This window comes from Agelaius tricolor, unplaced genomic scaffold (genome assembly GCF_023055355.1).
Source record: "Agelaius tricolor isolate 1412-34295 unplaced genomic scaffold, bAgeTri1.0.p SCAF_3, whole genome shotgun sequence".
Lineage (NCBI taxonomy): Eukaryota > Metazoa > Chordata > Aves > Passeriformes > Icteridae > Agelaius > Agelaius tricolor.
Window position 1 is genome coordinate 14,569,570 of NW_027269263.1, and position 127,517 is coordinate 14,697,086.

Consider the following 127,517-nt stretch of genomic DNA (forward strand, 5'->3'; position numbering starts at 1 on the left):
GGCAAGGGTATAAAAGTCTGACTCATCAGTGCTCCACCTTATTGGTCTGTGCTATAGTTAGAAAGGAGGTTTTAGAGAGGCTGGTTTTAAAAATAGGCAGGAGAGTGGGCTGAACCCTGACAGCACAGCTCTGCAGAGAGCTTGCAGCATGAGACTTTCAAATGCACTTCCTTATTCCCCATCCCTGTATGCTCCTCTCTCAGTTTAACAGGTTTGTCCCCCAGGAAGCATTTCCAAGGTGTTCTCAAATTAAGTGCACAAATGAAAAGGACACAAATGAAAACTCACAGCAAGTCCTCCTGTTGGGCCTGTGCTCAGCCAGCCTGGGAGGAGCTGCTTTTTATTACTACAATGTCTCAAAACAAGACCAGGATGCAAGAGGAGGCTGAAAAAAAAGAAAAATACTTGGTATACCTGACGAATATCTACGTTTACTCTAACAGATAGAGGCATATGAGAAATATATATTCTTATTTGTAAGAATGAGTCATTCTCGAATTGCCTCAGATTAGTAAGAAACACATAAGGATATGTGTCATCAAAGTCACCTTTTTTTTTTTTATACTTCTGAAATGTTTGGCAACAGCTGCCTTCAGAAAAAGCCTTCAAGAAAATCCATTTTCAAACCGGGGTCTCTGGCACTACACCTGGATGTGCACATGCATATGTGGGTGTACTAAGAACTAAGAAAAGCAAGCACAAGGAGGTTGTTTTGTTGGCTAATTCACGGAAAATTCAGTGCTTTCACTGACTTTTTATACTGGTTTGCAAATTGAAAAAAGTTAGGAAGTTGCAAGGGCTCTAAGCCAATATGAGCTTCTTCTAATGTTCCCAGGTGGGCCAGGATTTTAGAAAAAATAATTGGCAAGGCAATTAATTTGTGGAATGATCCCCAAGGGATAAAGCCCGGGCAGCAGGAGCTAATGGAGATGTACGCAGACAGCTGCCAACAAAGTAGTTTCATGTTCTGCCTGTCAGAGGTTCAGTGCTGAACTCCAGGGGTTTAAAGTACCTTTTGTTCCAAGCCAGGCATCCCAGACCTGCACAGTGCAAAATCATAATCACGTTTTCCCTCTGATGCCAATTTCTCCAATGGTCCCAATCCATAAGCACACGCACTTCCTCTGAGGGGCTGTTGAGGAATTTTGGGAAGAGAGTGAAGCATGCATAAAAGATGAAACACAAAACAAATATGGCATTTACACAGCAAGTTTGCATCGACATTTTCTTTTTGATTAGAGTATTGAGAGTTTGGAAGAATTCAGTGCAAAGGAATCACTGGTGATGCCCTCCATATAATGGAAAGCCTGGTGTATATTTTAATGCGGGTACCAGAAATACTCTGGGAAGCACCACTTTGCACACTAGACTTGCAAGGAGTGCTAATTTTTTACTAAATTACTTGGGGAAAAATTAGGAAATTTTCAGGCATCAGGGTTTCAATAACAGTTGCTGGGTTAAATGAATGTTAGGAATGCTCTCCTTGGGGTTTGTGTTCCTTTTATAATTAAGAGACAGAGCTACCTGAAATACAGGCAGCCAAGGCAGTCATGTAGTAAAGATGTGAAACAATTCCTAAAGCAAATGTAACAATGATCATGATAAAATACTCACCTCTACCTCTTAATATTGACTGCAGATGAGGGGTAGCTGGTATTAGCAGGACCATTTTCCCTCTTCAGCTTGGCCTCTTTGCCCAAGGGGGCCATGAGTAACAAAAGCAGGTGAGAAATAATGACCAAGCAATACTAAATCCCCCTCATTTATTCACCTGTACTCATATGTGAATCTTGGTGGGTTTAGGAAAAAAAGTAGTCATTCCCCAAATATTTGTGAAAGGAATGCAAACAGGGCCCAGGTCTGGATCATTTAGAGCAGGTATATGAAGTTTTGTAGTCAGGAGAGAATTAATGTGCCTGCAAATGTTTCAAGTGCCTTCATCTGAGGTGTTACAGGTGCTGGACTCAGCTGGCCACATTCAGACAGCTCTGCTAAACCTGTATGGCCACACCAGAGCATTCATAGGATCTAAACAGCTTTTAATCCATGTCTCTGCTGTGAATATTGCATGAGGAAATTGTGGTTAGAGGTGTAGCATTCATGTACCCAACTAAACTTGGGGTGGGACCTACAACTGAGTTTCAGGTCAAAGATAGTTCAAATAGTGATTGTCTGACAAACTTCCTTGGCATTGACCAAATTAGAAAACCCCAACACCCTCTAGTGTAGCCACTTTTCTCTTCTCAGAGAAAAGCAAGGCACAACTTCCCAAGGATTCACATTCTCTAAACCTCAGAGAAAGAAAAACCAGTTCTTATCTCATTTACTATTCCTGTGTTTTGGAACGAGTGGAATGCATTGAGGAAGATTATTTACCTGAAGGAATTTGCTTGATTGGATTCTGGTGTGTGTTTTGATTCATTGACCAATTGAATCCACGTGTGTGAGTTGGGACTGTCTGCTGACAGCCACAAGATTCTGTGCAGTTGAATTGAGTTGGGTACCTGTGCAGATTCAGTTTAGATGTAGTGTCATATAGTGTAATATTGTATAGAATAATAAAGTATAATAAATAATAATTAATAATTAATTAGCCTTCTGATATCAATGGAGTCAGATGTGTCATTTTCTCCCCCTCGTCAGGGTTGCCTTGATATACTGTACTCTAGTAATTCCCTTTTCAATCAACATGCAGTAACTTTTTATTCCTAATACACATGATCCCCTTTACTGTCTTCATTGCTGGAAACCTTTTGACCAATCTTGAGGCTGGCTCCCTCCCAAGCACCAAAGGGAATGTCAAGTCTTGATTAGCCCAAGACTTTCTAGGCTGGCATAGTGGTTTTTGGAAAGACTTGCAGCTCTTTGTAGTAATTCAGCAATATGTGAAGCTATGAAGGTTCTGGAGGCTTAAAAAGCCACATTGAATTTATTCTTGAATGAGATGTTCAGTTTTGCCTGTTTGGATTTACTATGCTCAAAATAAACCATACTATTAATAAACTCTACTATAAACTGGGCTGAAATGTAATGATTTGTTTTCAGTAGAGAAGGATTTAGGATTAGCACATCAATTTAAACATTCTATATTTTTTAACTTTGTACCTGTGTAGAGGGCACTAGTCTGGAAAGGGACGGTGAGAATGGATGTTTTCCTCAAAGAACGAATGAAAGCTTTCCAAAATTCAGACTGAAATTATGTATGTCAGTCCTTAATCTGTCACTACCCAATTGTGCTGTTTCATTGTATGTAGGACACAGGAATCTCCAATGTTTCTCAGGAACATTTTACCTCTAAAATACATTCACTTCTCCCCTTTTCCACCAGCTGCATCTTGACACCAAGGTGAAAAAAAGAGCGCTGTCGTTTTTTCTGAGGCATTCTGGTTTCAGGACCTGTCCATGTGTGGTTTTCTGTGTGTAGCGCTGACATCTACTGACCGAGATAAAACCTACAGCCTTAGCACGTGGGAACTGCTTCAGCTCTGCTCTGTTTTAATGGTAATAGCAACATTTGGAGCTTCCTCTCGTTCAGCGACTCTGAATCCAGACCCATGGTGTGACATTAGGGCAGTTTTCCCAAGAAAGCCAAGCAGAGACTCCACTGGCAGCATCATCCAGGCATTACTGCACAGTTCACTGTCCTCATCCCTGTACATCTGGACTTTATTATCCAGACCTTTGTAGATCACTTTAAATGAGCTGTGCTCTCAGCAGGTGTGTTATTTCATGTCAAGAACAGCATGGAAATCCATGTTTTATGAAATTCTGTCCCAAGGTTGCACTGAAAAAACTGACACAAGCAAAATTTACTGACTACTGAGCTGATACCAGCAGATTAAGGACCTGATTCAGTTTTAGCAAATATTTCTCTCATTGTTGTGTTTGCAAATAAATAGGTGGAAGGAAATAAATGGTGGAAGTGGGGAATGAAGATAGCAAAACTCTGTCAGGTTTTCTGGTTAAAAATTCAGAAGAAGAATTAAGAGAACATGTAGTGAAAATGGGGACCTGTAATGTGGCTGTGAGTTAATGAGTCTCACCTCTTCCAAAGCACAGATGTAGAAGTTTTTACATTCAAAGCCCCTCTGGAAGTTGTGAATGTTCCAACAAGTGTCTCATATCTTGTTTAATTATCTACTGAGCCTATAATAATTAAACAAGATATGAGACACCTCTAGGCACATTTTAAAAAAATAAAGTGCCTTTTCACTTTATTGCTTTATAAGAAATAAGAAAAATGAGCACCCACCCCACCTTTGCTATATTCTATTACTTTCTACAGCCTGAATCTATTTTGAAATGAACAAGGAACATACCAGTAACACCCATGATACTTTGTTTTGACCCCTTTTAATATTTAGAGAGAAGATCACCAGACCAAAAATATCTGGAAAGATGAGGAAAAGGTTTATGAAACAATTTATGAAACACAATGGTCATATTTTAAAAACTATTTCTATCCTCACTCAGTATAATTTAGTTTGCATTTTACAACTATTAGTGCCCAGTGCTTTGAGGTTGGGTTGGGATTTTCTCAGGAAAGAGAATATTTGGGCAATGCTCATGGGGTGGGATTCCTGGGGTGTCCTGCACAGGGCCAGGAGTTGGACTTGATGATCTGGATATGTCCCCAAGTGCTCCCTGAAAGCCTACTAAGGCTACCAGTAGATGGTGGTAACAACACAGTTTCTTGATTGGTTGGGTTTTTGTTGTTGTTGTTTGGTTGTTTGTTGTTTATTTGGTGGTTTTCTTTTCGTTTTTATTTGGGGGGGATTAGGGTTTTTTGTTGTTGTTGTATTTTGGGGTTTTTTTGGGTTTTTTTGTAATTTTTTTTGCTGTTGTTGTTTGATGAAAGGATTGACAATTTTGTGTGCTCCCCAACAGGCTCCAGATGTGAACCACAGTTTCATCGCTCAGCAGTGGGAAAGAACGTGGCTCCACCTGAAGCAGGCACAAAGGGCTGGCTTACAAACCCTGTAGATGTAGTTCTAATTTTCTAATTTCAGAGCAGCTAGCTGCAAATGAAAGGGGATGTTTTCCTTGCTTGCTACAGATTTTCTTTGTTTTTCTTCTGTATTTAAAGGCTGGAGGTTTAAATTTGTGGTTTGATTCCCCCTTTAGCAGTAGTGCCCACATATTGCAAGGGTGATGCTGCAGCAGCTTTGGTTGGTATAAGTTTTAAAACCTGGTATAAGTTTTTTATAAGGCCCAACCAAATTCCTTTTTGAAATGAAATGAAATTTTTAAAAATAGTGTAGAGGACAAGGTAAAGATCTGCCTGTTGCTTGAGTATTTCTTTGTCTGCAGCATTGGTTTGGTTCCAATGGAACAAAATTTAATCTAATGAATGTTTAAATGTATTTTGACCACTTCCCTGTTCTTGCATACCTTAAACAGTCATTTCAACCAGAAAACTCACCAAACCAAATAACTGAATCTGTGTCTATTGGACCAAACATTGTTCTGCATATGTTTTTTTTTTCACCTTTGCAGCCAAGTCCTTGCACAGGCAGCACATTACCAACCAAGCTTTTCCCCCGGCAAAAATCATACTGGAATGTAAAATTTGAATTCCGTCTGTCTAAATTAGCACATTTATTTGCTGGTAAAAGCATTTCAGCTGATGTAACTACTTAAGGTGTTCATTCCAGTTAACATTCCAGTTTGATATTGTTGTAGCTAAAAGTGTAAGAATATGAAGGAAGTGACACTGATATATGATTAATTGCAATATGAGATGAAGACTTTACTGGACTATTGCACTCACCTTGATTAAAGAACCATACTCTACAATATTCACTACTAGTTTGAACATTTATGAAGCCTTCTGAGATTCACTTGGTAAAGTGAGTGCATTTCTCCCAGAACATAAAAACTACTTTATATAAAATATAAAATTCTATCTCATGCTATCAAATAAAATATCTGACAAAGAAATAACCTTATATAACACATACAGTTGTGAAAAATAGAAGGCTTTTATTTCTAGTTTGAGGAGATTGTTCTGCGCATTTCATATTTTTGGAATTGCAGGATGTGCTACATTAGCATTCAGTTTCTTTATTATCATGAATCTTACACCACTCTGTGTGCAATGATTAGGCAATGTTGTGATTTATTGGAGCCAGGTGGCCTGCCACCACAACTAATTACCACCTAGGGAGAAGTTATACTCTAGGAAAACTCTCTTTTCAGGTGTTCCCTTCGTGCCCTTTTCCTCTCTTTTTTCACCAGCCTGGTTCCAGAGCTTCCAAAAAACGAGCATAAATCAGGACTGAGTTTGAGACTCAGAAAACCTGAACTACTGGACAAGAACTGAGTTGAAAGAGCAATGAGTCAGGCCCTTTTTGTGTGCTTCACAGCACAGCCTGAGCAGCCCCACTGCTCAGAAACATGAGTGAGAGCAGCTGTGCACACTGGTCACTGCGCTGCGCTGGGGCTCCAGGATATTCCCTTTAATCCTCCCCATTAGTAAAAAAATCCAGCCAGAAGAGGTCAAGAAGCTGTAAAAGACGCAAAGCCTCTTGTCTCCAGTGCATTCTTTGTGGTCTATTTTTACAGAAATCTCTCTTGGTTCAAGCTGTCCCAAGATTAATGGTTCAGGGAGGGTTAGTCAGCCTTCCCGGCCATGGAAAAGTAATCACGCCACTCAGGCAGCACAACAAATTGATAAGGTGCTGTGGGAAGTGCTCTTTTATATTCTGGCAGCCTGGGCCCCCAGGCTGTGTCAAGTGCGCTCAGAAGATGCCACAGCCACTCGGCCTGTGTAAATATCTGCCACAAAACCTCTCCCAATAACGTCAAAGCAAACTCACTCCAGGGAAAGGAGCCCTTCCTGTAAATAGCCGTGAAAAAGCCGCTTTGTTGGCTGATGGGGGTATTAAACACTGTTTTCCTGGAACATTTACACCACGGCTAATAACAAATAAGCCAGAGTACACTGAAGCTTTATCATTTGTCATTGCATTTGGCAGGTAAATTAGGGTTTTGCTCAACAACAGCAGCTCGACAAGCTGAGAGAGACTTGGCAGGTTGAACAGCCAGCGAGGAGCATCCTGATGCTGCAAGTCTGTGGCAGATAAGAGGCTGTGGGGGGACAGCCCCTGGGTATGACCCTTTAGCAGTGTCCCTGCACCCCCTTGGGGATGCAGTCAGGGGTCACAGCTGGGCTGGTGCCTGCCTGGTTGCACTGCCCCTGGTCTGCAGTGCTTATCCCAGAGCTGCTCAGGGTTATAAACTGGGTGATAAACCTCTCTCTCCTACTCTTTTAAAGAAAGTCCTCTTTCTCTTTTAGCTCACCAGGCTGTCAGAGGAGCTGATGCAAAAGCAATTTATTCAGCTCAAACCACCATGTGACACTTTGCCCTGACTCTAAGTAGGATGGCAAGTGGAAATCGTGGGTTTTATTACCTTGTCCCGTAGATTTTATTCAATCAGATCCAGGATTTAACTCTTTGAATACCTAATGATGCTGGTTGGCAAGTGGTGATGGTTTGAAAACCCTGAAATCTGTCTCGCTGCTTTACAAAGGAACCTGAACATGAACTCGTGGTTTCAAACTCTGTCAGGCCTGGTGCTGTGATCCCTTCCCTGGGGAGGCTGTTCTGGTGCCCAGCCATGCTCTGGGTGAACAACTTTTTCCTGATGTCCAGGGTAAACCTTCCCTGACACAGCTTCATACCATTCCCTCAGATCCTCAGGGAGAAGAATGGCACAGTTGAAACAAAAATTCTTTGCATCAAGTTGAGTGATCTTTTGTTGCATGAGTCTCTCTCCTACCCTGGGCTGCTGCACAGCAGACCGCTCACCAATTTCTGCTCAGGAAAGTTTTAATCTGGTGGTTTACCCCCTCCAAACCCTGTTTTCCTGGTGTTACATACAAGAACTGGACCCTGAGAGATGGCGAGGACAGCTCCAGAGAGCCCCCTCCCTCAGCCTTATCCATCATACAGAGCCCATTTATAGAGGGAGTCCTCTGGTGTGGTACATCCTTGAAAGAAAGTATTTGTGTGGATATCATGAATTAGTTATAGTTGGCACAGAAATTGCTTTTGGAATATTAGCTGTGATTATGTTTGATTTTAAAATTTCCTTCCTTCCTTCCTTCCTTCCTTCCTTCCTTCCTTCCTTCCTTCCTTCCTTCCTTCCTTCCTTCCTTCCTTCCTTCCTTCCTTCCTTCCTTCCTTCCTTCCTTCCTTCCTTCCTTCCTTCCTTCCTTCCTTCCTTCCTTCCTTCCTTCCTTCCTTCCTTCCTTCCTTCCTTCCTTCCTTCCTTCCTTCCTTCCTTCCTTCCTTCCTTCCTTCCTCTCTCTCCCCCTCTCCTTGTTGTTTGGAAATAATTCTGCCTTCATCCTGATGTTAAGCCACATTTTAAGTTTTAGCTGTGTACACTGCTCTTCGAACAATCTTTGGCCAAATGATCATGCTAGTGAAGTGTTTGATATCAAGGCAGAGCCTTTCTTTCCTTTGTCAAGCATTGGAAAGGGCTGCCCAGGGAGGTAGTGGAGTCCCCATCCCTGGAAATGTTCAGGAAATGACTGGATGTGGCACTCAGTGCACTGGGATGGTAACAAGGTGGTCAAAGGTTGGACTCCATGATCTTGGAGGTCCTTTCCAGCCTAAATGATTCTGTGATTCTGTGATTTTTTCACACACTGTTGCCTACTTCTTGAGCAACGTGTGAGAAATCTGATTCTTTTATTTCTTTTGGAACCAGATTGAGCCTGTATTAACAACTGACTTCACACCTCCAGTACCAGGAATATGAGTAGCCATAAAAAATAACAGAGATTTGTGCTGGTCAGTTTTAGAGCAGGTACTATGAAGCTGTCTAATTTTCAGACAGATTTTTTCCTTTTCTATCTATTTTTTTTAAAGTTCACTGGTTTCCATCAAGGACAAATGACCATCAGATCTGGTCAGCAAGACAAGTAATCAAAAAAAACCGACTTTAGATATGATGCAATTAATCTGTCCCTATTAAGGCAAAGTTCTGCATTATTTCTATAAGGAGGATGAAAATAAACAGAATGTTTATTTAATTGATGTTTTGATTACAGTGGCTTTAGAGTGCAGACAATAATTTTCCTTCACAGATCAAAAAAAACCTTGAAGCTTTAGCAGTGCAACAGAAAGGGAGATGTGGCAAGAAGCTGAGGTTATAGGGTTCAGCTCTAAATATTCTTAAATATAGGGAGGCTCTATTGTTGTGGAATTTCTGTACCTTGATTTAAAAGCCTCAGTCTGACCATGAACTAACATGAGTATGAGCTTTGGGACTCAGACCCAAAATTATAACTGGCTGCTTATCATCAATGGCTCCAGCTTTAATTTGCTGAAACAAGGACAACTGAGGCCTTTATCTCTGTTTTCTTGCCCTTCCTCTTCCCATTTCCTTCTGCTTCCTCTTCCCATTTCCTTTTGCTTTTTAACTTTCCTTTTTTTTTCCTTCTCCATCTCATTCTCCTCCTGTCTACTTTGCTTTCTGCTTTCTCCTTTTTCTTTTTCTTCTAGAGGCAATTTTTGTATTATTACTTTTTAAAAACAGATTAACACTTCATAGAATAATAGGATCACAGATTGATTTGGATTGGAAGGGATTTTACAAATCATCTTATTCCAACCCCCTGACATGGGCAGGAACACCTTCCACTGTCCCAGGTTGCTCAGGCCATCCAGCCTCGCCTTGAGCACTCCCAGGGATGACAAATCCACAACTTTTCTGGGCAGACACACTTGGTGTTGTCATTGTGTGCTTGGTGAAATTTTTGCATATGAATTTACCTCACCACACTACAAGAAACACAAGCTTCAGCACCTGTCGTGACTTACGATTTTTCTTTCTCCCAGTCCTATTTTCCTGCTGATGGGTTAGCCTACTCCTAGACAAGTTCTAAAACTCTCAGGGATGCAGCTGTTGAAATGCATGTTAGCTTAATCAAAAAACAAATAAACAGCCAAGATGTGTGGGAAAGGAACCAACCGCACTCACTGTGAACACAGCAGTGTGCAGGATGGACATCTTTTCCCTTTAGTTCCTCTTGTGATTCAAAGTTGGGTTTTTTTCCACCCATGAACCAGAGAGTAACATTTGATCTCAGTTTGACTTCTGAAATAGGTCACTGTGGGGTTGGGGAGCAGAGATACGCAGAGATGATACTGCCTGGAGATCAGTTTCTTGTGGCTAAGGCAGAGCAGATAGGAAAGCATAAATCAAAATAAATATCTTTGTCCCTACTGTGGTTGAAATGGGCTCCCGTGGTATCCAGGGACAGCGGAGGATTTGGAAAGAAAGGTTGCAGTGTGATAGTATTTTTCCCTTTGTGGTTTATTCAGAGTCTTGCATGGGAAGATGGGGAACAGCTCTGAGCACAGATAATTGGGATGAATCAGTATTTCTAATTCCACCCAGGATAGCCTCTGTGAGAACTGGAGAGGTTAGCCCCAAAATACAGCACTGGTTTGGAAACACTGCTGCCTGTTTCAAGGGGAGCCAGAGTAAATAATGTGCACAAACGTGACTCTGGCTCTCATTACAGAGAACAACATTAAAATTATTTATTCTCCTCTTCTTTTTGTTTTATAAGCAAACTAGATTACCTTGAAGCATGAATTAGATAGTAAGGACTGCAGTGTGGGAGAAATCTCTAACTTCTGACTCTGTTATTGGAATGGTGCATGACTTAAAACTTGCAGACTGTGAAATGACAAATTCAGTACCACTGTTTCTAGAGAAATTAGTCCAACAATTATTAAAACAAATGATTAAATGTCAAAACAAACAAACTGGACATATACAGCCCATAGGTCCTGATGGGTTGCTCCTACAAGGGTTGACTAATGTCATTGTGAGGCCACTCTCAATTATTTTTGAAAAGTTGTGACACTCAGCAGATTCCTGCTGATTGGAAGAAGCAAATATCACATTTATCTTCAGGAAGGGCAAGAAGGCCCTTCTGGTGAACGACAGGCTAGCCAGCCTCACCTTAATCTCTGAGAAAGTGATGGAGCAACTAATCCTAATAAACTAATTATTTCCAAACAAATGAAGGACAAGAGGTGACTAGGAATAGTCAGGAACAAATGTACAAATCATGCTGATCAAGCTCATAACCTCACAGACAAACTGGCAAAGTGGAGTTTAGATAGGTGGGCAGTGAGGTGACCTGAAAACTGGCTGACCTGCAGGATCAAACACTTGTCATCTATGACATGAAGTCCACTCACCAGTGGTATGCACCAGGAATTCATACTGGGGCCAACACTGTTTTAAAATTCTGTTAATGATGTATGAAAATGATGATACTTTGATTTCTTTCTCTTATGGCAAAGAAAAATGATCATGGATCCTGTTTTACTTCCAGTTGTAAAAGTCCCCACAAAGTTTCACTGGATCAAAGACTGAACTGAAGATATACAACTAAATCCATATTGCAGTAATTATTACACTCCAGATGAAAATTTTCACCTCAGCGTTGAAAAGCAGTGGGAAATTCTTGCATTTTCATAAACCAGAGAGGGTTATATGTGCTTCAACTCTTTTGTTCCTTCTTACTGCTGCAAAAAAACACCCCTAGAAAAGTTGAAACAAAACTAATGTAAGGAAAATTACTCTGTAAAACAACACTGTGAGATTTTTTTCCCTCTCAGTGTAAACTATACCAAGCTCAGAGGAAAAGAAAAAGGATTCTTCAGTAATTGTAAATATAGCCTTCAGTAATCAGACTGACATATTATATCTATCCTACCATGGGAAACAATACTAGATAATGTTGAATTACAGTGTGGTTTGTTTGGGGTTTTAGCAGTAATTTCAAATGTTTATTAGGTGCTCCAGTTCTGGGGTACTCATAGTCCCCTGCTCCTCCATGGCCTCACCAGCTGCAGGGTGACTGCCCCCAGCTCAGAAATTCCACTTGCTGGGAAGGTCCAAGCCAGTGTGTCCTGGGAGAAATGGACTACATCAGCCTGGACCCATATCTCTGGGATATCCAGAGGATATCCTGCCTTCTCCATGCCTGGGAGAAAGCTGGATAGCTCTGGAATAGAGTGAGCTGAAAGGTCAATCTGTGAAATCAGGTGTTTAAGGAAGAACAGAAAGTGAGGCACACTGAGAGTGGACATGCACCCATATTTTTGTGCTTGTGTGAATGCCTGCCTGGCTTTCTGTCCTGGTTTAGGGCAATTTCATGAGAAAAACAGGTCAGGGACAGCTGGAAACCTGCTGCAGCACCCTCAGGATTTGGAAGAACTTGGACTTCACTGATGGTGGTCAGTCAGTCCTTCACACACCCGTGGTACTCTGACAGCTGTAGCATTTTCATTGGGAAACTCTGAAGGGGGTTTCATCCCCAGGCAATGTTCTGTGGCCTCATTCCTCTTCTTAAACCATTAAAGGGACTTCTTTCAGAAAGAAGAAGAAACAGGGATTTTTTTCCTAGTTCCTGCTGTGTCAGTGAGTGTCAGTGTGTGTCCATGAACATGGGACATCCATTTAAATGGTTGGAAGAATCAGTACTCCCTGCTGGATGTCTCTCAGAAGGCTCTGAGGGAAGGCATCCCTCTGGTAGATGGAGGGACCCAAGGAGCTGGTGGTCAAAGGTTGGAAAGCTCCTGGCCATGAAGATGGCTGAGGAGATGCTGCTGTGATGCTCCATCCGTGTCTGCTGGAGGGAGCAGCAGCTGAGGTGCAGGCAGAGGCTGTGAGCCAGGCTGCAGGTGCTCAGTGAGCCCACAGCTGTGCAAACAACATCACCCGTGCTCCCACAGCTCCCACAGAGGGAGCAGGTACACAGACCCTTGGATTCAAGGCTTCAGGCCAGCCAGGATGGGGAACTGTTTGCATTTGGCTGGGGGCACAGTCAGAGAGCAGAGAGCAGAGATGATCCACAGACCTGGACAGCCCAGCTGTTAAACTGAGCTTAAGTTAGCTCAGCTGGTCAGAACCTGGTGCTCGTAACACCAAAAAGGGTTGATCCCAGATGTATGGGCCATGCACTGAAGAACTGGACTCAATGATCCTTGTGGGTCCCTTCCAACTTGGAGTATTCTCCAATTCTGTGATCTGAAGGCCCTGGTAAATAAAAACTGAATCTGGTCTTGTGACACTTCTTTGTCATTTTTCTGGCTTTCCATCTCAAAATAGGCTACAAATTCTGTGCTAAGAAGCTCCCTGGTTTAGGTTATACAGCTGAGGCTGGGTCCTTACAAGTTCATCTGATAGGGACAGAGATTTTTCCATATCTGCATCAGAAAGTGGCATGTAATTCTGAAGCACAGGCCTTCCCTGAGCCTTTCCTGGCACTCCCTGCCAGGAGGAGTGTGAATCCCATTGCCATGGGGTTTTTTGCCTGTGTGACAGATCAGCCATCTGCTCAGCTCTGGTGGTGCAAATCCAGAATTTCGGGTAACTTCAGCAGAGCTGCTCAGAAGAGACACATGCAGCTGAGGTCAGGATCTGTTCTGCTTAATTAAATAAATAAAGGTTAAGTATACTGGAAGATCCATTTTCCAGTGTCCTTAACCTTCTCTTTGCTGGTGACCTCCTTATTTATTTATTTACTTATTTTCCAACTGAGCTTTTCATGGCCATTTCATTGACATAAATTTTCCAGCTTTTTTAATACAGAACATCTGTGGTCCCTATGCAGTGTCCTCTATAGGTCATGGGAAAGCTTTATCTTACTAATAAGCTCCATTCCTCTATATATTCAGGCCCAATTGATGGGGCCAAGTGTGTTTATAAATAAATATTGTCTTGTAATGACCGTTTCCATATGTCCCAGAGGAATAGAGATTTTGTCCTTTTGAGCTGGCCAGCTGCCTCCTTTGTAACAGTGAGAACAGTTTTCCCCTGTCTGGTTAACATTTGATTTATGTGGAAATGAACTCCCCAAGGTGACAGGCCAGTGATACTGAAGAATGCAATGCTCCCGACTACCCTTTAACAGTCAGGGAACTCTGTTCATCCACCCACCCTTCATTTTTCTCTTCATCAAACCAAATTGGTTGTATTTATTGAATCTCTCTATTTGTCCCTGACCAACTCTGTCTGCCTCAGCCAAACAGGGACAAAAGCATGAGGAAGGCAAGCAAGTTCCACTGGAGCTCTGTCACATATCTGTCACTAAGAAAAATGACCACTGACGTAGGACTTGATTAAATTATGGAAGAATGTGTTTGCTGGGAAAAGCAGAGCGTGGATTGCCAAAATGTATGGTGAATGATTGGCTCTTCTTTACTGATGAGAGCAGCAAGAAATATGCTGCCATATGGCTTCTCCTCTGCACAAAGTGTGATCCAATAGCTGCTTATGACTGAAGGATGACACTGTGCCCAGGGCTTATTTCTTAACTCTGTCCCATCAGAGACAATATGTACTTCTTACACAAGCCTTGACCTGCTCTGCATCCTCTGCCAACTAAGCAGCAGTGCAAAAGAGGTTAGGATCCATCTTTTAAAGGCTTTCAGAAGAAATCCATTGGAGACTTTAGAAGAACAACACACAAGACTTATGTAGGATATCTGTTAATCGTCGCTTCTGAAATTGTTCCTTGAGCTACATACACATGTGTTTATGTGGAGATATACACACACAGTAAAGAATGTTTATTCTGATTTTCCACTCTCCCAAAACATTGTACTGTGTGGAAGGGAATGAATGCCTGGGGATTTCTAGGCTTTGGTTTCTGGTAAAGCCTGTTTGATAAACTGTCTGATCAAGCCTCCAGGCTTGATAAATAATGAGAATACATTCCTATGGCTGTAATTTCATCCTACCCTGTAGTCCATTAGACAGGTAATGAGGAAAGAAAGGTAATTTTCAAGAACTTCATTTTATTATGCAGAAAAATAATCCAAGTATTATCCCTCTCCCTTAGCATGCTGGGGTTTAGCACTTAGTAAAGAAGGTTATATCAAAGTAGGACATGTATTTTGGGTATTTAGGTGTTTCTTCATTTTTGTGAGAAATCCAGTTTTGACTGATGCATGAGGGACTAGACAGAGCCTCCCTTTCCTGTACTCTGGGACATGTTCCATGGGAGAATTCAGCAGAAAACCAATTCCTGTAAATTAAGTTATGACATCCTTATCATGTTTTCCAACTCCTCTCATATAGCACAGCAATGTATGTCAGAAGGGGATGTGTGCACTGTGGTCTGGTTTCGATGCCAGTGAGATTTTGTATTGCAGTCCTGGCTCTTCTATTTCAAATGGCAAAGGGAAAGCTGTACCACCAGGAGAACGATATAAAATACTGTTTGTGGATATTTAATTTCAGGTTTATGAAGTAGGAAAAAAACCAAATCCAAACAATCACACGCCAAACCAGCACAATTGATCTGTTACTGCTGGGATCTGTTCTTTTTTTGTTGTTGTTATGTAAACTGCATGATGGCCTGGCTTTCCAACAGTGGGAAAATCTCCTGAGAAGAAACGTGTCCCTCGCTTCCTCTGGGAATGCTCAGTACCCTGGAGATTCTTCTTGCTTGACATTTTGTTTCTCAAGTGACTACTGGACCTTTGCTCAGATGAGATAAGTCATTTTTTCTTTCCCTGGCTACAAGAAGTACATGTAATTATGTTGTTGTAAGGCTTAAGGCTAAACTGGTTTATGACAGTGGACATACAGGGGGTTGTCCTCCCAGAGCTTTTCTGAGCCAGACTGAGCTGGGCTGTGTTACTTTGGCCATGTTTTGGTGGCAGGTAGCACAGCAAGCTCAGGAAACCCCCGTTCAGTGGTGGGCCATTGCCCCTCCCTGCTCTCATACATTTTCCCACAGCAAATTTGGGGACCAACATACTTGAATGCAAACTAGAGTGTACTTCTTATGGTTTTGAGCCAGAAACAAACCCTGTTTATAAAATTTAAATAATTGTTCTATCTTCTGGAAATATAGCAGAGTTAGTGTGAATAAAGGTTATAAAATATGATGAGGTTGCATCTGGAAAACTTGAAATCCTCCACAAAACACCAGATTCAGATTATGCTCAGATTATGTCAAACAAATGTAGCTAACCTGAACATCTTCTTTGCACCTGATAGTGTTTTCAGATAGGATCTGCTCACATTCACAGCATTTGGAAGGCACTTTGCAGGCAGGACAGATCTAATAAATGCACACAAGTAATCCAAACAGTCTACTTAAATTTATTTTAATTGTACAGTGATCTGGCATTTCAAACAGCACCAGCCTATCCTGCAGTGTCTGGAGATCTGTCTCCAAAAGGAGCCAATTGTCTCAAAACCAGTACTGAACTGTGAGACATTATCTTAGGGAACACCAAATCTTGTTTTCTTACTCGATTACTGATGTATCTTTTTCTCTTTATTGAGGTTCCATTTCTACATAATCTTCTTCTCATTTTTTTTTTTTTTCCCAGAAAACCCATGGAACAAAAGTAGCCAGCTGCCATATGGAAAGGGCAACTAGAACCTTACTGCTGTTTCCTTTTCCATCAGAGGTTGCACTGAAATGTCTAAACAAAGATATTTGTGTTTGTATGGAAGTTTAGGATTAAAGATCTCTCTGGGGCTGAAGGCACACACCCACGCTGCCTGGGAAGAGCTGCTTTGGGATTAGGAAAACTCCCCTGCTAGACAGATTTATGCTCTGGAGATCCTGCCACTTTTCCCTTTGAATGCTCTTCCTGCCTGGACTCTTTAAGTAGATATTTAACTGTAGGATCCTTAAGAATTCTCCTAATTTGGAGGGGGCTTCTCACAAGTGTATAGGGATTGCTGAGCTGTTTAGGATTTCAGAGCTGCTCAGGTGTTTTACAGAATCAGAAGCATTTTACAGAATGCTTTGGGTTAGAAGGGACCTCAAAGATCATCCAGTTCTATCCCCCTGCCATGGGCAGGGACACCTTCCACTAGACCAGGTTGCTGAGATTCCCATCCAGCCTGGCCTTGAACACGTTTTATCTCAGTAGGTAACAGCATCCCGAGTGTTTTAATTTTGTTCTATTTATTCATATTAGCAGGCAGAACTCTACAATTCACAATTTCTTAGGTACCTATGTCTTAGCAAGTGATTCTCAAAACAACAACTGGAATCCAGCACTTGAAGATCTCCCTTTCAGAAGCCTTTGATCTGAAATAAACCAAAACCACATTTACTTCACCAGAAAGAACAGTACATCTACTAAGAAATGTTTTTAAAACTGTGACCAGCTGACATTCACTTCTGCTTTCCTAAAAAACTGTCTGTCCCTTGACTTCTTCAGAGCATTCCCACATTAGCCTGGTTCCCTAGAGGAGCTGTCTTCTCCTCCCTTGGATGACAAATTTCTTCAAGGCTGCTGTCTCTGATATCCCTGTTTTCCATCTTGCCTGGTCATTGTGTCATTATAATACTCCATGTGTGCTGGAGATGGCTTGTCCTACCATTCCTGGATTTTATTCTTCCTTTTGCCCAGCAGCCCTTTGTTGAGCTGATTCACTGGAGTGGCCCAGCCAAATTGTTTCAGCATTCACACTTCTCTGTTTACCACAGAGAATCCAGGTTTTCAGTGCTCAGAGTGTGAGCAAGACCCTCACATGCCATAATCAGTGGCTTAGTAGGAGGAAAAGCAAAAGCCAAGGAATGGAAGCAGGAATCTGGTTTGCTTCTGACAGCCCCTTGAACTGTGCTCTGGCAGCTCTGAGCAAGCTTTCCCTGGGGGCACATCAGGCACATGTGCTTTGGAGAGCAATGGGATCGGGGCTGATCCTCGCTGCTGCTGCTGGGAGTTCGCATGGTCACGGCTGTGACCCGGCTGGGAGCGACTCCCTGCCTGGCCGAAGGGGCTGCACGTAGCTCTGTGCTGGCTGCTCATTTCCATGACCAAATTCCATATCCTGCACGGCATGTGCAGCTCCCCTGCGGCCTCATCCATGGCTGGGGAGCTCCCCAGGGACACAAATGGGCACTGAGAGTAAGTGCTACCCTTTAAAAGCTCACATCTCTGAGGGAAACCATTTGGCAAGCTCTCTGAGTCTTTGATTTCACCCCTCGAAAGGTATTTTTGCCCTCTTCTGTGTGCATGGTGCTGATGGGTCCATATTTGTGGCAATTTTACCAAGCTGAAATGTCACAGCCTCTTGATGATTTCAGGTACCAAATTATTGTGGGCGGGTTTTTCAAAGGGAGGTCTGGAATCTGTTGCTACTAGGCAAACCTCTCCCCTTTTCACAGCAGGAACAAAACATCAACAAAATTTGGATGTGTATTTGCAGACACACATTTGTACATGCACAGATTTTTCCTCTGCAGTTTATTTCCCCAGTGTCATATCCCAAATGATATTCCCAAAGTACCCATATGAAATGCCTGGAAATCCTAATGGGGGAAAGAGCTCCCAGCCTTTCTCCACCACTGCATGCAAATGTAAGTCAAGTTGAAAATATCCCAGAGGAAAGTGACCATGAGAAACTCACTGAGACACTTGACAGAAATCTAAACCAACACATTGGAAAGAGTTACAAACAAAACCAGTCTCACAACCAGCGCTCCTCCTGTGACATCATGTCACATTAATCACTGCTAGGTTGACCTAATAAGGATGAAAATTCCCACTTCAGAGCCTGCTCTCCCAAAAAAAAAAATTGCACTTTTTGCTGTGTTGGACCTTCCTTAATGTCTGCCAGAAGAGATGGAGCTGGAAGTTTTGCTCAGATGTCAGTGTAGTTAGCTGAGGCCTGAGGTGGGAGAGAAGTCCATCTTACTGAAGGTCTTTTCTCCCTAAAGCACAATGGAGTCTCTGAGAATGAGGATTCATTCTATAAATATATAATGGAATCTTTTGGCTGGAAAACCAAAGTAAAAATAACTTGGAGAATCCCTACTGTCAAATCTGGCAGTGCTTCTTTAAATATATAAATGTATATGTGTATATATATGTATATATATATATATATATAAAGATATATATCAAGGTAAACAAGTTTTTCTCCTTTGATTTGATAATGTGCCCAAGGAGAACTTAAGTTGAAGGATTTTACTGAGGAATTAATAGTTCTGTGCTTGAAGTGGAATAGGAAAGAATGTGTTGATATACACAGATACATGGTTTTGGAAAGACTAAGGAGTTATCACCACTTGCTGGCAGTGGATTGCAAACACTGTGCAAGGTGTGACTGCCTACTTAAAATGATATTTCTGTTTTGTGGGCACCACTAAGAACCTCTCAGTGAGTGAGTGCTCAGATGATGGCATCTGAAATGACAAAGATATGATTGATTGCATGTTTCCATGCTAAATTATCGTGCTTGTACGTGTCTTGTCCATGATTTCAGATTAAACATTGCCACCTGTAAAGTCTCTGGCACTTCTGTTTTGAAGACTGTTTCACCTACCATTCAGTACACGGTCAAGAAATTTTTATTTCAGTTTTCTGAACTTCTTATTTCTCTGGTTTTGTGCCTTTCCTCTCATAATTGATATGGCAGAATTGGGACTCATTGCCTACTGCTTTTTATCTTTAAGCAGAGTATTGAATTGATATTTGAACAGATTATTGTCCCTTAAGGAAAACACCCATGACTGGTAACACCATACTTGCTGATAATATAAACTAAAGGATATTCACATCTTTAAAATTAGGTTAAATTTAATATTTTATGGAGCACATTCAGTCTTGTATTCCATTTTTCATGTGGATGTTGACAGTATAAAGGAGCTGACTATAAGGAAAGCTTCAGTCCAGAAATTTTATTACTCTCTTAATTTAACACAAAATATTTAAAGAATGCAGTAAGATTTTGTATATGGAAAAAATAGCACATGCCAAACAATTTAATCAGATCAGCCAAGAATAGTATCTGTTTATAATATGATTTAAAACACTAGCTAAGGCTGAGCAGACAACATTTATTAGTACTTGATATATTTTTGAAAAGCTGTGAGACAAAAAGCTGACCACCCAAGGGGAAAACAATTGTCACTTGCTCTCACTCAAACTCAGCAGAGTTTCTTTCAGTGTGTGTCACAACCCTTCAGTTTTGCTTCATGTCCTGCCCTTGACTGAATTTGCAAACCCTGACAGTCAGCAGAAGCAGCCCCTCTCTGACAGACCAACCAGATGACCCAGAATGAAAGACATAACATCAAAAAATACACCCTGAAGGACAACAAGGCTGGGCCATGGGAGGATGCAATCAATTTTCATGGCTATTGTGGTTACAAAAGAAAAAAAAAAGCACTTGAGGAAAGCAGTGATGTTCCCTGGATGAGGAAGATGCTGAGCCCCAAACCACAATACCCTTTTGCAGTCACTCCAGTGCCATTCCTCAGTTTTATGGTCTTTGTAATAGACCTCAGACCATAAAATCAAGAAATGTAATTTCACTTTGGCCCACACAGAAGCTGGCTTTCTCATCCTTGCTACTAAGCCAAAATTTAACAACAGCAGGAATCCAAGAAAACTCCTGTAACAATGAGATACCCTAATTTTTACAAATTGTCCCTAGAGACATTTGTCAATGCTGTTTGAAGAATCCATAATTAGCACTGAAATGCATTTGTCAAATTAAATCAACCATTTGGGGATGCCGAACTCTGCTAGGGTTTCTGTTCCCCCATGTTTGTTTGTTTCCTCTGTGGGAGATTAATTTAAGACTCAGAGGAAAGCTTTTGCTTGACCAAAATTCATTAAACTCTCTCTATCCATAAATTTGGAGTGCAGCAGGGACCATTAGATCATCCCATCTGACATACTGAGCAATACAGGCCATGACATCCTGCACCCCACACTGGGCCCAGAAAAGTGAGCAGAGATTAACAAGTATCCTCCAGAAAACTGCAGCATGTTTGTGCTGGGAGTGATGTCTTCAGATAGATCAACTCTTCCTTAGGGTACAAAAAATAGGTGTTAAACTTTTGTTAAAGGTGAAGATGGAATCCAACATGATTTTTTTTGCCTCTTTGAATTTTTAATAACCTAAATGTTCAAATAATTGGTAGCAATAACTAAAGTATGGACTATATTTTCCTTGAATGGATGTTTTTTGTTTTCCTTGCATTGAAGTGTCTCTTGATGATACTAGAATATTCCTTTCACTGCTAGCTAATAGCTCATCAGTGTTCTGAGAGTCCTCAGCCAGAAACCCCTGAATACTTACTATTTTTAAATATTTCTTTTAATTTAATTCAACAGCTCCCACGGATTTTGAGCATGACATTTGGGCATCCATGCCCTTGGTGGTGTGTGCTGACTGTGAGTGCCTCAATCCCAGTGGCTGTTTCTCTTGGACAGCACTGATCTTGTCTCTGCAGGCTAAATTTCTCTTCAGCATCCAATAAGGGAATATGGGAACATATTTTATCTTTACTGTCCAGTTATCACATGAGAAATCTCTTTTTTTTTTTTTTAATGTTCAAAGAATTCTTAAGGGAAAATAGAAAACACAATTCAGGGAGATAGGATTATTAATAGAAGCATCATTAATATGCTAAGGGTATTAGAAAATTCCTGTCTATCATCTTCAATTAGTCTGGATGTCATGCAAACACAAATATAGGGAAAAAATATTTTAATATAAGCATGTGGGGGAGAAAAAGTTAACTCTCACCTGGCTATTCAAGCAACTCCCCCACAGTGTTTGGAAAACACCAGGCCACCAGGCCCAGCAGAGGTTATATTTTCTGAAAATATTGAAAGCTTTGTTCCTTTCATCATATAATATCAAATGGTTTTTCTCCTGTCAAAGCTCCTTTCTGGTCTTGGCCTAACTACTTTTGTGGCTTGCAGCAAAAAAACATTTGCTAATAATAACCACTGGAGTGCTTGGAAACTGGTTTCACAAAATGTCCTCAGTCTCTAGTTTGTGATGAAAAAAAGGATGTGGAGAATTAACCATCTTTTTTATTTTTAATCAGAAAAAATAATGTGTCCATGCTGCTATCCAGATTGCAAAGTAAAAGCATGATTCCTGAACTTTATAAAGTGTAGATAAAGGCTCAGACTTCTATGACATTCATTCACAATGGCTTTGAGGCAAAACCTCTGAAATGACCCTTTGGCCTGGAGTGACACATGGCTTTAGGGCAAAGGGCCATAGCACACATGAGATGTTTACTAAACCTGAATGTTCCTCTGGCTCTCACTTTACAATGTCCTGAGTACCCCAGAAGGCCCAGAAGGAAGGGTAGCCCTTGTATGGAAAGAGCCAGGCAGTTGTATCGGCAGATCACTGTGGGACAACGTGCTCATGAAGACATGCTCAAGGGGCAGAACTGTTTTACGAGGCCAGAACTGTTTTACAAGGCCAGAGTGATGCCAGGGGTAGCAGAGAGGTTCAAGGTGTGCCTTGCAGCAGGGCCTTGCCAGTGCCAAGCTCCAGCTTCTGTCCCTGGCTCGCACCAGATTTTGCAAAAGAGAGTGCAAGAAGTCCTGAAGGTGACAGCCATAGACTCAGCTGCCAAGAAGGAAAGTCTCCTCGAAATCCTATCACTCAGATCTTGGCTTCAACCCTGAAGCATTAACCTTTATATCCCCTGTAAGCACTGTCAGTGTTTGTTTGCTCTGTCCCCACCAGGGTAACTCTGAATTTTCTGGGTGTCCCAAACAAGGACAAAGGCTCTCACTGCCATTTCTCTGTTTAAAACATAGAAGCTCCTGAGGTGAGAGCTAGGAAGAAAAAATAAAGAGTAATTCCAGACATTATGCCTGTCCTGGAAGGACTTTATAATTACTTTTCTTAGCTTAGAAAAGCTTTGCTGCACAAAGAGCCAAAGCATATTAAATCCACAGAATAAGTGAAGTCAAGTATGCAGTTCTAGTTACACCGTGCTGCAGAGGGATGGGAATGGTAGGGACACAAATAAATGTGAAGGGATGATGTTGATACCTTATTTAATCCAATTTACTAAATTATTATCAATGAGATGGGCAGTTAACTGCTAACATAAACTGTCAGCACTGTTTGGTAGAAATCTCACTATCATCCTTAACTTGTCAGGCTGTATTGCAAACAGAAGGCTTCAAATTTAAAATAAAACCCCTTTCTGATAAAGTTGCCCGGGAGAATAAATAATTAAACGTATTGAGCTGTGGTGCTGCCAGCTGATGCCCCCTCAGCAGGCAAAGCTGGGTATGAAAGGACATGCAATGATATTGCAAAGCTGGGTCTGAAATCTGTCCTTTCAGTCAGGGAAGCAGCTCCTAGACCAAAGACCCCTCTCCTGCTCTCCATCACTGGCTGCCTCTGTCCCTGACCTCTTCCAGGACTGCAAATCTTGCTCAAGAAAGGGGCTTTGCACAAAAGGATTTTCTGCGCGGAGCAGGAGCGCAACACATATGAACATAACATTCATGGCACAAAGCTCTGCCTTGTTTATCTGTTCAGCATTGGAAAAGGCTGGGATACAGGAAAGACCAAGAGTATAGAAGAATGAATGAAGAATACAAAGAAACAAGAAGGAAAGGAGTAGAGAAAAATCAGAGATGGAAGAAATAATTTGTTGGGGGTTAGGATTTTTCCTTTTGTTTCTTTCTCTTATGGAATTTTGTCCCATCTGTGGCTAAGAGACAATAAAGAGCAGTACTTAAGAGAGACAAAAAGGTGGGGGAACCATGCAGCTGGCTACTCTCTTACCTGGGAGGTTTTCTCTTTGGAAGGGCAAAGATACCATGAGATTTTGGCTGGGCTCCTCTCGCTCTTGGCATTGGAGTAGCCACAGCCGGTCTGCAGTCGCTGCCCAGAGGATTCGCTGCCACAATGGAGCTTTTGTCCTTCCACTGTGTCTCCTACTGTGGGTGAGCCTTTGCTTGTAAGAGCAGTTGTTGGATGGGGACATTACTAACACCCAATCTGACTGGAAGGGACCCTTACCATCTATTTGGGTGCCTCAGGGGAGAAACCCAGGACCCCAGCCCTCTTCCCCTTCCCGGCTGCATGCCACAGCTGCTACAGCAGGAGCCTGGCTGCTGCTGCCCAGTCCCACTGCTTTCTCCTCTACACTCTAACCCAGCACCCCTGCCTGCCATGACACCTGCTACAGCTGTGGAGTTTCTGATACATTTCCTTGGCTGCTCTGGTGTCTGCTCATCCCTGCTGTCCCAGCTGCTGCCCCCCGGTCCCTCCTAAGGCCCATTTTCACCACCCGGCCCGCTGCCATTACCGCGTGAGGGAGACGCGGCTGAGCTCGCACACAGCGCCCCCTGCAGGAATGATCGCACCCGCCCTGCCCGGCCAGGAGCCAGCAGCGCCCCCACTGGCCGTGACCGGAACTGCAGCGAAGGGGAGAGCGCCGCGGCTGAGCCACTGCAGGTGCACTCCTGGTTCTGTCCGTGTTGCTGCTGTTGTTTGTTTGCCTTGCTACACAGACTAGTAAAGAACTGTTATTCCTTTTCACATATCTTTGTCTGAAAGCCCCTTAATTTCAAAGTTGTAATAATTCAGAGGGAAGGGGGTCATATTTTTTTCCATTCCAAGGGAGGTTCCCACCTTCCACGGCAGACACCTGTCTTTCAAACCAAGAGATTATTGTAACTCTTTTTATTATTATTTTGTATAAAACCTGCTTTTGCACAGCATCTGACTTAACCATGTATCCAACAGAGAGCCTCAGAGAAGTTCACAGTCCTGGAAATGGAGGACAGAGACAAATTGTAATATAGTGCTTCACTCTGACTCTTCTTGGAAGCTGCAGCTGATCATAGTTTGGACATACCAGGGACAGATTAATTTCTCCAGATGTTCACCATCCACCCTTCCAGAACATTAATGGGCAGGCCAGGGAATGAATGATTTCAGCAGAAACTTCAATTTCCTCTGCTGCTTCAGATGAAGTATTTTGTCAGTTTTTGTTCTGAAGAGCATCTGTTCCAAATGCAGGGAGTCCACACCTCAGAGCAATACCCCTCCATGCCACCATCCAACACCTCATGAAGCCTGAAACCATCCATCCAAAAATTGCTGATGAGCTCCTTCAAAAAGAATGAGAATCCAGCTTTGACTGTTTTACCATAGAGAAAAAAGCAAACATTTAAATGTTTGAGTGGCTTGGAGGGTCAGAACAAGGATAGTAATTCTCTCAACCCACAGACATAAAACAATTTCTGCAAGACATTTGAACAGGAACTTGTCCATAGTTATGCTTACTCACATGGGAAAAAACATGTATCAATTTAGGCAACCAAATTTGACAGAATTAGTTGTCTTACTTTTATGTATTCCTGTAGAAAAATGTGTGATGATATTTTTGGGAAGGGTCCAAGTAACAAATGCCAATTTTAATTTGAAGAGGAAAGCTTCTTCCCACCAATTCTCAATGCCAGATTATATAAAAACACAGGTGAGGCACTGCTAAAAACCCAGGAATTCAGCAGCAGCATCCAAGTCCTCCTGAAAAGCATTCAGATACTTCTGAAAGTGCTATCTCTAATATTATTGGCAGGCTTCCCTCTCATTCTCATTCATGAGTTCCCACTGGCAAAAAATAACCTTCTTCTGGATGATGCAGACTTAATCCTATGAAAAGTAAGTGAAACAAATACATGTGTTTCCTTCATGTATGAATCTATCAGAGAGAGGAAAACAGTATTTGGTCTTCTGTCATGATGAGAATGTTAAAGAGGCATCTTCTTTTTCCAGCTTGAATAATTTCAGTGAAACAAACGCCCAGGTGGCAGCCAGGAGGACTGGGATTTCTCAGCTTGGCCTACAGCTAATCTAAGATGTGTGTTGTCCTGCAGCCAAGTATTTCACCCTGAGAAGAAGAGCGGCACTCCGTCATTTTGCTGGGTTTCCTGCCTGGAGTGACACCAGCTTTCCTGTGGGATGGACAGGTCACAACACCTGACCCAAATTTGCTCTCAAAATGCCTTTGCCACAAACCAACAAAAAAGAAAAAGCCTGGGAAACCAAAGATGAAATAGTTGCTCTTCTCCAGTGAAATCTTTGAGGAATTTAGTTACTCCCTTTAAGAGAACAAGGAATTCACACAAAAAGATCAATATCCAAATGTCATGCGCAAAATCCGTGGGAGCTGTTGACTATAGAAGTTTTGTGAAGCACTCACTTGCGTAGGAAAGCCCCACATTTTGTGACAGCCAGCAGAAGCTAAGAAAGAGACCCTTGATAAGAAAAATACGATTAAAAAAATCAGCATGCCACTAAAACAAGTATAAATACGCATTATATTACATGAGTGAAGTGTGTTTTCTTTAGTGTACGTGCCATTTTTTATTAATTCATACACTACGTGCTAAGCTGTTTTCTAATGCCATTAGGTGGTGCTTTCAGTAAGTAATGGAATAAATAGTTCTTGCACGGTTCTCTTCTGCATTGTGTTCTTGTTTTCTTAAGTAAAAGGAAATTGAAGGAAAACACCACAGGTGCCTCCTCCTTCTGAAGCCCAGTGCCCTAGCACAAAGCTGTGCATCACGTTTCTGAGGCACTCTGGCTCCCCTCGGGTGTGATAAACTGCACTTTGGGCACGATGAGCGAGGAGTTGGTTCTCCGCATGGAGTTGCTCCTCCGAATGGAGTTGTTTCTCCTCATGGAGTTGCGCTTCCTCAGGGAGTTTTGGTGGGACAGCTCGCTCTTCTGCAGGGTCTGGATGAGGATGGAGGGCTTCTCATCAAGCTCCCGGGCACTGCAGCGTGGTGCAGCCACTTTGACAGTGTTGCCGAACTTGGAGTAGTCGACAGCGTACACGCCTTCCTCCTCAGTGACAATGGGCACAAAGCGGTGACCCCACAGGATCTCCTCTGCCACATAGGAGGTTCTCGCCTGTGTTGTGATGCCCGTGGTTTCTACGACCCCTTCCAGTATCACGATGAGCTCCAGGTCCTGGAGTGCCAGGTCGGAAGCAGAGATATCATAAAGAGGACTCCGCTTGTCAATGACATGACAAATGATCAAGGGAGCCACCAGGAAAATGTTGTTGCTTTCAATGGGGTTATCCACAGGGATATCCACCTGGTGAATGGGTATGACTTCTCCTTCAGGGGTCATGGTCTTCCTCACGACCTGGATTCTCACTGAGGCGCTGATGATCATGCTCTTCCTCAGGTCCCCCACGCGGAACATGAAGCAGAGCTTGCCATTGCGGACAGCGATGACCGCCTGCCGGCTGAAGATCAGCGTCTCGGCCCGCCGGTGAGCCTGCGCCGTCTTCATGAAGATGCAGCCCAGCATGACGGCGTTGATGATCAGCCCCACAATGTTCTGCAGGATCAGAACTGTGATGGCCAGGGGACACTCCTCAGTCATCATCCTGCCCCCAAAGCCAATGGTCACCTGGACTTCGATGGAGAAGAGGAAAGCGGAGGTGAAAGACCTGTAGGGGAAGATTGCACCCAGTTAACTCTCAGGACACGGAGCACACACTGAGAAGCTGTTAACATGTACTTCCAGAAACAAACTTAAGGTCATGTTTGTATGGCTCTAGTACACATAAGCGTTCTGTTAACACCAGCCAAAGCATTGCATGCTTGGTGGCTCAGATTCGTGTGGCTGGTGTAGTGTCTAACGGTGGCAGCGGAGACCTCAGAGCCTGGGCTCCTCAAAGACCATCTGGGTGACCCTGAGCAGCTCACAGAATCTCTTTCCAGGAGCACAGGCTGCCCACTGGCTTAGTGAACAGCTCTGGAACAGCTAGGCTTTCCACCTTCTCCATCTCATGAAGCCCTTGGTAGAGAGAGGTAGTTTTGGGAAGCATGCGCAATCAGCTGGCACACTGAGATCCTTCCACCAGCCTGTGCAGGGAAAGGAAACAGGGAAAACTGCAGCACTTCACTCATGCTACCTGAATCGTGACCCAGAATTTCCTGGTGGGGGAAAAGGGACTTTCCCAGATTTGTGACACTTCCCAAACCTTTGCTCGCCTTGTGAGTGAGCAGGATGAGGCTGCAGAGAGAGGCCAGTGGCCCCCAGGTGTCCCCTGCACACCCTGGCAGCAGGACAGTGCTGTGACCCAGGGCTTGGGTTCAGCTCACTGCCAGGGCAAGACCAGCTGGAAAATTTCAACACAGAAGTGGGATATAGAAGTGTGGGTTTAAGTTAAATACCCTAAAACACTATGGTGCTGGACATCAGCAAATGCTGCCCACAAACTTCCCAAAATACATTATTTATAGTAGCCACAAAGTCATATCCCCTCTATATATCAGGGTCCTTAACTTCCTTTTATATTTATTTTTTCCTTTATTTCTTCCAGATACATCCTTCCAGTGCAATACAATAAATCTGAAGCATCCAATGCTTAACAGGGCCATACCAGTAGGAAATATATCCTGGCCATGAAGATGGGTCTAAATAATTCATTGGCTTTGCTTTGCTTTTCAATTAATCTGCTTTTAAATTTTTTTTTCTTTTCTAGCCATATTTTCACTGGGGTGTCGAAGACACATTTAAATAGCATAGGCAATATCAAGAATAATTTTCTGGGCAATAAGAAAGTCCATCTTCGAGAAAACCAGCCAGTCTCTGCACACGTATCTTTGAAATAACTTTCTTATTTTGCCTTTTCTATTCTTAATCATTAACAAATTCATTTGTATTGAGGGGGTTTATTTTGTATTTCACTCTGAAGAAATCAGGGACGAAAGAGTTACTTAATAGAATCCATGGAATGATTTCTTATAATCATGAATATTCAGTTATATGCAGAATGCAGCTTCTGGATTCAATTTCAGTCAGCTTAATTTAGCTTAAAACTCTGTCCAGTAAGTAGTCTGACTTCCCTTAGCAACACCCTTCTTTAAAAAAAGAAAAAAAAATCCATCTTTTTAATAGTGGAAGTAAGTGAAAGAGCAAGTTTGGAAAGCATTTTAACCACGTGAAATGGGAGAGAGAAAAGTGCAAATCACACTGTTCCCAGGTCCTTCCCCTCAGAGCTGTGTAGCAGCTTTCCATTTTGGATAATGTTTGCTTTCTGTGGCAAAGAGATGTGAGGCTTAGAAATTTCTACAGTACTTCATAAAATGAAAGGACTGTACAAGCTCTAGGTACTGGTTAAAATTTCCAGAGCCAGGTTTTCCTGTAAATAGGTAATGGCACCCACCCAAGAAGCTCTCCTGAAATATCCGTGGACCTAAACCTCAGGGAAGTAGGCTAAAAATTTTTTGTCATGATTTTGGCATTCCAATAGTATTTTACACCCAAAAACTTGCCATTCTTAAAGCTGTCAGCAATCACATCTTTACTTCATGACTTTGACCAAAGTGGTCACCAGATTTCCCTAGGAAAGGAAGAGATTTCTCATGGCTTGGATATGGGCACTGGAGCAGCTGTTGCCTGGACACCCCATGAGGGAGGGGTGTGTGTTCTTCGGCATCGGCTAAACCTGAAATTGTATTGATTCATTCATTTTGTTACCAAGCAGATATCCTGGAAGATCCACAGGCAGCTATGGAGAGAGAACAGGGGCAGAGTCCTGGCTGTGGATGTGCCTGGCCCCAGTGGCATGAAGCCCCTCGCCCCCAGCTCAGGATCTGCAGGGTGACACAGCAGCCACGCTGAGGGAGCTGCCAGCCACACACAGGATGTCCCCTCAGCTGACCCTGGAGAGCTGCAGGGTTGTAACTGTTCACTAATTCTAGTTGGACAGATCCCACAAATCCCAGAAATGCCGGGGGTAACGCTCCTGCGGGTGCAAGCTGGGTCATGACATCTCATTTCAGAGGACACTGCTTGTGGCCAGACATCGGAAAAGAAACAAGACAGCAACTCTTACTCCAATTCCCCCTAGCTTGGTGAAGGGAAGCTTGGGAAAATCGCCTCTTCTTTTACCTTGGAAAATCCCCATTTAGCAAAAAAACTGTTCTTTTTGCTAAATTAAATCTGAATTAAATCTCTGCTACCTCATGAGCCAGATACAAAGTCCCTTCAGACTTGGTGAGGTACCTCAAAACTTTCTGGGAGAAGGGAGAAAAGGGAAGTGGATTCACTGATATCTCAGAGCACCCTGCAACACCCAGACCCTCTCAGCACAGCAATGTATACAGGCAGATGATCTGGGGCAGCCTAGTGGTACAGAACCACCAGGTTCTATCTAAAAAACTAATGTTAAAAAAGCAGATTTAATTGATGAGATCCTTAAGTTATCTTACAGTTTACCCCACCTCTAATCCACAGTCTTCTCTTCCATGTATGTTTGTGTCAGCTTATCAGTGCCCTGACAATTGTCATGGCTTTGGGGACACTTCAACAGGTGATATTTAATCCAGTCACCCCTTAAGCTTTCACTGTCTGACACAAATGCATGGTGTGGAAAGTGTTCCTCTGTCCAACTTCTGGCATATGGGTTCACCAAGATATTTTGAAGCCCCACATATTTAACACTCTCAGGAGAGTCATCTCGAAACAGTTTTGTTCTAAGTGACTCATTTCCTGGCACCTCTGACTGGTGCCCTGCCTGACACCCAGGGCTGGTTCCCTGCCTCTCGGAGGGAGTGCCTCTGGCCGACGTGGCGCTGGGGATGCTCCCGCTGCCGTAGACAACGTTACAATACATATAACACATACCCACTCTTGCAGCAGGCTCTTATCTCGACAGGCAATCGAGTTACCCACAGAGTGTGGAGACACATGAAAAGCAGCAGGTCTCCCTCTCTTTCAGATCCTGTAAGGAATCAAAGACATCTACAGTACAGTATTTTCCAAGCCCGGGAGGCTTGCTGAATTTACGCAATCTAGAGGAAAACACTGCACTTTTCAACTGTCTCAACCAAACCCAACAGTTCATGTAAACCAAAAGCTGCACTTCAGACAATGCCAGGACAGCTGGCAGCTCTGTCCCCGCCCTTTCTTCATCCCACCAAACTCTACCTGACACACGTCACGCATGGCGTCCACTTTGTGCTGTTTGAGGGGTTTTCTGTGCTCGGGTCCATGTCGCCATGGGCAAAGGCCACCAGCCACCACATCATGGCAAACAGCAGCCAGCTGCACAGGAAGGACATGGTAAAGATGACCAGCGTATGACGCCACTTCAGGTCCACCAGGGTGGTGAAGATGTCCTGCAGGAATCGTCCCTGCTCGCGGATGTTCTTGTGGGCCAGGTTGCAGGCGCCGTTCTTGGCGATGAAGCGGGCCTTGCGCGGGCGGTCGCGGATGCGCGGCTTGCGCAGGTTCTCGGCAGCGATCCGTGCCAGCACATACTCTTCAGGGATGATACTCTTGCGAGCCAACATCCTCCTGCCACCATAGTCCACTCAGCAAGATGCAAAATGGGGGGTGGTCCCTCTAGCAAGTATCTGCAGGGCTTGCTTTACCCTGCAAAAAAGAGTGAACTTGGTCAGAGTTGTCACCTGTGCAAGAAGCCCCGATTAAGGTACCCCCTGCCAAACCCCACTACATTAAGTGCTGGTTCTACAGTGCCCTCTCTCTCTCAGACCACCATTTTTATATGAGCAGTCGGTATCAGCTCGTAGCAGATATGAAAGATACTATTTGGAGACTCCTTGCATGAAGGGAGGCTGCACAGCAGTCTCACAAAGTCGCTGTAAAGTACCGTGACAGACATCAGCTCGGTTCCTCAGGCTGTTTCTCCGGGGGACAGCAGTGCTCAGATGGGGACCGGAACACGAAGCACTAAGTTATTCGCATCCTTCAGGACCTGAAGAATCAGACGTCTGTGGTTAGAGCCGAAGTTAATCTGCGGAGACGCGAGGAGACTCCCTCCTTACGGCTGCAGCCCCGCAGCTCATCCAGCAGCCTGTGGGGAGCCCCTGCCTCGTCCCCCTAGAGCATCACAAGAAGGAACTGAGCTGGAGGTGCGGCAGGCAGGGAACGGGACTCCTCGGAGCAAGCGGTCGCATTTTCCCTCGCAGCTCTCCTTCCCTTCCGGGATCAGGCGGGGAAACCCTCCCTTTATTCCCAAACTTTGTCCCCAAACGGGTGACAGAACAAACGCACGGAAAGCCCGGCTCCCCGGCTGGCCCGTCCCACCGGGGGAGGGCAGGGCTGCCTGACCCCCCCTGGCGCCTCGCAGGGTCCCCCCGCCCCCGGCCGCCACTCACCGTAGAACGGGGCGGGACGCGGCCGGGCCGGGCGGAGCGGGGCGGGCGGAGCGGGGCTCGGGCTCGGGGGAATGCGCGGAGGGGCTCGGGCTGGGGATGCGGGGCTCGGGCTGGGGATGCGCGGCTCGGGCTGGGGATGCGGAGCTCGGGCTGGGGATGCGGGGCTCGGGCTCGGGATGCGGGGCTCGGGCTCGGGATGCGGGGCCGGGGCTCGGAGCAGCGGTCGGGATGCGGAGCACGGGCGCACACGCTCCCTGCGCTGCGCGGGAGGAGGTGCTAACGCTGCTGGTCTGTGCTAGTTACACAGAGCTGCGCGCCTGCCTGCTTCCCCCGGCAAGCCAAGAGTTGTGCCTTCCTAACTTTATCTTCCCTCGAATCTGGCTGAGGCAGAGGAAGCAAGGCTTGTGCGTAAGTGTTTGGGGGACCAAAGCCAGAATCTCATGACCTTTGCAGCTTTGGATAAACTTAATTACCTGTCTCTGCAAGAAGGGAAGGAAAACATTTCTTTTCACGGGTCACAGCTCTTGCTGAGCAGCGTCAGGCCCGTTTTAATGTTCAGCTGGGAAATGGGCACTGGCTGATGAGGATTGGTATTTGGGATGGGTAGGAAGAATGATGTACAATGACAATCTCTCCTCCACCTCCCCAGTGAAATCCCTGAAGTTCTTTCTCTTTCCCACTGGTTGAGGTTAACAATTTTGGCCCTTTTGTTTAATGGAAACTTTGGAAACTTGCATTCTTGGAAATCGCAGCTTTTTTTTTTTTTTTTTTTCCTGAAGTCTTAGGGTTTGTAATGGGGAGAATAAACAGTGCATCAACTTTATGAAAATATCTACATTCAGATTTTTAATGAAGAAAAGTGCAGAGATTTTGTCAGATTAACTCCCTTGTATCCAAGTAGTGTGAGAGAGAGTGTGTGTGTGTACGTGTGTGTGTGCAGTAGGGAGGTTCCAAACTTTTCTGTGTATCACTCAAGTGAATCACCTCTAGGGTATAAAATTTCTACAGAACAAAATACCTCACTCCTCTCTGTAAACTAGGGAAAAGCTTGACAGGCCTGGTGCAATCAGGAAGGTTTTAAGCATACTCAGGCGTGGAAAAACTGAGAAGGCACATTTGACAGGCAGTGTAATCCTCAGCTTGAAGATATCCACCCTGCTGAACACATGCACGTGCTCAACTTTAAATAGATGAGTGGTTCCTGGAAACTTCTCCAGCACTGGCCTTTGCTAATACTACATAGCCAGTAGCCAGAGGAGAGACAGACACAAAGCCCCAGTCATATTAGGCAATTAGCTAAATATTTATGTGTGAAATTAACTTTAGGCAGATGGGATGCTGAAAAATCAGGGTCTAAGCCAAATGCCTTTAGATTTTAACCAGACTCTGAGTACAAACACATAAAATCACTTGGTGGGTATCTGCAGGGTCAGCATTGTTGGTGTATGGCACTTCATGGGCTGGGCTTGGAGAACTTGGGAAATTACCCTTCTGTGAATGAGGTGGCAGAGACAGCTCTAGAGGGGCTGCCTCATTTGTTTCATGCAGCCCCAAAAGTGCATCTCACTTAGCTGTAACTATTGGTTTAGTACCAGTTCCCTTTCCCTTTTTCCCTTTTCCCTTTTTTCCTTTTTCCTTATTCTCTTCCTCTGCCCTTCTCCCATTTAGCTCCTGTGAAGTATTTGTTCTGTTCTAGGGCTAGAAACAAGACTGGCGTTCCCCAGTACAGCTGTTAGGTGCAACTCAAAAAAAAAAACAAGTATCTGGGAACTGCATGGAACACTTCCCACCTCTCACTTCTTCATGAGATCCTTGAATTGTATGACTTTGCTTCTGACAGAAATTAGCTCATGCCACATGGCCAATTGCACTGTTTCAAGAACTCTGAAGTTCTTGAAATCCACAGCTTTATAATTGGGGACACAGAAGCACCAAGAAATGTTTTATTTACTTGCCACTTCAGAGCATAAACCCACGTGTGTGGCTGTTTTCAGCCTCATCCCTTCTCCCCCAGGCTCAAGCTGCTGCTGTGCTCCCCACGCCATCTCTGCTGGTAGTGAGTGCAACTGTGTGACATATAGTTAGTGTGTAGACTAGCAGCTAGTTTGGAAAAATGGATCAAGCCCATCTTTGAGGGCAAGTGGGAGCAAGAAGTGACATTCCTTGAGCTACTCAAGTGGAACAGAAACTGCTGCCAGCACTGGCACTGTCAGGAGTTCCCTGTGAGCTCTCAGGCCCATGTGTTCCCCCCTAACCTGCTGGAGGTTTCCTCCCCCTTAACTGGGCACCATGCAGAGGCTGAAACTCTTGTAGCTGAGATAGGAAAGGATCCATCAAACACATACAAATATCCTGGCACATCCCCAGTGTGGCTGAACAAAGTTACTGATCCTTTGACCCACCATCACACATTGCAGGAAAAAGGCTTATCTTTTCCTCTCTGCCTGTTCAAAACTGGAAGAGATGCCTTCCTCCTCACTTCTACTGGAGATGAGTTTTGAGGAAGCCTGCTGGGTCATGACCACAGGGATGTGAGGATCAGGAGCTCCAGCCACGACTCTGAGCACAGCATCCATTTCTCCAAGTTCCAGTCTATGAATATGCTCTGGAGAGTGACAGCTACTAAAACCCTTCCCCTCTGACCTTTTAAATACTTGCATGGTTGCCACATGCACACTTCTGTCTGAGATTTAAATAATAGCTGGGAAAATCTCCTAAAAGGTCTCCTAACCCATTTGGTAAGGAACAGAGTGTCTGAGTGTTGTGAACACAGCCTTTTCAGGAAAAAAAATGATCAGAATTGATGGCAGTTTTAGGTCCAGTTTTCTTATGGCCCTTCATGTGTCTCCTTCTTGATGTTTCATTCCCCTCCACCCACAAGCATTACTGATATTATGGTAAATATCACTTTACAATTATGCCTATCTAAAATCAGGATTAAATAGTGCACTTAGACATGAATCTGAAATTTCCACATTATAGCTCTGTCCAGCCCTTTCAGAAAATCCTGCTTTGTAATAAGTTTTGTTTGAAATTCTAATCTTAGCTTAGAGATAGGATGACTTTGCAGGCGTCCAGAGATGTCATGCACTTAGAGTGAGGCTTCCACAGAGACACAAAGCTGATAAGCCATATTCGGACAGTGTGGGTGAACTCTTCCCTACATGAGCTGGCAGGACATCCATCAAACATGAAAGAGCAGAAACTGCAAACTAAGGGCATCTGTTACCCTGAGCTAGCTCTTTCTCCCCCTGTTTCATGCAAGAGCAGCAGGACAGAAATAGTTTTTATCATCAGAATACATGTAACTAGTGCCCCTTGTCCAGTGTAAGTTGCATAGTGAAGTTTGTTGTTCATTACGTGCCTCTTCCTGGAGTTTATCCTAAGGCTTGGGGAAGAGCAACCCCAGTTTAGGACCGTTTCCTTGCCTCCCCATGCCATAATTTACGGGAAGGCTGTAAACCAGTTTCTAAGTGGGTTGAACATGGTTACAGTGAGTCTCTAGCTGTGTTCCTAGAGCATGGTGTCCCTTAGGTGCTTCCCCTCCCTGGCTCACTGGCTTTTTCAGGGTTAAATTAAGATTTTGCCAATGACAGAAGAGAGATGCCATGTCTCACCTTCAGATCTTATCACACAATATCTGACAACTCAAAGCCATCAAATCTCAGATGCTCTGGTGGGACCTGAAGAAATAGATGGCCCCAAATCTGAATGATTCAGCCGTGAAAATCTGCAGTACTCAGAGATTCTTAGGCTCCCACCTTCCTGACTCTGATGGAGAAGTCATATTGCTGAAAGAGTGAGGGCCTAAGGTGGCTGGTAGAATAAAAACACATATAACCATATTTAAATATGGAAGAATATGCTGCCTTGGGGCGTCTGTAGCTGTGCTCTTGAAGGGTGGAGGTTCTGGACCATGTCATTTACACGAAGCTGCATTAGTTCCTTAGTTACATGGTTAAATATTTTACTGCACATTGAAGTGATATTTATGGGTATAGCCTGAAAATCCTGAAATAAATTAAAGGGAGAGTTAAGAAATGTCATGGTAATAGCTATGAGGAACTCTTCTGGGCAGTCCTAGCTGGGACTGTTCATTACTTACTTATACCTTTAATCCAAAGGTTGTATAACGATGTAATGTATTTATGTATAAAGCAGACTAATATACATACATGGGAATGAATTGCAGTGCCCACTGAAATGTGCAGTGTGCTGGATGCTGTATTATTATATAACAGATCATGGGATGAAAATCCCCATGTTCCATGTAAATTAAAGGAGGCATCTTGCATGTGATGAATGATAATTACACCTAATAGAAACCAATTAAAATTATATTTTAAAAAACTGCTTGTTTATAGTTTTCAGAATGTGGTATATTATATTAGAGAAATGAGCAATGCCTGCCAGGAGTGTCTGTTCTGTTTCCATGGGTAATATCTAGCAGCAGACAAGTGCTATCAATAGTGAATAATTAATAGTAACTGTAGTAAATAGATTTTCTAAAAATCTCTCTTCCCTTGACAGATTACACTTGGAAGTTTCTTGGCTTCATTCAAGCCAATACTTTAAGCTGGGCTGCCAAAACAAAACAGTATCAGCAAGTTGCTAATTTGTACAAGTCAGCAAACTTCTGCCTCACAACAATTTTTTCATCATTTGAATACCTGATAGTCTTTCCCTACAGTTCTGCACAGAGGTCAATTCTAGAGGAGAAAAAACAGAGCAGTGAAAAACCAATGTGGAAATTATTGGGATGTTTGCATGGCAACGAATAATTTGATTTACAGTTTTGTTTTCAGACTTTTCTTAGTAGTCTCTTAGCCTCTGAAAGGATTTAGTTTCCAAAGAAACTGAGGAGTTCTTCACATGCCCCCATGGAATTCATATCAGAGAATTTACATAACATATTTTGATTTTAAATAAGCTTTCAAAAGATGCTACTTGAGGATGCAAATATGCAGAGTTAATTGTTGCTTTTAATCACATTTAGTGGGAGAATATTGCTCCAGAGAGTTTTTTACAAGTGGCACTGTGGTTTCAGTGGCTATTTTAGAGTTGATTTTGACTGGCAGAATCACGCTGAGGACATGGGGTTATAGTGCTTCCAAGGGGAACATATTCCAACTTCTGACACTGAATAATGGAAACATGATAGCAAAGACATGGCCCCTGTCAACAGCATTTTTTTATAAAGGTAGTTGTTGACTCAAGTGTGTTATATCTCCATTTATTTTTTTGATAAAATATCTACAAGCATTCATGTAAAATGCTCATGTGAGATTTCCTTCAGCTTTTCATGATGCATTAACAAAATTGCCTGTGAATGTATTGACATCTTTACACAATAAAGCACAGCCATTGCTTTGGGAAGCAAAAAGAACACACTCAATTAAATGAAACAACTTATTGTACAAGGAGTTTTTACTACTTGACCACATTTGAAATTGTATTTCTATTTTAAGAAAACACAATTCAATATTATTGCTCTTTGCAGAGAGTTTATATATAATGAGATGCAAACTTCTTTGGGCTATGTTCCTGTTAGTACTAATTGAGTTCTCTGGAGGTATATGAATTTATAGCAGAGGTGTTCTGCTATAACAAACCTAAAAGGGGCTTGTCCAAGTCCTTGAGAAGCGTTGGAGAATATATTCTTTCAGCTGACTCATACAGCTGGAAAAAGCAGGCACACTCCTGCAAATAAAGAGCTTTTTCAGGTCTGCAGTGAGACTGGAACTTATAAGCACTTAAGATACCTCTTGTATGTATCACTTGGCCTAACAAAGCAGAGATCTCTCCTTGCAGAGACTTTCCCTGGCTTGTGCCCCTGGCTTAAGAGAGCTATTCCAAAACTGCTCAGGGGAAGTTCTAGTGTTTCCTAGCATGATTAAGTTTGGGCTCAGTAGACGTTGTATGGCATATTTCTACTTTAGAAGAAGCAGGGATGAGCTATCATGAGCTGTGATGAGTTTGATGAAAGGCCATATACAGGAAGGGAGCAGTTTGATCCATGCCAGCCCTTAGACCTGGCTCAAGGAGTGGGAAAGACACCCATGGGTTGTAAGCCAAAGGTTAAGAAACACTGCTGTGATTCCACAAGCAGCTGCACAACCAATTTCTGTACTTAAAGGGGACCTGCAGGAAAGATGGGAAGAGACTCTGTGAGAGAGTGCAGTGGTAGGAGGAGGGGGAATTGCTTCAAATTGGAAGAGTGTAGGTTTAGATTGGATATTGGAAAGAAATTCTTCCCTTTGAGGGTGGTGAGGCCCTGGCACAGGTTGCCCAGAGAAGCTGGGGCTGGCCCATCCCTGGCAGTGTCCAAGGCCAGGCTGGATGGGGCTCAGAGGAACTTGGGATACTGGAAGGTGTCCCTGCCCATGGCAGGGGATGGAACAAGAGAAGCTTTAAGGTTCCTCCCAACCCAAACCATTCTGTGATTCTGTGATCAGCAACAACTTTGCTGTTTCTCTCCCAGGAACAGTTAACAGAAAAATAATGCAGATGGAATGAGAAATATTATTTATAACTTATCACAGAGGTGTCTTTCCTCTATCCATAGTTAAATTTACACATAGCCAGTGTTCATATTCAAAGCTCCTTTGGAGAAGGCAGAACTTCATAGTTCTGAAGCACAGTATCACAATACTGAAAGCTTGTTTGGTTTAATGCTTAGAAAACAAACCAACCCCAAAACATGATGTCACTAGAGTAAGTATCCGCCTGAAGAGCAGGGGTGTTATGAAAGAAAGACAGGAAAGGAGAAGGGAGAGTGAGTGCAGAGCTGTGTGAGAGAAGAAATGGGGCAAAGGGCATGGAGCTCATCTGGGAAGGAGTGGGAGGGCATAGGCAGAATAAGGAGCATCCAGAGATACAAGCAGGAGCCTCAAAGGTCTATGACACAGGGAGATGGTGAAGAAAAAAGAGCAAGGAGGCTGTGGAAGAGAAGAAGGGCCTACAAGCAGAAGAAGCAGTGTGACAAGAATGAAAGAAACAGTCTCCAGCTGATATTTCTTTTACTGTGCACGTGACATCCTTAGGAAACTGCTCCCAAATGGGACACCCTTCAGACCTTTACATGAAATCAGAAGAAATTTGTTTCAAAGATTTCGTCCCTTCTGCACCCTTTTCAGTAACAACACAGCTGTGCAACCATTGGCATCACCTTCCTCCTTTAGAGGAAAACACAAAAAATGTTCAGCCTAAGCCCTTGGCGAGTCTGTACCATCATGTGGACAGCAGCTGTAACAGGAGGAGATCTCCTGTGTCTGCAGCAGGTGGTTTATGTTTGTTATCTTGTAAGATTTGTGCATGTTGAATAGGATTAATGCCTTAGAAATGGGATTGTGCTTTAAAACTTGCTGGGCAGCAGTGGGACCCACTGCAGCCGTCACCCAACGCTTCAGCCATGGTGAATCTAACCCTGAGGCCAATATTCCTGCACTCCTCCCTCCAAACGAATAAAGCATGATGAGGTTCTCTCACCCCATCATGTGTTCCTTTTCTCACATATCTTTTTCTTACCACCTGTTATTATTTTCTTACCACCTGTTCAAACAGCAGAGTTCACTTCTAAAGCCGAGGGTGGGCAAAGATGGTGCTTCTCACACCTGTAATGGCTCTGGGACAAACCTAAGAGAAAAGAGATCCTAATTATTGGCCCTCTTAAGTATTACAAGACACAGTCCCAGGCCCATGGCAACCCTTTAATGCAGTGGGAACAGGGATCTCATTGAACTGGCTGGCACCACTTAAAATAAATCAGGATTGCATTGTTATCAAAGACACACAGATCAACAAAACTTTTTGTGCTTCATCTTTATACCGTCTGACAGCAGAGAATCCAATTATCCAATTATCTTTTCACTGAAGACAATTAAATTAAATCAAGAATAATTTTGGCCTTTTGGCCATGAAATTTTGATAACAATATGTGCTTCTGCTGCAAGCATCTGCTTTTTTAAAATGTATTTCATTTGAATAACAAAGGTCAGCATGGGGAATTAATCCAGAAAAGAACAAAAATGCTTTCACTGTGGTAGACAGGGAAATCACAGAAGTACTTTCCTTCATAAAATGTTCAAGACTGAGCTCTTTTGTTTAGTTGTGTCACACAGCTTTTATTTTCAATAATTCAAAGAAAATAAAAACTTCCAAAAATCAATTTAAAAAGATAAACCACTGTATCATTTTTTACACTGTGAGACTAAATGAAAGCCCAGTTTCAAATCCTACAACTTCTCCAAAATTATTGGGGTTTTTCTGGGGAGGGTGGGGGGGGAGGGCCAAATGCTGCGCCTTATGTTATTTTAATGCACTATAAATAGGTTTAAGTGCACTTAGTGTTCTTCCTAAATGTTGTAGCAGCAGGTGAATAAGAATCACCTTGAATATTAACAGTGAAGCTGATCTCTCAAGCTGTACCTTTGAAAATATACCTGTGAAACTCCTGGGTGTTTACTGCCCATGGGACAGGATCAAACTATGTGTGAAAGTCAGGTGCAGGCAACCTTTGCAAAGCTGCCTGATGTAAATATGTGTCTAACTTCATCTACATTCTTGAGGATATAGCAATAATTTGAAAATCACACCTCCTTGCACTAGGTCTGATTTAGAGGTAGGCCATAGATATATAAAGGAAAATAAAAGTTGTCCCCAAATTGAACTTGAAGAACTAAAGACATATAAAATTATTAGTGGTTGGTTAATTACATGCCATTTTAAGAAGAATATTTTAGTAGACATGATTAAAGGATTGGCTAATATCAAGTTTATACATTCAGATCAATTTTAATACAAAGTCTTGAGATACTGTACAAAATTCCTCTATAAGCCTATCAAAGCATGCATAATCACAGGATGATTTGAATCTTTAGTGAAAGTTGGAAGAATGAATTTGGATTTAAGAACTGACTGTACGAATAAACCATTGTTGCACTGAAAATAGTTCTGTCACGACTGAAGTGTGCTTACTAAAGTGAAGGAGAGGAAGAATGTCCTTATTCCTGATGAAATTCCTTTCCCTTATTCACTGCCCCTCTACTACAACTTGAAGAGCAAAGTTTATGCCTTTGGAATGCAGCAGATTGGCCCAAGTGTTATGGGCTTGGATGTTTTTCCTAATTTTTCCCTCTGGGGACAGAATGCATCTGGGGAACCTCTTGCTTCCTTGACAAACTGCACGATTTGATTGCTGGTTCCAGCATAACATATGCAGTTTATAAATCCAGTGCATTCTTTTTCTCTCTTTAAACAAAAATAAAGTCAATAAAAAGTCTAAGGAAAATGCCAAATTCTCAGGAAGTAAAAACTTCTCCCTCCGTGTGTGCATATGTGTGTGTGCGTGTGTGTGAAGTTTAATAGCTTTGAATAAAGTAACATTTTTATTGCTTCAATGCATACATATATGGCAATAGGCTTTATTATTTTGAAAGATGGAAGTGTGAAGAAAGAAGCTCTAAAAAACAAAACAAAACAAAAAGGTAAAAGTGATGTTACACTGAGTAGAAAATATTTGCATTTCATCTGTTTAAAAATAAGCTGTTAAAATGCATTGTGTGACTGTTCACATGTCAGCCCGGACAAAGGAAGCGAAGATGCCATCTTCCTGGGAAAGCAGGTTCTCAGGAGTATCGTATTCCAGAATGTTCCCTCGCTTCATGACGATGACCAGGTCTGCAGTGAGGATGGTGTGAACCCGGTGCTGCCACGAAGGAAAGCAAACAGGTTTTCATTTGGATAATTCCTCTAATGGGCCTCATGCAAGGCAAACCCCATTGGGGAAAGGCTGTCCTTGTTTGCAGCAATATTTGGAATAGATCCTTTTACTTTAACCTGAAGACATCTTCAATTACTTTACAGCCTTTGCCACTAAGCCTGAAAATACTTAAGCATGAGCTTCACTTTTTGCCATTATGGACAACACAGCTGTTTGAATAAATCCTATGGCACCACTGAAATACATCTTCCACTGTGGGAAATAGGGATGAGAAGCATGCTGCACTGTCAGGTGACTTAGCATCCTGCTCTGCTCCTTGTTCTCTGCACCCCAGCAGTCTGCTCTCCATTTACCTCAGGGCATTCCTGGGCTATTGCCTTCTGTAAATCCCTCTGAGATTTAATTTGAGTGTACTCCAGGCAACAGTTTAATCCCATAGGCTACAGGTTTGAAACCAGTTTGAGCTTAATTTCAAGGCCATATAAATACAGCCGGTCAGATATAAATGGGGTGAACTCTTAAAAGTGTGATATTTCACTAAAAAGGCTGAAAGTCAGACATCACTTCATAGGTTGGATTCCCTTGACATGGTAGTTTCAGTGTCAGCTGCATGTCTAAGATTTACATATGATCCACATAAATAGTCATGAAATTAAACAAGCCCAGGAACCACACAAGAAACACCTTTTTGCGCTGTCCTCTCAGAAGCTGTGCAGTAGAAAGGAAGCAGAGTGAAAGGAAACTGAAGAGGTAAAAATAACTACCAAAGAGCCAGAAGTCCTGTGAACAGTGTGGACTGAGAGAGTCTACTTGTGAGTCTTCACCAAAGTGGTGAACAGGCCGTCCTCTTTGAGGAGTAAGTTTGAGGCAGTGTCACATTCAACTAGAAAGCCCTCAGAAAGGACTAGGACAATATTGGAGTCCAAGATGTGAGACACACGATGCTGGAAAAAAGAACAGAAAAACAGGTGGGTGAAGGAAAGATCAGTGAACAAGGAAAGGAAGGAATGAAGCCAGCTCCATGAGGAAAGCTAAATATTAATGTGTGCTGTTTCACTTGAGACACTGACTTTGGAAAGACAAAGCCAAAGAAAAGTGAGATTCTAGCCAGAAGGAAAATAAGCATGGAACTGAAGGACAACAGTGTCACCACCAGAATCTTCAGCATTTACACAGCCAAGAACCTTGGAGCACATTGTAAATGAGCTGGGTTAAGTGGCTTGCTTGACACAAACTACTCGATGACAGGCTTGAAACAAGAGTCCAGGAGGCCTGCCCGTAATCTCTAACCACAGGACTCCAAATTCCAGACAAGGATTCCAGACAAGGCAAATGAAACAGCTGTTGAAACATGTATTTACCTCGTGGAAAAAACCTCTGTTTGTTGACTAACGCTGCTGTCACAAGTGGAAATATTCTTAATGGTGTCCACCACATGTCTATGCACGTGTATGTATGAACATGTATGGATATAGGGAAGTGGCAGGAAAATGGGAAAGAACATCATAAACCCCTAGCTGAAAACATATTATTCTGGGGAGTAATTCCCATTGATTCTGATGCCTTAAGTTTTAGCTTTCATATATTCCAAATTCTGTACTGCCTTGGTGTGTAACTCTGAACTTCATATAAAGTGTTATCAAGTTCTCTTCACAGTTTAGTCTGACAAAACAATCCTTTTCCAGCCTGAAAAGCAAGGACACTGTTGCAGCTTCAGGCCCCAAAAGTACCAACAATGGCAAATTGAGGAGAGCAGTGTGGGAGGATGGGACTGCATAACCTGAAGCTGTTACTGGACAATTAACCCAAATATGTAAATGGACAAAAACTTATAAAAGTGTGAAAACTTGTGACATGATGTCCATCTTGGGTGGAGCCATGGCCAGGCTCTTGTACTGCTCAAGGTGTATCCTTTGAAGGCCTTTTTAATAAATATCTATCTTATTCTTTAACACTGTCTAGCCTCTGTAGGCTCTTTAGGCATAAATTCCAGTTTTTAAAACTTTTATTGTAAACCCAGCTTTTTATTCCAAAAGAGAGAAAAGATAACCCAGCTTGAGAAGCCACATCAAGAATATTATGAAATCTCAACTCATAAATTTGTGCTGTGTTTGTAGGCACTACACATACATAGCCTTCAGAGGCAAAATTCAAACCTAGATTCTGATGCACCTTTCAGTAATGGTTCAAACCATGCATTTGCTTTCAATTTTTTAGTGAGAATGACTTCAAATTTTGTTGGTGACAGTGCAGATGCTGAAGCTCCCTGTAAAGTCTTTGTTCAGATCCAAGTGTTTTAGTTTGATAGCAAGACGGCAATTACTGCAAAATTTCAGGTTGATAGTAGGTGTCTGACTTGCTCTGGTATCATGGGAATATTCTGGCCTCGTAGTTTAGTTCTACTTTGTGATGCTTTTAGTTTTATGTAATGGTATTTAACTGGTGAAGGGCAAGGTTAACTGCCTGAGGAATGAGGAAAAAAGAGCTTTTTCTGGCTTAATACTTACCGCTATTGTAACAACAGTGCGGTCAGCAAAGGCAGTCATCACAACCTTCTGCAAGATGTTTTCCTGTCAGAGGAAAAGGCTCACTGCAGTTACTTCATCCTGTTACATTCTAATTCACGTGTTTTTAAGCATATTCCACACTATCTCTTTCCCAGCAGGGAAATGTCACACCTATGAAAGCAGGGGTTCTCTAAAGTGTTTCATTTTATCCTGAGAAACAAAAAAACTGCCAGCTTTTTCTGCTACAGAGATCTCACACTTTGTGGCTGACACTTAGGGAAGATGCCTTTCTCCTGGTAGATCCTTAATTAGCTAATTGCTGTACTCACTGTGGCCATGTCAATAGATGCTGTGGCTTCATCCATGATGAGGATGCTGCTTTTGCGGACAAAGGCTCGAGCCAGACAGAAGAGCTGCCTTTGCCCCACACTGAAGTTTTCCCCTCCTTCTGTGACCATGGCATCTGTAACAAAACCAGTTCCTGTGAACATCTGAACACCTCTGAAATGCTTCCCCTGAGAGCTCTGCTTGTGCACTACTCCAGGGCCAAGCAAAATCCCCATAAAAGCCAATAACCATAACCTTGACTGACCAGTGGGATGGAGGGATACCAAGAAAAATGAGCACAGCCTCTTGGGAAAGGAGATATGTATCACTAAACAAGCAGTTGGCACAAATTGTTAGAAGATCTGGTAGGCTGCAGGGTAATATCTTAGTAATATGAAATATATTTAATATGGAAATAAATATGGAAGTTTCCTTCATGAAATGGTAAGAAAAATACTCTGTCAGAGTTTACAGCTCTGCTTGCAGAGCCAGGTTCTGCTAAAGAGGAAAATTGTTCTTCTTTCTCCTTAGTAATTATCCCACTGTGATTATAGAATCATCAAATATCCTGAGTTGGAAGGAGCCCACAGGATCACCAAAATCCAGCTCCTGGCCCTGCACAGGACAGCCCCAAGAATCACACCATGATGCTGAGGTGTTGCGTGATTTTTCCACAGTGCATGGGAAACCAGACTATTCAGCTTTTCAATTAAAATATTCTCTACTATGAAGAGTGTCTGGCAATCCTACATGATGATCCAGAGTGTCAGATGGGATGGATCTGTTTATCTGTGTGCATGCATGATTCCATTATTGGCCCATGATCCAGACATTGGTTCAGACATACCAAGGCCTCCTGGCAATGACTTGACCATGTTCTTCAACTGAGCAATCTCCAGAGCTTCCCAGAGTCTGTCATCGGTACACTTGCATTCGGGATCCAAATTAAAGCTGCAAAGAAAACCATAACAGGAGTCTTGTCACTGCAATTACTTTCAGGTTTTCTGCAAATTAAAACCTTGGCATTGTGTGTCACTTGGCAGGCTGTGCAGATGGATTGGGCTGGGCTAGGAAGGTTCCTTGGCTGTTCCATCTTCTCCTGTCCCCCAGCTCCCATTGCACAGCCTGCCACCCCCTGATGGCAAACACCTACCGGATGGAGCCACTGAACAGGATTGGGTCCTGCAGAATGATGGAGAGCCGGGACCGGAGCGTGTGCAGAGGCAATTTGCTGATGTCTATCCCATCAATCACTATCCTCCCTGTGTCAAACAACACACAGAACACCCTGAGGGAATTGCACAAAACATGTGATCCACAGGTAGCAGGTGGAAAGGTGGAACAGCCCCTCTGGGCTGGTCTCTAGATGATGGGACACTGTCTCTGTGAGCTCTCAGACCTGACAGACACATGGGGAAGGTGAATGTATCTAATTACACAAGCCAGGGATGTCCCAGTTTATTAGTGACACTGCCATCTTGCTCTTTTCCTTTTTCTTCCCTCCACCCTCCCTTAAAGAAAGTTACATGTCTTCCCTTCTGTGTGACTAATGATAGCACCAGAAGGACAATTTATTATGGGTCAATTGCAGCCAAACAAACCAAGAACAAGAGCAATTTAGGTTGCTGTGCCTTTCTTTGTTCCCCTTGAATTCAACAGTTGCTGAAGACGTTTCCTTTAAGAAGGAGCACAATTTCTTTTGCATAATACATGCATGTGTACTGGGGGTTGGAGGTGACAGGGAAGGGATGGGCTGTGGCAAACTGAATGAGAATATGGTAAAGGCTATTTCCATCAGGCACTTCTGCAGTTTTCATGTGGATTGCTTCACTAGGCAGCTGCACTCCTTTCTGGGATGTACTTAACATTCATTTCATCAGTTCTCTTTCCCAGCAGTGAGAACTTAACTGTGAACTGGCAGGCACGTGGATATTCAGAGCTTTGTACGTGTGTCCCTTCTGTCATTCCCATTGTCATGATACATTTTGTAGGTTGTTCTCTGTGACCCTGTTCCAGTGGAAGACTTCATTGCCCCCCTAGCTGGACTACTTCTATTATTGTAGTTTTATGCTTTTACTATATGCCAGAAGAATCAAGATTTTATCTGTAAGGTGCAAAGTCCAATTATTTTCACTCTCCAGAAAAATCCAAATCAGGTTATAGGACTTCTGCTTGAGACATTGGTGGTTGCATAAATTTAAGCAATTCCTTTTCTTCACAAACAAGGATATTAGAGTGGTTTAGCAGAAGATGAGGTAGAATAAGGAGGGAAAAATTAATATGGCATGCCTGGGGAATAGGGAAATGCATATTTGATAGAAGCCAGGGTGCTCAAAGAAAAGAGGAAATGAGAGAACCTAAGGGAAAAATTAAATTTGAGAGGAGCTGGGAAACTGGGAAAGGATTGAGGGGTGATCAAGCAAGACACAAGAGAAATGGGAGGTTGTTTGAACATCGGGTAAGAGAAGGGAAACACTAAAGAAAAAAGCAAAAGTAGGAAAATAAAATAGGACAGATAAAGTTTAGGGAGATAATGAAGACCTAAGGAATAGCATGAATGAAATTTTGCCTCTAGTAAAGTTACTTGAAATCTTATTATGTAACTTTTATTAGAGTCAGCACCCCACCCAGAAGTGGATCAGCATGGAGGCCAAATATGGATCCAGCTGGGACAGGGATGTGCACAAAGGATAAACAGAGCTTGATTAGAAAAGGCTTAGATGTTCCCATTGGGAAAACTCAGGGATACAGGAGAAGCAGACAAAGAAAATATACAGAAAGAAGACTTAAATAGAAGGAAACTTGAAGCTGGCCATAAGCATGGTTATTATTTCTTTGGAATATTTGTATATCCAGGAATCACAGTCATGAATCAGAAGCCTGTGACCATAAACACGTATAGGCACAGAACCACAACAAAAGAAAGTAGTAGCTGCATCAGATTCATTTATCCTCCCACATCCTACTCGGCTTTCTCTGGCAAACATTCCAAGCACAATGGCTAAATTAGAAACATGGCAATTTTTGAAACAAAAAGATGTCTTTATAGTGGTTTTCCATATTCCCTCAACAGCACACATGTATTTGTATTATAAATGCTAAAAAGCAGTCCATGCCAATTAGCTGGGACAGGTAAATGCTGCAGGAGTGAAAACATAGCAATATATTTCCAACCCTTGAGTCAAATTCTGCTGCAGATATGGGAAAGCATAATAAAATAAATTAAAAAACCAAGGCAATGGACTTGTTGAGTTCTAGTTTCTACTCTGCTAATATTTTGACAGCTATAATAAGTTAATGCAGTTATTCTTTAGGCAAACATTTAGACACTCGAGAGTTACATATTTTTTGTTCTGTCTCAAAAATTGCATATTGTTTTGTCAGGCCATATGCAATTTTTTTTTTTAATTAGAAATATAATCTGTGCACAACATTTCCTGGGAGAAACAAGTGCTATTCACAATAGGGCACTTTGTATTTTGAAGGATTAGGCATAACATTTCTAATCAAATATCTTCTGAGCCAGAGAACCAGGCTATAAACTATCAAAAAGGCTCCTTGCTTCTTCTCAGGAAATAAGGGGGGAGCAGTTGAGGAATGACAATATATTCCAGGGAAAATGGAAAAAACTTACCATCAAAAATGTCCACCATTCTGAAGAATGCCAAGGATAGAGAGGACTTGCCACTACCAGTGCGACCACAGATCCCAACCTGCAAAAAATGGATGGTGTCACTTACTCACAGAGTACTTACTCACTTACTCCTTACTTACACCTGCAGCTCTTTTGGGAAAGCTGCACTGGATTGTGCTGCTGATAAGTAGAAAGGTCCTTCCCAAAGGCAGGTGGCACACCAGGGAAAACACAAAACAGCACAGCAAGCATATTCCCCTTTTCCACCCCTCATCACGAGGACTTGTCCTGGGGGCATTTCAGCATTTTGACATGGATGCCAATGACACTCTGTACTGAAATGTGAGATACTCTTGTGTTTTTACACAGTTCAGTCTGATATCCTTCTAATTTATCTGCCATTTAGACTTACTTTTAAGCAAGGAAAATGGACTTGGAAAGACATGGGATATCCGGAAGAAAAATTGCTCCCAGCCAAGAATAAGCTTTTATCAGTGTAAGTTTTTGATCTGTGCCCAGGGACCTCAGAGAGGACTGTAAATGTATATCTCTGATAATGCAAGTTGTTAATCTTGTTCTTCTGGCACTTCAGAAAGGAAAGCTCAGTAATGAAGAATCTGCACCAGAATGGGGATGATGGGCAATTGCTGGACATGGTACCTTTTGTCCTGGTTTGATATAGGCCTTCACATGCTTCAGAACAGGCTTCAGGTTGTTTTCATAGCGAACACACAAATTTTCAATCTTGATTTCCCCCTCCTGGGGCCAGTCTTTGGGGACTTGAGAGGGATCTGAAATAGTTACAGAAAAAACAGACTGAAAGGAGTGCTGCCAGAGGGTCACCCTTTACAACAGTCACCTTTCCCCCTTTCTCCTGCCCGGGCACCTTCCTTTAAGCCACTGGAGGTACAGAGCTCCAGTTCCCTGCCAAAGGGAGGCTGAGCTGGGAACTGCCTGGCAGGCACTTGGCTTCCATATCTCCACAAGCAGGGAGAGAGGGCAGATACTGAAGTGTCTCTTGGCACTGCAAGAGGGAGAAGCCAAAGGAGCAGAGAAGGCGGTGTCAGGGCAGTGTTAGCGTGGCCTTGGGTCAGTGACCGGCGCAGGAAGGGCAGCTTGAGGAAGGAAGTTGTTACTGCCACACAGCATGAGCTGTTGACATTATCACAGCTCTTGTTTCATCCTAATTTGTGAATACACAGCAGGTTTTGTCTCTGGACTAAGGAGCTTGGCTTTCCAGGGAAGCTTCTTGACCTATGAGCCATTTCTTGCATTTCAACCACTTCTGAAATAGTAATCAAGGACAATTTGAAGTGTGTGGAGCACAAATTCCAATGTGCAGCTCAGAGAAGAGTTGCTGAGGTCTGCTTGCCAACGTACCCCTATCTTTAGTCCCCATCTGCTAGAAAGATCAGAGATTTTGAAGCATGTAACTTTTCTAATTTTTATCCTTATTTTTGTTTTCTAAATAACTTACATGGATGTTTTGCTCATCTCGTCTATAACTGTGGTATTTTTGACTGTACTACAGAGTCCTGCTCTGTCTCCCTGGCATTTGATAGGATTTTTTTTCACGTTGACCAATGTGAACAACATATTTTCATAGCTTCTCTTAGCTATCCTTGTCACTCACACCAGTGGCAGCTCCTACACCTCAGAGAGAACAGATTTTGGCCAGAGAGGTGTGTACATTTTGCATGACCAAGTCTACCATTCTTCCCATTACCATGTAAAGCCCCAAAAAGATTAGGAGTAATACCCAGGTAGCCTTCATAGTTCTCCGACTCCATGTTCAGGAAGCTGTGTACTTTTTTCACTGCACCCATCTGCACTTCCAGATCAGCCAGATTCCTCACTACCCAGTTCAGGTAGTTGGTTATCTGCATCACAAAATGAAAACAAGGACAGGGTTCAGCCTTCTTTCTGTTCATCTACCTATCTGGAAATAAAGGTTGGATACATTTGTGAAAATCCTTGGCCTGATTCAACACAGTGGGTCTCTTTAACATTACAGCAGTTCAAGACTCGGTGCAACAGCATCAAATCCATAAGAAGCCAGTCATAGTCCAACACAATTAGCCCTAAGACAGCAACTTGGTGCTTGGTATTCTCAACCTTGTTTTTTGAAGGTTGAAGTATGGAAAAGTTGTACCTAAATTCTGACTGATGGAGGGAATCTCTTGTTTTCAACATCTAATAATCAGCACTGAAAGGTGTCTTCTTTAAGCACACAAACAGAAAAAAAATCAAAATTGAAAGTGCTGTTTGGAAATATTTTCAACTATGTATATTCTAATCTTTCAAAAACTGCAACTAAAGATTAAGAAAGTTCACTATTTGCAAATATATTGTAAAGATTTTATGATAATTTCATTTCTACATATTAAGATAATCCATTTCCCTCTGTGGAAAATATGAGAAATTTTTAGCATAGAAATATATGAGGGAAAAAAAGTGTTATCAGTTCAGCAATATTTCCTTCCTGGTTTTTATTCTCATTTGTAATGAAAAGGATTTTATCAATAGTTAAATCAATAGTAAAGGTATTACTTTTAGTTGATAATAGTTGATTATTAGTTCTCTAACAGTACTCAGTAGCTTAGAAAAACTCTTTTCTAGGCAGGACTTACTGTTTAAGGCTGGAAATTGTAAATCTGTTTCCTAAGTCTGTATTTAGGTGCTTCTGTAGAAAAGAAGAACTGATCTTATTAGGAAGAGTTGACTGACAAGAATCTTTAAAACTTGAGATATTTTATGCACCTGAGTGAAATTTTAGAAACTTAAAAACAAAAACACCCTATGCACAAACATATTCAGAGAAAGGCTTTGCCATTTTTTCTGGTGAGTGCCAAATAAGGCCTTTATTAAGAATAAATCACCCAGTCTCACTTCTTTAGCACTAACCTAATATTGATGCAGTAATCAAACAGTAAATAATTTTCAATGAGATTCAGCAAAAATTGTGGTTAATTTAGCGGACTTGGCTGCTTGCTTTATCCTTAAGATAGAGTTCTTGATGGGGTATTCTCTCCTTTATGTTCAGATACCTGCTTATTTGGTGTCCAGCTTTTAAGTTAGGAAGTTACAGAAATGGGAAAGTTTGCAGATAAGCAAAACACTATGAAACACCATTGCTGCTTGCAATGGCAGGCTGCTATCCTAGATCTGGCAGATTTGATAACACAACCTGGCACCCAAAACTCTGCCCATTACCTCAGGCTTCATCACAGTTGTGCAAAGGAGTTGGCAGGGTTTATAAAAGAGGAGAGAATAAATTCAGGATGTCCACTGTAAACACAACCGCAGCACAAACAGTTTGCTCTCATCTAGGTCCAAATATCAGCCTTCTCTCAGCTGCAAAGAATAATTATTTTAAAAAAAAACAAACTATGCCAGGCAAGACAGGTAATGATCCAGCTGCCTTCAAAAGTTCATCAGGGTTATTGTGGGCAGGAGGGAGACAGGTGATCACTTGGTGCCTAAAGCTCTTCTTCACCTGTTGTGCCAGACTTCAGCACATGCCTGTTTCACACCAATGAACTGTTTGCAAACACAGGGCTAAAAACAAAGAAGCCAAGGATGATGCAAACATCCTGACGCTTCTAGATCCCTGCTAATGAAGCAGCATTACCAGGAATATTTTCAGAGTAAATCTGAAGCCCTGGGACTGATTTTCAGTTGTTGACAGATTCTCACACTGTTGCAACAGCAGCACAGAGGGGATCTAAGGTCTCCCTAAGGCAGCTGCTGAGGACTTTCTGTTGTGGCCATGGGCTCACCAGCATTTACGTGCAAAGCCAGATCTCAGGGTTAGACCCACACCTTTATCCTTTCCTCATACCAGTGCTTCAAAGCAGACAGATTTTTGCCATGCCAGTCATGGTTTCAAAAGTTCTTCCTGCCACTATCATCATCCTGCCTTTGTCCCCACTCTCATGGTTCATTCAGTAATATTTTGTCCCAACTCTTGTGCTTAATTCATTAATACTTCTCTCCATGGTGATTGTCATTCACTCTGTGCCCATGATGAATACTCAGCCTCTCTTGCAGCCAGGTACACTAAAATACTGTTCCTTCTCACTGCTAATGACAATGACAGAGTGAACCAGCTACTGGACCACCACAACCTTGTCATCCTTAAGTCCATCTCCTCTGCATGCCTACTGCTACCTGGCATGATGAGCCATGCCCACAAATGTCCCAATCCCCAAATCCATTCATAATTGCATGGACTATCTTGGGCATCTCAGTAATTTCCCTCCAAGGGCAAAACCAATAATTCTGTTTCTTCAGCAATTATTTTATTTGGTCTTTGGTTAAAGATTACCCAGATGATGACAATCAGTATTTCCTGGCAGGTTTTGCCATGTAGAGGTGGAAACAGTGCTGTGTTGTACAAAACAGAGTGCACAGCAGGTCCTCTTACGCATTTTTAATTTTCCTGCTCCACTTGGGAGCACGCAGGGCCTGGGAATGGTTGTGTTTTCTTAATTGGCTCATAAAATCTGAAGCAAGTCCAAGTTGCCCTGAACTCTCTCAACTTTGGCTTGAGTCCATTATTTGCAGGACTCTTTTTTTTTCAAGATTAAGAAAGCTGGGAGATGACAGTGTAACATAAAAATGTTATAAAATTAATATGTTGGTCTGGAAGTTCTTACACTTGGCCTTGGCACGTACCGTCAGAGCATACAGGAGACCCAGCCCCACGAACCCTGAGTGTGGCCCTTCAGTGATGGAAGTGACAGCAGCAGTCAAGACAATACAGGCACCCAGATAATCCTGGAAGGAGAGACAGGGGGACAAAAAGGGAAAAATGCAGCAACCAGAACATTTCTTTACCTGTGGAGCAGTTCTGCTTTACTAAGAATTATTTATATAATGACATGTAGCCCTTAATTTTGGTTTGTTTTTTTCCCCTGGAAGAGGTCATGGTTGTGATGCTCAAACTGAAATACTCAAAGCAACTTGCTGAACACTAATGAAATAGGCCAGTAATCGCTGCAAATTCATTTGGGCTAAGGCATCCCATTGTGTCAACCCCATAAACAGCAGGGATCAAAAAATCTAATAAGCATATTAAAAAAATCATGAGAAGGATATAACAGTGACACCTCTAATTCCCACCACTAAAACAAATCAATTCCACTCTCTGCACTCTCCTTCAGGTCTTCTCAACTATGGATCTGCCTCCTCAAAAAAGGAAGTATCACTGACTTCACAAAGTCCAGGAAGGCTTTTGGTAGAATTTATACATGTCATGCACATGTTTTATTGGCAGAAGCTTTGCAAGAGCTGGAACCCATTTTCTTGATGTTTACCTCAGGTTTGAAGCATATGCCACATGTCATCTTGTGGAGTCAAGGTGCTGATTAATGGGATATAGTTGGTATTCCCACTCTCCCACTGCTGCCTGCATTACATTTACTTTGGATCACATTTTCTATTAATTTTTTCCTCCTGCCTGATGATATCGTGTCAGGAATCTTTCCTTCTGAGATTTGAAATGAGGTCTGCCTAGTTCATCTGTCTAGGAAATTATGAGCAGATTACAGACTCAAATTTTAGGGGAGAATGGATTCAAACTGACAGAGGGGGGAGTTAGATTTGCTATGAGGAAGAAATTCTTCCCTGTGAGGGTGGTGAGACCCTGGCACAGGCTGACCAGAGAAGCTGTGGCTGCCTCATCTCTAGAAGGCCAGGCTGGATGGAGAACTGAGAAACCTGGGATAGTGGAAGGTGTCCCTGCCCATGGCAGGGGTTGGAACTGGATGGGCTCTAAGTTCCCTCCCAGCCAAAATCATTCTGTGATTCTGGGATTCTGTGACTCACACCTATGGAGCATAATGGTCTTGAGCCTCCATCATCTGCTAGGACAGGACTTAACAGCTGCTATTAAATCTCACAAAGTTTTTAGTGGTCTTAGTACCACTGTGCCATTAGGCAGAGCTAGATGAACTATTCCTTGGCAAGACCACATTATTTCTAATGCTCTCATGAGGCAAAGTGTATTCTTGGACCAAATTCATTCTGCATGTAAGCAAGTCTAAGTCTGTGAGACATTAACAGGCTTCTTCCAGGATTGGCTGTTGCCCTGTTATTTATCTGTCTTAGATTTGGAAGCAATTTCAGCTGATCTTGGATGCTGTAAGAAGCTGAAAGCTTAGAGCACAAGGGAAAGCTTTGCCATCATAAAAAATGGAGAATAACTTCATTGCTCCAACAGGAAAAGAAGGTGAGTATGCAGCCTTTGATGTGAGGATTAACCATGCCTGTTGCTATTTATGTCCAGCAGAATCAGGCCACTGCTCTGTTTATTCACTGCTCTTTCTGTTTCAGATGAATAAGGGAATCACAGTTACTTTGCTTGCTTCTTCTTGCCTTGCAGATCAGGAAAGTCCCTCACAGAGAGCCCCACAAAACCCAGGAGCCTACGTCTGTGTCATTGGCTGCATTGTGCCCTGCTGTCATTTTCTTTCTGGAGTCTAGTAATGCTATCTTTCATGATATCAAACAATAAAACCACAAACAGTATGGCCCTGCAAGGGTTTAGCTTACAGCTGTGGGATTAACCCTGCTGCTGGAGAGATACTTCAAGACCTGGGAGATCAGTATGCCTAAAACAGCCCTGGCAGAAGGATGGCATAGTTCATAAAGCCACTGAAAAGCCACGCTCTGCCTTGAAAGTAGTTCCTGCTGTGGCAGGTCTGTGGATGCTGCACAGTAGTAGAGAAAGTCTTGTTTGAAGTTATGTAAATGTTTGTTCTCGCACTCCCTTCAGACGCGAGACAGCACAGCAGCAGAAGATGAGGCAGACTTGTATTTTCTTACTCCTGGCCAAGAAAGCTGAAAAAACCCTCTGGGTTTAACATAACAATCCTGATCTATTTTAAGGAACTGTGTGTATAATCTCCTCGTGAGATTAATACTCGTTATTATCTTCTCTGCATCAGGCAAAGTCTCTGTTTGCTTCCAAGGTTTCAAAACCATGGCTGGGACAAAACTGAACGTACCGTCCTGACCTCCAGCCATCTGTTGGCAGCTGACAGAAATAAGTAGGCAATGTTGTTCGTGTCCGTCAGCTCCAGCATACGTTGTTTAAATCTGGCTTCGTGCCTGCCGGGACCAAAGTTGTTACATTACAACACATTATGCACTCACACACAAAAGGGTAAAGCCTTAACTCTGCTCTGCCTTCCCTTTCCCCAGCCCAAAACTTTTTGCCCTTCTGTTTTTGCCAAAGTTTGGGTTAAAAGCTCTTCCCTAAGAACGCACATCTGCTGCCACAGCTCCCCAGAGCCAGAGCGACATGTGGAGTTGGGATTTGTTTGACAAGCGATTCTGTTGGACTGGGGTTTGGACCAGAGACTGTCCCCTCAAAGAAATTGCAATGCCGGGGTGCTGGGACAGGTTTTGTTTCCTAGAGCTGATCCACCTTTTATAGCTGTGGATTGTAGTCCACTCCTCTCACAGGTGAGTGCTGCTGTGGCCCCTCAGCTCCTCCTCACAGGCCACTTGCAAGGGCAGAGGGCTCACCTGTCAGCTTAAGTCTGATTTCAGAAGTTACCTGGCCAGCTGCAGGGCTCTTCAACAGGGGTGACATCCCTAAAGTTTCAACTAATATGGATGTAGACTGATCTGTAAATCAGACCTTTCAGCTACTCAGCTCAGCTGTTTTCTCAGCCAGTCACACTTTGCCTAAACAACTGGGAAAGTACAATCAGGGAGAGCTATAGATCACCTCTAAATTAGAAAAATGAGTGGTGTTACCTCCACTGCCACTTGTTCCTCTCTCCCCCACACAATGCCCATCACATTTAAAAAACAGTGCAAGGATGCCAGAGCACTGAAGAGCCGAGGTACATTTGGGAGGGCAGGGAGAAATCTCTGTTGGTGCTAGTGTATTAAATTCATGGTGCCTTGCACAGTCAGATGGAAACCATTTTGTTTGAAATCATAGTCAGTGAATAGTCTGGTGAATACCCTCACTTGATTAAACCAGCTGAACTTCAGTCAGCAGCTCAGTGTGTGTTTTATCTTCCATTTCAAAGTCTCAGGGCACCTCTAATGTCTGTTCTTCCAGAAAATTCCTTTTTTTCCTGCTATTTACTGCTGATATTTTATTTCCCTATGCACAGCTTGTAAACAGGACAAGCAACCTCCCCAGAACAACTGGTAACAGTTACGATGCGATGTGGGGAGGAACAAGGATGCACTGACTACTCTGCTCATCTGCTTCCCTGGCAGCAAAACTCCTGCTCTCCTAATGGAAAATCTGACATGCTCAATCTGTGCTTTCATCCACGTTCAGCTCATCTTCTGGGCACTTTCAGACTTTTATCCTGTCAGATGACGAACAGCAAAGGTCACTGAGATTGCTCTCTGATCCAACTGTACTGCTTTGTTGTAAGTTATGTGAGGAGCTGCTCAGTTTTATCCTGGAACATACTGAACCCAAACTGCAGAGAATGAGTAACAGCACCAGCAATAAAAAGAAACTTGCAGACAATAAATGCAGGAGACTTCAGGTTTGGTGGGCAGCGGAGCACAGGCAGGGAAATGAAATGGCTTTGATTAGCGCCAGCAATCCTGAAAAACTCAATTGTTGTGGTGCCCTCGGGTGCCTTTTGCTCTCTGCCATCCAAGCCCACATTACCTTTTTGTGCGGCAAAAAAAGAGTTTAACCACTCAGAAAGTGCTAAGCTCCTTCAGCTTCCTCAGGAGATAACCTCAGGTTCATAACCTTCCTCAGGTGATGAAAGGCCACTCTGAACCTCTTGAGAAGTACTCAGCATACATCAGCATCAGGCCCTGATGATGACTTCCTGTTTCAATACATCATTCTGTTGATAAAGCTAATTAAAGCATTTCCTGTTGACCACTGGCTCACAGCTCTACAACATAACAGTGGTTTTGCTTGTTCTTCCACAGGCCTTACTGCAACACTCTGTGCTAACAGCTGAGGTTTGAAAGCTTAGCTTGATGTGAGGAAACAGCCTGAAGCTGATTAAATAGGTGTGGAAATGTCATTGCAGTGGGATCTGCTCTGGTTTGGAATTCTGCATAGTGCAGAATGGGTGCAGGGTGCACTTACTGGGAAAAAAACCTCAGTCTGGCACTTTGACAGTCATTCCTACAACGGAGTGAACATAGGAGAGTTTGGCCTATATTTCAGGTAGAAGAGAGAAAATGTATGCATGGAAAGCTGGCAAAACTCTCTGGATCTTACAGAATTGATTTCTCAGTTTTGATTAACAAAGGGAGGTTTTACAATATTAAAACCAAATTCTGTTCTGCTGCAGTTTTCTTGGAAACTCTCTCAAGTTGCACACTGCCTTGCAGCTGGAGAGCACCATATGAGCGCCATAATACTCCTTGCTTGGGTAGTGGGTTAAACACAGAACAGATTCAGGGATACTTGGATATAGCAGGGGGTTTGAAGGGGCAGTGCCTCTGCCTGCCTGGCAAAACAGAGCTCCCTGCTGTTCAAGTTAAAGGCATGTTAAAATAGATTCATTAAAAATTTAAATATCATATCCTAAAAATATAATCTTTAATTCAGTGGAACACCAATACATATGTTACTGAAAATATGCAAAATGTTTAAGAGGCAAAGCAACACACACAAAATAAAAAGCATTATCTTTTTTCTAAATAGCTTAATAAAGTTCTTCAAATTCAACAGTTTGCCCTCAGACATACTCCAAGGAAGCTGAACAGGCTAGCCTGACCCTCAGGCCTCCCTCTAATAATTTGTTTTACAAATTTTACCCAAATGCTCTGATGGTGGTAAGGCCTTCAGCTGTCTCAGAGAAGTGACACAGCAGAGGGAGCTGGGTGCTGTCATCAAGTTCCTGGAGGTCCCTGGGAGTACAAAAAACAACAGATGCCCATTACAATGCAAACATTTCTGTCTGTAGAAATTTTGCTGCACAGCAGACAAGAACAGACATTTTCTGTATTGCACATATTCTTTTCAGGATCACACAAAATTTCTATAGTACAGAAAGACACTGGCATGGGAATTTAACATTCCTTTTTTTTTTTTTTTTTTTGCCACAGGAGCCTTTGAATCATCTCCCTGCTGCCCTCTCCATTTACTTTTGGTCACTTTAAGCTTCTATTTGCCCCCCAGGGATAATGACATTATCATGTCTCTCCTGGATAAAAACCTGCTATCCATTTTAGACAGATCCTCATTACATTTTATTCTCACAGATTCTGATATATTAATAAAATAAAATTAAATTCAAAAACACTGATTTTAAATTTTGTAGCATGTTATTTGTGAATCTTAGATCAGGTATGTAATAGGGTCTGTGTATCAGGAAGTTTATATATTTTATGACAACAGCTGGCCTAACAAAAAAGCTGTATTTCCACATAAACCTGCCCTCATTTTCCATATCTGGAAGTACCACATGCTGAAAGTAAAATATTTCAGATGATAGCAGATCTTCTCTTTGTGCTGTTAACATTGGTTGTAGCAGAGACAGCACTGACAGAGAAATAATATGAGTGATAAATTTCCCTAATTACTCAGCAATGACACTTCCAAGACCTGCATGGAGCAACAATATTTAAGTCCAAAAAGTTCCAGTCTTTTAAAAGAGGAACATTTTCCAAACCACAGAAAAAAAAAAATACATCTTTCTGTAACATTCTGCCATTGGCATAGCAGCCAGTTGTACAAACAGAAGAAAGTCCAGCTCATTAGAGATTAAAACTTGTTATCAAAAGCCTACAAATTTTGCCCAATGTATTAGATAGGCCAGGAGAAGCAACTGCTTGATGTTGCTGAATGTTGCAGTGTGCAAAACTGGATTTGCTGCTGGTGTTTTGATGATAAATATCTTTCAAATTTATGATGGAAAATACATAGAAGATTTTGAAAGATGTAATGGAAAATACAACAAAGAGTCAAAGTGCTGCAAGAAATATTGTAAATATTTGCATTTCTAAAAATTATTGAGGCTTATATGCCTGCAAAGGACTGCATGCAAGTGAGTTACAAATACTGGCTGAAGCTATTCCTTCATCCTACATTTCCCAAGACTAACTTTTAGGAAAATAAATTGGATGTTTTCATTTCTATTGTCCATCAAAAGAACACGAGTCACATCTCAAGTGATATAAAAGAGTTTAATTTAACAGAATAATTTGAGAGTGAGAACCAGGTCTCCTGATTTATCAGCCACCTTGAGATCTGGTGTACTGCCACACACATCTTCATTTTGGAGGTTTGGTGGGGCAAGAACAAGGTTTCTGAAAAATCTCACAGAAATTAGGCAACTTATTTCAGATTTAAACATTTCTGCTTTGTGAATTCTGATTACAGAGTTTTCTTCTAAATAAATCTTGGAAGATTCTGTCTGATAACAAAAGACTAAGGGATTGAATTTAAGAAAAAACTGGCTTCCTGAAGATGTATTATGAAATTATAGAATAAATTTAGCACCAGAAGCATGATTCTCATTTTGCTGAAAAAACTGCACTGTTTACACCCAGCCAAGCCACCCTGAATATAGAACAATCTACAGTGGAAATTACTTTCTGTGGAGATTTTTTCCCCCAATATGAAGGAAAAACCATGATTGATGTTAATCCAGAGAATTATTTTCTGTTCTCTACTAAAGCTCAAATGTCAAGGAGGAGTTTTGACCAGATGAAAACTCAGCTGATTAACAAACTTCATGTTCATCTCACTCTAGAGCTAAAAAAATGCATTCAGTTGGTGTTACTTCCCCATATACTCCATTTATAGCCAGGTCAGTTAGAAATATTCCCCAGTGCATGTCTCAAACTCATGCATCAGAATCAAAAGCAGGATGCCAGGGTCATTTTCCCCTTTTTTAGTTTCTACAAGCTCACCTTCCATCACAGTTCTTATGTACAATATTTCATGGAGGAAACTTTCAGGACAGTTCTTTAATACATACTTGGAAGCAACCCTGAAGTATTTCTGGATGAAATAAAATGCTATGCCCAGGGGCACAAGGGCCACAAGGAACCATGGAGTGGCATAGGAGATCATCCCAATGGCTGACAGGCACAGCAAGGTGGATCTGGTCAGAGACTCCAGTGTGGGAGGGATGTGCTAGAGGGAAGTGAAAAACATCCATGAAGAAAAAAATCCTGGTAGCACCACTATACACCTTTTCCTATCAGAAAAGTGAAATAATACCACTAGATACTCATTGATGTTCTCCTAATATCAAGAGTCTTTCTGTTTCTATGGGTCTCATAGCCAAATGTACAGGAGTTAAAAAATGAGTCAGTAGGTTTTTGTTTTCCAAAGGTAAGAGTTTTAAAGATCATGGGGAAATAGGAGCCATTTCCACCTCATTTATATATCAGGCAAGGAAGAGAAAATTGTTCTTGATATGCCAGATATTTAAAGTAGAATGCTCTGTCTCAGAGTCTCATAATTTTTATTCCATATTCCCATCAACCTTACATTCAGGATTATTGTTCATCCAAAAATTTTAATGCACAGTCATAGTGAAAGCTCTTCCTCTCCCTGGATGCTTTAAATCCACAAGTTCTGCCAGCCATGGTGGAACATTTATTTTTCACACCTACTCCCATATATTCAAAGTTCTTATATTTTACTGTGTTTCCTGTTTCGAGTCCAAAATCTGATGTTTTCTTAATCCAGATCTTCCAACAGAATCAACCACTCTGCATATGAAGAAATTAAGAGCCACCACCTCCCACTATGTTTATTTTAAAGGTTACTTGCCCTCATTACTACAAATGTGTGTACTTTTTGAGTGTCCCTATTATCATTCCCAGAGCCTGGTTTTGCTATGCCTTTCTCTACTGAATATTTTAGTACATCATCTCATTCAGATCTACACGAAAATTTGCAGAGTCAGGATAATAGAATGTATTGCTACATCTACCTGATCAATGATATTTGTATCAGCAGAGAAGCGATTCAGAATTAGCCCCAGCGGAGTCATGTCGAAGAACCTGTTGGACAAATTAAAACCAAAAAGTAACCTGTAGAGGAATTCCAGGTTTGGATTTAAAGTCCAGTCAGACAGAACACAGAGCTGTGTACAGCCATTGTCTAAAACAAAGCAATAGATATGAGTAACATGCCAGATCATCTTATCTGCATCTTGACTGTCTAAATGCTTCTTTTGGCACTTTCCCCTGAAAAAAAAAAAATTGTCTCCTCTTCCACAAACCTGCTGTCTTGTGTCCTGATCTTTCCTTCTTGCTCCATCAGGATTTAAGATCTCTTCCAAAGATCACAGCCTGTTCTTAGCTGCTGCTCAGCCTCCTTCTTATGGGCACTGACCCCAGATGTTTCATGGAAGCACTGTGATAAATTTATTTGTTATTCAGGGATCCTTTGGCCATTCTGCCGCCTGTGAGACCCTGGGTATTGTGCACAGAAGAAGCCTTGGTGCCCACATGGTTTGACACCATGGCCATTGCTCAGAGCTGGAGCTGGGTGCCCTGGAGCCTGAATTGCCCTCAGAGCTGTCCTTGAGCTCCAGCCCTGAAGGGGTGCCAGCTTTCTGAAACATTTCAGCCAGATAAAAAACAGGGGAAAAATTTCACATCTTCTCTCATGGAATGTTTCCCCCTCTGCCATGGTTATCTCACTAATTATTTTCCCTTTCTGAGGCCTTGAAGGAAACAGGTCAAATTCAAGAGCTTTTCCTGGGGGTACCCTTGCAGCTACAAAGAGGACAGGTTTTGACCACGTGGCTTTCCAGGGACATAATTTTTCCTGTACCTGATTGGTCCAAGGATGATCTTGTTGAGGAGATTGTGGTGCAGGTTCTTGGCTGCTGTGAGGCCCATCCACTCCACAGTCAGGGATGTGATGAGGCAAAGGACAATCCCAGCTCCAGAGAGGATGCTGAAGACAGCTACATGATATGTCTAATGGAATGACAAATACATCAATCCTAGAAATATATACCCATTTTTCTTTTCTGCTAGGAAGTTCCCAAGGTACCTGGTGCCCATCAGCTACTATATCCTATCTCTTGTATTACATAATTATATATCATCTTTGGGAAACAAAAGAAATATGATGGAACTGCAGTGATGGAACTGCAATTCACTGAGTCCACATAATTAGAAGTTCTGGCAGGTCTAAGATCCCTCACTCTATTCTACCCTTCAAGACCTTGAAATGGTAGCTCTTAGAGCTGTGAAGACTGATTATGTGGACAAAAAGAAAGGATTGTTAGCCAAGAAACAGGGAAACCGAGTAGAACCTCTCAAGAATTAAGGCATTTGAGAGATGTTGGAAAGTTCCACTTTAGTAAGTTCAAGCATTATGAAATTCACAGGGCAAATCCTAAACTGATCTGCCTGGGTTATAGCACATTTAAACCTTCTGAAAGTCTAGTAAGTGGATTCCATGAGATATTGTACTTGAGTCAAATTTACGGCTATAAGCAGATTGTACTTTAGCAGAATAATTGAAGACTTCCTTCCTACTTAGGAAAGTGGGGTCATTGACTTAGAAGACCAGTTGTAAAGTCCAGATGGAAAAGTTTAGTATAAGGCTCCTTACTTTGAAAGGTCAGTTATTTTTCTACCCTCAAATATTATTCTGTTTGAGTTCTGAATTGTCAAAATTATTGATAAAATTTGAATTGCCTTGTTTTAACATTAAGAATCCATTCATCCTGTGTAATAATCTACCTGTGATTTCAATCCAGCTGGCTTCTAGATGAAAAGCAAAAAATTACTTTAGAACATGGGTTTTTTTCAGTTTTTTCCCTGTCAGGCTCCAATATCTGGCTCACCTTCTCTTTGCTCTTATCCTCATCAGCATTCCTGGCTTCGTTTGCATTGTCCATGGATGTCCATGTGGCAAGCCAGTAATCTATGGCCACAATAACTGAGTGTTTCAACAGCTTGGAGAAAATCATCAGAAAGAGCAAGAAAAATCCTCCAGAGGTTAGATATCTCCAACAGGTTTTCCATGGCATCTTTGTCCTGAGCCTCAAGACAGTTGACATGTTATCATCTTCATCTTCTTCCTCTTCCTCCTCTGTGACTCAGACATTTGATCAAGTTAGCATGGATTCAATAATAACTATACCTTGTTTTACTGGATTTGTTGGGCATTTTTTCTTCTGCTTTGAATTTAAATTTTAAAGTCAAAATTCAATTTGTCACTTAAGAACAGTAAACACTTCAGACATATTTTCATAAGACTTCCCCTGTGATCTTTAGCTATCCTATAGTTTGCCAGTCTTTGACTTGTCACAGTTTTGTTAAGAAAAAGTTTTTATAAACCAAGTCTTTACTACTTATTATTTGGAGCAGAGACCAGGCCTTTCCCAACCTGTTCATCAGCTTTTATTATACAGTCAGAAGAGCAATTTGGAAGATTTTAGAAAAGCCTCCAAACTTTTACATCCAGACTCTTCATCATCTGTTTGCATGAACATCTTCCATTTTCCCTTCAGTCAATAGTACTAAAATGATAATTGATCACGTGCTATTGAAACACAAATGGTGGAAGACTTCTGCTGTGGAAAAAAAATATTTCAGAGATGTATAAGCAGGAAATTTTTTTTTTTTTTATCACAGATAATAAGAATATATATCTCACAGCCCTGCTATGTCCCTTGAACGAGTCCTATTGTAAACAGGTCAAAATGTTGGACTTTCCACTATTATTACGAAGTGTCATCAATAGAGTTACACTTTGCTGCTAAGAACTGCCAGCTATTAAAGTGGAAAGGCAATGGAAAATAGTGTTAAATAAAGTGAAATTGTAAAACAAACCTTCATCTTCATCTTCCAGTTGTGACTTGGATTCTCTGGGGTACATGGCCCTTCTAAGGGTTTTTCTCTCAAGAGTTGTCTGGTCAGCTTCCATATCCTGGAATAATTAGGTTATAATCATTATTATTATTATTATTTATTAATAATTGATTTAATTCATTTGAAAGATCATTTATTAATTTGAGAGCTTAGCTGTTCAACAATTGTAGTAGTAGTTACAGTAATCTCAAAGAGACTTTATATGGATCATTTAACTTACAGAATGGAAAAAACACAGTATTTTTCGATTTAAATTTCAGAGAATTCAACTTTGCCCACTTCTTTCCCTCTCTCTGCCATTCTTTCATTCTCTCTCTTCTGGAATGAAAAAAACTTCAAAAATAGTCTTTAGAGAATCCTAAATGTTCATGGCAATAACAGAATAAAAGGATAAGAGATACCATAGGAAGTTTCTGGGTCCTACCCCTGCCCCACCAAAGGATCAGTTGTGCACCACATTTCCAAGGGTTTCTTGGCTAAAATGTGCTTACAAACCATCCATGATGGATATAACACATGCTTCCTGGACAATCTATTCCAGCCCCTAAAACTCCTTACAGGTCATGTGGTTTTGCCCTAAAGTCAAGTTGAAAATGCGCTTTGGACATGGTTTGGGTTTCTTTGAAATTGAATGACAAATATTTCTTTGCAGAAAAGTCATCCTTGCCTAAATGCTCTACTTACCTTTTCCAACTCTTGATCTTGGCGATTCATCAGAGTTTTCCAGTGTTCATATAGCTCAACATCCTTGTTTTGGATATCCTTTAGTGTCCCTTCTCTAAGCACCATTCCATCCTTCATTGCTATGATCTAGGGGAGAAAGCACCCAGCACTCAACAACACAGATACCATAATCACTGACCTAGGTCCTACAAGATATGTCCCACCATTAGTGACAATACCATTATGCAAATTTCTGTCTTCATTTTATTCAATATTTTATTGATAACTTCTTAAGTTTGCTGGCACAGCTCATAAACTGAAACTTGTATAAGTCACGCTTTCCTGCACATCAGACAGGAAAAAGCATTGAAAAGAAGGGATAGACAGTTACAATTAAAACAAATTCTCCAGGCCTTTTAATGAACAAAAAAACCTCTACTTAAATAATGTAAAAATAAAATAGTTCTTCCACTATAAAATCTGTGTTAGCTGAAGTGGCAGTTAGCCACATGGCATACAGAATTAAGAAGGGACTCTATTGCAGAGAAAAGCAATAATCCCATTAAATGTTATGGTGTTAACTTCAGGAATTGTCGAGACTGCTTAGAGTAGCAAGCCTCTGAATAAAACTTCAACTCCGCTGGGAATTTTTCAATTTTTCAATAACATCCTGATGCCTGCTTCTGGCAATCATCCTTAGCAAATTTTCCCCTGGTACCTCTTCTCTTACCCAGTCAGCATGTGGCAGATATTGTAATTTATGTGTCACCAGAACAAGAGTCCTCTTGTCTTCTTGCAGAAACTTCAAAATCCCTTCCTGCATTAAGTGATCACTTAAGTGAATGTCCAGTGCAGAGAATGGGTCATCCTGCAACCATATCAAATAGAAAAATATTAGAACAGGATAAAAAAGTGAGGTGTACTCCTGAAATAGTATTTTTAAAATAGGAAGCACCATCTCTCTCTAGTGACTAGGGCCCAGTCAGAGGGCTGTGCTCCAGTGAGCTGGAATCCACTGCTCTTCAGTTCACAGCAATGGACTCAGTTTCATTTCTTGTGTCTGGTGTGTAGTGTCTGTAGTGCTGGTGCCTCACTGACAGAGTGCAGGAACACCAGAACTGAAATTTCCCATCCAAATTTGAAAATGCCCGGATCTAAAGCCAAACTTGGGCCCAATTTTGGTGTGAAACTGGCACAGGAAAATTAAAGCAGAGTTAGCAACTCTTCTCATTTCGTCCAAACTAAACTACAGATGTGCTTGGTCTTTACAGTCAGTGAGTGTGGCTGGAAATAAGGCAACATTCAGATAAGGAGGATGTCAATATGTAAACACTTTTTCTTCAAGTCTCTCCTTAATTTTGAAAAGGCTCAAACAGCCTCTTCATGAACCTCCTGAAATTCCTAATATGCCTTGAAAGTATTATCAGAGAAGGGAAAGGCTGTCCAACTCCACAGGACTCTGCAGGAGAGTGCTGAGCCCTCAGACTGTTCATTATGGCTCCTTATCAGCAATCCTGCTGATTTCTCTGGGACTGTGCTGATAGTAGGTCACCACTGAAAGCAAGGAGTTAAGACAATCTGTTCCACTCTTCCAGTGTAAATCTGTGCAGAAATTCCCACCTTCATCAGTCTCCCAGGATGTTTTGATGCTGCCTCTCTATAGTTTGGTTTTAGAGTTGAATACAGGTCCCCATAGGTCTTCTAAATATAAACTAAATATATGGAATTACAGTTTTATTACTAACTTTGCATACTCCATGTGAAAAAGAAAAATCTTACCAAGAAGACAATGTTGGTGTTCTGGTAGAGTGCTCGAGCTACACAGATTCTCTGTCGTTGGCCTCCACTTAAATTAATCCCCTAATTATTCAAATGGATCAGAAATAGGCATCTTTGAATAAACATTATAACAGGCCTGGAAATGTGATTTTTTACAATTATAGAGTTTATAGTAAATAAAAAACTTCATTAAAATGCTGATTCTATTGATAAACAAGAATAGTCCTCATATAATATCAGAAGAAAAGTTATTATTCATGGGCAAGTGTAAATTATGAAGAGCTGCTCTGAGCACAGTAGGCTTTTTAGATTGAAAATGTAATCAATACCAGCATCAAATTCTGCAAGCAAAATATGGGAGACTTTGGTCAAGAAATCCCATTTGAGAAATAGCTGAAGAAACTGAAGAGACTTCAAATCTTTGGGTAGTAACCCTTGGTGAATTACAATTATTTACCTGTCTGGCAGCCCAATACAGACTAGAACTGTCTGAGTAACATAAGGGAGTGTCTTCTTAATATAAAGGCCAAGCAGAGATTAAAGCATTCACACTATTTACCCTTTCTCCAATTTCTGTCTGGTCACCAAATGGCAGTAAGTCAATATCAGGCTGCAGAGAACAGGCATCTGTAACAGCTTTGTACCTGGAAAAACAACGTGGTCATTGCAATTGTTTACCCAGCCACTCACTCTGCTAACACAAAAACCTCCAGGTAGATGTCACCACAAAGTTTTTATTGCTCTGTGATGGCTGGGTAATTGTAAAAATAAGTAGGGCAAAATGACTATTGAGAAATAATCCTAGAGCATCCTAGAGTAAATGAAGCATTGTAAAAAAATTACATCTTTATTAGAAGCCTTTATTGGCAAGACTGCTTTTTAATTATGTAAATTATTGAATACATTCCTCCCTATCATGGAGTTGTTTGGTTGGACTCCAGAGTGTTTGAAGATATTTTCCATTGAGTTTTTATTCTCCCCCTTTAAGTGCCTCTTCATTTTCTTTGGAGTGATGTTACAGGACAAAGGATCCTTACAGTGCTTCTGGTCTTACCAGAACTAGCAAACCACTTGCAAAATTTTGAAATTTTTTGGTGAGATTTCTGGGTCTGTAGCAGGTGATCTGCTGATGAGCAGCTGGGATCAGACTATATGAGTGCTGAAATTCAGCCTTGCCCCTTTGAAGCTAGTGAAACAAGCTGATGGATGCAGTGGCTGAAGAATCTGATCCCTGAAATTTTGGTGCTTTTCTGGATTTCGATGCATTTGGTCATGGTTAGGTTTTATCAAGCCAGAATGGAGTCATACATCTTAACACAGCACAGACTGAGAGCAACTGGGTGTATTTTCAGTAACTGAAAACAGAGCGAGTGTTGCCTTTGAAAACATCAGCAATTTGTTTTCCTTAAGTCCAGTCACTTTTTCCACATTTCTTAATTGACCTTTTAAAAGGCTGGAAGAAGCAGGTGCTGGGTAGGCACAATAGAAGCTGTGCTCCTCAGCTTTCACACACAGCTCCTCAGCTTTCACACTTCCTTCTCCTGTATTTCTAAAGGAAGAATTAAGGCCATTCCCTGGAGGCACCACATCTTCATAAATGTTGTTTTTGGAAAGTGGCTGCTCCAGTAACTTGATCACAGCAAGATTAGCACATAAACTCAGTGGAAACATGCCTAGAATCCCTGTTTTCAGAGTCCTTTGGCAACCTTGGGCTCCATTAAACAAAAGAAAATTGCATAAGTAGTCTCCAGAGATGGGATTTATCTCACCTTGGAAATGACACATATGGCTTCGGCTATATTCTATGGAGAGCCACTGCCACTGTGGGATTTCTCACAAACATCTTGGACATGTGCTCTGGTTAGAGGAGCATCCTGGCTTAAACCAGAAACCTTCCTCGGAGTCAGGTCAGCTAAATGCACCACAGGTTTAGCATGCACTGATTGATATTTTCCAGAATCTACAAACATCCTCCAGAAGATGCCAAAAAGCCTGTTTAAATGGAGCTGCCAGGTGTTTTTGCAAGGAGGTGGATATTTACCTCTGCTTATTAAAGGGGCTGCCAAAGATGATGTTCTCCTCCACGGTGGCATTGAGCAGCCATGGCTTCTGAGCTGCGTAAGCCACGGAGTACCTGTTCCTACTGCAGACAGACACAGAGTTTTAGTAATAAACAAAGCTCTCACCCTATAAAATGTCTGATAATCAGGTTTTTTAAAGTTAATTTCATGAATGTGCATTCAGAAAAACACAGGGAAATGCATTAGCAAAACAAAAAGAAGGGAAGAATTTTAAATTCAATGCTTTTGTTAGAACAGCACCCACTCTCTCCCCTGATGGCAAAATCTACACTCTGGGTTGCACTTTATTCTACTATAAAAAGCTGGTACCTACCTCAATCTAGTAATTGCAATTCAAATACAAAAGCAAATTATAAATTATACTAGAAATATTAAATTCTCACAGGAATAGTTATTTGGCATTATTTTCTCTAACATGAAAACACAAAGAGAAAAAGCACTGTTCAAATGGCATTGGCACACTTGCTGCTTTCTGAAGTGTGAGATTATTTTATGTGGCCAAACATATAAATACTTTTTTCTCAGTGAATACTTTTTTTCCTTTCAGTTTATTAGATCCTCAATGATATTGGAAAAGAGGGCAGTTTAATCCAGATTGGGAAGAAATCAGGGGTAGCCTCCCAAGGATTTATTAGACGTACCTTAAATGTGTCTAAATGCCTATTGACATTTGTCTATAGGGGCATGAATGTTCTTTACTTCTGTCTGTTTTTCCAAGGTACAGCAGCAAAAATGGTCAGGTACTTTCAGAAATTTTTCTGAGCTGCCCAAGGTGATGTGAGGAAGGAGATGTGAACTGGTACCAGCTCATGGATCTGAACACTTATAGAATCATGGAATGGCCTGCATTGGAAGGGACCTTAAAGATCATCTTGTTCCAACCCCTTCCATGGGCTGAGACATCTTCCACTAGCCCAGCTTGCTCAGAGCTCCATCCAACCTGGCCTTGAATGCTTCCAGGGATGGGGCAGCCACAGTTTCCAGGGATGGGCAGCCACAGCTTCTGAGCAGTCTATGCTAGGGCCTTACTACACATACAATAAAGAATTTTTTTCTAATATCCAATCTAAATCTGCTCTCTGTCAGTGTGAAGCTATTCCCCTTGTCCTGTCACTCCAGGCCCTTGTAAAGAGTCTCTCTCCATCTTTTCTTTAGTCTCCATGCTGGTTCTGGACGGCCACAATGAGGTTCCTTTGCTTTGTCTCTTTGATGGTATTGCTTCCACCAAAACATTTGCTTAGCTTCATTTGTAAGCATGTAGGATTTCCTATTGAGAGAGGGGTGCTAAGGCAGGAGAAACAGCTGGTTAGAAGCTGTCAGCAATATCCCAAAACTTCCAGGAGTTTTAGCCATTCATATGCACTCGTATGAAATACATCCTCAAGATTATGGGGCAGCAAATCATGGTGTGGCTCCCAACCACAGCTCTGTGTGCCACTACTTCTCTCTCATTTACGACATACTTTTAGTGGAGCTTGTCCTTCTTTTAAACCTGGAGCCAGGGGTAGAGTCCCTGCTTGGCTTCAGCTGGAGCTGATCTAGCTCCCTCTGTGCCCTGCTCCATCCCATCCCAGGTTAGGCACCATGGGGAACACAGTGCTGGACAGAATACTCAAGAACATGTGGGAGGGGACACCTAATGATGCCTCATACCTAGGGATTCTGCCTTGCATAGCAAGGAGCACACTGAACTCCCACTGTGGTCAGATGGGAGCTGAGCATCTTTCAGACAAAGAGACAGAGGTAGTGGTTCACTGGCTGGAGAAGTGTGGGATCCACTGGATTTGCACAGTCTATCAATTAATCCCACAGGAAACAATTATCAACATGGTAAGGAAACATGGAGATGGCTTAAGAGCACAAAGACGAGGATTTGGGGAAATTCTGAAGAAATTAATGATTGTTTTATGATACACTAGAAAATAAATAATACCTTCTGGATGCTTCAAAAGAAGGTTCAGTTTCATTTACACTGTAAGTTATGGTAAATGACATTTAGTAAGCAGGAAATATAAAGAATAACATTTTGTGCTAGTTTTACACACAGTGAACCTGGAGTTAATGACATACTTTAAGAACTCAACATAAGTCTGGGTTTTTATGTTCTTGAAGGGAAAACAAACAAGGTGTAAGCAAAACCATAATACTTCTTGAAATGTGACAGTTTCGTATCTACAAGGCATAGTGGCTAAATAGGCAAATTATGTTGTTAGAAAATGTATTTAAAATTAAAATTGTATCATAAAACCTATTAACAATTAAAATATTAATATTGCATGGCAAGCAATAAGTTAGCTTCTCCACACAGTTCTGCCAGTGGCCTGCAGAAGTTGATAACTGATGTCAAATTTCCCCTGGAGTAAAGATGAGCTTTGCAGCTACACTGTAGAATCAGAACAGATTTTGAATCTCTTTGTAGCACTAAGGCTGCATAAAGCTGTGCACAGCCCTACAACATGTAGGTTTTCCTTGTCATCCTCCACTTCTTAAGGATCATATTCTTAAGAAATAGATTCTGAAGAACATTCAAATATTAGCAATGACACTAATGATTTTGCAGTTCCCTCTTTTTGTTAATTGACTTTTCAACAGTGCCAAGAGCCCGGAATGGCAGGGAAAGTGGTTTTGGACCAGCAATGATGCTCATTCCAGGCATGGGGATGCATCACTGCAAAGTGCAAAACCTAAAAGAGATTATACCAGGTAAATAGAAACAGGCATTGGAAGGGGGTAGAAAACTCATGCTAAAACATTATTTTCCTGACTTTAAAAAAAAAAAAGCCATGAACAAACAAATCCCCTTCTCTCAGGCCTATGAACACTCCAGATGAAACACTTTTTTGTTGAGACAGAAATGACTGCTTGACTGTTGGGATACCAGTAAATGCAGCTGCAATCATTAGCAGGCTATCCAAGTCTAGAAAGAGCATAAAAGTTCTAATAGCAAGCAGAGTCCTTGGAATGCCAGACTCATGGATTAAGCATCTTCCCAAAATGCCAGAACTGAGACGTTGTTTTCTGTGCTGCACATCAGCTTTCTGAGGACTTGGATAATTCAGGCTTCCTAAAATGCACAGTCTGTGTTTTCTTCATACACCAATTGCCAGAGAAGGTGCTGCATCAGAGCACCTGAGACATAAGTCTCAGAAGTGTCAGAGAGCCACACACTGAGGCTCAAAACAGACAGTCCCTCACTAAAACTTGGTCTCTCATTTAGCAGAAGCTTCCTGTCTTTTTTACAATGGAAAAAAAGTCACAAGAAAGCAAAAGATGAAATCTAAGAAGAGATTGAAAAGGGACTGGAAATTAGGTGAAGGCAAACAAGAAGAAGAAACCCTAAACTTGCTCTGTTCAAGACCTCCAAACTTTTATTAGGAGAGCACTGCAGTGATAAAGCGAAAATGCTTTCAGGTATAAGTTTGGGGGCACCTTCTGAACTACAAGTCAACAAAAACTGGGCACAAGCCTTGCAAGACTCCTTGCAATTCCATGCCAGATTTCATCTGCTTGCCATGATAACCAAACAGACTTTCTCAACGGGTAAGGACTAATTTTAGGAGCTCTGTTTCTTAAACCCTTTTTCCTTGGTTAGAAATTTCATTCCCAGCTTAGCTTGACAAATAGACTTTGATTCTCCCAAATTATGAATAAGATTTCTGTGAGAACCCACATTTACCAATAATCCCATGAATAAACACAGAGAAGACCTTTAGGGAGCTGGGACTCTCACAAACAAGGGGATTAAGTATTTGGTTTTATACTTTATTACTCTGCTGAATCTGAGAGTGATGTGATTGTAGGGCATGGGAGTGGGCTGAAATTGAAGCTCCTGAGATTTCTAAAAAGGGTATTTTATTTGCCTGAGGGGATTAGCATTTATTTCCTCTTGTTCATTTATTTATTGTAATGTGGCTATTTATACTGATTTTTAGCTGTACTATAAAATATGCATATTGCCCATAATGGGGTGTGGTAAGTTCAAGTCTGAAATGGTAGGAAGGGCCAAACTAATCAATCATTTTTATAGGATTTTGAATATATAAGATGAAGAAACAAACAACAACACCAAAAAAAATCAATCAAAATCAAGGGCGTTAGGAAGAGTAAAAAAGACCTCTTGTTGTGGTTTAGACACTTTTATGGTAACTCATAATATTTTAAAACAGATTAAAGCATGTCTGAGCAGGCCCTGATTCCCTCATTCTACAAAGTAATGAGGGAGGAGAAGGAAGATGCACAAAATCTCTGGGATACCCCTGTAGCCACAGAATGAACCATTGCCTCTGCTAATATAGGCAGGAAATTGAGGCAAGATGAGGACCAAGCATCTACACAAATTCCATACAGGTGTTTTGAGAAATTTAGACTTGTGCCTGCAACCAGAACTGGTAGTTCTGCTGGTTTTGGCCACTGACTTTTGTATGGATGATTTTTTTATCCCTCCAGTGCTCATTATGCTCTTCAGTGTTTTCTGTGAGCTCCTGTGGTTGTAATCTTTGGGCGAGTGTTGCTCTTGGCAATCTTTCTGAGGGGAGCACTGACTTTTCCTAATATTTGTCACATCCTTCTGAATACTTGAGGACAAAACAGGCCATTTTTGAGGATCTATTTAACAGTTCTTGTGTTTCCTGAGATTTTCATTTAGTATGCAACAAGCTGTTTGCACAGAAAAAATTTCAATGTAGAAAAAAAACACATAGCAAGTGAAAGTTTCCACTTAGCCCCTGTTGGCTTGGCAGTTTGAGAAGATTGTTTGGCTTGATGTGCATGAAGGGAATACCTGTCTCTGCATGATTCCCACAAATTATTAAGAAATAACTTATTAATAAATAACTCTCATCTGAAACAGGCTGGCTGAATGACTACACCCAGACAGCCCCATGCACCAGTGTCTAACAAGCCTCTCAAGCTGATTGCTCTCTAGGAAAACAAAAACCCAGCTCCATGTCTAAGGATGTCACATTTCTGGGCCATATCTCATATAAGTGGGAAAAACTGAGACCCAGCCCATAAGATTTGCCCTGGCCAAGATCTTTTACAGAAAGATACATGGCCATGCTTTATTTCCCTGGGATGCCAAGGCAGTGACAACCCTGGCAGCAGGACACACAGCTCTCACAGCAGTCAGCCTCCACAGCAACAGGGCATTTGAATCCCAGTGATGCCTTGCAGGATCATTCCAATACAACTGGGGCTGCAATCTTATCCATGCTTATAATTACTGTGTTGTTACAGCTGAATTTGTAAAGGAATTCACCTAGCCTGCATTTCATCCCTGGATCAGTAGCTGCGTTAGTCATGCATGGAGAATCACATGGAAAGGGACTTAAAAGAGTAAATAGGACCTTTATTATGGTTTTACAAAATACAGGAGCCACTTAGTTAAATACCTGAAGTCTCCTTCTGTATTCATCTGTCTGCCAGGCAGTCTGAAATTACCAGCAAAATATAACCATGTTTGCATCAGCTATATCACAATTATAGTGTGCAAGGAAAAAAGTCTGAGGTGTTGGCTAGAACCTGAGTTTCTTGGTGTTGTGGTGATGTACAGACTGTTAATCAACTGACAGCATGATTCTATCTTTTGAGCAATATTAAACTTAATTTTTTTTCACAATTCATAATTACAAAACATTTCATAAGCTGTATCTATTATGTTCCCAAGATTTCTCATTTTTCTAATCTTTCCAAGGTTCCATATCTTTATCTATGAAAAATCTGAGTCTTTCTCAAATACTTCTTTCAAAACAATTGTGAGAATCATTTCAAGGTACATTCTACTTTTTCCTTTTATTTTTTTTAAACTACTGAGAAAAACAATGCCTGATTATGGTATAAAACCCTTCATTGCATGTCTCAAAGAAATTAACTGGGATAGGTCACATCTTCTTCTTCCTTCAAAGCCTAAATTCATATATAATTAAACTAGATTTAGTGTAGCCTTGGCTTCAGCTGTACCTGCTACTCCAGTGAGATCATATGTTTAGAATAGCAGAAAGTGAAGAATAGCTAGAGAGCTAAAATGCCATGGATACTATCACAGGAAAAGCAAAAAACTTCCAGTTTACCATATTGCTGTAAGAAAAGTATGACAAAGGAGGTTACAAGTCAAGGGAGGGGGCAACACAATATTTGTCTCTGTGACAAAATTCCCTCTTTTGTCAGCAAAAAGATAATTGAGAGGAGGTTGGCTTGATAGTTTTAAAGAAACAGAACTGATCTTTAAAACCAAAGAACAAGTCTTGGGGTTACAGCACATCACTTCCACTGTCTCTGCCCTGCCTTGGCTTGAAGAGTGCTTGCTGCCCCACTTCATTTCTGTGGGAAGTTCTCATTCACTGGTTCTGAATCCCAGGCCTGACCTCATGGGCAGTTCTCCTTTCAGAAACAGCTTTTGCTCAGCCTTTACTTTTAAGGTGTTTGGTGTGCTCAGGCTGTTTTTGAGTGTATCACTGTGAAGAGTGACACTGTTCCATAGGTGAGGCTTGGGTGGGTACCAGGGAAGGAGAAAAGCGTTGCTCACATGTAATTTTTCTTTTTTTCTTTTTTTTTTTCTGCCAGCAGTAGCTGCAGCTGTGAGTGGAAATAGATCCTTTCCTTTAGGCTGGCACCCCACAGATCCCACTGGGCTGTAGAAGCTCCACACTTTCACTGGTGGGTACAGGAACGATGTGACAATGCTGCCTTCAATTATAGTGAGTACTGAAGACTATTTGATAAAAGGAATAGCCTATGCTTTCTTTCCAGGTCATTTGCTAGGCCAATATATTAGATATTAATCACCAGACCAGCCTCTCTCCCTTCCTGAGGCACTCTGCTCTGCACATGATAAAACAGTGAAAAATGCCTCCTGAGTTTGCAGGTGATGCATTCCAGAGAGGATCTGGGTGATGGTAATCACTCAACATGCAGTTCTGAGGCATGAAGTTTACATTTCTCACAGCAAATCTCAGCCTCCTCCTTAAATGAATACAGCAATTAATAGCTATATAAACATACTTGCTCCAGTGAACTTTTCCCTCCAGGGTCTGCATCTCTCCCAATATAGCAAGGAGAAGTGAAGACTTGCCACAGCCAACTTGGCCCACAATCATTGTCATCTGACCTATGATAATAGTAAAAACAACAAAACATTTTAAAAAGAAAAAGAAACAGTTATACCCTAGTTCACAAAGCCCAGCTAGATTCAGCTGTCGAGCACCCAAAATGATTAAATAATTATTTTAGCATCCACTACTTAATGGGCAATATTGCACATATTCATCTATGGAAACATTAATGGACTGCAGTAACACACTAATCTCCAAAGCAATGAGACTTTTGCTCTTACCTATATTAACATTTGTTTTATGGAACTTATGAAAGTTATTTAGGGTCAAACGATATATGATGGGGAGTGATTATTCAGCCTGGAGTTTCATGAAAATTTGGACCAATCTAATAAATTGACTGAAATTAATTTGGGCCAATCTAGTAAATAAACTGAAAGAAGGCCCATTGCTCTTCTCTGCTTTGCTGTACTTCCCCTTCCACCCCCACAGAGACACTTTCCTATCTCCAGTCCTACTCTGCAGTGACAATGGTTCTTCTCAGATCTTCCTGTACACTGACTGAACTCACTAATTGTGCTGGTGAGTGCATTTCATAGATTCACAGAATGTTTGGGTTGGAAGGCACCTTACAGGTCACCTCATTCCACTCCCCTGCCATGGGCAGGGACACCTTCCACTAGCCCAGCTTGCTCAGAGCCCTATCCTGCCTGGCCTGGAACACTTCCAGGGATGGGGCAGCCACAGCTTCTCTGGGCACCCTGTGCCAGGGCCTCAGCACCCTCACAGGGAACAATTCCTTCCTCATATCCAATCTAAACCTTTTCTCTGGCAGTGTGAAGCCATTGCCCCTTGTCCTGTCACTCCAGGCTCTTGTCAATAGTCTCTCTCCATTTTCTTGTAGTCCCCCTTTAGATACTGGAAATTTTCCAGTTAAGCTTCTCTCCAGTTGGGAGCCAAGGGTCTTATTCCTTCCAAAGGAGGCAAACTCTGGCTCACCCAGCCTGTGAACCCATGGCTTCAGACTGTAAACTCCTGGAGCACAGACATTCTGCTGGTGACACTTAATGCTACATGGAAACAAATCATACAGGCTTGGGGATTACTAAATCACCATGTGACAGCAACCTAAAGTAATATTCCATTTTAAAACAAAGCCCTTGATAGGAGATCAAAATAGAGCATAAGACTATTTATTAACATGAAATGCCAGAAGACAGTGTTATGAATATTACAGCATTATCAGCAACAACAAAAAATTATTGTTGTTATTATTAATAATAAAAAAAATTAGTTGCTGCTTTTCACACTTGCTATGCAAGTATTCCAAAACAAACCAGCATTTTGTAAACCTGTGGAATCCCTAGCCAAAGACATTGAGGATGCAAGGAATTACAGGAACTCAGCCTGATAAAGAGGAATTAGTTGTGAAACAAAATAATTAAGGATTTCTTGACAGAAAAACTCCATCTTCTGAATGAAAATAGTTGTGAACTGGAAGACTGTAATGTTGATAAATGGCAGGAAAAGTATAATATATGAGTATTGCTGAAAATAATACTGAGTTAGATGTATCCTTGGTTTGAATGAGTCTGGAGTTCTGCCTCTTTCTTTTTTATTCAATTTCTCTATTAAAAATAATAATTATATTTTTTTCAACCATTTTTTCATATTTATTCTAACTCTCGACTTAGTTTGTGCTATTATAAAACTATATAAACTATATAGATATATAAAAGCCACAAAGTTTATCTAATGATATTATTATATAACAATACTGCTCATGACCTTGTATACACTTTAAACTCTATTTTTTTCTTATAAAATTCTAAATGTGTACCTTTGTGCACTTCAAAACTTCAAGAAGTGGAATAAATAATAATTTGACATTATATATTTCATGTTTAAGGTGTGCTTTCATCCTACCTGTTGGAATTCTAATGTTTATGTTGGACAGTGTAGCTAAACCACTTCCCCATGAAAAGTATCCATTGGTCACCTACAAAACAATTACCACAAATCAGATATTTAAACACAGGAGGGGAAAAATTAGAATTATTAATTTACATTTAAAATACCTTCATAAAATAAATCTGTGATTAATGAACACGGTGTGGTATGGTTGTACACACAGAGATAAAAGCAAGATAAGTTTGTAAGGATTGCCAAACCCCCAAAAATTGTGAGTAAGAAAAGATAAATACACAAATGTACATAATGTATGTAAGGCAAGAAAGGGATGATCTTGAGTTGAGCTCTATTTACCAAATACTTTCATTCTGTCAAATATGAGACTAAAGACTTGGACATCAGATTCATGATACCTCTTTGTTTCCTGAGAAGACATTAAATAACTGTAAAAACTGGTCTGAAGCTCACTTTTCTCACTGTAAATTTTGCTAGAATGCTAACTTATTAAACTTGCTCTTGCTATGGAAAATTTGAAGTAACAGCAGCACTTGGGCACCATCGGGTGCTGTTGCAGGAGGACCTGCTCCCTATTTTCATGAAGGAAAACATTTTCCAAACCACCTTAATGGCCACATCATCGATCTCCACGGGCCGTGTCTGCTTCCTGGCTGGCTGCTCGTAGCCCTCGAGCTGATACCTCAGGGGCTGCCTCCTGTTGATGGCCTTGGTGTGCTGCACAGAGAGAAGTGAAAACAGGAGAGAAGTTGGAATCCTCATGAGAAGACAGCATCTGGTGCCCTGTAAAGCAAACAATCCATTCCCTTTCCTACCACCATTCCAGCTCAGAAGAAGCAGCCAGTGATATGTGATAACACAGATCAATATGTGATAATACAGATACAACGCTGTCATGCACACATTTTACATGTTTTAAACACCCTTATCTGAATCACAGAAAATATTGGGATTTTTTGCTTCCCATGCATAACCATCTCAAATTTCGTCTCTACCATCCCTCTCAAACCCTCTCCCCATCATCTACAGTCTCTATAGGACTAAACAAAAGGTGGACAGGACAAATAAAATAAAAGTTGAAACAATCTCATTTTTGTTTCTTTTATTATCATTGTTAGCCCAGAAAAACAAGAAAGGTGTTGTTTCAGGTTGGCAAGCTAAAATAAAATTTATTTTGTGCTAATCCTTTCTTTCTGTTTCTGTCTTCAAGTTTCAGTCACATTTCAAATTGTACAGTCAGTTTGAATCTGTTGAAATATATAGCTTTAGAAAAATGTCAAAATGAAAAAACACCTTTTCCCAAATCATCTTCATTGTAGTTTTTTGTCTGCAAATTTTACTCAAATCAACTCTATGTTTAGTACTCCAGAAAGAGCATTTTGGAATTAATTCCTATTTCACAAAGTTTGGTGTTGTTTTTTTCCACCTTTAATTCTGAATTTCCCAAAGCAAGAATTGTTCCTCCCTAAGGATGCCCAAATTGATTGTATGGGCAACAGACAGTACAAACCCCATAACCACAAGATATCCTCCTGGGCCTTCTATATAAACAAAGAAGCTTGAATTTTAGTAATATTTAAATATGTTGGTGTATTATGGTTGGTTTAGGTTGCTTTTTTTTTAACTACTGACACTTCAGCAATGCTTAAGTGTGTTTGGGGACCCTTCATATCATAAAAACACAGAGACTGGGACATAAAAGAGGCAAAACTGGTCAATATTAAAGCCAGGCTAGGAATAAAACCTCTCAGGCTCTGTCAGCTTGGCCACTGGCTGGTATAGGGTTGGTATGGGGCTATACAGCCTTTCTGCTTTGAAATTTAGTGTCATAAAGCAGAACTTACAAGTCCTGTGTGCTTCTTACAGGATTCATAAGGTACAGAGCTGTCCCCCCCTCTCCAGCTGTCATCTCCAATCTCGTCACTCAGGAGAAACTCATTCAGCTTCTGTACACTTGAAAGAAAACAGAGGACAGTGAGTTACATAAACCCAGGTTTCCACGAATACATTTCCTTTTTTGTGCAGTCACGCCAGCAGGATTTATCAGAAATGTTCCATAAGAAGTTCATGGGATACTTTCATCTGCCACCCTGATGGCAAATGAAGATTTATGTGTGTGGAAGGACAGATGAAAATAATTAAGCATTGTACTGGTAGCTGGGAATGAAGAGCAGAGCAAGTCATGAGGGTGCCAAGGGAGCTCCGTGGGAATGGTTTCCCTCTTGGCAGGCTTATCTCTTCTGTGCCTTTCTCAGGCCATTGCAGTCAGGGTGCAGAAATAAGTCATTCACCCACCTACATCCTCTGGAAATGCCAGGGCAGTGGGTGCATCCTGGCATAGCTTTTGCATCATAGAAAAAAGACACTAAAGCTATTAGAGACTGTCTAAAGCAGGTCATGAGGATGGTGAAGGGTCTGGAGGGAAAACCATATGAAGAACAGTTGAGGTCACCTGCCTTGTTCAGCCTGAAGAGGAGACTAAGGAGAGACCTCACAGCAGTTCTGCATCTTTCTCTTCAGGGGAAGGGAAAGGGAAAGTTCTGCAGTTTCTTCATGATGGGAAGTGAAGAGGCAACTACCAATCTCTGCTCTCTGTGACCAGTGACAGGACTCAAGGAAACAGCATGAAGCTGTGTCAGGGAGATTTAGGTTGCATATCAGGAAAAATTTCTTCACCCAGAGGGTGTTCAGGCACTGGAACAGGATCCCCAGGGAAGTGGTCACAGCTGCAAGGCTGACAGAGTGCAAGAAGCATTTGAATACTGCTCTGAGGCACAGGGTAGGATTCCTGGGGTGTTCTGTGCAGGGCCAGGAGCTGGACTCAATGATCTTGGTGTGTCCCTTCCATCTCAGCATATTCTGGGATTCCATGCTTCTAGGCACAGCATGCACACAGGGGCTGGGTACTGCACACCTCAGCACAGCCACAGCCAGCCCTGGAGACACACAGCAACTCTTTGCTTAGCTCTTAAAATTGTCTACTTGGAAACACAGCACACAAGTTCAATTCATTCTTCATCACAGGGGGATTTGACCCTCTCTTTCTGTCCCCCTTCCTTTCAGAGTGCTGCAAGCACCTGGGTCTTTATCATTCCAGGGAAGGGATGAATAAAATCACACACCAGTCATGGTGAAGTTATTACCTTGCAAAAACTAAAATCAAGGTGTGTTGGGCCAGAGACTGAGAAAGCAGAAGGACATATGCCTTCAGATCAGAGATTTGAACATTAATCTGCAAATGAGAAAGTAGTCCATTTCAAAGCCTGTCTGTGTATTCTGATATGTTTCCATATCAGAATTTCAGTCTTACATAAGGGGGTAAGTAAGAATTTATTTTCTTGTAGAAGATACAAGACCTTGTTTTGATTATGCACCTAAAATCACATCAACCCTTATTTTGCATTTGAATGAGGTACCCTCAGAAGTTTTAGTGGCACTAGAACTACTCTTGAACAGAAAATTGAGATTCTGACCAAAGTATAAGCTCTTAATCCCAAAACTAATAAGCACGTATACGTGTATGTATTTGATTGAGAATAGAGCCATGGAGCAGCCAAACACACATTCTTTATCCTTCACTTGGGGGACATGATGTTCATGGGAGAAAGATGTTAGGAAATTAGTTTGACAAAGGATGCAGTTTGTTTTGGCAAATCTGGTCTTTAAATATTGCCCTGGGGGTGGCCAGCAGTGTTCAGGAAAATGTACACACCATTTTGATATTAGGGCTATGCTAAACATAGTACAGAGATGTAGAGGCTTGGATGATTTATAGAGAAGCCTGGAGATTTTCCACTACTCAGAAATCATTTTCAACCTAGGGAAAGCATCTCATGTGGCCCTGCTGCTGCTGCTGCTTTGATAAAAATAAACTCTGTTAATTTTTTTGTTTGTTTGCTTTTTAAAGTCAGCGTGGCACTGGCAAAAGACAGCTGTGGAGCCTGAAGTCCCCTTGACTGCTGCTTGATACCCACTAAAAACAGACAGTGACAGCAGCAATACCATTTCTTTCCAATGTGCCTCAGCCTTGGCATGAAGGAATGATGTTTCTGGGTTGGAAGGTTAGTTCTGTCTCCACATTCTGCTAGTGCTTGGCATCTGACACTTTACTGCCAGCCAGGTGTCATTTTGCACCTCTTGGGACATCTTGGCAGGGTGTAGGTCTGCATAACCACACTATGACTGTGACTCTGTCCATACAGGCCATAGACACAACACCCAAAAGCCTGAAATTCAACTTATACCAATCTGCTCCTTCAAGATTAAGTGCCCTATAGCTCAGCATGAAGGAAGCTGCTCTGTTGGACTGTTTTACAGAAATAAATACCTGGAACAGGATGCAGGATATCATTAAATTCTCACTTATAGCCCAATGTACTTTATGTGGAAGTAGGGTTTAGCCAGTTACTCTTCCTTGATTCAGCAGGGCTGGTCTTGCTAGAGAGCTTCACACCAGGCACTGTCACCCCCTTAGTGCTGATAAGAGCCCAGAGAGTGTGATGGAAGAGTGGTGGTGGGTAGTTAGTGTGTGAGAGGAGGAGCACCTCCCAAGGAAGGACAGTGAAGCTCTGAATCAATCCCAAGTGCCAAAGTTAGTGAAATTTTAAAAAGAATGGAACGAGAATCACAGAATGGCCTAGGTTGGAAGGAATCTTAAAGATCACCTGGTACTAACCTCCCTGACATGGGCAAGGACACCTTCCACTAGCCCAGCTTGCTCAGAGGCCTGTCCAACCTGGCCTGGAACACTGCCAGGGATGGGGCAGCCCCAGCTTCTCTGGGCACCCTGTGCCAGGGCCTCAGCACTCTCATAGGGAACAATTTCTTCCTCATATCCAACCTAAACCTGCTCTCTGTCAGTGTGAAGCCATTCCCCCTTGTCCTGTCACTCCAGGCTCTTGTCAAGAGTCTCTCTCCATCTTTCCTGTGGGTTCCCTTCAGGAATTGTAAGGCCACAATGAGGTCACCCCAAAACTTCTCTTCCCCAGGCTGAACAATCCCAATGAACAAGTCCCTCAGCCTTTCCTCCCAGCAGAGCTGCTCCATCCCTCTGATCCCCTTGTGACCCTGCTCTGGACTGGCTCTAGAGCTCTCTGTCCTTCCTATGCTGTGATTCTTTGTCTCTGTGTCATGCATGCAGTAAAAAGGAAGGGTCACTCTGATTTCTCTCACATCTTTAGCATCAGAGGGCTACCTCACAACACTCTTCCATGTGAGCTGGTAGGAACAATTTTTTCTGGTACTGAATGTGAGTGTTCAGGAGTTGGAGGAAGGAGAAGAACCACTTACCTCACAATGGCCTTGACTGCAAAACGAACCACGGTGGAGAGCAGGAACAGAGGTGTGACCAGGATGTGGAACAGTGACAGGGATGCAAATGCCTGGGCGGGCTGCAGTGGCTTGTCACTGGTGTATGCATAAGTCACAAAGGTCTGTCACATCAGGGAAAGAGCATGTCAGGACAAGGACTCTTGAACAAGATGGACAAGGACAGCAAGCAAAATATTTTGCTCAGCTAAGGCTAAGAACAAACTAAGTTCACTGGGAATCAGGATAAACTTAAGAGAAAGGTGTGTTCTGTTAAAACAAAATAGATTTTAAAATCTTGCCTGTGATTTCAAGAGGTTTACATGTTGAAGAATGAAAGTTTTCAAATTTTACAATTTTTCATTTCTTACAATTTTCATTGTAAAATCTAGCATTTGATCACAGCTTTGTAATTGACTTTAAGATTTACAGGAAACACACAACCCAGAAAAAACCCATTAAGAATCTAACAAAACTTAGGATTTTTTTTTCACAGATGCAGAATTCTGGTCATAAATGTTCCAATTCTTGTACACACTCAGCATACTCTGCCCCCAAAATTTGGTCTATGACAGCTCCTTACTGACCAGTATGGCATAATTCCTCTAGTGCATGAGGCTGAGACTTAAACCTGGAGGACAAGCAAAATTTATTCCTCTTTAAACTGCAGAGTACCCTTTCTTGAAAACTTTAATGGTGCCTCATAATGCATTTTGAAACAGGAATTAATTTTGCTGCTAAAGAAAAAGAAAAGACACTCAAAATCCCTTTCAAAAAGAGCTTTTCAAAATGGGTCCTCTTTCAAGTTGCAATGGTCTTTCTTTCTTTCTTTCTTTCTTTCTTTCTTTCTTTCTTTCTTTCTTTCTTTCTTTCTTTCTTTCTTTCTGTAAAAAATTCAAGATGTAATGATTTTTCTTTCTTATAGTAAAAAATTATTTTTCTCTTTGGTTTTACCAATCCACCTTCTGGGAATGAAAACTTCCAGTGTCATGTTCTCCTACAGTTAGCAGAGGCACCTTAATTCATCTGCTGTTTTTTTAAAGAATAGGTCCTACAATAACAATGGTGCTATTTCTTCCTTTTTACACCCCCTCTACCCACTTTCCTCTCCCTTTTTAATAAGGAAAACTGAAAAAAAAGGTATCTTACTGCAAGAACAGCTGCTATTGGTATGGCTGCATTCATAAAAACTGGGAAAGAGAAATAAAATAAGCATCAGATTATAGGAAATAAGAAACACTAAAATAATGCAGTTATTTCCAATTCAAGTAATTAAGAGTCCCAAAGGAAAATTAGTCTGCAGGAAGAAATTTCCTTCCCTGATAGTCAGAGATCTTAAACACACCAACAAATAAGCCATAGAATTCTCTCATTTGTCCACTCTACTAAGCTGGGATAAAAATCATTACGTGCACAATTAATATGAAACACAACTAAAACATTACTCAACCCTTCTACATTGCAGAAAACACAATTTTTATGAAGAAAATATAATTTATCTTTTTGCTGTCAGAGCTGCCAATATTACCTGGAGCCTCCTTACTATAAAGCAACTCCTAACTGTAATGTCACAATGCTGGTAAGAGAAAACTTACTGCAAAAAAACCCCAACAATATGTATTTTATCGTTTTGAATTTCTGTGCTATGTATTTATCATGCCTTTTTATTTTAATGACATTACACACAGACAAAAATGTCACAGGCACAGCTGTATCTCTCTTTAACTGAAGTTGGGAGGAATGTTGACATGAAAAACAGGATAATTTTCCAAGCCCTATAAACACAGTTACTTACTGGAAAGAGATGTATGAAGTGCAAAGGTTTTGAGACTGGTGAGCTCTTTCATTCTCGTTTCTTCCACACTTTTACAAAATATGTGCTCCCAGGCATAAAGCTTTAATAGCTTAATGCCTTTGAGTATCTCATTGGTTTTCTTTAATCTCTCAGTAGAATAGTCCTTCAGTTCAAGAGAAAACCAGGGAAAAAAATTTATAACTGTTTGTAGTCTTAATGACAACCCTCTTTTCCCCTCACTTCTGTTGTTAGATTCATTTAAAAAATAATTTTGTTCATTTGTGATTTTGTACAGGTGCCATACTAAGAGGAAGAATATAAAATTTCATTTTCTTTGGAGGTATTAAAATATTTACAACCACTAGGGGAAATGGTGTCCATAACCATAGTCAGAAACCTAAATGGGTGTATTTGCTGATGCAAGAATCATTCTTGGATCTAGCTGTAAAAATAAGTGAGATATTTATCAATGTATTTAGCTAAATTCCCCTCATCAGAAAACAGTAATGGTAAGTTTTGGTAAAATCATAATCCAAAAGATGTTACAAGTCAGAGGAAGGCAGAATAGAGCAGTAGGAAAGTGAGATTATTTCCGAAACGATGCAAAGTCCTCTGTACAATTTTTACAGGTTACAAAAACAGGCACAACTCAACAGGATTGAAGTGTGCTGACAATTAGATCCATGCATCAATAATTTGCCTATTGAATATTAAGATAAAAAGGATCTCTAAATATTTGGCAATTTAAACATCAAAGGCTTATTTAAAAAGTTCAAGGGTCACAGCAAGAAAGTTAAAAATTAGACAAAAGAGCAGAAAACATTTCTAACTGGTGAACTAAATGAGGCAGAAAAATAAACTTACATTACTGAAGAAATTAGATATGAATATATAATAATCCAGCATTGCCAACTGATTTTTAGAAAATACCAAAGCTTAGGCAGAGAGTAAAATGTCTCTAGACTTTAGAGGGAGGTTGTGCACATTCTTTAATACTTTTCTGCTATAATTTATCAGTTTTTTGCACTGTTTGCTAACATCCCATGAAATGCAACATCTGCATGTGGGAATAACACCCTTTCATGGAGTGGAATTCAGACAAAATTGTGCAAGTTGCATTAAAAATACTCTTTGCAGAGAAGGCAGGACAAGGCCCACATACTTTTTTGAGATTCTCTTCTGACAAATTGTGGGGAAGGAAGAGACACTGAGCCACAAAAAACAGACAGTGAGGGACAGTGCAACTGAGGGATGGCCTGTCCAAATGCACACAGTGGTTTTCACTAACTAGAAGAACAGAACCCAGAAACCCTGTTCTCATTTCTGGATCACAAATATCACTGAAATAATCCACTTACAAGAGTGCTCTTCTGAGCCTCAGCCAGCTTGGTGGCTATGAAGTACTGGATAGGAGCTAAGAGCACGATGACAGCTGCCCCAACCAAGGCACTCACTCCCAGTAGGTTATAGAGGAGGATCACACCCATTATTATCTGTGAAGAGAAAAGCAACACAGAAAGGAAAAAAGAAAAAAAAAAAAAAAAGTAGATTTCAATATGTCTGAACCACACCAAGAGAAAAATGTTTGTTCTTCTAATAAACACTTAAATGGTTCATAGGAATCAGCTGAGCCCATACTTCAGGAGGTCACATTTGGAAAGTGTGGGAAATAAACCCAGAAGCCTTTCTTTTTGACATTAACTAAATAGTTTGTGTTAGTGCCTGGTAGTTCTAATTCCAGACTGGGTTTCCACAAAACTAAAGGAACACTAAAATGATGGTGCTTGCCCTGAGGCATTTTACAGAGCTCCTGGCCTCAAGTCCTGTTTACACTAGAGCTCCTTACCTCACTCTGGAAGCATTCAGAGGTCTTAGGGCTGTCATGGATCACAGTTGCATTGTGTTGTACTGTCCCTGTGCAACTGCAGGCAGAGGGACATCACAGACAGGCACTGAAGCACGAAGCAGATGTGCTGGGGCTGACACAAACTGAGCTTGGGCATCAATACCATGCAGCCCTGGAGGAAAATGCTGCCTTAGCCCTGCAAAGGGTTTGGGAACACTTCCTACAGAAGGTTACCTGGGAATGGCTGTCGTGTGACTCCTGTGATTCTGGTTCCCGAGTTAATTCAAGCTCTGCTATATAAATATTTCTATTAAAAGCTCCACTTTGGGATAGAGTGATGTCCTCAGTGATAAGAGGGCATACAGAATTAGTTGCATATCTCATACTTTATCTCTTAAACAAGTCTGTCTTTAAATCTCCCTTCTTATTTTACAACATCAGAAGTAAGAATCAATGGTGTTTAACATTTTTAAAGCAATGTTTACCTTTTCAGGGTCCTGTACTGCAACTTACCATACCTAGCCATAGCAATCAGATCACATGTTCATTTAAATAACTTTCAAAGTATTGATAGCAACACTTCCACCCACTTCCCAGGATGTGAAACAGTGAAATGAAACCATATATATTATTTCTAATTTCTGTTTCCATGTAGCCTTTTTTGCCTTTTTTGACACTCTAAACCCTACCCAACTCATTAGTAATAGTAATTACTGACTAATAAAATAGATTACTGATGCAGCTTCAGGAAATTCAGCAAAATACTATAAGAGTTGGTTCTACCACTTAAAAAATTTTTTTAATGTCAGTGGGATCACCATCAGGTAAGGACTATGCCAAACACACCCTGAGCTAAAATTCTGAAGAGGCAACAGGAGTCCAAGCTTCAGGGAAAATTAGCATGTCTCAGGTCATTAAGTCATTGGCATTTTTGAAAATTTCTTTCGAGCTAAATAATCTCAACCTTTCCTTCCTACAGATCTGCCTCCATTTCTTTCCCAGCCTTGATAAGAAGCAGTTATGTTCAGTGACTAAGCTGCTTAGATGAGGGCTCCTCTGAGCATTGTCAGTGTTCATGTCAGTCATGGAGCAGGATTCAATTGCTGTTGGTCCTGCCACAAAACCCAGTTACAAGTGGACACTGCAGAAGCAATGCTTAGGGCTGATGCCAGGTGGCAAAATAAAAGCAATGGATTTGTGTCAGCAATGGAAGAAATATGAGCAGGAAAAAGGATTGCAGGTCCTCATTCTTCAAGTCACAGACATGGAAATCCTGCTAAAAAAATCCTCTCTCTTCACTGGCCCTTGGAAAGATACCTTTCCAGCCCTTGGGGCACCTTTCTGCTTGCTAATCTTAGTGGGAAGTGCAGGTTCCCCTCTGGATTTTGTAGCAGTGCCCCAGACATGCACTCTCCTCAGTCAGGCTGGAGTATCTCTGATATTAGGCCCTAACTTGGATGCTCTACCTGAACAGGCATTGCCCACAGATTGGGGCACAGGAACAAGAACCACATTAATTGGTTGGTTTCTATGGCAACCAAGTTATTGATTTGTCCCAGTGTCATCTCTCCCATGGACAAGTTGGATGTAGAAAGCCTCAGGATCTTATTATATATCATCGCCTGTAAGAAAGGGGAAAAAAAAAGTTACTAAAATGATGTAATTATAAAAGAACGGTAGCAGTGGGGTGTTTCAAGCTGCATCATCAGCCTTTACCTAGGACAGCCCTTCTCCCAGTCTCTCACCTGAGACAAAGAGAGATGGAGACAGAGTGAGAGAAAGCACAAGAGAGAGAACTGACTTTAAAAAACTCCAATTCCTCTTAAAAGGTTTGTTGCTTAACGCAGACCTAAAATAGAACAAAAAATGACAACAAAATATCAAAATTTAAGAAATTGGCCAAAGAACCTTTTTAACAAGCATTTGGTGAGCCTGCTTTCCTGTGACACCGTCTGTCAAAGAGATCCTTGTTTCTGATAAGACAGGTAAATTTATGCTGTGAAGTTTGATCAGAGAGGGTATGTATTCCTTTGGGTTCCTCTCCATTACCTGGCCATTCCTCTTCATAAATTTTGTAGGAGTTTAACAGGGTTTTAAAATTAATCAGGGCTTACATCTACTGAATTTTAAAGGCAAATATTGTGAGCCCAGTTTGCAGTTATGATCAATCATCAAATGCTGCAGCTCTAAGGAAGTTTTAAAAATAATTTGTCCTTTTGGACCCATTTTCTTAATTAATAAAGTATATCCTGTTGAATTAATCAGAAATGCCTGATGAATTATATCAGCTGCATATGCTCCTAAGGGTCCCAATTTTGGTAAGTGGGAGTCACAAAAAGGAGTCACAAAAAGGAAATAACCAGGAGCTCTTTCATCCCCAAGTCTGTACCATCTATCCTGGGAGAAGGCAGAAAATGTTTGAAGCAGCTCCATCAATCAGAGAAAGCACAAAAAAAAAAAAAAGAAGCTTCCATGCTGAGATGATATTCCCATGGTTAGCTGCATCTGGCAAAACATCAGTTCTGGCTCCTGGATTGCTACTGCTGCCTGTGGAGCTTGGTCTGTGCAGAGCCCTGCTACACCCCACCACGTGCTGGGCTGTGCTGGCTCCAGTCCATAAACAAGGCTCTCACAGAGGGTTAAGGGATGCTGGGGTTACAGACACAGCCCTGCAGATGAATCACTCCCGTCCCATCCCACAGGGCTCTGGGCTAAAGGGCATAAATATACAGAGTCATCACTGCCGACGCATGCACAGCGTTCCCATAAAACAAGGACACTCTGCAGATGGCTCTGTCCACAGTCAGCAGAAGCAAACTCATAAGCAAATGAACAAAGCTGATGCAGAGCCAAAATGATACTGCTGATCTTCATCTATCTCCCATTGTCTGCAAAGATGTGTCTTCATATGCATGGGTTTTTATGGGTGTTAAACTTTGAACAGGTTAGAGTGATGGGATTAGTTTTTAGCAAAAGGAATTGGTGCCAGCAGTTTGCCAGCACTACTTTTCCAGTTTTCTGTATAAAAATACAGCACATATCTTCTCTGAAACCATCATTTCAAGCTCAGTCTTCAGATGAAGAACGAGACAAATGAAAGGACAAAGCTGGAGCTGTTACTAGTGAATCTCCTGGCAGATCTTTGCTCACCAGTAAGGCACCCCGGAGGTTGATGCCAGTCTCTGTAGTCACATAGTAGGAGGCCTGCAGGAATGTCCTCTGCAGGATAAGAGCCAGGAAGAGAAGGACTGCCAAGACATAAACATTCCTGAGGAATTCCTCCGATGAAAGGTAGGAGTTTGATGGATCCTTCACCTGAAAAGAAAGGAAGAAATGATGCAAGTGCCATAGGAGGGATTGTACATTCCCGAGAAGCTGGAAACAAGCAAATTTAATCATTGCATTAGAATAAAACATATTGCTGGTGTTATGGGAAAGTTATAGAAATCAGATTTCTCACTAACCTCTATATCAAAATCATTTGGATACAAATTTAAAACTCCGCTCCTGTTCCAAAGACTGAGGATTGAGACATTTTGGCAGTTCTAAAATGATTTCGTTTTAGCAGGAAAGGAAGAATAAGATCACCATGTCTGCCATGTCTTTAGTTTCCCCATCAAATTGTGGTGATTTGTAGGATAGAAATGCTACTCAGTAGAAAGTAAAGCTCATTCCACCTGCCCCCAGAGAAGCTTCAAGAAAATATTTTTTATTATATGGGATTAGTTATTTATGTTGCACTTGCATATTATTGAAAGAATTCCTTCCACAAGTATAGTCTATGATAGCCATAAATTCTGAATAACATTAGACTATACATGCCAGTATTCCACACAAAATTAAATTTAAATGCCTCAATATGGAAGAGAAAAAACTTTTGTTTAAAGCCCTTTGTTTTCATTTTCTAGTTTTTGTGTTCACTGTTCTGCTCTGTTTCAGGCAGAAAAGGAAACAAATGTACCAAAATACTCCAAGGAAGACTGTTCCTTTGGTATTTCCGACCCAGCTGGAAGCAGGATGTACTGGAATTCTTACGGGGGGAAAAAAAAGAAAAATAAAAAAGAGAAGGAAGAAGCCTGTTCTACTAAAATATCCAGCCTGATTCTCAGATGAAAGGTATGGGCAATATAAGAAAGAAAGCAATCTGCCCAAGACTCCTTGAAAAAAGGGTTGCTTACGTGCATGAATGGTGAGATAAATATATTTGAAAACCTCCCTTTTAATATTCAGCTGCATATAACTTCCCCTTGTTTTCATAGCAGGGATATCATTAAGAAAATAACATTTGTAGATAGCTTTTTTTAATGTATATGGAGTTCTCAGGAAATAAGGCAGAATAAGCATAAAATTGAATGTATTCACATTAATTAGAACTAGACAGAATTTAAAGGAGAAATGTTTAATAGCAAGAACAACCAAGAGAAAGTTTATCAAAATCCATAAATTAAAGGCACTTGCATTCTGAAATGTATCCAAGAGAAACAGTGACTGTCAGCAAGCCAAGTGCTTTCAAGATCTCCAATGATTTCAATCTTCCCTTTAGCCAATGCTCATTAAAACTTTAAAAAGCCACAACTAGCAGAGGACAAAAGATAAAGGAAGCAGACAAGGTACAGATTCCTAATTCTGAGATCCAGAAATTATTTTCAAGCTTTGTTTTTTCACCATGCAAAAAACCCCAACATTTTTGAAGGCACAAAAACATGCACTTTGCCTCGTAACTCTGTGGCTCAAATCCTGCATGTGCAGGTTCAAGGATGATAAAAAGCTTTATTTGATAAGCTGTACAATTAAACTCTCCTTCAGTGCAGGAAAGTCTGAAGCCAAATTGAGACCATCAGTCAAGAAAATTAATGTCAAGAGTGAGCAGCCAAGAAAAAGATATGTGGATAGTGATGATAGTCAAATACTTTATCTGGGGAGGAAAATGCTATTCCATTACATACCTATCTGCTCATTCAGAGATAAAACACTCCAAAAACTGTATGGAGATGTATCTCTGTCACAAGACAAATGCAGGAAAATGTCTTTGTCTTTTCTTCTCTGCTGTCAGTAAAATAATTTTACCTGTATCTTTTCATTAGTTACTCATAAATTCTTTTTCTTGTGATAGAAAATGTTCTGTATCAGAGGCTTGCTCAGCATTTAGATGTGATCCCTGAAAGTTCAGTCTCAGTGAAACTTGAAATGAGCACTGAACTGGCATCTGTTGTGCATCTCTAGTATCAGGAACACCATCGAGTAAAGTGGATACTTTTCAATTTCTCAGTATGTGCCAACACAGTTCATCACAGCAGCAATCAATACAATCAGCCACAAACAGGGACTGGCTACTGTCAGCTTCCTAGTATAAAAACAGATTTGAGAGAAGTCAAAACTGTCAGTGAAGTATAAACTGACAAATGGACAGGAATTAAGCAAAATTCCCATGCTGGATGCATCACTGAGGTACCACCAGTGTGTGTCCTGCCTGAAAGAAACAGGCACAGTTGAAGAGGAGCAGAAAAAATTGTTCCTTCTTCCCAGAACTGCTGGGATGACTCCATCAAGACAACCAGCTGGGAGCTGGAGGGAGCCTCCACAACGTGTGTTCCATTCCTACCCAAGTCTCTCATTGCTCAGGTTTATAACTTGACTGTCTCTCATAACAGAAATATTCAATTTGCTTGAGAGAAACAATGAAATAACACAGTGATGACCACAGACCTATCAAAGCATGCAGCCAGCTGTCTTAAATACCTGATATGGCTCTAAAACTGCTACCAGAGCCTTTCAATTCACATTGTCAGGTTACCTTTTCTGTGGTGTTTGTATTATTGGTTGTATTCTGGAAACCCTGGACAATGCCAGAAATGCAGAGTGGCCCAGCAAAGCCCAGCAGGTCGGCCAGGTAGCGGAAGGTGCTGCTGAGCAGGATTGGCCGTCCAAAAGCGCTGTACATGGCCAACCAAATGGAGGGACTCCGGTTTGGATGGTCCTCCACCTTTTTCTGGAAACAGAAACAGGTACCCAGTGAAATAAGAGACACCTCCCAGGCTTCATACGGCATCATTCCTGTCTGGATGCCCAAAAGGTTCCTGAAAGGTGGTTTAGACAAGGTGAGGCAGCAAATTTGCTGTAATTATCGACAGATTTCCGACATTCTTCACAGTAAATTCCAATTCTGCCTCCCCTTGGTAACTGTGGTTTCTCACTTCTATATCCCACCACTTTCCTCAACCTGTGAACACAGGAATGCAAGCAAAGATTATCATCCTGGCAGGCAGCCATTGTCCCTTGTCACATGTGTGCTCAGGGAAAAGTCTGACCTTTCAGCCCTTTGCTCACGTGGGTAATCCTGGTTTCACAAGCTGTAAAGGCTTCTGATTGCAGGAAAAATACATGACAATTACAAGAATATAGTTTAATTTAATTAATCTGGATTTTTTTCCATCTCTTATATGCACTCCAGGATGACACACTTCAACCAATCAATGATAACTGTGCTGAAAAAATGAAAGCAGCAGACCAGGATGGGAGGTAAGATTAAGTCAACCAAGGGTCCTTTCTAGCCTTCAGATCTGTTAATTTACACAGTATCACAGCTCTTGGCTAAAACACCACCCAGCAGATGTGGCTTTGTGTAATCAGAAGAGTTCTGATATCCCTGAGGTCCTTTCAGTTTAACAAAGGAAGAGTTTTACTGACCAGAGCCATGCTCTGCAGCATGCTTCCTTGCACTTCAGGCAGCAGCTTTTGACACTTTAAACAAGCATCTGTCATTTCTCAAGTAGCAGAGATGCCTGCAAGCTGCAAGCCAAGCCAAGCTCTCTTGAGCATTCACAGAGACATTTTAAGCACAGCCAAGCAACAACCACCCCCTGACCCAACAAGTTCACCAAAGAAAAAGCAAATGTGCCTGTAAACTGCCTGGCTGCCTCATGTCTTTTTCCCCCCTCTTTTCTTAGTTTTTCCCTTTTATGTCATTTCCACAGTGAGATGGATTATATGCATGGTGCCAAAAATGTGCAGGTGGACCAGGTGGCTGCCAGAGACTGGGCCAGGCTAGTGCCAAGAAGCTTAGGAAGGAGAAATGGAGTCAAATTAGAGCTACCATTTCAGAAAGGGGCAAGAAGGAAATTGCTTCCTCTGAGGAGGGAAAGAGCACAAGGGCCTCGTGTGAGTTGCCCAGACAAAAGTCTCTGAATATGTGGCATAATGGGTTTTGAGCTTGAGTACCCTAAAAGGATTAATCACCATCTTCAAATAAATGATTGATAACTTTAACAGCTTGAGAGCAGCTAAGCTAATTTATTAGGTAAATGGCTTCCGTCTTTTGGGGAAAAATTTGTTATATTGTTCTGGGCATTCAATTAATAGTAAATTTGTTAAATAGCAATGGTTAATCCTTATTTCTCTAACAATTTAATAGCCATTTTCACTATTACTGCAATTCACACATTAGCCATCTCTATATGAAATCTGTTTCCTTTTCATTGGAAAAAAAATGCTATTAAATTATCTAATTTATTGCTAAACACTGTTTTTTCTTCTTTTTAAATCAGAACTTTGTATTAGCTGAAGCATGTAACAGGAAGAAGGGAGAAAGACCTTTTTCTAATAATAATTTCTTTGCCAGAATGGTCCTTGAGTGTTACGGGCTTGCATAGAATGTTGCGGTATTAATTAACCAGTCTGGGATGCTGTTCCCAGCTGTGCCACTTGATTTGGTTTTCCTTGTCTTTGTCAACTTCCTTTCAAATTCCTGTAATTTTCTCTACCTTGGACACTCCACAGTTGGAATAAAGGGCAGTGAGACAGTGCTTTGTGATAAATCAAGTCACCTGTAAGGTTTGCCTCAGTAAATATGGAAATCTGACTGTTCCCATCATTCTGGAACTGGCAGTATAAGCCTGATGCTGAAGGGCAATGCCCTGTCCCTGTGATTGATAGTTAACACAATTTCATTCCTCCTTTTCTTGGCCCTAATAGCTAAGAGCCATAGTGGCACATGAATAGCAGACATAGGAAACCAATGGTCCTTGACTTTAAAAATTGAATTTTCTATTAAGTGCCCAAAAGAAAAGGTTTCTATTGACCATCAGGACAAATTACACAGGATTCAGGCCAGTGGGGTAAACCAAATGTAATATCAATGTGCTAAATCTATTTTTGGATATGTGATATACAATGCACTGATATGCGGTGTGAAACATTTAGCCTGCTTCAATAGAAACTGAAACAAAAGCCAAGCAACAGTTCTGGAGGATCACTTTTTTTTTTTGGGGGGGGGGGGGGGCGGCAAGGGATGTAAATGGAATTATGTGAGAATTGATACTATTATTTCCATTTTCATAGCATGCAGAAGAGACAGCAAGACAATGTCATGTGAGCTATCTCATAGGCATTTCACAATACAGAGTATTCAAGGTCGTGTTCAGCATCTTTCATTAATGTGTGAGAAGAAAGGTTTGGGAAGGACAGGAGTTTTCTCTCTGCAGGGCTATGGAGCAGCTGAGATCTGCAGGCACAGGCTGGGGTAACCCCACTTAATCCAGGGGAGGCTGTGAGGCTCCCCTCACCAGCAGGAGATTAGTGTAAAATACACACTTGGAGCAGAGACAGTGGCATATCACCTCCTCCAGACTGCAGACCACACTCCAGTCTGAAGAATTTTCCTAATTCTGTGGCTGTTTTCTGGCCCACCCAGGCACAAGCCAATGCATTTCTCCACAGGAATGAACTGCAGTGAGTCCCACTGCCTGGCTCCATGGATTTGCTTTAGCCATTTGGTTTACTTTAACTTTATCTACAAAATACCAGTTTACTTCAGGGTTGCAGCCTGTTTTTGAATAGTAGCACAAATGTGCTAAAGGCTGTGGTAATCTCAAGGCTTTAAACAACTACAGAACACAAAATACATGATGTAAGGCAGTATCAGAAATGTAAGCGTGACTGCATATGTAACATTTATGCAAATGTCTATATGTGCATGATATGCACTGAGGGAAGCTACACACTGAAAGTTTGTGCTCATGCACAAGAGAAATGCACATTTACCTTGCCTTTTGGCATCTGAACTGCATTTTTGTGCAGGCACAGACAGTACCTGCAGATGTGAACAAGCTCCAGACAAATGCTGGCACCCAGCTGTCGTGCCTGTCAAGAATGGCACAGACTCAGGCCCTTGGGCCACGTAGGTGCATATCTCTCTTTTGCCTCTTTAAGGCTTTAGGCACCTTAGGAAGCTGGTCTAAGGGATGCACCTCTCCTAAGTTGCTGTGTAAAGCTCAGTTCCAAAACTCAGTAGCTTTCTGCCTAAAGCAGCAGGATATTGATCTCTGGTCTCTGTAATCCTCAACTGCAGAAGGAAAAAGAAGCAACCTATATCTATTAAGGTAAAAACAATTGTACTGATAATTTTTTCATCTCAGAAGGCACAGGAAGGAGCCTGCAGCTCCATTAGCTCCTGGGAGCAAAGAGCTGCCTAAATGCATCCAGAAGTTTCCCTGGAAAATCCTGCCCTACCCAGACAGTTTTCCAAACCATGCTTTCTGTACTGGCTGGGATGGAGTTAATTTCCTTCATTGCAGCCTGTATGGTTCTGTGTTTGGGACTGGTGACTAAATCACTGCTAAGACACCAGTGTTTTGGCTATTCTTGATGTGTGGTTTTGGCTATTTTTCTGTCTGGGAAAAAAAAAAAAAAAGGTAAAAATGAGTGTTTCCAGCTGAAACTATGGACAGAATGTCTTCCAGTTTCAAAAGTAGCTAAGATTTAAACAAATCTTTCACTGTTAAAATCCAGCAAGTGATCAGTCTGTTGTGGTTTTAGTTTCCAGTTGCACTGAGTTTGGCAACTGTCTCCTGCTATAAATTCACTTAAAACCAAACAGTAACTATTGGATTGGAACTTCCTATGCCAATGTTTCACCTTGGAACAAACAGTCCTAAGTTAAAAATTCCTAAAATGAGGATTTGATGAAAGCTGAAGAAATTCAAAGTGACACTTTAGCTTTCTAAGGCCAAACAGTGACATGGACACCTGTTATTACCTTTTGTTCCTCATAGGCTTCTTTGAGACAGACATAATTTGTCAGTGCTCTCATTGCAATTGGCAGCTTCCCAATGGCCTTCAGGTCCACAGGTTTCTTGTGAGCAGAAATAATGAGAGTGTTCATCCACCAATAAGTTGCCTTTGAGAGCAAATTGACAAATGGCTGCAGGAACCTCACCCCCAGATCCTGCAGATCCTCTGGAGGCTTTACTTTCTGAGGGTTCATGAAAAACACATACCTCTGCAAAGGAGAAAACAGACAAACATGGGCTCAGAAATTATCTTATTGATAGTAATTTTTTAGTAAAAACTATGTGTAAGACAACCAGAGTCTCAAATTTGCTTTTAAAGGTAACTGTATGTGGAATTTGTGTGTAAAAAGGAGCATTTCCATTTTGACAGATAACTGGCAAACAATTGAGCAACATTGGACGTGGATACTGTTCTGAACCCTATCAGTACCACCTATCTCAAGCTGAGCAACAGTAAAAATGAATTATTGGGAAATAATTTTATTTTAAATTATCATGGGTAAGAACTTATGCTAACTTAAAGATTCACTACATAAACAGTTCATTAGCACTAACACAGCACATATTTTACAGATTGCATCCACCTAAACCCTCCTCATGTGCACAACTATGCATCTATCTACCCAAATACGTGTGCACTTTGTGTGGATGCACACTTTGTGTAGATGCACACAGGCATGCACACACACCAAGCCCAGGGGACACATCAAGGACATACATATTAAAGAGATTTAAATCACCACTGATATCCACAGAATTAACCAAACCTTTATGGCTAAGCTAAACTTGGGCCTAAACTTGACACAAGCCAGAGTTCCTGGGACTAAGGAGACATCTTCACCCCCATGATGCCACTGATATTCTTCTGGATCCTGAGGAAGAAGGCACATACCCTGACTCGGATGACATTGATCTCCACAGCCATCAGCAGCCCATAGAGGATGACCATGATTCCAGTGATGCAGAAACGCAGCTGAGAAAAAGGCACCCCGTCCTGGCAGTATCTGACAAGCTTGATGGTTTTGGTGACAAAGGCCATTATCCAGTAAAGGAACAGGGCTGTAAAACAGGTGCATGTGCATAATTTAAAAATAAATTAATAAATAAGTGTAACTACAGCATTTTAGCTTCCATAGCTTGATATGGTGCAGGCACAGTGATACTCTCTATCACCAGCCACTGTTTTCTTTCCTGGGCCACAACCCTTCAAACAGATCCACAATGGCAGATCTTCACACAGATACAAAACTCCACTGAAGAGGACTTAATCTGAAGGGGAACTTTGTTCTTAGAGTGAAGGAAAAGGCACACAACTTGACAAAAGTCTTATTGCCTCTTAAAAAAAGCAGGGTGCATCCCAAGTGAGAATATGGAAATGCACTCATTTGGAAAAAGAGTTTATGGAATTTAGTGTTAACCTGCATTCTGGCTGGGATCTGACAGGGCCTTGTTCAGGTGGTTGAGTTACAGGCAATTTGTACAACATACTTCTATGGAACATTATTCTGTCACATCTGGTCTGACCATCTCCTGACAGAGAGAGCAAATGGGATAATCTTGAAATCAGCTGCAAAAGATGTTGAGAAAGAGCAGCATCTGCACAGGAGTTTGTGGTCAGATCATTATTCAAAGTGGCCTTTTGAAACAGCCCTTTTGCATGCAGACAAGTTTTTCCTCAAAATTATCACCCGTGTTAAAAAATACCTAAAAGCTCATGATAGAAATGACACAGGCATGCAAAGTTTTCTCTTTTGGAATAATTTTAAAAGTAGTTTTCAGTGTGTACCTTATGAAAGGTGCAATAACTCCTATGATACTACCAGTGCAATAACTCCTATGATACTACCATATCTGCAAGAGCAGAGAGTTATTCCTCTCTGTTTTAATATTCTCACACATTCCACCATCCTCCTCAACCTACACAAGCTGAGTTTGGCTAAAATACTGGGATTTGTAAGAGGACATAAATATCAGACGTAGACTTACCCAGAAGTAACTTTGGAAAGTTGGATGTTTCAATATTATGGTAATAGACTATGGATACAGTGGCAGCCACAAATCCCATTATAGCTGGTAGAAAGAGATGCAGGTGGCGTGATTTCATTTGTCTGAAAATAAAAACAATATAAATTAGTGAATTTAGTGCCTTTTTTCACAATGGTGTGAAACCATAAGTGTTCTGCTAATCTATTGAAGAGGACAAACATGAATCTCTAGAGACAAAAAGATTTTTGTCCTCATGAGTGCTTAACTTTGACCAATATTTGCTTGCTATTATAGCTTGAGAGAAGAATAAATGCTAACAACGGCTTCACCTTCATCCCATTAAAACCTGGACAGTTCATGAAAGGATTCTATGAACTTTCTGGGGAAAAACCTCCTCATGCCTTATTAGCCAGCCCATCAGACATTAACATTGTTCATTAACAAATGCAATTAGCATGGTTATCATGGTTACCAAACTCTGCCACTTACGTGTCAGAAACAATCCCCTCTGCTATTTCACACACGTGCACGAACAGCAGGGTGAACGTCAGGATCCACCGCAGGTTGTGCCCGGGGAAGTGCAGCCAGGTGTTGTGGTGAATCTGCACTTTGGAGCTCTGGCTTCCCCAGCCTGGGAAACGATAGCAAGGAAAGAGAAAGCAAGTCAGTGACTGATCTGCTTATCCGTTTTCTGGGCACACTTACATGCAATCAATACAAACCCCCTACAGGCTACAGGGCTGTTGTTACTAAAAAGATGACCCAGGACTGTCTCAGTTGCCCCATAATTTAAAAAAACCCTGAAGACAATGAGACAACATTTTTTCCAAATTACAATCAAAGAAAAGTCCTTCCTGGCCAAGAAAAGTGATAAGAAAACAACAACAAAAGAAACCACTCCAAGTGGCACCCTCACACAACAGGGACTGACAGAGCTGAAGTGATGGCATCCTCACGTCTTTCATAGTCACAGAAAGAGCGGGAAAAATTTCCAACTGATATAAAAGTTGCATCCTCAAATGTGGCCTCAAAGAGATGCTTTTACTTGAAACAAGTAACATTTATTATCTGTTTCAGGCCTGGTTGGGAGTCTGAGTGGAGGCTGAACAGTGATTTCTCTCCCTCAGGTGCAGCCCAGGCCTCTCCATTGCTGGCCCCTCAGAGCTCCCAACACAGCTCCAGAACTCAAATTAATCAACAGATTCAACCTCAAGCCTATTTCCCTGTCATCACTTCAGATGTCACCTGCCCTTTCCAGGCAAGATCCTCTTTGAGTCCAGCAACCCAGCAAGAGGTGGGGCACAGAGGATCTGCGGGAGGGGACAAGGCCTGACCACAGGCTGGCCTCTGGTGTGGCGAGCCTCAGCCTCTGCCTCTTCCCGCCCAGGTACGGGGCTGTCCTGACTCAGTGGGCCCAAAAATCCCTCTTACTGTAAAGCAACTCCTGGAATTCCCTGACAGGCTTCCCAAAGCCTGTAGAGAATCCCACCAACAGCACATTTTGGATAAGTAAAGAAACCAAGCAAAAGGAAACAAAACTATCTCAGTTTAAAACCCAGGATGTGCTTTTGCTACACAAGGATGCAGTGCCCAATCATGCTTGGAGGCTCACCAGGTGACTCAGGAACACATAAACTAAAACCTAAGTGTAATCATTCTTGGAAACTGTCAGTATTTCACCATTTCATCCTTGGTTAAGACACAAAATTCTTCAAGAACAAATTATTCTCTCTTCTCCATAGCTATCTCAAGCATTTTCTATAGCTCTCTAAGACTTTCCTAATCTAATGTGGTTTTCTTTGACCTTGCTCCTGTCTTTGTCTCTATCAAGATGCTTTTTATTTTTTCTTTGCCCACACATCTGCACAAACACAGCTTATCACCAAATTTCTGGTTTAGGGTCAGTCTATACCATGGACTCCAGTTGGCTTTTAATGCTCCATTCAACAACTATTTGTCCTGATAATTAGCATACAAAATAGAAAACAAAGAATTACATACTTACATAAATAGCATAAAATTTAAAATGCTATTACTTTTCCTAATGTTGTTACAAAATAGAGGGAATTTTCAGCGGCTGCAATACTATTTCAAAATTAATTGGCTAATGCCTCTAAAAAATTGAAGCAGCACCTAATGTTAGAGTAGTCTAAAATATTATCTTTGCCCTCAGACCTTGCATTGTACTTTCATCAAACACTACTGCACAAAGCCCTGTGCTTCAAGGAGGACCTGCATCTCACCTCAAAGGAAGAGCCAGCACTGAGGTAAAAAATCCAGCACTGTTGGAGAGAGATTCCATAACCCTGGGGTTTCTTTCTAGTCTTTATAATTTGTTAGAATTTGTTTCTTATTCTCTTGTTTAATTATTTAATTAGTTTTAGTCACTGGATCATGTCACAGTTAGGTAAAGACTGTCTTAGCCCACAGGTTCCTGTAGCATTTTATTCAACCGCTTTGGAGTCTTTTTGCATGATGAAAGCCCTTAAAATCTCATGTCCAATTGCAATCCCAAATTCAAATCTTCCTTGTGGAAGAAATGCATTACCATGCATCAACACATGCAACACCAGGAAAGTAACATGGAAGAACTGACATGGCATTTCTCATGCAGTTGTCAGGAGAATATTTATTTTCACTAATACTTTTGATGGTTATTCAAGTCTCGTAATCTCCTATGATCAGTAAGAATGCCACTGTTTGACCTCTCTGGAAAAGTATTAAATTGTATTTATTTCACCACTGCAAATTAACTGGGATAAAAGGACAACTGTAGAAGAAACTATCATTAGAGTACTAGCTGAAATGGGTTTTTTTACAAGACTGTGTGAGTTGAGCCCCTCCACTATCCTACATTCCTCAAGATGAATTTATCATTTCTTATTTTTTATTTCTGTTGGGGAAAAAAAAATCTCTATTGCTCTACTTTTGTTTACAAATGTTAGCAAAGAAGCAATTGTTCTATATTAAATATTTTCTACACCCGTCCTAGCATTAGATCCAATGTGAACATTTTGGATATTCTCTGTAATTCATGTAACTTCAAGAAAATTCAGACACACTGCCTTTAAGTCTTCTAATATCTAATAATAACAAAGGTTGCAAGTTGCCAATTTCAAATCTGAAGAAAACTTCTGCAGAGAGAAGTTTCACAGCAAATTTGGATCTGATATTTCTGGTTCTCATACATCTCTTCATACTGATTAGTTCAGATTTATATCTAAAATTCCCACATTTCAGCAGGTTGGCCTCACATCCTCTGGGTGAAGCCATTCTTCCTCTTCTTTTTTCAGAATTCATAAATACAAAGCATCCAATGGTTCCACCGAGCCCATGCAAACATGACTGAGTATAAACACATGCTCGAGTGTTTGTGGGAAGGCAGAGCTCCATGGAATAACTCACCAATGAACAAAATTGGGAAGGTGATAAACAGCAGGAAGACATGAGGGACCAAGTTGAGGGCATCCACAAAGCAGACATTCCTGAGGACCCCAGCACTGATGTTGTAGGCTGAGGCATTGTCGTTACCACAAAACGCGAGTCTCATCTCTTCTGGAGGGTCTGGCTACTACAGAAATGAGAGAAATGTTGACTATCAAGAGTGCCAGCATTCCCTTTGGCTAAAGACAAAATAAATATAATTAAGAGAAAGGGAAGGAGCACACTGAGCAATCCATAGAGAATAACACAATTGTATTTTGAAAATTATTTTGGGCAATGTTAAATACAAGTACATTAGAAGGCTGTGTTTATATGACATTAGTATTGTTTATATTTTCATAATATTGTTTATATTTAGCTGCATTCATTATTTAAGTGCTATTTTTAATTACATTGTGCGATAACTTCTAGTGCTCACTATAGGCACAAACACTATGCTTCAATAGCTCTGTGAGAATATAAAGAAAGAAAGTAGAAGATTTGAAAAATAAGTATTTCCATTTCTCATAAGAAAACCCAAATGGACATAAGTTGACCTGTGTGTTGCTGTTTCTTTGGTGAGCCAAGACTGTCTGTGCAATATCTCCAACAATTTGTTGCACTGCATTCCCAATGCAAGCTCTGAACCTTTGGTATTTGTGATCTGGCAGCTTTGCACTCACTAATATTTTGTATTTCTTCGTTGTCACATAGAGCAATGGCCGCACATGGGAGACATTACAGAAAAATGACGAACTCTTAACCAAAGTAGGTGGTACTGAAGATTGCCTAGGCAGTAAATCAGCATTTATGTTTGATCCTGAAAACTCTTAAACATGTGCTTAGACTCATCCCAGCAGTCTCTGACTTCCATGACTTCTAGTGAGATTATCTTTGTACACCATGATAAACTCCTGTGTTCGTACTTGCAGAGTGTGGGCCATAGAGTGACCCGGAGTTATGGCCAGGTTCTGGCTTAAATCAACCTGTGCATCATTTATTTTTTCAGTCTTCTTTACCAGAAGATGAAACAAACTGCAAACAAAGTCTTTCCTTGCTTATTTCTTTGCCTGAGACTTACACAGAGCAACATAGTACTGTAGAGTAAGTTGTGGAAACTCATTTATCCACACTCTTTCTCAAATTTTACGTGCTAAAATAGAAGGAATGTATTTAATTCAGCAAAGCATCTGTCTGCAAGAACGTTGGTATTAATAGGTTTTGCAGAATCAGAACAAGATAGGGATGCAGAAAATGTATAAATGCAGTTTAAAAACAAACCAAAAAAAAGGCAGTTGAATGGGAAGAAAAAAATCTCCTTCTTTCCTCATATGGCTATTAGTTTTGTAATTTGTTTAAACAAGGTAATCATAATAAGGTAAGCATAAACTACACAGGTAGTCCCTTAGAGACAGAACAAATATGCAGATCTTCACAAAAATATAGAATTCAAATAAGAATTTTGAACCTCTGCTAAACCCCCTGTTAGCTTTTAAGTTCTTTTTGGATCTGAAAATCACAACCCATATCAAAACACATCAGAGAAGAGGAGTTTCTTTGAAAGGAGTGTGATAAATGCACTCCCTTTCCCAAATACATCTGTAGTTTATGGCTGAGATTTACCAGAAGTTAAGCATAACTAGCATTCAGGTACTCACTGTGAGGAAAAGCTGAGGGTCAACTGACTCAAACTTCAGTAACCACCATCTGCTAACAGTCCATGTGCTGTAACACAATTTGATGGAGATTTTGGCCCATTCTCTATAATAAATAGAGTTATATGACCACTATCATTCTATAATTTTATTTTTATACCAAAATACATTAATAAATGCATAAGGCTAGTAAAAAAAAAAAAAACAAACATTCTGTTAATGTGGGATCTGTCTGAATATATCAAGGGGTTATTAGCAAAACAAATAAGGAACTTTTTAAAAAATCTACACAGAGGTTGTTTGGGTTTAATTTGTGAAAGCTTGACATGTCTTCTTTAAGGGAAACATAATGATAATAGTAATCTCTTGAAAATCAGAAGTGTTGTTTCCTCATTTTTATCGAAGGTCAGAAGTCCAAGGGAGTTCTGCTGGGAATTTTCCTCCCTTTCCCACAAGGATGCCTCTCTTCTGAGGCAGCATAAGATGCTGTTGTGGTCTAGTGGTTGGAGTGGTACTGAAAGGCAGGAGAATCCTGGGTTCAGATGACCACTGAATCATTTACTCCCAGTGTAGCTTTTGGCTTCTAGTCAAAAATCAATCTGGGAGAAAGGATGAAAACCACATCCAAGGGAAGCTAAGGGAACTGTTGGTTTTTTCCCATTTTTCTGGAAGGGAAATAGAATAGAGGTGGCAAATGTTCAAGTGAAGGACTATTAACTGCAGAAAGACTGTTTTCTCTTAACTGGAGACCACCATCAGTTTGCAGAGGTTTCCTATCACACTTCAAACAACAGTTGCTAAAAGCCCTCATGTAAGATGCATCTTTGAAGAATCACATCTGAATCTTCACAAGAATCTGTGCTGGGCCTAGTCCTGTGATGGAGTATCACAAACAGTATAGTATGGAGTATCCAGTAACATTCTTAAAACCAATTTTCTTTTGCACATTGCCAGGACTGAGAAAAGAACCTGGTCCTATTAATTAATACTGATATCTAGAGACAGTGCCCATCATACTGGTGATCTTTTTCAAGAGAAGGTAAGGGCAGTCTATTCACAATACTTCTGTTCATTTAAAAAAAAAAAAGAGAAGTAGAATTTAATTGCCTTCTCTTAAAAAAAAAAGAGAAAATCAAGTCTAGGTCGGTTAGTTTGCAAAAATTCCCAGAAAATAAAAAAGATTGCATGGCAAATAAAACGAGATAGGGCAATTGACACAAAATTCCCAAGATTTTTTATCAGAAAACCTCATAATGAATCAGTTTATCCAGTGACCATATTCATTAAACTTCCACAGGCTTAAAATCTATGAAAATGTTCTGATCAGTGTGGTGATGTTGTGCTGCCCCAACGTAGCTTTGGCCTCATAAAATGCCAAATCATAAAATGTACAACTTCCCTGTTGAGCAGCACTCAGCTCAGGATACACATCCAGTACAGTTTGGCACTGATAGGGAATAGAGGAAATAAGAACTGTGGAAGCATTAATATTCCAGTGAGCCTTCCTTCCTTCCTTCCCTCCTTTCTTCCACCCATTTTTCCATTTCCATTGTGCTGGGAACGAACTGTGGCTGGAAGTGGAGGACTCATATTCTGTATCTGTTGGCATGTCCCAAATTTCATAACACCTGCTGCTGGCAGTTCTCTGGATCTTCAAGAATAGTGTATGAAAACATCCTGCACTACCTTGGAGCTCTGAGAAATAATGACATCTCCAGTGTGCCTTGTGGAGAGACAGGAACCATTCCATCCTTCCCTTCCCATCCATTTCTGGTTCAGAAGGCAGATCCCACACACCCTCCACAGTTCTGTCACTCAAACCACTGGACCTTGCTCTGTTTTTTGGAAAACTTAGATACAGAGGAGACTCTGGAGGTGGAGACATGCACAGAACTATCACCCCCTGGAATAAATCATGTAATGTAGCTCCTGCCTCTAGGCTCAAGTTTCCTAGATAAGGGAAATATACTGGATGAAGTTTTGCTGATATCAAAGGGAGGATGCTTTGCATTTACAGTCAATGCCCTTTGGTTTGAAGCTGAAATTAGCCATTGCTTTCTGCAGCATCAGGGCATGCCTCCAGAAGCTCATTTCCATTAGCCTCAAAGTTTAAAAAGCTGTGTTCTTCTCCAAAGAAGGACAGAAAGAAAGCCCCTAAGGCAGAAGAACAAATCCTTGATTTCTCTAGACAGTACAGGGTATTTTTCAACAATGCTTTTGCAGTTCCACTAAAAATAACAGGAATTGGACCATGACAAGTTTTCAGATGCAATCTCTCATCCAAGAAAACAGTGCAGCCTTCAGTCTTTTACAAATAAAAATTTGATAATATAATGGCAAAATTTCTTGTGCCCACGCTCAGATCCCATGATTGGAAAGTACAGTGTAGCTACAGAATGACACATTTTTAGGGCTGCAAACAAATTAAGCTTCAGACTAATTAAAGAGTAAAACTTGCACTTTTAAACAGCATTTCTTTCAGTATTGCAATTTAAAGAGATTCTAAGAATTTTGAAGAGTTTTAAAAGGCCTCAGCTACACTGACTTTTAATGAGTCCTAGTTTTGAAAGCTTTTACTCCTAAAACTGAGCCTGGAAATTTAGACAGTTTGAACTTGTTTGCAGTTACCCAGTGAAAGAGTGAAAAGGCACCATTCCCCTCTTTCTGTACAACCATAAGATTTCATGAAATGAAATGAAAATGTGAAAATTAAGAACAATAAATTAAAAACAAAAAAAAACAAACCACAAAATAAAGCCAAAACATGAAGAATTGAAGAATTGCAGTTGTGCTTACTGTTGTAACTCACTTAAAACTGTAGCAGGAAAGGAAGATGGAACACTTCTATGACTGACCACTGATCAAATGTGGTTCCCTCAATAAAAATTAAACTAATTAAACTATTCTTTCTTTGGCTTTTACTCTACTAGTAAGAAAATGCTGGGCTTCAGTCAGAACTACATCTGTAGAGAGGGAAAAAGGTATCTTGCCCATGTGAGGAAGTGCTGTTTGTTTCTCTCCACACTGAGCTTTATGCAAGTACATAACTAAATACACTGAATACTTATTCTGTATTTTCCACCGAAAAAAATGACAGAATGTTAATCACACAGAACAGCAAAACTTTTAATGCTGAAGGTCTTTGAATTAGACCTAAGCAAATCAGAATACAGAGCTCACTCAAGTTTTCCCACCCTGTGGTCAAAGGTTCTCCTTCCCAAAGATGAGGAGGCAGACTTTTTAGGCCACAGTAAGTATGTGGGGAGAGGTCAAAGAGGTAAAACTGGGCTGCAGAGCCACAGGAGGAGAAATTTGAAGAGATTTCTGTTATAACAGGGATGGAAGAGATTAAAGCCTTTAATGCTCCAACTCAATGCATTCCAGAGCAGCAGCTGCCCTCCTACACCTGCCAGGACCCTTCCTTGGGAACACTGGAAACAGCACTGCCTGGAAGGGTACACAGGTGAATTAAGCAGCAAAGCCAGATGGGTTTATCACCCTCTGCAGTCTGACTGCCTTGCTGTGGGCTCACAGTCCAGCAGAGAGCCACACAAGCATAGTTCAGTCTCACAATTAACAGTCCTAATCAATGTGGTGCTGTTCCCAAGATAAGAAGCCCTGTTCACATAAAGCTCAACATCAGAGCTGAACTGCTGCAGTTGTCCTACTTCAATTCCCAAGCTGACTCATGCAGGACTGTCTCAAGGACATAAACACTGGAGAAATGTCCACCAGCCTCTTAGCACAACTTTATCTGTGGGGCCCAAAGGAAGGGAGAGGCGCTGGAAAACAAAGGCCTCTCCTTCTCATATGCATTGACCTTTTCTCTAAGCTCATGCTCAGGTGGGAGCCTTTGGAGCTGAAAGCTTCTCTACAGGAAGATGGCTTTGACTGGCCAACAGAAATGTCTGAACAAAATGGGAGCAGTCTAACTGCCACATTGAAAACAGCAATTGTGTAACCTAAAAGTGAATACTCTGGAGAAAACAGATGAAGGGTTAGAAAGTTATTTTGAAATTTGTTGGTCATCTGCAGGTATGAACCACTACTTCTCATCAGGTAGTAGCAGCCATTCAGAATAACTGTTGAGGGGCTCATAAACTAATTTAAAAAGACAATGTTATTCATAGTCATTGCAAAAAATGGGTTTCCTAGAGAAAGTTTCACTTGCTGTTGAATACAGTAGGCCAACAAGTTATGCTGGGGCAACTGCAGCAACATGGGTACATCACAATTTGCTTCACTGCTAATTACAGCAGGAATGTCACACTTTATAATAGTATTGCCATGCATGCTAGGTTTAATCTATCATTTCAGACACGGAAATGTAGTAATGGGACAAAGATCATCTGATAACAAGCATGTGCCATCTGAGGACACCAGCTACATTCAGCAACCCAGCAGGAGTACCAAGTGCCAGGTAATTTTTTTTTTAACACTTGTAGGCTGGAAGGCCTTTGTCTTTCTAAGTTACTGTCAAATTATTCACTTTAACTTCTGTCTTTATGAACTCTACAACTCATCAGAGATTCTCAGAGGTGGTTTTTCCTTCTCCCTTTGAGAATGGCCTGTGCACAATAGTCAGTATGAGCTAAAAGCCATCAGCCAAACTTCACAGAGGAGGGGAATGGAAAGAACAATTAGGAGGATGGGCCCATGTTGGTACCAGTGGAAGGTAAATTTCAGGTCTCCTTTACATCATTTGGGTATCTGATTCCCTGTTGGTTTACTTTAATGAGAATGTGAACTATCTAAACAGCAGTTCACCCTTCGATGAAATAGCTAAAAAACCCCTCATGTCCTTTAAGCATTTAAATTTTTATGCTAGGGTCCCCATTACTGGCAAGTTAAGACTTCCTGGTTTTAGGCTAAGGTGGATAGACACAGTCATAAGAGAATAAACAGAAAACAGAACAAAAGTGATTCATGAACAAATATTCACTGTGAAGAGGAAAGAAGTTTTGGGAAGAAAGAAAATAGGTCAAAGTTGTAAACATGGAAATGACAAAACACTGAACCTAAACACTCACAAATCTCATTTTAACAAACATTAATGGTGATTCTCAGGGCACTAAGCCAGTTCATGAGATATATTTTCCATAAGCAATTCTGAAGAAGACAATGGGAAAATTGTAGATAATCTAAATTTCCATTAAAATTATGAGAACATCCTCACCAAGTACAAAACTATAAGAATCCTAATTAAAGACATTTTAACTACCTTAAGGGTCTTTTAAAGTGGACTTAAAAATCTTCATATTCAAGAGTTTGATCTTACCTGAATTATCACTCTGATCGTCATGCTCTGCAAGGTACTTATAACTACAAAAAAAAGAGTATAAGTACACTCCTCAGGTGGAGCTTGTTTGGGGGAATAAGAATATTTTGAAAACATTTATTGCAGTAGTTCTGTTGTCCATACTTTAAAAAAATATATATAAATTGATAGTTGCACTTCCTAATTAAAATATATCTGTTTACAGAGCATACTTGTGTCTCAGTTCAGATCAAATTTCATTTTGGTCTTAGATATAATGTGCATTATATGCCCATATATACATATAAACATGTATGTATATACATATGTGTATGCATATAGGTGCAGGGTGAAGAAAATACTCAGAGTTTTACAAAAGTACTTAGTTCTTATCTTCTGGATAAATCACAAAAGTAAAATTTGTCTTTCCTTCTGGAATTTCCCATAGTAAATTTTAACTAAGGACAAATTATTAATTTATAGCTTTGAATGGAAGGCCTAACTCTGAGGTTTTTCACAGATTTTAGGTTAGTGCTCTGAATCTTTTTCCTTTCTAGGTCGAAACCTTCTAGTTTGCTCTTACCTTCCTAAAAGCACTCTAACCCAACCCATGTGATCTACAGTCTTGCAAAGAGTGCTGCAGAGCTAACGGCAGAAAGCACTGTCCTTTAAAATCTATTTTATCAAAAACTACCCAATACAAAATACAATTTTCTTTTTATTCCTTATTTAAGCTGTGACCACCTATGCTCCACAGACCCCTCTTCCTTGCTAAGCGCTGTCCCAGTTCCCCTGGGCCTCAGGATGATGAATTACCTCTGGTGCTTGTCAGCATTCGCAGCGCTAACTGCCGTGTGCCTGATCCAAACGGTGCTGAAGTCAATGCAAAGAATCTCATTGACTTCGGGAGCCTTCTGGATCAGGCTCCAAACACAGGGAAAATCACAACGGCAGTGGTGCTAAACAGGCTATTGGCACTGCAAAGCATTTCACACAAACATCTGCAGTGGTCTCACACATCTAAATACATCGCTTTTTTTTTCTTTCTTTCTTTTTTGGAAAGCCTCTCCACACAATGCAATCCCCAACACCAGCGTGCTATGCTGCCTGCTGTAAAACCTTCGACTTCACATTGCCAAGACAGGACAGTTTAAAAAAAGAAACATAACCCTGTGAACAGCAGCAAAGAAAACATCAGCAGCAGGGGACGGTAAAGAGAGAACGCCTGCGAATGAAAAAGGAAAAAGAGATTGGAGTTGTAATCCCAGGAAAGAACGAGGAGCAGCCCTGTCCCACAGATATAAAGGGAAGGAGGAGGAGGAGGTGGTGGTTAGTGGGAGATAATGGGGGGAGGGTCATCGCATGCCCCGTTTGGTTGCTGAATGTTAGATCAAACTCTGCAGCTTACCTTTGTAAACACAACCCCAAAATACCAACCCAAAGTGTCACTCGGTTGTGCTATGTGATCAATATCATCCCGATGGCAGGATTTTCCTCCACTTAGTGAAGCCGCTCCAAGCCCTGGAGTGGATTATTTTTAGGCTGGTGATGGGAAGATCAGCTGCTGCCTCCTATCGAGTTTCCAAAGTGCACAAACTCTTCTTGCCTTTCTCATACGCTGAAGGGGGCAGGAAACTGGGAAGAGACAGGCAAGCAAAAAGCACCAATTTTTCGCCTCCTGAAGCTACAGTCCCCTGGGATTTCTTCTGCTTGCTTTTATTTTCATTTTTCCCTCTCTGGAGCAGTAAGATTCCAAGAAGCTGCATTGCAGCACATGGACTATTGGCAGATGGCTATTCTGAAGTAATTGATTTAGACAAGGTAGTCTAACTTTTGGCAGGCTTGCAGAGATTCAGCTTTTGATTTCTATGTAATTAATCTTGGATAATTTGAATGTGACAACATAATTTTGCATGTCTTCCACTGTATTAAGCAGAAAAGTCTACTCAGATATTTTACTTTACTCACTTACCTAAGTCCCTCCAGCTATTCTGCTTAAAATACTGACCAGATCTCGCTTTTTGATCCACAGGTCTGCTTCTTGTGAAATGCCTTTTTATATAATTGAAATAAAATTCCAAACTAATTTGATGCTCATACCAGGAATACAGTTTTCAACACAATAGCCCTTATTTACATGGGATAACTTTTTTAGTTGCAAGATCCATTATATATGTTTACTTAGACGTGAAGAAATCCCAAGAGAGCCCACATGTGGTCCATTGGTTTGTTTGCTCATTTTCTCACAGCACCATCAAACAAAGATGAACCAAGATTCGGATTTTTCCATCGTGACAGTTTCACTTGAGCCTTACAATTTGAGGCCATATATTGCAAAGATCTGGGACTTGTGGTGCAGCACCAGACATGTGGCAATGCAGGGTGGTTTTGAGTACACTGTTGGAATCACAGAATAGCCTGAGCTGGAAGGGGGACACAAGGATCACCCAGACCAATTCCTGTTCAGTCATTCAGTACTGAAGCTGGAGGCCCTTGGGACAGAATTCTGCGTAGACCTCACAGAATCCAGGGATTGCATCTAGATCATTAGAGAGCAAATGGTTTCCAAGGGATTGAGGTCAAAGATGTTTCCATGTTTCCATGAATGGGGTTACAGAGAATGTTAAGCTGAGAATGGACTTGGATGGCTGAGGCCAAACACTGCAGGATTTATCAAAACCTTGGTAAACCCAGGCTGCTCCTTTTTCTTTGATGTTTCAAACTTGACTGTTGTAGGGATAAGAAATCAGAAACCTCAGAGCTAATTAGTACCTTTTGTTAGCTCCCATTGATTTGAAATACCAACACAGCTTTACATTTCAACAGACCTCAATAGTCCTCCAAGGCATTTTAAAATCTTTGACTTGTGTTTAGTTTTTTTTTTCCTTTTATTTCTTCCCTTTTCATGTATGAAATGCTTTAGAAAAAAGATTATGGGTTGGAAGTCTCTGAGTTCTGCTATATATCCATGTTTGTTAAAGAAGATTTTTTAAAAAATAAAAAATTTTTAACGCATCGAATCATCTGAAATAGTACTGTCATGTAATATTTTTGAAAAAACATTTAATTTCTGACAGAAGTGAGTAACATTTATGGTCACAATTTTCTTCACCAAAACATGAATATTTAGTTCACTGTTATTCAGTTCTGTCTTTTCTACAAAATTGTTTAAACAGAAAGGAAAAAAATAAGGCAAAATGAACATGGAATCAGCCAGCATGTTTCATTTTGCTGTTTCTAAATGGGGCACTTTCATTTCTCTACATGACAAGCTGAAGTGTTTTGAAATGCATCTAAAAAGGATTACGAAAAATGAAAAGCTCTGAAATGTCAGAACAGTCGGCTCTGATCTGGCATTTTGTATGAGGGCTTTTCGATTTGTCAGGGGGAAGGAGAAGGGACAGAGAGGGAAAAAATGGTAATTACAGGAATTCAAAATGTTTCAGGGAATGTTTGGACGTTTAAATGAATGGAAACAACCACAGGCCGAACCTCAGGTACCCCCACATCCAGCACGTCACCGGCTTTCCCAGGCAGCCTCCAGAAGACGAGATCTGGTACCGACATCTCCCCAAGCCGAGGCTGATTCAGCTGCAGAGGTGCCCGCGGTGCGGGACCGAACCGGGCAGGGCACCGCCAGCACCGGGACTGCCGCACTGGCAGCAGATGCGGTGGCGGAGGGAGGCATCGCGGGGAGGGATGCGGGGAGGGATGCGGGGAAGGATGCAAGGAGGGATGCAGGGAAGGATGCAGGGAGGAATGCGAGGAAGGATGCGCCACCCCTCGGGCTCCCGCGGCCGCCGCTGCCGCGGCACTCACCGGCGGCAGAGTTCCTCCGCAGGCGGGTGGCCCCGCGGCCCCAGAGAGAGGGGAGTGCCTGACCATGGCGGATGGGCAGCTTAAAGGCAGAAGCTGCTTCACCTGATGGCTTCGGGGAGGGAGAGGCAGGATGCAAAATATTCTAAGCGGATCTTAACAAAATCGCTGAGTTTTGGCTCCTTCGTTCTGTGAAATCCACGGCCCGGCCGGCACTGATTTCCACACCCTGGTGGGCTTCCATCAGCTTGACCAGCTGAACCCAAAAGAACCAAAATGGTGGAGGAATAACATGTGTGGGAAAAGGTTTTCATAAATTAGGACTCACCAATGTGAGGGAAATGACCCAATAGGAGCTGCAGTGTGGATTTCTTTGCCACAGGTCCTGGCTGAGCACTCTCCACCTGAACTGTCTTGGTTTATTTAACTCACTAACCAGAAAAGGAAGGTGGCTGCACTCTGGACCCTGCTCACACAACAAGCTGTTCTGGTTTCAGCTGTTCTGGTTTCAGCTGCCAGCAGCTCTCTCTGCCGTTTCCCATATTGTGGGCCAATCCATAAGAACCTTTCTACAGCATTTATGGCAATCATAGCACTGGACCCTAAAGAGTTTCCACTTATTAGCCAAACTCAGGGAGATGCCTGCAGGCTCCTTGTCTTTTCCATTTCTTAGGTGAAGAGCTGAGGTCACCATCATTTCATCCACTAAAGTAGCTTTTTTGGAGAAAACCTCTCATTGTGCTGAACTGGATAAATTCCTTGACTGATTTTAAACCAACTTACATAATTTATACCAGGGCTTTATGCTAATAAAAAATTCAGAGTCAATTATATAAGTTATAGACTATCAAGTCTTTATTTTGCTTCTAAATTTGTCACAGTGACAGAATCCCCACAGTGCTGTGTCAGAACTCGTGCCACCATATAAAAAGATCAGACTGACACAGCTTTCCAGATTAACTTTATTTACACTTACAACCCTACTTAAAAAAAGAGCTTGCTGTTTTCTTATTTTTTCTTTTAATTACACATTGATCATTTTATCTAAAGAAAAATTAATGGATCTAACAAGACAATTGTAATGAAGTAGCAAAGACTTAACTTTTTATTTAAATTTTTTTAATGTCATAGAAAATTCAGCCTGTTCTTTGGATAAATTCTCTGTCTGTTTAAAATATTTATTGTTATTAAGGGGGAGGAGGGAAGGAGTAGAAGCTTAGTATTATTTGAAATATTTTCCACAGCTTTTTTTAAAAGTTATCATGCCTGGTTTCTATGGGGAAAAGTGTTGTGGAAAATATATACAGCAAAATTTCAACAGAGCAATCTAAGTAGTGAACAACTCTATATGGAGAAGGATGAGAAAATCCCAGACCTCAGAGTTCATCTCTATAAAAGGTGTAGAAAGCCACAGGCCTTGAACAGGGATTTACAAAGCTTCTGACCTTTGAGGGATAACGGCGCCGTGGTGGAGTCAGAGGCACCAAATACGATGCTACCATTTGCCTGGGTATCTTTTGATCTTGGCAAAAGTTAGGCCCTGCACACAACACAAATTTTCAGATCTCCAGGTTTACCTGTTCTGTTTGACAAAAGCTGTTTTATTAAAACAACAAACAAAACAACCTCAGAACAAACCACCAACACAGGCAACCAAACACATGTGGTTTGCACTTCACTATTTTTTTCCTTCAAAAACCCACAAAGTCTGAGAGGTATTCCTTTCATATTGAAGGGCTTTTCAAGGCTGTCAAGGATAATGCAAGATCTCTACATCCTCTGAGAATAGAGGAGTTGCATCATAAATATCATAAAGTAAACCTTATGTACTACAATTTAGATTCTACCAAACGCATAGACCCACTTGTACTATAAATTACAATGATATTGTAGATTTTACATGTATGTCTGTGTGTGAGGAACTGAAGAAAAGGGGATTCTTTTTGTTTTAAATAATCACAGAATCATTAAGGTTGGAAAAGACCTCCAGGGAAATCAGGTCCAACCTGTGACCAATCTCTACCTTGTTACCCAGCTCAGAGCACTGAGTGCCAGGAACATCCAGACATTCCTTGGACACCTCCAGGGATGGCGACTCCCTCCTCTGTGCTATATTGAATTTGAGTCTTCTAGGCTGACACTGGACAATTCAGACCATTCTTTTGCATTGCCCAGAAAATCTTCATTATTTCTAACCCAGCCAACCCATCAGTCAGATTTTAAACCTTCTGCAACCAAATCAGAACTAATGTGGGATCAGGTTCATTTTCTCCCATTAAACTCAACAAGGCACTGACATTGTTCAGTCCCATTTACAAATGTTGGCTTTTAGACACGTAGTAGTCAGAAATAATTTTAGGTGTTTAATTTCAGAGTGAATGCCTGAAAGGGGCATTAGATACTAAACAGAGAACTTGCCTCATGGAGGATTAAATGGCAGATGCTTGACTGCTTATGTGTCTGCCTGCTACTAGACTCCCTATATAGCATTCAGAGAGAAAAATACATTTTCAGATGATTATTCTTTTCATTCTAAACCAGATATAGAAGACAGTGGGAGCTAATTCCACCCTGGATATGACTATCTCATCCCCTGGAGAATGACAGTGTCTATATGGTTAAAGTTTTGAAAACTTTACCTGTATCTTTCTCTTACTTTCTTCTTTTGAGGTATGGAAATAAAATTTCAGCCTGATATATTTTTGCATGTGTATTTTAAAAGGGCAATAACCATGACAAGTGTCTGGTAGAGGCCATCCCCACCATTTTTACTACACCTGGTAGAACCCACACAGAATGTCTCCCACATGCCTTTCCATCTCTCATTGTAATTCCAGAAGTTTTCCTACTTGAGGCCTGCCACATTCTACGCTGGGAAAAACGTATAGCATAAGGAAAAACAAATCATCAAAGCTATTAGAAATCTCTTTGATAGGAAAAGATTAAATTCATTTGCCTATACTAACCCTGAAATCTGACATGTGTTGCATACAAAATATAGTTTGCTTTTTTTTTCTGTTATTTGTTCCATATAGAATACATTCTTTAAAAATCCACTACCTTAAGAGGATGTATTTTAATCCTTAAAAGATTCCTATCTTTTTTTTCCAGGAAAGATATGTAGTGCAGTGCCTTGCTTTCAGAGAAACATTCAACCATAAAGGGTCCCACATCTGTGTTTTATCTAAATCCTCATCCTCTAGTCTCTGAAGCTGCATATCTGTAAGCTGGAAACTTCTTAACATATCTCTGTTCAGACTTCTGGGAACAGAAAAGAACTTCTGTTCAGATTCATTTCCATAAAAAGAACAAACCCCAAATACATTTAAAATCATTGTGATCACACTTTATGTTGTATTTCAGTTAAAGATTGATCATCCAGGTAATTCAACTGCTGCAGATTAAGTTCAGGATTAAGTTGAGGATTTAATACACTCTGCCCTGTCCTTTGTATTATTTGCTATCCCTGTATTTAGCACAAAATACTGATGTCCTGGATCTCAGATTTTTTCTCATTTTCTTCTACCTGATGCCATCTGCTACCCTTGCTGGAGATCAGGGAATGGTAATGTAAATCTAAAGTCCATTTTATAGTGCACAGAACTTTATTAAATGTCACTTTACATGGATTAAAATTGGGAATAAAAATTAATCAAAATATCAAAATTAAAATTACTCATTTACAGTAGGACGTGCCAATGGCCCAGCAGTGGAAGACAGTGTCTTAGCAGAAAACAAATTTGAAAAAAAATTAAAACTTCCTAAATTATCCAGCAATCAGCATACTGCAGAAACTTTATGTCACAACAGGAATGTTGCAGCCAAAACACTTTCTGAAGCTCCTGGGTAAGGTTATCTAAGGTACTTGTGTAATACTTCATCACAGGCCTGTGACACCAGTCTGACAGCGTGGTCAAAGGGTTCATATAGGTAAAGAAAAAATGGGATAAATACTTACAACACTATTGGTTCAGGTCCAAGACAATGACAATACCATATGGTAGAGAAATTATAGAACATTACACTGCCTTTGTGGTGAAAACAGCAGTTCCTGGGGAACAGTAGCAGCAAAACACCTCCCTGAAGTGCGCAGTGATTCCAGGCAGACTCTTGGCAGACAGCCTAAGATTTACTAATGTGACTTTAGGGACATTTACATCAAATTTGCTGTAATAAAGCAAAAGGTCTGAGAAATGTAAAAGGGAATTAAACAGACTTTCATCATTGTTCACTCTCTTTTACATCTTGTCCCTGTAGCAGTGAAAAGTAGCACCATCTCATTTCAAGTGGCCCAATGGGTTCTTCTGTGTCTTTGCATAAGAAATGCTGGCACACTGAGGCAATCTGGCCACCATCAAAATAATATGACCAAAACTACCCTAGCCAAATCTTCACTTTGTGAATTGGTATGTAAATGGACTGCACTCAGGTCTTCTGCTGAACTGATTCTTCCCTGCTCCCAGTTATCTCAGGAAGACCCTGCTGGTCTATGTGCAATGCTGTGTGTAATGTGTTAAGCATTCTCACTCTAGCTGCAGTTAAAAATGAACCCCATCTGTACAATCCAGACCCAAATCTGCTGTAGATGCATCATCATCCAGCAGTTGCTTCAAATTACAGGGTTTTATCTACAATGAAACTGATTTTGTGAGCCAACTTGCATCAACTGACTGCAAGATGGGGCTGAGGGATGTCTGAGAGAAGTTGAACACAACTGGGTTTAAATTTGAACCATGAGGCAACAGCCACTATTGGTAAGAATCATAGACATATGACATGTATTCAATTATATCCTCAGGAGGTCTCTATCCTCTTCAGAAAATTCTAGATGGAAATAGGAGTTCATATGTCCAATACTCAGTTCATACATTGTAGAGTGCCCTGAGCAGCTGATGTTCATTTGAACTCTTTTATTTAGACTAAAACACCACAACAAACTCACTTTATCTGTTGCTATGGCAATACTATGTTGTTGGAAAAAAGTAGCTAATGCTATTGTGATTCATGTCATTCCACAGAACTGAGAAAGAAACTGTGAGAAAAAGTGAGGGGAAAAGAAAGGAGAGACACTTTAGAGGATGTCTCTGGGAATACTTGTGTCTTCCAGGGAAAATACAGCTGCACATCCTTCTTACTTTCATTGAGCAGACCCTTTGTAGGTGGCTTCATCTGAACTGGATATTTGGCTAAATCACTACTCAGCCCAGGTAGCTGGTGCTTAATTAAACTGATTCAATGCTAGTTGATAGGAAAACCACAACTAGCAGAATTGGTTGGAATTTTATTTTGAAAAGTTTTTTGTTATTCTGTCTCACTCATTAAAAAAAAGAAATAAGAAGTATTTATGGTATGTATTTCCTTTTAACTTACAAAAATTTTTCTTATTTCTACTTTTTTCTCCCTCTTTTATTTCTTCTCTCCTTTTAGAAGCAAAACACAGAGGAAGAAACTGAAAAATCTTATTTTTCTGATGTTTTTAGGGTCCATCGTACCGTATTTGTAGAGATGACAATTATGATAACATTGTGAAAACTCTTATGTGTCAAAAATTTATCTTTTTCCTATGACATTTATTTCAGCATTTTCAAAATGCAAAATCCGAGGCTCCATATTTTGAAAGTTTTAACTTGTCTTCTTAAGAAGCAGTGTTAACAGTGTTCCTACTGAAGCTGTGAGGAGATGCAGATTCCTGAACTCCTGAGGAAACTTCCAGAGCTAAAAAAAGAGATATTAATTGAATTAATAGAAGATGGGGAATATATGGAACAATTATTCATATATGGAAGCAGTTATTCAATGTATTAAACATTTTATTATGTCGGGGAACCCAAAAAAGTGGGATCCTGATAAATAAGCTGAAATGCTATTTTCTAGTGGATAATTTACCACAGTTTCTGGACACAATTTGAACAGTAAAAACCAAGATTCTTGTTTAGAAAGCTTTCTCTCCTGCAAAAATGCATTTCAGCTTTCACCAAGAAAATTTACAAGGGTGGAATAGTTCTCTTATCAAACCATTCTGTGTTTAGATATCAGGTATCACCAGTAAAAGTGCCACTACAATTTTGAAACAACTTTCTTTTCACCCTCAGTTTGAAGCATTCAACTCTGGTACCTGAACAAGATGTACCAGTATCCAGGTATATTCCATCTACATATGGAGCTGTGAGAAGAGTGACACAAGGGGAAGTTCCTCCTCCCAGCTAAAAACTCTTGTTTTCAGACCAACAGGTGTCATTCCCCCTAAGCTCTAAGAAACACATCAATAAAGACAGAAAGTTACTGGTTGGAGCTGTGGAATACTTGATATGGGGAAATGGGAGCACACATATGAAGCAAATCAGCCTGAAATTTAACCAGGAGACAAAAATAATTGATGGAATCGTTGTGTGCTTGTGTTCAGTGTGGCTGTGGTCAGTGCCACGAGGAGCTCTGGCTCCAGAACAACATCCCCTTAAAGATACCTGCACTTTCAGCCTCAGTACAGCTAAGTCAGCCTAAGAAAAATATTTCCATGTCAAAGATACATACTTTAGGTAGTTTTGCACAGGTGGTGAGGGCTAAAGGAGATGTAATGCATTTCAAACACTCTGACAGGTAAGAGATCTAATTGGCACCATTCACAGCACAGGTCTTTGCAAGTGCTGTGCTGTCAGTAGTTGTTAAAATTTTCCAGGAGTCCTTTCTTTAGAGACAAGCTAGAGGTGTGATGTCTGATTGTGGTTTAGAGTATGATTTGAGGTTACATAGTAGTACAAATTGAGATTTGAGTCCCCCATTACCAAAATTTCCTGGATGGGTCTCATTTTGAAAAAATGACAAAAAAACTTGCAAAGGCAAGGATAAGGGTATCATAATAGGGAAGATGATAAAATTACTAGATAATATCTGTCTCTAAAATGTAGAGCTTTCTGTGTCCCACTCTTTTGCAAGACCTAGCAAGGAAAAAGTCCAGGGTATGTGAGTTACTCAATGTCATCTTAGTCACATCTTGGCCCAAATGGTTACCTCAGCCCCCTGTTTCCCCTCAGGAGGCACTTCAATCAAAATTGCATGAAGCTGATCACCACAAATCAGAGTGAAATCCATCAAAATTGCATGACTGAAACTGCTTAAAACCAAAACCAACTATAAAATCATTTTATAGTGAATGTTCAGTGTCTTCAGTAAAATAGTAATCCAATTACTTACTCCACAAACAGCACAGTACTACTTTTGGGTAGGGTTAATTTAATGAAAAATAAGAATTTATTACAGATGTCCTATGGCCTCTACAAATACATATTCAACTACTTGTTTTCCCAGCAGCAATTACAAGTGAAATTGGGTGCCTGGGTAGTCCAAAATGAGCATTTGCTGGCTGCTGAGTTGGACTGTGAGAAAACCATCTTCCAAAACTTTCCATGGTAGAGCCACAGGAAGATTGTACATGCAAACCTGAGCTCTGAAATGCTCTCAGCAGCTGCCTTGAGGCAACTGAACCTAAGGAAATGCAACACAAAATATCTGAGAAGACAGCAGGGCCCAGGGGGCACAGAGCTCCGGGAACTCTCTGGCTCTGCTGCCCATTGCGCAAGCCATGGGGACCGGGAAGTGCATTTCCCAACAGCCTGAATTCCAAAGGTGGGATCAGGAGCCCCTGGTCTCTGCCTGATCTTTTGTACAGCCTTCTGCAATTCACATGCTCATAGAGAAATTAGGAAGAGGATTATTTATCCAGCCCTGCAAATTCCTGCTTGGCCTGGGCTCATGGTTCCATCCCAGGCCTGCTCTGTGGGTCCCTGCCAGCCATGAGCCCAGACACAGGAGCTGCCCAAAGAACAACTCTCCACTTCTTTGTTCCCATCCAGTTAAGGCCTAGGCACAGGGAGGGTGCTTACTTTGAAAGGAAGAGGAGTACATGCAGGCACAAGGGATGCATCTCACTTAAAAGAAAACCACCACTGCTCTAGACCTATAAGAACAGGAATTCCAACTCAACATAGCCATATAAGAAGCAAAAAATAGAGTAATTAGAAACTGCAAGCTGTAATGGCATAATGGCAACAGCAGAAGCCATTCCTTGTGCAACAGCCTTAGATTAGCTGCCTGGAAATCTGTATACAGTAAAAATAGTGATTGTGCTGAGTTCTCCATAGACACATTTTGACATCACTGTTATAGTAAGAAGGGTAATTCGTTGCACCTCTGATGATTCTCTCAGTTGATTATTACTGTTGCTGTGCCACATGGTGTTCATGCTGCTCTAATAATGGCACTAGATAGTACTGGTCCCACCAGCTGCCAAAATGACATGTGAACACTCCTTTAGGTTGCTAATTTTGAGTTGCTCAGGGTTACACCAGGCTGTGCTACTGCAGCAGTTTCAGAAGGCATAGCAGACTATAAGCTGTGTGAATCTATAATTAAACCTACTGCTTTAGACAGACAGAGGTATAAATTGCTCTAGACTAGGCTAAAATAAGGCTCTGTTGTGATTAGGTCACAATTTCAAACTGTGGATCTCTCTCCTACTGAGAGGCAACACACACTTGGCAGACCAAAACCATTAGCAGCAGCCAAGGATGTTCGGTGTCAGGCAAAAAGGAGGCACTATATACACATTCCTGTGCTTTGAGTGAAAGAATTTGTTAATATGTAAAATAAACATGCATTTCATAAATAGTTTTGACATATATTGTGGGCAAACTGCTGCAGCAGATTGAGGATGTTTATGCTCTCAGCCAGTTTAATGACCCAGTGTTCAGATAAAATGAGTGAGCTGGCTGCTACAGTGGTAGAGATTTCTAACAAGAAATATATTAAGAGTGTTATGAACACAGGATGAATGGAAACACATGTATGTGACAGCAGCAGATGAGAAAGTAGAACAAGGGGTAAAAGAATAGCCTGTACTGGTAATGAAGAACACCATTAACTTGACACTGTTCCCAGAACATTGTTCTCAGCAGTAAAATTGAGTCATGTGATATTTAGGGCAAGCCCAAAAGGCCTGCACTGAAGCCCACAGGACAAGATGACTTCACAGCACACAATGCTCCAGCATCCTTACAACAGGATGGCAACAAGGCTGCAGCCTTTCATTCCCCCATTTCAAGCAAACCAGTTAAAATGGGCAAAATCAGCAACTTTTTAAAGGTTTATGGAAGCTGAAGTAAGCAAGAACCCTAAACAACAGACTGACCTATAACAAACACTGACTCCTAAAGGTTTTCAAAGACCCATCAAAACCCCAAATGTTGTCAATCAAGAATAACACCAGAGAAAGGATGAGCACATGACAGACAGTGTCCTTTGCTATCTGTGTTGCACACAAGTGATCCTTGCTGGGGAGACACACACAGGGGCTTGCAGGTGTGATATGGGACTGTGAGTGAGTGAGTGAATGTTTGAGGAATGTTAGTGCATAACATCAACTTATGCAGAGATTTTATAATTAGGTAAAAAGTTCTCTTCCTCTAAATCTAAGATTTTGTTACATTGAATTTTCCTCTTTTTAAATATGTCCATGTCCCTCGACGTTTTCACCTTTAGCATTTCTAACAGCTGGCCTGAATATGCCATGAGTATGGCATATCATGCTTGTAACTTGTCAAAAGAAGCCATTGACACTACAAGGAATTTTTTTGCAGAAATCTTTTACTTGTGTGACAATAAATATCAGTTCCCCTCTCCGTTTCTACTTAAAGAGCTCCATTTCCCCCAGTAGTTCTTCACAGTTTCATTATAAAAAGAAAACTAGGCAGGATTTTTGGTCTTTTGCTTTACCAGCTGCTAAAAAAATTCTTTACCAGAATTTTTTGGGGTTGATTTAGAATACCATAGGCTGGTTGATAGAGAAAATATATAAGAACAACAGGCTACCAAAAAAATCATTTGTTCATGCATGGAACAGAGATTTACTTTAAAAAAAAAAAAAAAAAAGAGAGAGAGAGAGAAAAGAAAAAACACCCACAAAATGCTGAACCATGAAATTCCCCCCAACACTGTAAGAGGATATATACAAGTTGGAGGAAAAAGAGTGAAAACCATGAACTACAGAAAGAAAATATCATTCCTGTATCGAGACCCTTAAGTAGGATGGAATTTTTGAAGATTTTAGGGAGGATCAAGATTAAATTGCACTGCTAAAGAATATTTTTTTTAAACAATCAAGGTAACAAAGATATTTGCAAGTCTGAATTCAGGGGAAAACTTTTTCTGCTTGTAGATCTGGCTAAAAGCTTAACCATGTCCATGTAATTAGGACAAACTAACCTGGCATCTGAAAAAGCTGAGTATTTGGGGATACCTAGCACTGTTAAAACTCACTTTCCATCTGGGGAAAGCTGCTGATGTTCCCTCTCTGAGGGTAATCCAAAGTGAAGTTGCTTTCAAATGTTCTCTCCAGGTACTTTTTGAAGGATATTTGAATTGTAAACTTTGACTGTACAAAGAACCTGAGGTATTCAGGCTTCCAACTCATTGCTCATTTGGACACCTGGATTTATGCCAGATGAATCTAAATCATGGTATCAAAAATGATGTGTATATGTAAATGTCTGCAATATTAACTTGATTTGCAAAGGTGTTTGGATCCTTTTATAAAATAAAATAAATATAATTATTTATAAATAATTTTATATATATATATATATATAATATATATATATATATATATATATATATATATAATATATATATATATATATATATTATATAACTTTATAAAAGTAAAATAAATCAGCACTGTTTTATATCCAGACAGGTAATGTCTACACTAGCTGTCAAATAGTCTTGGTAAAAAAAAAAAATAATACTTCAGAAGTTTGAAATTACTCTTTAATATTCATATTTCAATTCTGATTTCTTCTGTGTCCATGAGATTGCCAAAAGGAACACAGTCTGTCCAGCAGGCACTGAATTAAACACCAGCATTTCAATCTGCTGCAGCAAAGTAGTTTGCTACAATTCATTTCTGCAGAAAGTCCAAGAAATACACCAGTTCAAGCATAAACTCTGAGCAATAATATTCCTTCCTGCCTGCTTTTCAAAAATTTCAGACCCTTGAACAGTTTCTTGGCCTTTTTCATAAATATGGTAACATTTATTCACCTAACTCTCATGTATGGACAAGCTGCGTCAGCCCAAGAACTGCACAAAGCTTCCAATAACAGCAATGGGTAATTTGAGAGATTTCACCAGGCCCATTCCCTGTTTCCCTTACACTAGTTTGACTTCAGAACTTCAGGGATTTCACTGGAGCTATCCATGGTTCAGCAAAGGAGATTTGGAATTCTGAACTTTCTGTTGCTGCCGAGAGGCCTAGAAAGAGTAAATCCCAGTTCACCCAGAAAGGGGAACCCAGAACTTCCCACTACACACTTCCATTGAGCCTTCCTTACCTGTTTCCATAGCATTCACTAAATCAGGTATGTCCTAGGAAAAGACACAACCCTGCAGCTGGGCCCACCTGCACTGCTGCTTATGGAACCTGAATTAGACTGCATGCACACCAAATTAAATCCCAGACCCAGCTGGGCCAGCAGCAGTTTGGCCATTGTTTTTTCAATGCATTTAGCTTTGACCCACACTCCACAAGGCTGCAGTAAGCTTCAGAGAACCACTGTGACATGCTTTTCCTGTCTTTTCACAATACAAGGTGTGGATGTCAGAAAGGGCACAGCAGATCTCGAGACTGGCAATTTGGAAAGGCAGGGCTAATGCCATGCCAGGCAGTTCAGAGGGTGTTGGTGGCAAAGCAGACCCCAGCCATCATTACTGAGAAGTTTCTTGTCCAGCCATGCCTGCTACACGTTAATAGCAGCTCCAACCTCAGAAAATTTCCCTAATTAATAAGCTAAGTTCCATGACGTGCTCCCTGATAGTTAGGGTACAACCTCTAAGCATTAACAGCTCAGCACACACTTACTGAACACCTCTGGGCTTGTCCTTTTGCTCTTACACATCGACATGAATGAATGGACCTCCCTCTTCAGAAAAACAATAATCTGACCGTTTATAGCAACTGAGTGGTGGCCAGAAAGGAAACTCACAGATTTCACTATTCCCAATGGAGTCATATGGCATGGAACATATTTTTTAAATAGCTTTATTCCCACTAATTTTACTTCTATACCAGCATTTCCTTGAAATTATCCAATTTGGCTCTTCTTGTTCAGGGACAATTGGGAATGACAGGATGGGGATATTAGTGAGGGGAAGGGAACATGTGCAGTTCCAAGACCTTGTCCCCACCATGGGATGTGGGAATGAGTGCTGCACTAGCTGGTGGTGATGGAAGAGCTGAAATCCCTTCCTCCACACTGGGAAACCTGATCCTGCATGCCACTTTCATGATGCCCTAAACCAGGGTACATGTCCCAAAGATGCAGAAAGCATTATATTCTTTGTTCTGTTCTCCACTTTTCTATTACTAGAATAGCAGAAGTTCTTATGTCCCTGAGTGCTGTGACCCACACAGTCCCTCCTGGAGCAAGACGGCAGTACAAACACAGAGAAAGGAGTTGGGATGTATTTAGCTGAGTAATGTGTGCTCAGAGCTGAGTTTCATCCTTGGATGCTGGAGCAGGCAGCTGATGAACCCCCTGAGCCAGGCAGAGTTATTGAGATCAGAAAGCATAAAATGCTCCCTGGGTTAAAAACAGGGAGAAAGGAAGGGCCTGGGGACTATCCCCTCTGTCTCTTCTGGCAAATACTGCCACATAGCAACAGTTTAGGTAGCTGGCGACTCAATTCAGAAACGCACTCTTGATCTGAACTAAAATATTGATACAGATGCATTTGAACCATTAGTCAAACACTTGATCCTGGGGAAAAAAAAAAGCTGGAATAAATAATCAAGAAATTTTGGTCAGCACATAAAATAAATTAATAGTCAATAAAAATTTAAAGAGAATGAGTCAAACCAGTATAACTTCAACCTACAAACCCAGACCTGTAGCTAGGAGGAGATGGAGTAGATGCCCTCTGTCATAAGCTCAGTGACTCTCCATAGCTTTCACATAAATAAACTACAGGACTGTGGTTTTCACAAAATGATTTAAATGTGGGGACAGGGCTGGTTGCTTTAGGAATGACTGCAGGAAACTTCCTTGGGGCACACACAGCCAGAGGCAAAAGCCAGAGGGTTGAAAGTCTCTGGCTATGCCCCAGCTCTTGCAGAAACAAACCATAGGTCAAAGCAAGCCAGTGGCTGAATTGTGTCAATGTTGCACAAGAAAAAGTAAATTATAGAGGTGTATACATGAGGAATGTGAAGCAGTAATCCTTCTGCTTCACTCCCTTGCAATATCCTGTTTAATTCTGAGCACTACATTATAAGCAGCCCAGAGAAGAACAACAGTGATGATGGGAAGTCTGGAAGATCTGAACCAGAAGAGAGTCTGATCCTGAAAAGGAAAAGTCCGAGCTGAGATGGGGCCTGTTTTCAAGTAGACACATGCCTGCTGAATCTAATCTCCAGATGTGTTTTGGATAAGACAGGAATGAATGGACTCATATTACAGAAAAGAAGATTTAGCAAAGATTAGGAAAATCTTTGCTATCATACAAATCTCTATATTGCCTGGACAGGTTACCCAGTTAACATCACTGATAGTCTTTAGCACTGGGTTACATACATGTCTATGAAAAGAACAGAAGGACTTAAGATGCTTGTTTGAGGACTGTGTCAGCCCTGTGAGTGAAAGATTTGGTTTTGATATGAAGAGAGAAAAAAAAAATCAGTTTTAATTATTCACAAATCTATAAAAATATTCTTACTAGCTGAACCCCATCTAGTATGGCATCTATGATATGTGCCAGATGCCCTAATGTCATTTCTCTGTAAATGAAAGTTGAACCCAGACCCAGCTCCCTGCTTGGGATATTGCTAGACTGTGGGAAGAGAACTGAATTGTATTATGTAGTTGAAGTATTATTATTGATAAATCATAAAATTTTCACAGTATGGTGAACCAAATTACAGGTGGTTTTAATTTCCTCACTGTGGTCAAGAATGGGCTGTCCAGACAGGTAGTGGGGTCAAGAAACCATTGGATATGATACTTAGTGCCATAGTCTCATTGATGTGGTGGTGTTCAGTCAAAGTTTGGGCTCAATAATGTTGGAGGTTTTTTCCAGCTTGGCCTGTTGTGGGCACAGAAAACTCTGACAGAAGCATACAGCTAAATGTGTGGGAGTTTGAACATGGCAAAGGTTTAAAACCCTAGAGTTAAAAAGAAAAAAAATTCATTAAAAATAAGTACATGGAAAGTGACCTGCAGGAATCACATTCCTCAGAACCTTACAGCTACTAATTTAATCTTATTAAAAAATAAAGAGGCCTGAAAGGTGCTTCCTTGATCTGCAAAGTAGAAGAGCAAGCTCTCTATCACTGCTGGGTCTCTTGGAACTTCAGAAAGAACGAACAACCCCCCAGTATGAATATTCTTCTTAAATGCCTGCCTACTGATGAATGTAATGGGAATGTTTAGTTTGGCAGTGATAGATAAGGTCCTTTTGCTCCACAAGACATCTTGAATAACCAGAGGACATCAGTCACCCTCTCGTGGCACGTTTTCACCACGGACTGACATGGGACTGAGATCCCGAGTCTCCAGGAGTGACTTTGTGACTTCTTCAACAGCCTCTACTTTCCACTTAAACCCCAAATTCCCCTGCAGCCTTATGTCAGCAGGGGATTATTTTGCCCATTCGGTTTCTATAAGACAGTTGGAATAGCATCACCGTGTGTTTTTATGCTTTAATACATTTTTAGGAAGTGGAAAAGAGAAGCCAGGAGCACTTTCCAGCTCCCCTTCCCACCACGAGACTCCGTGTGGCTGCGCTGCCCTCTGCCGGAGCTGCTCAACAGGGAAGTGAATGAGGCTGGAGGTACCCGTGGAATTCGGGGACGGAGAAAAACCCGGAATT

General features: G+C 41.1%; 2 protein-coding genes across 3 annotated transcripts; both read right to left on the reverse strand.

The window, feature by feature from the left end:
* Positions 1-19,681: 19,681 nt before the first annotated feature.
* On the reverse strand, positions 19,682-31,857 carry KCNJ8 (potassium inwardly rectifying channel subfamily J member 8). Its single transcript, XM_071422598.1, has 3 exons — positions 31,448-31,857; positions 30,763-31,209; positions 19,682-27,271 (listed from the first exon to the last, which is right to left on the reverse strand). The coding sequence occupies exons 2-3, from the start codon at positions 31,125-31,127 to the stop codon at positions 26,371-26,373; spliced, it is 1,266 nt and encodes a 421-aa protein (XP_071278699.1). The 5' UTR covers positions 31,128-31,209; positions 31,448-31,857; the 3' UTR covers positions 19,682-26,370.
* A 9,496-nt stretch (positions 31,858-41,353) lies between these two features.
* Positions 41,354-112,536, reverse strand: ABCC9 (ATP binding cassette subfamily C member 9). Of its 2 annotated transcripts, XM_071422601.1 has the most exons (42): positions 112,278-112,536; positions 110,194-110,420; positions 108,807-108,850; positions 103,532-103,598; positions 101,856-102,021; positions 98,940-99,081; positions 98,451-98,572; positions 97,357-97,523; positions 96,431-96,673; positions 92,192-92,386; positions 89,548-89,712; positions 87,864-88,019; positions 85,910-86,044; positions 84,552-84,714; positions 83,906-83,946; positions 82,739-82,881; positions 79,294-79,402; positions 78,056-78,166; positions 77,450-77,522; positions 75,474-75,579; positions 70,408-70,446; positions 68,435-68,536; positions 66,953-67,037; positions 66,394-66,474; positions 65,345-65,482; positions 64,636-64,761; positions 63,913-64,009; positions 62,922-63,169; positions 61,895-62,043; positions 61,047-61,116; positions 60,081-60,238; positions 57,913-58,005; positions 55,155-55,257; positions 52,822-52,923; positions 49,904-50,024; positions 48,805-48,935; positions 48,145-48,223; positions 45,664-45,772; positions 45,358-45,461; positions 44,513-44,646; positions 44,184-44,246; positions 41,354-41,661 (listed from the first exon to the last, which is right to left on the reverse strand). In XM_071422601.1, exons 5-42 carry the CDS (start codon positions 101,998-102,000, stop codon positions 41,524-41,526), a joined length of 4,686 nt encoding a protein of 1,561 aa, XP_071278702.1. In that variant the 5' UTR covers positions 102,001-102,021; positions 103,532-103,598; positions 108,807-108,850; positions 110,194-110,420; positions 112,278-112,536; the 3' UTR covers positions 41,354-41,523. The 2 variants fall into 2 exon arrangements, with proteins under 2 accessions (XP_071278702.1, XP_071278700.1); XM_071422599.1 differs by lacking the exons at positions 103,532-103,598; positions 108,807-108,850; positions 110,194-110,420 and adding an exon at positions 42,441-42,620 and having other exon boundaries at positions 41,525-41,661; positions 112,278-112,535.
* Positions 112,537-127,517: the final 14,981 nt, after the last annotated feature.

Coding starts and splice junctions, on each gene's coding strand:
- KCNJ8 (XM_071422598.1), bottom strand. CDS start 31,127: ATGTTGGCTCGCAAGAGTATCATCCCTGAAGAGTATGTGCTGGCACGG. Junction 27,272..30,762: donor CCATGCGTGACGTGTGTCAG/GTAGAGTTTGGT, acceptor CTTCCCCTACAG/GTCTTTCACCTCCGCTTTCC.
- ABCC9 (XM_071422601.1), bottom strand. CDS start 102,000: ATGAGACTCGCGTTTTGTGGTAACGACAATGCCTCAGCCTACAACATC. Junction 45,773..48,144: donor AATGGTGGACATTTTTGATG/GTAAGTTTTTTC, acceptor TGTTTGACACAG/GGAGGATAGTGATTGATGGG. Junction 45,462..45,663: donor CTGTTCAGTGGCTCCATCCG/GTAGGTGTTTGC, acceptor TTTTCTTTGCAG/CTTTAATTTGGATCCCGAAT.